Source organism: Cornus florida, unplaced genomic scaffold, assembly GCF_030987335.1.
Source record: "Cornus florida cultivar Cherokee Brave unplaced genomic scaffold, ASM3098733v1 CherokeeBrave_3.0.0_Hap2_Chr03, whole genome shotgun sequence".
Classification (NCBI taxonomy): Eukaryota; Viridiplantae; Streptophyta; class Magnoliopsida; order Cornales; family Cornaceae; genus Cornus; species Cornus florida.
The window spans coordinates 591755-705608 of NW_026775573.1; the positions used below are offsets into that span (position 1 = coordinate 591755).

The 113854-nt window shown below is 35.4% G+C and overlaps 12 protein-coding genes and 1 pseudogene across 22 annotated transcripts in view; 9 read left to right on the plus strand and 4 right to left on the minus strand.

Moving 5' to 3' along the window:
* LOC132298889 (uncharacterized) overlaps window positions 1-5406 on the plus strand; it is a 24626-nt gene extending 19220 nt beyond the window's left edge. The window contains exons 11-17 of one of the 2 annotated variants that reach the window (XR_009479988.1): window positions 1-56; window positions 2394-2617; window positions 3283-3416; window positions 3885-4142; window positions 4224-4402; window positions 4527-4733; window positions 4828-5406. The exon at window positions 1-56 is cut by the window's left edge and continues 373 nt beyond it. Coding sequence is in view for 1 of the 2 variants with exons in the window: in XM_059795231.1 (XP_059651214.1) it covers window positions 1-56; window positions 2394-2617; window positions 3283-3416; window positions 3885-4142; window positions 4224-4402; window positions 4527-4631 (956 nt within the window). In the remaining variant the exon portion in view is untranslated. Of the gene's footprint in view, window positions 57-2393; window positions 2618-3282; window positions 3417-3884; window positions 4143-4223; window positions 4403-4526 lie in introns of both variants that reach the window. The other variant, XM_059795231.1, reaches the window with a different exon arrangement.
* Window positions 5407-9550: 4144 nt separating this feature from the next.
* Window positions 9551-14900, plus strand: LOC132298890 (uncharacterized). 5 transcript variants are annotated; one of them, XM_059795235.1, is made up of 5 exons: window positions 9553-9831; window positions 9944-10025; window positions 11569-11612; window positions 11772-12760; window positions 14213-14900. In XM_059795235.1, exons 4-5 carry the CDS (start codon window positions 11799-11801, stop codon window positions 14700-14702), a joined length of 1452 nt encoding a protein of 483 aa, XP_059651218.1. In that variant the 5' UTR covers window positions 9553-9831; window positions 9944-10025; window positions 11569-11612; window positions 11772-11798; the 3' UTR covers window positions 14703-14900. The 5 variants fall into 5 exon arrangements, with proteins under 5 accessions (XP_059651219.1, XP_059651218.1, XP_059651217.1 ...); XM_059795234.1 differs by having other exon boundaries at window positions 9553-10025; XM_059795233.1 differs by lacking the exon at window positions 11569-11612 and having other exon boundaries at window positions 9554-9831.
* A 614-nt stretch (window positions 14901-15514) lies between these two features.
* LOC132298892 (exportin-2-like) lies at window positions 15515-21886 on the minus strand (annotated as a pseudogene).
* A 3838-nt stretch (window positions 21887-25724) lies between these two features.
* On the minus strand, window positions 25725-40973 carry LOC132298893 (probable GTP-binding protein OBGC2). Of its 3 annotated transcripts, XM_059795238.1 has the most exons (11): window positions 40748-40972; window positions 40599-40661; window positions 34370-34845; window positions 34057-34148; window positions 32823-32906; window positions 31786-31863; window positions 28578-28778; window positions 28392-28499; window positions 27517-27591; window positions 27142-27359; window positions 25725-26271 (listed from the first exon to the last, which is right to left on the minus strand). In XM_059795238.1, exons 1-11 carry the CDS (start codon window positions 40870-40872, stop codon window positions 26172-26174), a joined length of 1620 nt encoding a protein of 539 aa, XP_059651221.1. In that variant the 5' UTR covers window positions 40873-40972; the 3' UTR covers window positions 25725-26171. The 3 variants fall into 3 exon arrangements, with proteins under 3 accessions (XP_059651221.1, XP_059651223.1, XP_059651222.1); XM_059795240.1 differs by lacking the exon at window positions 31786-31863 and having other exon boundaries at window positions 40748-40973; XM_059795239.1 differs by lacking the exon at window positions 40599-40661 and having other exon boundaries at window positions 40748-40970.
* A 7541-nt stretch (window positions 40974-48514) lies between these two features.
* On the plus strand, window positions 48515-51346 carry LOC132298894 (transcription factor MTB1-like). Its single transcript, XM_059795241.1, has one exon. It carries the CDS (start codon window positions 49191-49193, stop codon window positions 51000-51002), a length of 1812 nt encoding a protein of 603 aa, XP_059651224.1. The 5' UTR covers window positions 48515-49190; the 3' UTR covers window positions 51003-51346.
* Window positions 51347-57400: 6054 nt separating this feature from the next.
* On the plus strand, window positions 57401-58784 carry LOC132298584 (RING-H2 finger protein ATL79-like). The gene is made up of 2 exons (XM_059794983.1): window positions 57401-57952; window positions 58267-58784. Exons 1-2 carry the CDS (start codon window positions 57501-57503, stop codon window positions 58430-58432), a joined length of 618 nt encoding a protein of 205 aa, XP_059650966.1. The 5' UTR covers window positions 57401-57500; the 3' UTR covers window positions 58433-58784.
* Window positions 58785-59520: 736 nt separating this feature from the next.
* On the plus strand, window positions 59521-62577 carry LOC132298896 (cyclic pyranopterin monophosphate synthase, mitochondrial). 2 transcript variants are annotated; one of them, XM_059795243.1, is made up of 4 exons: window positions 59521-59703; window positions 59892-60026; window positions 60648-61261; window positions 62314-62577. In XM_059795243.1, exons 2-3 carry the CDS (start codon window positions 59934-59936, stop codon window positions 61239-61241), a joined length of 687 nt encoding a protein of 228 aa, XP_059651226.1. In that variant the 5' UTR covers window positions 59521-59703; window positions 59892-59933; the 3' UTR covers window positions 61242-61261; window positions 62314-62577. The 2 variants fall into 2 exon arrangements, with proteins under 2 accessions (XP_059651226.1, XP_059651227.1); XM_059795244.1 differs by having other exon boundaries at window positions 59521-59700.
* A 1450-nt stretch (window positions 62578-64027) lies between these two features.
* On the plus strand, window positions 64028-66027 carry LOC132298895 (aspartyl protease family protein 2-like). The gene has a single exon (XM_059795242.1). The coding sequence runs from the start codon at window positions 64387-64389 to the stop codon at window positions 65800-65802; it is 1416 nt and encodes a 471-aa protein (XP_059651225.1). The 5' UTR covers window positions 64028-64386; the 3' UTR covers window positions 65803-66027.
* A 13832-nt stretch (window positions 66028-79859) lies between these two features.
* Window positions 79860-80716, minus strand: LOC132300913 (uncharacterized). Its single transcript, XM_059798220.1, has 3 exons — window positions 80384-80716; window positions 80202-80254; window positions 79860-80100 (listed from the first exon to the last, which is right to left on the minus strand). The coding sequence occupies exons 1-3, from the start codon at window positions 80714-80716 to the stop codon at window positions 79860-79862; spliced, it is 627 nt and encodes a 208-aa protein (XP_059654203.1).
* A 1165-nt stretch (window positions 80717-81881) lies between these two features.
* Window positions 81882-85223, plus strand: LOC132298897 (UV-stimulated scaffold protein A homolog). The gene is made up of 2 exons (XM_059795245.1): window positions 81882-82222; window positions 83167-85223. Exons 1-2 carry the CDS (start codon window positions 82025-82027, stop codon window positions 84925-84927), a joined length of 1959 nt encoding a protein of 652 aa, XP_059651228.1. The 5' UTR covers window positions 81882-82024; the 3' UTR covers window positions 84928-85223.
* A 2255-nt stretch (window positions 85224-87478) lies between these two features.
* Window positions 87479-91978, plus strand: LOC132298899 (E3 ubiquitin-protein ligase SINAT3-like). The gene is made up of 3 exons (XM_059795246.1): window positions 87479-87897; window positions 90323-90709; window positions 91412-91978. Exons 1-3 carry the CDS (start codon window positions 87697-87699, stop codon window positions 91772-91774), a joined length of 951 nt encoding a protein of 316 aa, XP_059651229.1. The 5' UTR covers window positions 87479-87696; the 3' UTR covers window positions 91775-91978.
* Window positions 91979-92919: 941 nt separating this feature from the next.
* LOC132298900 (uncharacterized) lies at window positions 92920-100719 on the plus strand. Of its 3 annotated transcripts, none has more exons than XM_059795248.1 (6): window positions 92930-96279; window positions 96956-97599; window positions 97997-98206; window positions 98857-99071; window positions 99240-99298; window positions 100400-100719. In XM_059795248.1, exons 1-5 carry the CDS (start codon window positions 93144-93146, stop codon window positions 99280-99282), a joined length of 4248 nt encoding a protein of 1415 aa, XP_059651231.1. In that variant the 5' UTR covers window positions 92930-93143; the 3' UTR covers window positions 99283-99298; window positions 100400-100719. The 3 variants fall into 3 exon arrangements, with proteins under 3 accessions (XP_059651232.1, XP_059651231.1, XP_059651230.1); XM_059795247.1 differs by having other exon boundaries at window positions 92931-96279; window positions 99240-99327; XM_059795249.1 differs by lacking the exons at window positions 99240-99298; window positions 100400-100719 and having other exon boundaries at window positions 92920-96279; window positions 98840-99071.
* Window positions 100720-101970: 1251 nt separating this feature from the next.
* On the minus strand, window positions 101971-107070 carry LOC132298901 (phosphatidylinositol 4-kinase gamma 4-like). Its single transcript, XM_059795251.1, has 2 exons — window positions 105052-107070; window positions 101971-102689 (listed from the first exon to the last, which is right to left on the minus strand). Exons 1-2 carry the CDS (start codon window positions 106405-106407, stop codon window positions 102312-102314), a joined length of 1734 nt encoding a protein of 577 aa, XP_059651234.1. The 5' UTR covers window positions 106408-107070; the 3' UTR covers window positions 101971-102311.
* Between the last annotated feature and the right edge of the window lie 6784 nt (window positions 107071-113854).

The following is a 113854-nucleotide window of genomic DNA, read 5'->3' on the forward strand; positions in this document are numbered from 1 at the left end:
CTTCTAGGCCTTTCTTCTTGGTTGGATCTAGCAACACACACATATACTTATGGGAGGTATGAATCATTGGCTGTGAAAGATTGTTACTATATTCATATCACTGGTCCTTTTTCATGTAGCAACTACATCATTTAGATTTTGGAAGTTCTTACCATCCAAACTTTTTTCTTGTAACTTCATGTTACTAGGAATTTTACTTTCCAAAGCGTAGAGCCCGATTCATGTCCATATTGGTCATGACAAAGTTTTACGCTGGCAGTCAAGCTACCTGATGCAACCCTCCTCCTTTATCCGGGGTTGGGACCGGCTGTGTGAAGAACACGGGCGGAGTCCGGCTGTGTAAAGAACACAACACAAGTGGAGTTCCACCTTCCTTTTCTGTGTAAATCACCATCTACTCTAAAAGCTTAAGCTATTAGAGACGGTGTAACTTTAATATTTAAATTCTCTAACACACCCGCTCACGTGTAGCCTTCTTTTGGTCTAACATGTGTTTCAATTTAATTATCAAGGTGACGGTGAGATTTGAACATAGGACCTTGTCCTTTTTAATACCACGTTAACAACCGTCTACTTTAAAAGCTTATTTAAATCCACTAGCAATTTGCAAATGTAATTTAATTGACTGAGCTTCTAGGTCAATAGGGGAATTCTTGTCATGATGATGAATTTTTTACACCATGCTTAGATGAATGAGAATAATGAGGTCATGTCAGCCATGTGTCCGAGACATTAGAAAGAAAGAACTAATGAATGAATTGGTGAATGTTAGAAAAACCATCTTTATGATGCATATTTAATATTTGGATTTATGGCCATTTTGAGCCTCAACTATTGGATGGACTCTGAATGTACAAGAACACTAGACATGACTAAGGTTGTATTATGATTGCACACTGGAGTCTTATCCCTTCCATTGGCTCTATGTTGGCAACCCGAAAATTGCCATAATCCATGTGGATGACACATGCCAATTCTCGTGCCTTCTATCATTCCAATACCACTTGGTGATGAACTGACACAGACCCTCAGCCAGGGTCACAGCTGAAGTTCTCCAAGAATCACTCGTATGGGGACCTGTGTGCAGGAACAGCACTCTCATGTTCCAGGAACCCTCATTGCCTTGATGGGGCACTCATGGGAAGCACCTTGACTCTGAAATGCCTGTCTCGGTTGGAGGTAGGGCCTAGGGGGATCCTGCTCCATACGAAAACAGATCTGTTATACCTTTGGGTCAGGATGTAGGCTTTGGGATTCTGGAAGTGCATGTATTGGTCGCTAGAGTTGGGGGTAATTTGAGGTGGCTTCCGTTCTGGTCCAGGCATGTGGTATCAGAACACATCTTGGCCAGTTTGGCAGACATTAAAAGATATTTTCATTCTTTACATGGCATGCACGTAGCTTACCTGCTGGACCCGAGAATAGTGTCACCATACCAGCCCATGCATGTGGATTCATTTACATAAGAGCCATGGGCATCGATTAATACCCCATTGCATTGCGATAGGCCCTGGATCATGTGGCCCAGGTGTCTCTATTAACCCCATATGTGGCTATAAAGCCCCGTTCTAATTGACAGGCGATATCATTTAATGCTCCTATGCACCTCCAGACCCTTCGGCAGGAAGTCGCACCTTTCAGGCCAAGTGTTACAAGTGGGGACTTGTTTCACATCGGATTCGGATGGGAAAGTGTATGGGTATATATGGGTTGGGTATTAGCCCCACCTAACAGCTTAAGCTTTTTGGTCGGATCGCGAAGCACCCGCCTATTATAGTTGGTATCAGAGCCAGACCCAGTCCTTGATCTGGTGTTACGCCAAGTGCCCGACATAGATGTGTCCGGGTGCACCACCCCGGGTTGGCAGGGTGGCCTGACCGCAATGAGGGCGTTGCGAGTTCGGGTGGGGGAGAATGTTACAAGTGGGGACTTGTCCCACATCGGATCCGGATGGAAAAGTGGATGGGTACATATGGGTTGAGTGTTAGCCCCCCCACCTAACAGTTTAAGCCTTTGGGTCGGATCGCGAAGCACCCGCCTGTTACACCAAGCCACTAGAGCTCTCTCTCTCTCTCACACACACGTGTCTCCACTCTCATCTGGGCCAGGCCCATCAGATACTCCCATTACAAGTGGTACACCTCCTACTGTAAAGACCCAACCCAACTGCACTGCACTAGTCCTGATTTACTACCCCATTATTTTGTTACTATTTGTAGATTAAAATAAATCATGGAAAAAATGGTCAAAAATTTATACAAATTATGGTCTTAAATACAATGCCTGACAAAAAAATATTGAAAAGTATAATCAATAATTGCAATCTTTGAGTTGGTATTGCTCTGTGTCAAAATTAGTTGAATATGATAGCTAAAACAGAATGATAAATGCAGTTTGGAAAGAACAAAGCTACTGCAACATATGGAGTACTTCCTGCTGCTAATGTCCCGCCACCATATGCGCTTGCATCAATATCAGCTGTGCAGTTTGACCACTATGGACAGAGATTCGCGACTGCTGCATTGGATGGAACTGTATGCACATGGCAGCTTGAGGTAGGAGGAAGGAGCAACATCCGCCCAACAGAATCATCTCTCTGCTTTAACAATCATGCATCGTATGTATTCTTTGTTAACATTTATTAGCTGGTTTTGGTTAAAATTCTGTTGTATTTGGGCTGTGTTGGTTCCAGAATTCTCTTGAAAACTGATGTTTGGATCCGGAGAAATTTGATAGCTTGTTGAAAATAGCATCTGTTATTGTCCAAAATGATGAGATTGATTTCATTTAATTAGTAGGCATTTCTTGTCAGTGGCATGGCTATATCGTCTTGTTCTATTATTCTTTGTTATGCTAGTTTACTGCTGTGATGGTAATAGTAAGTTTGAGATCAGTGAGCCTCTACTGGTACATTTCCTGGATACTCTGTGCATTTTTATCCCGTACCACTATTCCTGGGTAGTCCAAATGTTAAAAGCGTCCAAATGTTAGAGCATGCATGTTCCTTTTTTATTTATTTAAAAATTTTGAATTGTTGTCCACTAAAAAGAGAAGCATAATTAGCAGTTTGTATGCTTTTTCAGATTCTATTGTGCAACCTTTTAATTGATAAATTACATCCATAATGCTACCCAATTAGATTTGTTCTTATGCATGGAAAGACAGTTGCTAATCTGAACTTATAGGTTGTTCTCAGAGGAGGATCTCTGTGGTTAATGTGTCATATTTGTAGTTGTTTGAGCTTTTAGTTAGTTCAATAACCTTTTGTAATATTGGTTGCAGGGATGTCACTTACGTTACTGCAAGTGGATCAATCATTGCTGCTGCTGGTCATAGCTCCAACGGTGTGAATGTGGTTATATGGGATATGCTTGCTCCACCCTCAACCTCTCGAGCTTCCATCATGTGTCATGAAGGTTTATTTCTCTATAAAATGTTGAGTTGCATTTGGTGAAATAGGGCTCCCCCCACCCTCTCTAAGCTTTACAGGATTTTAATGAAGTGGGTTTGAACTCTCAAATTAGAAGTGTTTTCATTTTTACTTCATTTAAGAACACTTTTGGCAAAAGCAGAATTGCAGAGGATTCTGGCGGTTGGAGTCTCAGGCTTAAGTTTGTCATATTTAAGAAATGCGAACCAGGGGCAAAATTAATCCGACAAAAGAAAATTGACTAGGAGTAATGTGGATTGTAAATATATATATGCTATTGTATTAGTGTATCAATATAATCGTATACTTTAAATCTCCTCGTGCATCATAATTGGCACATTGAGTGTTCTATAATTGCCTTTTTTAACCTTTCCAACAGTGGGGTGTTGATGAATTGTGCACTGAAATAGCTGCCTCTGTCTCTCTCTCTCTCTCTCTCTCTGTGTGTGTATAGGTGGTGCCTGCTCTCTTTCTGTGTTTGATAATGACATAGGAAGTGGTTCTATTTCACCCCTTATTGTGACTGGCGGAAGAGGTGGTGATGTCGGAGTTCATGACTTCCGTTATATAGCTACTGGAAGAACAAAGAGGCACAAACATTCTGATAGTGGTGAGCAAAACATCATTGCATCATCAACAGCTGATTTGCAGATCAAAAGTGGGAACCAGAATACAAATGGGATGCTTTGGTATCTACCGAAGGCTCATTTAGGTACTAAAAACATTGTATTTTACAGACTTTAACCGGATATCATATATTTTCTTCTAATGTTTTTAATTGATCTGAGTGAAGGAGATGTTACCAAAATATCTACCATCCCAAATACCAGTTTTTTCTTGACGGGAAGCAAAGATGGAGATGTTAAACTTTGGGATGCCAAGAGAGCCAAGTTAGTGTACCATTGGTCAAAATTGCATGAAAGACACACCTTTATGCAACCAAGCTCCCGGGGATTTGGTGGAGTTGTGAGGGTAATCGTTCTTATCATTCAAATTGGAACTCTCAATATGTCAATATTTGCTGAAAATATGGTTCTGAAACATATATCACATTTAGCTATGCACATGAACTAATCATCTTGTGCAATTGTTGCAGGCCGCTGTTACGGATATTCAAGTTGTTTCCCATGGTTTTCTTTCATGTGGGGGAGATGGTTCTGTAAAGCTGGTTCAGCTTAAAGATATCTTGTACAGGGAATAGGAATAAATTTATACGAGTTCCATCAGAATTGCTGGAAATCTTTCAGCCTAAGCTCAGAAGATGGGGAACACTGAATTCTGAGAAACCATTCTACAACGCAAGGTTGGTGACCATTCTACAAATGCAATGTTGCTGTCTTCTCCCATGAATGCTGCAGCAATCACTCAGTTGTTGACCTGTATTTTTTTGTTTGAAGCGTGTCACAAGGAGGGAAATACTAGGTCTTTTTGCAAATTGCTCCAAGAAGCCAAAACAGAACAATTAATCCTGTTCTGTAAATCAAACAATTTCTTCCTTGGCCGAAATTTTCTACCAAGAAATGAACAATATATACTCATCCCTCCTACATTTCCTATTTTGACCAAGCTGAGCTCGGTGAAATATTCTGTCGAAATCAATGATGGCTACTTGTTGTAAGAGATTTTGAAACGGCTGATTGACTGGTTTTCATGGCTGGTGTCATCTTTTCTAGGAAGTCTTCCTTAAGCAAAAGCTACAACCAGCTGAGAGTTGCTTGGTTACTTTTTGCAGTGGTGTCAACTGCAACTGCATTTTTCATACTCGCTCGTGTAATATAAAAAGAAAACAATTGTCATCTGTCTATACACAATTGTTTGTTAAATAGCTAGAGAAGGGTCTAGTTGATCTAAATTCCGAGACTGTATAGTGTAGTCCAAGCAATTGGGATACAAGGCTTTGATGATTTAAGTTGGATGTACATGTGTAACTTCGTAAAAGTTATGATATATCAGAAGGTGATTTTTTTTTTTGTATCTGTCGCTCGACTAAAAAGTAGATTTGGGTTGTATTCTTCATAGGATCTGAAATGTATATGCAGCAGTCTAAAATGTTGTAGGTGAATAGCAATTTGATTCAAGCCATAAACCCCATTAAAAGTGAATTTGATCCTTTCTTTCAACTGTGTATGCTTTTCCCTGGGCTTTTGAAGGAGGAAGTGGTGTTTATGCACAATTAATTGAGAATTAAGGGGCGTTACCGGGCAGGCCAAACCTTCGTTCAAATTGATTTTTCACAAGACTGAATGCAACTTTATGAAACTCGGTCCAATCTGGATTGAAAATCATCAAGCTGAAGATAAATTTCTTAAAGCAAAGAGCCACAATTGAGACTTGATGTTCAGGTATAGAGCTTGGTGTTCAAAACCGAGTATAGGATCGAATACACCCTAGCAGTGCTAGAATGTCAAAAGAAATCGTTTGCTTTAAGCATCTAAGACTTAGGTCTATGGAAAATCTTAATCTAATAAGAAAAGGTCTATAGTCTAATTAATTTCATTTACGGGGCTATTAAAATGAATGGTATCACCTAACTTGAATCAGACATTTCCCTAAAAACTTTCAATTGATGCGTGGGCCTTTTCATTTCGTTGGAACTTCCAACTAAGCATGGATTATGACATGATACCATGAAAACAGGCACTAAAAGGCATGAGTCGTCCCCTCTGATCAGCTTAGAAAATAAAGTTTATTAATGTTGAAAAGTTTGCATTTTTTTTTTTTTTCTCCTCATTTATTGGCAAGAAATTCAAGCACCCGTTTGTCTTTACGCGGAGAGAAGATCACTTTAGGAGATAGAAAAATTACCAATAAAAACGCCATTATTTTGATTCATGTCTTCTTAAATCATGTTATTTTAAATTTTGTTGTATTTTATTGTTTTATGTATGTTATATACTCAATTACTTTATTTATTGATGTAAAATTTTTCAAAATTATAAAATTAAAAAATTAAAAAGTTTGACTTTAATTGGTAAATAAAAAATTCCCAATTAACATCCCAAGGCATTTTTAAAAAGAGTCTATCTTTACCTTTCATGTTGAAATGAGAGAAAATATCATTGAGTCACATACCTGAATTTGTTTAAGTAATAATTGAAGTGCAAAGAAATTCAAGCACCCGTTTGTCTTTATGCAGAGAGGAGATCACTTTAGGAGATAGAGAAATTACTAGTAAAAGCGCCATTATTTTGATTCATGTCTTCTTAAATCATGTTATTTTAAATTTTGTTGTATTTTATTGTTTTATATATGTTATTTACTCTATTACTTTATTTATTGGAGTAAAATTTTTCAAAATTATAAAATTAAAAAATTAAAAAGTTTGACTTTACTTGGTAAATAAAAAATTCCCAATTAACATCCCAAGGGCCAAGGCATTTTTGAAAAGAGTCAAATCTTTACTTTTCATGTTGAAATGAGAGAAAATATCATTAAGTCACGTACCGGAATTAGTTTAAGTAATAATTGAAGTGCAAAGATTGATCAACCTTTCCTTTCATTTATTTGTAGGTACATAGTTTGGACAGAATCAGATGATGATAATAACCAAAATAATAGTCGGATTGTATAATTTGATATCTCCTTGTAGTTAAGAGTGAGGTCTCTTACATGGCATGGGGTCCACAAGATGAACTCTGAGTAGATCTTTAAGTGTTTGTTTGGTTAGAGTCAACTAGTTAATTGTTTTTTAAAAAAGTGATATTCCCGCAACTGATTATTTTATTTTCCGCAAAATGGTCCCTCCATAAAACACATAAAAATTTTAGTTTAACGTGAAAGTTGTATCATTATAGGTTAATTTTCAATTATACCCTTGTCAATTATTTCTTTTCCTTCTCTTTCGGACTCACAAAAAGAGTTATTTCTTTTCGATAAATTAGGACTCCTAATTATATTACTACTTTCTAACCCTTTAAATTAGGACTCCTAATTAAATTACAATTTTCTGACTCTTTAAATTAGGACTCCTAATTAAGTTACAATTTTCTGACTCTTTAAATTAGGACTCTATGTATATGCAAGCACATATATTTGTATTCATAAAATAATTATTTATATTTTTTATTATGCTTGTTGCATGATGTATGGTACTTAGTATTGAATTCATAAAGATAGTTTTGACATATAAATTATTTTCTTTTCACTTTCTTGCTAACCAAACTAACGAAACAATATTTTCCTACAAAAGTTTTACAAAAAAAATCATGTTAACCAAATGCATGATAGAAATATAATTTTCTTTTCTTTCATTTCACTTTTCACCATCAATTTTCGGCTAACCAAACCAACTCTAAAAAATGTTGAAATCCATTTGGGAAATGCGGAAAGGCATGGGCGGAGCCAGGATTCAATGTAAGAGGGGGCCGTAGTATTAACAGTTTTACCAATATAATATAATAATATTTTAAATCAAAAGTACTTCATGATCAATTAGAAGCATATAAAAATATATCTAGCCAAAATTTGGCGAATTTGTTTACAAAACAATAACTGGCCTATATTTAGTCAAATATGACAGAGATAAATAATAAATTGTGCGTTTGTGCATTGTCTAAACACTTTATATCTTGAAAATGTGTGCATGTACATTGTGCATAAGACAACGACAACGTACTTAAATGGAATTAGTGTACCGTGACAGTCAAGTCCGTGAGCTTAGATTTTGTTTTCCAAGTTTCGACATCGACAACACTTTTTTAAGTATTTGAGTCTTGCTTTGACATCCTGAATTAAAAGAAATTAAAAAAAAAAAAAAAAAACCAGGTTACGGTCGTGATTGTTAAAGTAAAAAGCCCTAAAATCACTTGCAACTAGCAGAAGAGGAAATCTATTTTTGCAATATTTTTCAAAAAATAGATTTCCTCTTTTGCTAGTTGCAAGTGATTTTAGGACTTTTTACTTTAACAATCATGAACGCAACTTGAAAAAACGATTTTGCTTAAGAACACTAACCTGATATTTTGCTTAAGTACTGCAAAAGAACACTAACTTGACATTTTGCTTAATAATCTATATTTCTACAATAAAACTCCCATTTGCAGATATTCTTTCAGAAGCCAAATCACAAGAAAATTCAAATTTTGCCATGTTGGGCACAATGTACGTACATCAGAGAACAATAAAGCACTGCAATATATGCATCAATATGCTTTGTTTTGATGTTGTCATATCTGAATATCTGATGGGTAGTTTGGATATGTATCCAGGTCAAAATCATATTTTCAGTCCAAAATCACTTATTTTATTGAGTAACATTTAACAGATTTCTACACATAAATTTCTTTGAAAATAGAATAATAGAGCTTCATAATTGAAGAAGTCTTTTCTCCTTTTCGGTAAGTAATTGCAGAGTCCTCACGGGCCTCACCTCTACTTTGAATCAATTAAATTAAACAATATAAACCCCACACACTAAAAAATAAAATTACAACCTATAAAACAATGCATAAATCATCATATATTCATATATAAGTTATCTGGAATTAACACATATAACAAATATGATTGTTATTTTTCAAATGACCATTCCCTAAAATTATATGGATCAACATTAAAACCAACTCATATAGAATTAAGCACTAACAAATTATTATTCTTTAATACACAGAACTGATCAGATTCAATTACTACACCAGCAAAATTAAATTAAAAAATTAGTCAAAAAAAAAAAAATTCTAAAAATTCCATGATCCAAAGGAAAAAAAATAAACAAATAAAAAATAAACATACCCTATTTGCAATGACAACCACAACAACAACAGGTACAAGGGAATTATGACGGAGTAGAATTGGTGTGGACATGCTGCTGGAACAGGTACAAGGGGAAGGAGAGAGAGTGAGAGAGTTTATGTGCGGTGGGTGCCCTAGTCTTTATTTTCCTTTCATATGTTGCGGGGTTAAGTGTACTAATTTAATTTTTTTTTATACATACTAATAAAAAATATATATTTTGGGCCTACCCCTCCCTCCGCCGAAAGGGTAGGTGATGTTTGTGTGGTGACGAAGTCCATCTTCTCTTGTATATTAATTAATTTATTCCATTAAATAAAGAGGGATTAATCTATTGAATTAGAGGTCCCTTCTGACCGTACTTTTGCAGCCTTCATCTGCTGACTCATGACAATTGACAAATAATTGGACATCCATCCATCCGGATAGTCTCAAAATGCTCTCCACTTTGACAATTCTCTCACTCTCTCTCTCTATACGTACTTACATCCAAGTGTGTGTGTGTGTGTGTGTGTATAAAAGTTACGTTAGAACTACGAGGTGGTCTTCAATCAATCTTCATAGAGCACGACACCGTTTCCAGGAAGAGTACACAGGCTTTGCGCGTTTTGTGAACAAGCTGTTATCCCGTTACATATCCAAACGGTGTCGTAAACGTATGGCGCTGAAAGGTAGAAACCGACAGGAAAAGATACATGTATAATTACAGAAAAAGAAAGTGAAAAATTTGTGTGTTTGGATGTTAAGAGCTACTAATAATAACTCTTCATTTCATTCAATCAGATCTAAACCCACCCCTTCACAGCCAATCCAATTCCAATTCCAATTCCAATTCCAATTCTGCTGTTGTTTTCTTCTCCCTCGGGTACTCTCTCTCTCTCTACACACACACACACACATGAACAGTTTGTGTTTTGTGTTTAATTCTGCTTGTTGCCTTTTGTTTTCTTTTTGTGCATGTGTGTGTGTGTGTGTGTTCTTTGGGTCATGTAGAATCGTTATATGGTCTGAGGTAAGTATACTTTTTTATGCTGAAAATATGAGTTGACTTGCATGCATGATCCACCTTTATGTACATGGTTGAGGAGGTGTTTCACTTTGAATGATTTTTTATTTTCAGATTTGGTTATTACGGCTGATCCTTTTTGTGGGTCTAGGTTAATCTTGGTATTTATTTTGTGGCTTTAAAAGTAAAACTGTCAATTGGTTTTTCCTTTTTTTGTAAAGGAAATGAAAGATTTTTAAATTATCTAAATAACAAAGTGACTCTTGTTGTTATTATTACTACGAGTAATCATCATCAGATATTGACTAAGAAAATTATGGAATTCAATTTTGGTCTAATGTTATTTGATGTGGACCAGTTGATGATTGATCTATTTGTATTTGTATTTTAGACTAATGGTTTCAGGTTTGGTTGGCTTCTAGCAACTTCAAGGATAATAAATGTAGGTTTCTTAAGCATTTCAATTAATTGCCCTAATCATACTCTAATGTAGGTTTCTTAAGTGTTTCGATTTAATTCATTTCAGTCTTTTTGCTTGTGAACCTAATTTGTTAAAAGAATAAGGTACATGTCCGTTTGTTTTTTTAAAAAAAAAATTAATAGGAGTTAAAAATGGTCGCTTTGGGTTAGTTTGCAAGTTTTGAGCTTCAGAAGCACTGCATCTATTTCTTACTTAACTTAGTCTTGGATGAATTTGCACTTTGGGCTGGCATAAGCGCTGAATAACCTTGTATATCCTCCTTCAGTTATTAGGGTCGTTAATACATCACCCCTAATTAGCAAATAATTTACCAATCCACAATGATCAAGATATGCCAGTGCAATTTTTTCCCAGTACATACTTAAATTCACATTTAGTAGCTTTCACTTATATACAGCTTTTGGTGGAATTTTCTAAATTTCTTCCCAAACATTCAGAAAATGTTGATTTTTCGAAAAACTGAAATGGAAGGAGGAAAAGTGAACTCATGGGCATGAATCCATGATAAGGAGCTATTCGGTCTTGAATTGCTGGATTGCCCTGCTTTAGGACTATCTCAGCTTCAGTTTGGATTGCATTTCATTACAGTATTTTACGGTTCAATGTAGCTTGCTTGAGCCCATGAGATCATCATTTGGAATCTAAGGTGTACTATATTACTGAAGGAAGACATCAATTATTTGCAAGCCTTATTTACACTAAGTTCTCTTTTTCTTTCTCTTTCTCTTTCTTTTGTTAACTGTCATAGGCTTAGGAAGAGAGTCGTTTACTCAAGTTTTTTATTTGCTTCCACTTGAGTATTTTCTGATGATCTAAGGCCTGCTTTTAGTAAGAGATTGGTGAGCAAAACACTCTTGTGCTAAGATTTTTTTTACTTGATTTAGCTGTAGAACCTTATAGTTTATGCTTCTTCTTCTTCAGGGCCGGAGTGTGATAGTAAGAGGAGGACATTCCTGCTATCCACTGTAACTTTATGAATCTATCTTCATCAAGTTTCTGACTATGCTTATTTTACAACGTGCTTACTGATTTGATTTCATCAATAGCATGCTTTCAGATGTCTGTCGTTTGATATTAGACCCTTTACTATCCGTCCTTTTTTGAGAGATTCTTCCTCTATGCAGTAAAATGAGTTAAATAATGGGTCAGTGATGGCTGCCGCAGAAGTAAGGGCCGCTTGGCAGAGAACTGCTAATCGTTGCTTTGTCCAAGAAGATGCCAAAAGAGCTCCAAAGTTAGCTTGCTGCCCATCAGCACCTTCTTTATCCAAACAGGTTGATGCTGGACCTGCAAGTACAGAAGATGGGCAAGATAGCTCCGCCATAGGTTTCATTCCACTTCACAGGAGCCATTCATATTCTAATCTGCCCCCTGACTCAAGATGGTGGCTCCAGCTGCAACCTAATTATGGGTACCAAAGAGTTTTAACAAATGAGCAATTGAATATTTTGGAGGCAGAGAGAGAGACCTTCAGAGCTGGTGTAGCAAGCTCAAGCTCTAAATTTAGTGGAGCCCACCAAGGAAATGAAGTTGATGGTACATGTGTTAATGACAATATAAATGCTGAGCCCTCCTTCGACACTCATTCTATGATCTCTGCAACCTGTGTAAAGACAAATCCTGAAGTAATAAAGCAAGAGCTAAAAGCCGTATATAGTAAGAATGCCCAAGAACCTCTTAAAGTCAAGGAAATGGAGGAATCCTTTGAATTAATGGAGGTGGACTCTGGTGATTGTGCGGTTTCCAAGCAACCCTATGAGCTTTGCTTTGATTCAGGATATCCTGGGATTGGGAGTGTAAAAACTGAGCCATGGTGGCGCACGTCAGACACAGATGAATTGGCTTCCTTGGTAGCACAAAGATCACTTGACTTTATGGAAAACTGTGATCTTCCCCAGCCTCAGAACACATATATTAAGAGGGACCCATATTCTCATCTTGGTTGTTTTGATTGTGATGGGATTTTACCCTCATCTATAGATTGGAAGGTCCAAAATGGTCTTTCCAGTCCAACTGTTCATACAAAAGGCAGTCTCACTTCAGGAAATGCATTTGCAGAACAGTGGTTCTCAGTTCAGAGGCAGTCACATTATGGTTCAAACAAACGAATCAGGTAGCAGTTTTTAGATTTAAATTTCTACAGTTTTCAGTTTGATCATTATCTTCTAGAAGATTTTAATTTGGGTTCTCTAATTTAGAAAAGGTAAATTGTCCAAAAAGGCAAAACTAAAATAGTTGTGTCAACTATATTAAGCTTGTTTTGTAGTTTGATTTGTCTTTAAACCAGAGAACTTGATTATCAATGAATAGGCAACATACAAACACACTCTCAATCTAGGTAAACATTTCTTCTATTAAACTTGAGAATTGAGAATCACCAGATGGCCTTATCAGGAGTTGGGAGTTGAAAATCATAATTGTGAGTCCAATAAGAACCACCTTTTGTTGTTCCATTAATGATCCTCTAATTTTAATGAATTATGTGTGACTAGAGGTTCAAAATCTACGAGTTGACTTGGAGGCCAACCAAGAGACGCTGAAAGTGTAATATTAAGTCGACTTGGGAGGTCTCTTCACCATTTGGCTCCTTTTTGGTAACCTTGCCAAATCTGCCCTTGATTATTTTCGGCACACTTCCTTACCAAACACACCCGAGAACCAAAAATTATCCTTCTGTTTTTTCGTTCCCTTTCACCTGTACTCCTTGCAATTTCATCCCAACACCGACTAAAAAAAACTTACCCTCCACCACATTAGAAGATGAAATTTTTCTTTGGAAATTTAGAGGAGATATATAGAAATATTATACTTTAACAATCTAATGTCACAATTTCACGTGCACATATATGTCTCGTAACATTATGTTATAACTGTGTGTAACATGCTTTCCATATTTTTTATAGAATGTACATCATAGGGATAATCCCAAAAACCAATTACAACAATGGAAAACCAACTCTCTAAGCATAGAGTACAACTACAAGCATAGAACAAGAAATTACTGTCCATAGAACAAATTTATTCAAGAACAAGTATAATGTACATCAGAGGGAAAATCCCAAAAAACAATTACAACAATGGAAAACCAACTCTCTAAGCATAGAGTAAAGTACAAGCATAGAGCAAGAAATTACTGTCCATAGACCAAATCGATCAACAAACCATTATATATTTGTTAATTTATTTAATATATTTTATCCAACTATTATATAATCTGGTGATGTGCAGTACCTAAATTGATTTTTTCGACAATGCTATATGTGTTACTTGGTGTCTTTCGTTTATTTGGTGGATTCATTTTTATTGTTTTGTTTATTTCTAAATTATTTAGTTATTCTTTTAAACTTTTTGGGGCTATCAGAAAGCTTAACATTGCATATCAGGTTTTCCTGGCGTCAGAGACTACCGATACTACAACCTTAAATCCTGTTGTGACTTAAATCATTTTTAATGAATTATCTCAATAGACTTGATGTGGGATAAAAAATAGTTATGGTAATGTTTGTGGACTATCCATGATGGCCACATCTTTTTAACTGTATCTTGGTTTGGGTCGTGATGTTAGAAACAGTGAGAGCACAACCCACAAAGGCACAACTGAAGCACAAGCTTCTGAGAGCAATTTCGGCAAGGCTCAATTATTGGAAGCACTCTGTCATTCACAAACACGTGCGAGAGAAGCTGAGAAGGCAGCAAAGCAAGCTTATGCAGAGAAGGAGCACATCGTCAAGCTTTTTTTTAGACAGGCTTCACACCTCTTTGCCTACAAGCAGTGGTTCCGACTCCTGCAGCTAGAAAACCTTTACTTCCAGATTAAAAACAATAACCAGTTGCCATCTACTCTCTTTCCAGTGGCATTACCATGGCTACCTTACAAAACTAGGAAACTACGGAAGAGTTGGCACAAGGCTGCCAAGGGAAAACAGGGCAAGCAACTCCATCCCAGATATGACATTGGTAAGTTCGCCGTTGCTTTTGCATTAGGGTTGAGTCTTGTTGGTGCAGGGTTGCTCCTTGGCTGGACGGTGGGGTGGATGTTGCCTGCTGCCTTTTGAGCCTGTTTGTATAGTAGTTGTATCCAAACATGTCCTGGTTGCGAATGGTTTTGCAGGGAAGTTTGCTGGGATTTATTTCATTAGTTCTTGTATATATGTAAATAGTATATAGATCTGTAGGTTTTGTAGCAGAGAAATATGATGAGTTTGCACTTGTACAAAATGATGTGAAATGTTTGAATGCACCTATTCTGATTACTCCTTTGATGCCCATATACTTTTAGTTCTTTCCATTTCTTTTGATGGGTATGTATGATCTCCAGGGCAGGAATTCTTTCATTCTTCAAATTTCATGGTAATGTTTGGTTCTAGTTGGAACAATATTAAGGGCTTAGTAAATATGTGTTTTTTGATTGGATATGTTGAATTACTTACTTACCTATCAAAAAAAGAGAATTAATTACTCGTATACTGCTGACTGTATGTATGATGAAGCTCAGTTGGTTGACGGTAGATGTTCTCTATATTAAAATCTAAAACAATTATGTTAAAACTGTATTTATTTATTTATTTTTGTCTCGAGGCAAGAAATCTTATTAATAACAAAGCAAGCCAAGTCCCTGGTATACCATAGTTTGTTCAAAATGTATACAGAATTGAAAATCAAAACCTCAAAAAGAAATGTTACTAGAGTTGGTATCTCAGGTCCGCAGATATGTCTAGAGTTGGCATCAACATTGGGATTCATTGTACGTAGTAGATTAGTTCCGTATCAAAAGGTACTCAGTTTCCTCACATGGATGTCTTAACATAAAAGATTTTTGAGGTTGAAGAGATGAACATTGCATACATGTATTTTTATAGAATAAGAATGCAACAACAGAGTATGTTTTTCATAGAAAAATTGAATGGCTATTACACGCTTATATTTCCGTTGGCAATGAAAAGCGACAGAAGTGACTTGTTTGTAGCCAATCAACAATACATTGTTCATGATAGACATGCGAGCATGGCAATCGAGTGACTAATGCCATGCCAATAGTAAAACTAAACCTCTCCTTACATGTTACACACTCATCCATCGAACAACAACTGTTGTCAATCATCACCACCTTCTCCAATGCTGGATAGATGATTTACTTGAAGTATGTGTGGACAACTTGTGTTCCTTCCTCCACAGCCATCTCCATAATCATCATGGGCAAAGGGTGTTGGATGTCAGTGCGAGTTGCACCTAATGAACGTAGTTTTTCTGATGTAACAATATCCCAAGATCGAGCCAGCATCTGATCAATTAAACCTAAGATTTCCCCCCTTCAAAAAGGATATGAGGGAATAAAGAGCGCATGATATTATCATGCTGTAGCAGACTGTTGTATCCCACGAATCTATAACAACAATTCACCATGTTATTTAGTATTTCTCCAGAGTTACTATCTACTTGATAAACTCCTAGTTCCACCACAAGCTTGTCAACTCCCACTTTTACCAAATCACTCAATGATTCAAAATCTTCCGGAAAAGCCCAGCCTTCACGCAACCGCCATGAATGAAGATTTTGACTTCTTCACATCTTCTTCAACTACTGCTGCACAAATTATCAAGAATATCACTTACCTCAACAAAAATTCAGAATCTAATTAAGCTTATTGGGTACACTGTAGAATGGGGTATTAGGTTTAGAAAAGAGGAATTGTAACTAGGTTTACAGCCAGAGAAATTTGAAGGGCGGTGAGAGAGATGAAAGTGGTGGACAAGTATTTTATTAGAGTTGTGGAATCCTAAACTTTTAAGGAATTATATTTATATGATAGTTTATGAAAAATAAAGAGAAATAATATACTTATATATACTAGTAATTTGCGTCTAGTGTTCAAATCTTTAAACTTTTATTATTGCTAGTCGCACATGATTAAATAGTATAGTCTTGTCCAATTAATGTTGTATTTAATAAGTATTTAAAGATATAAAAAAATATATATTATATCTCGGGCTCGGCTAGTCAGAAAATCGACTAGCCCGTGTGCACAGCGCACACAGATACATAGCCCACATATATACAAGTATATATAATATAAAACAGATTAGTGTATATATATAACACAAATATATAATATAAAACAGATAGTGTATATATATACAAGTATATGTGTTGGGCTATAAATCTATATATATATATATATGCACGTACGGACCTTCAGCGGACCTCCAGGTTGTCTAAACTTATCATGTATGGGCTGGATTAAGTCCTTATAAATGGCTAATAAACGAGCCTCATATGAGTCTTGTTCACGAGCCTAAACGAGCTCATGTTCACAAGCCCATACGAGCCGAACCTAACGTTATTTGAACTCGACTCGTTTACTAAACAAACTTAGAAATTGTGCTCGAGCTCGGTTCGTTTGCTTAACGAACGAGCCCGATCCAAACCCTTAGAGAGCCGAACCCAAGCTCATGAACAACTCGATTCATTTGCAACCCTAAAGCTAAGTACAATGTTGTTCCACGAGCTCCATAAGAAAAGGAGGAAGATGAAAGGTATAACATGCACGGGATGTAACAAGTTTATTTCTTTTCCAACACACTTATTTAAAACTGAATTTAAGTGTATTGAAATCTATTTTCATCATCATTATTTGTTCTAAATTTCACCAAATGTTCTATATTAAAATTTAGAATAAATATATTGAAATTATATTTAAGTATGTTTAAATATCTTTTCGACGTTGCACTTAAATTATGTTTCAACACATTTGTTCTACATGTTGAAATTGTGTTAAAATTTAGAACAAATGTGTTCAAACTCAATTTAAAACAATTTAAATGTTTTTATTCAGACTCAGTGGAAGAGCTTGTGATTCCAGCCTCATGCCTCATTGCTGCAGTTGATAGTTGACACGATGAATGACTGGGCTATGTAATGAAAATGGAGTTTTAGAGTTGAAAAAAAAAAAAAGCAATTCTAGAAAATTGAACTAAAATTTTCTTCAATTTCACCAATTTTAATTCTAACATTCCAATTCCGTGCGGCCGACCTATGCATTTGTTTATCTCAAATGTTTAGGTGAGCTAAATAACCGCCAAAATAATCTGAGGGAAAATGTTAAGAATAGTTGGCTCAAATTAAGCGTGTGGACCGAGCAATACAGAAAAGTAGAGAGATGATATTTGTACGGGTTCAGACCCACCAGAGTTAACCACAAAAATCATTTACGAACGGCCCTTCAAAACAACTCAACTTGATTCTATCTGTATATATATATAAACTATATATATATATATATATATATATATAGTTTCTTTCTTCCTTAACAGCTTAAGGACACAAAATGATGCAGATGATAAAGGAATATAGAGAAGAGGGAGGAGATTTTTAAGTTGCAACATACGGAATAATTGCAACCATTTGCTCATGAAATGCATGCTGAACCAAGACTCGAGATCAACTATGACCAAACCGTTTACCAATTGCAATTGCATATGCAAGACGTGTAGAATCTGACCCCAAAAGTAGCAATCTCCATTGTTGCATAAGCAGCAAAGCAAAAAGATGTCCCAATTCCCCACAAATGAATAATCCTTCCTCATTGTCATACGAAATCCTGAACAGCCCATACAGATAGATGATTAAATGCTTGCTTTTGCACCGGAACAGTTTTGAACTAAAGCAGACAAATGACATGTTGTAAAACATCCAAAGCTAAACAAAGAGCAACTAATATCTCACAAATATCCTAGTCCCTTCAAAAATAGAGACAACAACACAAGGTCAAATTCATACTTTAAAGCATGTTTTCCACTCAGCACCAAAGATACACATAGATATATCTTACAGGGAAAAATAAAAACATATATACATGCATACAGTTAAATATAGCAAGCAAAAAAAAAAAAAGGTGACGGTGGCCCTAGCACAATGGTAAGGTTTCTCCATCGAGACCTAGAGGTCACAGATTGGAAACGAGAAACAATTGCTCAGCATGCGGAAGTAAGTGCTGCCCTTTTTGAAAAAAAGAGAAAAGAAAAATGTGGACTATATTACTATAATGTACACACTAGATTTACCAACAGCAGCAAACTTGGGGGAGTGATGTTCCTTCCCTCTTAAGCTAAAATTGAAACTTGCAAAAGAGATGGATAGGAAGCAGATTCAGAAGGTAGACAGAAAGTTTTAAGTTAAGATGTTTAACTGTGCAAAATCTTTGGCAAACAGATCTTACTAGAAAAGACTAATTAAGAAACTAAGAAGAGATTTCTAGAATTAAAAGCCTCACTGACATCACATAAATCCAGGTAAAAGTGAATATTGAAATTTACAATCAACAAGCAGATACCCAGAGCGACACTTTCCATAACGCTGTCTAGAAAATATTTTTCTGCACACAAGATAGTAATAAAAGAAGATATGAAGGAAATAATAGTAACTTCCCACATGTCTACAATCAATTAATTACCAAGAAAGCTGTTCAAGTTAAAATTTCATCTCACAAACTATATGCCACTGCGGGTAATGAATAGACCTGTGAACACCACTCAAATCCAACATGAAGTTAGTAGATAGGCTTGTGCTTAGTCATGTTTGGATTGCAATCGGGTCAACACAACTACTCCATATAAGAAAGACTTGTTTTTGTGTTTGATGCCTCAGACTCTCGGAGACCTGACCAGTTTATCAGGTTTATGAACTGTACTAACTAATATGAAGGTTACTATAAAAGGACAATATGTTAAAGCTAAATGAAATATAAGACAAAGAGATTGAGGTGTCTTCTCATTCTCATTTCTCAAGACCTATCTGATGTTTAGTTAAGTTCATCCTGTTTCTTCTATTCATCCTCCTCTTCATCCAAATGTTAGAATATCAATACATGAAACGTCAGAAGTGCTTGGAAGGTCCTCACAAAGATTTCCAGAAGCTTTGAAGTGTTCTGAAAACTCATTTGGCAATCTCATTCTTGTTCGATAAATTTTTAAGATCCAAATATTATTACAGAAGTTCAACCAGACCATTATGAGTTGTGGCCCATGTTCTACGGCTCTAAAGTGGCTCCAGTGACTGAATTAAAGTTTTAGGATTGGGATTCCGGTTCTTCCTTCTTATCCCCCATCCTTGAGTGTTTTTAAGTTCGTTAGTGATGATATCCGGTTGTACACAGACAGCGTCCAATATACACTCTGGGTTTTTCATTTCTATTCTTCGAAATTTTGTTTAGATTCAATTAGAAAATAACAAAGTCCTTTAATATTAAAAAGCTCGTTCAAACAAAGAAAAAGACGGAAAGACTGGAAAGTAGCCTATCTATACATAATAAGATAATTTTCCTCTGCAGTCCTTCTTGGAGATAAATAATCGATAGTGTTATCCTCCAGAATGCTTGAAATTTTACATCATTTTAGGTATTGAAAATGTTGAAGAGATGTGTATTAAAATGTTTGTTGCATTATATATGACCCAAAGACACCTACTTATTAATTGGATTAGATGGCCCTCAGGTTATTGATATTTTGACAGTTACCTTCAAAAAATAATGTCTCAACATGACATAAAAACAACTAGACGTGACCCTTCGCCACCCCTGGTCATATCATACATGAAATGAGTTGTTAAGCTTTAACATGTAATTTGCTAAAAGCGGAATCCAGAATAAATACATTACGACACTGTTGATTATGAAATTGGAAAGAACAAGAGATATTTCCCAAGTTTCATATTGAGAAGAGGCTATAATCCACATTATTACATCAAAGTGCCAGGACTCAAGATTCTTGCAGAAATTATAAGAACCTTCTAGGACAGAAGAGAGCATCTACTCTGATTACCTAAAGAGGGAAAACATAATAGTAAATGTGTTTATTGCAGAGTTTCTATAAAAACAATGGGCTACATTCTCAATTATATTAATGAATTGATAGCTAATCCAGTTCCTTACACCTCCATATAGAATTTAGAAGCATCTGACAATCTACAATCAATCCAATCAAAGCACCCTTTTAGAAGAAAAATGAAACTAGAATTTCAAATAGTTTCCTAGCCGTAATTGACATTCAAATTTGGAAGTTGAATAGCAGCCATTCCATAGCAAACATAGTAACATAAAGGTAAATACCATTTGAACAAGTGGGAAACAAGTATGGAAACGTACCGTGAGATAACTTCTTTCTCACAATATAGAGAGATTGTAGGAGCTGCAAAGCTGAAGCAATGCCGCTTGATTTGCTGGATCCAGATTTTCATTGATGATTTGGGGGTACATCCCTGGGGAAAGAGCAGAAAGATTTGCCGATGAAGCTACCAAAAATTGTTTTGGGTCCCTAACATCCCTCAGAGGATCTCCTCATTTCTTCCGGCATTGTACAAATGAACAAATGTAGCACCATAACACACATTTTCCCCAAAATCCGGAACATCTGGTTCCGCCTCAACTCTATCCTGCTCTGGCCGAGAAAGAAGGGTGACAATGCTGTCCAGCATTTTCCCCCAAAATCTAACAGCTGCAGGATCCAACAGGGTTGGAGATTCACAGATAAGTTTAGTTGAAGCAACTGAAGTTAACTTAAGCTCAATGAAACCTGTGATCATCTTGAGATTAGGTATCCAAAACTGCTCCAATATCACAAGAAATATACTAGGCTGAACAGCATTCATCGAATCCACAAGGCTCAGAGAACCATGTTTGACCAGAAAGAGAGACATAAATATCAGATAAAATCCCTGTTCGTCTGTACTAGGAGATGAAACAAGCTTGTTGAATATCCCAAGCACCTGAGTCAACCTACCCTCTTGGTTAAGCTCACTGGGTGACTTCTGAAGGAAGGCCTGAAGCAAACGCACAAGGGCTGCGACATTTGCAGTTCTTTTCCATGAATCAGGCAACAGGAGAATGTCAAAGATCTGTATGTAGTGCAGTGGGATTGGGGGTCTGTTCAACCCAACAAGCTGAGCCAGTAGCTGGAACGCATAAGGGAAGAACTCGAGCACATCTTTAGCCAAGATCATTTGAAGGCTGGGAAGGAGGCTTGTTTCAAAGGCCGATACAAGAGAAGATTCCTCCTCGCAGGCCCGCCTAACAAGAATGGCTACCGCCTCAAAGAAATAGTGATTAAAAAGAGGAGTTTTAGGGTTCTTACAAACTTTGTTGAGAACAGATGTCAGCCCAGTAATGCAAGGTGAAGCAATTTCACGAGGATTGGGTTGGAAGATTGGGCTCAGCTCGAGGATTGGGTGACCACATGGATCGGAGATGGTTCACGGCGGCGGCTTGGCGGATGGATTCATCAACGGCTTGGTCTGCAACGAGGCGGAGGACTACGAGGCCGAAGTTGCCGCGCTCGGCGGCAGAGGCGATGTTGTTCTCGGAATGGCGGCGTGGTTCAGGATTAGGAGAGAGAGTGTTAAGGAAGGATCGACAAAGAAATTGCAAGGTCTCAGGGTTCCATTCCATTGTTTATTGAATAAATGTTTCCCCGGTTTTTGACACTAGAGTTTTGATGATTAATATCTGGGTGTCAAAAACAAGAGAATAAACAATGGAATGGAACCATGAGACCTTGAAATTTCTTTCTCAATCCTTTCTCAACATTCTCTCTCCTAATCCTGAACCACGCGAGAACAACATCGCCTCTGCCGCAGAGAGCGACAACTTCGGCCTCGTAGTCCTCCGCCTCGTTGCAGACCAAGCCGTTGATGAATCCATCCGCCAAGAACCATCTCCGATCCCCATGGTCACCAACTCTCGAGCTGAGCCCAATCTTCCAACCCAAACAGGACCTAATTTATCTTTGAGGCCAAATTTTTTATTCAAAAGTAATGTAAAATCAATGGATTATGTGGGGCACAAACCCAATTTTGCATCCCCAATGCTCATGTTGCTAGACTTCCTTATAAATTATAAAAAAAATTATTATTTTTTTTTTAAATTTTAAATTCATGCAATTGATTCCATATTCTCAGACATAGCTGGAGGATAATCATTGAATCTAATGATGCAAGATAAATTTATGTCTGATTGTAAAATCTAAAATATAATAGGAATACCACAAAATGTATTTTATGCAAAATCTTTCATATGAAATTTATGTTGGGTCAAATGTAAAAATATATGTATATTTATATTACGTATCATACCATTCATGTATTAAAAATACCCTTTCAATTTGTACAAATAGTCCCTCATGACACGTTTAAGATAGACTTAGCCTAAATTGCCATTATATTCACATTTTACATGTTTCACTTTCATTTAAAAAAATTGTAATTGAATATGTTCGGTGAAAAAATAATGCGCTTATAAATGGTAGAGATTACATCAAAAAAATGCATTTAACTATTTAAGTGAAGTTAGAAATTGTAGCTTTTAAAATTTAACTATTTAAGTGAAGTTAAAAAATCTAGCTTTTAAAATTAGGTTTATCATTTTAGGTAACTAATTTTTTTTAGACAATATAATCCCTTTCTATTTTTTATAAATACAATTTTGTTCTTGTTACAAACAAATAGCAAACGAATATCATATTTTTTCTAGAACTCTGCAAAACATTATATTATCAAATTTCATTTTTAGATAGCATATGAATGAATTTGCTTATTTTACTGTATTACTTAAAGATCCTAAATTGAATACAAATTAATAATTATTAAATTATGTTTACCTTATTTATATTTTAGTACTGAATAAAAACAATATATCATAAACAAAATATGTGATATTAAAAATAAAAATAAAATAAAAATAAAACCAATACAAGTTGATCTTCATAAATTATTGAAATAAGTAGAATTTTATAATATTTAATATTAAAAATTTACACACATGTTTATTAGTGTAGGGGTAATATAGTAAAATAAGTAATAAATGCAACATTATTGCCGAACAACTTTAAAACTCCTTCAAGTATAAAACGTGATTTATGCAATGTGCCATCAAACGCATAATTGCGTTTTACTGATAACAATTTTATGATAGCTCTATTACTAAAAGCGCTTTCGACATTCTAACAATCCCAAACGGAATCTAATAGTGGTGTTTTCTGCATTTTATTCTAAAAACTATTGTTGTTTTGAATTCGAATACCTATTTTTTGTTATGTAAAGAATTATATATATATATATTTGTTTGTAAAAATTTATTGCAAATTGTATAGTTTAAAAAATTAAATGTATATTATATATATATATATATAACAATAAGTATCTTTAATTTAATTTTTCTTTTTTATAATTATGAAAAGAACTGGGTTTCATTTCATGTGATTTACTCTCCAATAATCTGACAACTGTGAGAACAAATTATTATTATTATTGAGATTTTTTTTATCTCTATTTAACCAGTAAAAGAAATACACATATTAGACTTTCTAACTTATGAGTAGCATTAAATCATAGGAAACATATAAATCTCAACTTAGAAGGGAATAATACACTGGTAAGGAAAATATATAGAGAATTTTTTTTTTATTATTTTTTAAAAGGTTAAATGTGTACATAATACTCTCATATTATGAAATTATTAACATACGCGCTTCCTTGGACATTTTTAGAAGGGTAAAAGGGCAAAACGAGTATTACAATATTACTTTCTGTTCGATTTTTATTTGAAGGGTGTTTCTGCGCAATGTTAAAAAAATAAAGAGGTTATTAGCACACTTTTTCAAATAAGGAGTGAAAGAGATTTACAAAGTATATATTAGAAGTGTTTTATGCACTTGATTCAATTTATATTTCGTTTACTTGTGTCTAGTGTGTTATGAACTTGTAATTTAGGTATATAGGTTAGAAGTGTGTATCGAAAATGATTTAGGAATATCATCTCATTTTTACAAACTACTTTCATTTTTTCAAATAAGAAAAAATATGTAGTGTGTATGTATGTATATATATATATATAGTAAACTAAACTTTTGGAAGCATAGAAGTATAATTCAACTTGAACAACACACGACAAATACAAATTAGTCCTACTTTTTAATTTATAGGACCATTAAGTCAACAATAAATAAACCTCCTATGTTGGAGTTCTAATTTTCCCAGTATTATATTGTTATCACTTGATTACATAAACGATTTAATCCTCTCTTTTTTTTAAGTTAGCATGAATTAATTTTATTTATCTTTTCGATGAAAATAGACATATAATAGACAATTCGGTTCAATAAGATTTTAAATTAAATCAAAACTGAACCGATTTTAATAATTTTTAAAAAATTAGAATAAGATTTCAAACTAAATCGGAACTGAACCGATTTTAACAATTCTTAAAAAAATTAAAACCAAATCGTTGAGGCTTAAACCAAACCGATCACTACCAACAACACGGATTTAGCTTATTAAAGCAAATACATTATACAACAAATGGACAATAATAAACCTCTCAACCATGAAATAAAATATATTTATAATCTAAAAGCAAATGAGCTATTTTTTTTTTTTTTTTCCTTAATCAAATATGAAATTTAAAGTAAAAAAACATTTGAGAGTAACCTTAACTTTATGAAATCGTCTACAAAATAAATTGTTATCTTTATGAAGTCGTCTAAAAAATTATTATTTTATTGTTTATTAATATTGTAATATATGTATGTACATATATAGTTTACGGTTCGGTTCTAATGGACTTAGAATCGGAACAAGAACCGTGGACCAACAGTTCCACATTTTAGAACTAAAAGCAGAGGCGGACCCTAAAGGAGCAGAACCAAAACTAGGTTCTAACGAGTTTTTATGCACCCCTAGCCCTAAGCCGGGCTCTGTCCCTGTTTCCAATGGAAATGAGCGGATAGCTACTCTATGGAGAGTTTGAGCCTAGTATGTGTATTTGTTTGAACTTAAAAAAAATATATAAAAAAATTGTTTTGTTAAACCAAGTCCTAACTAGTGCACCCAGAAAAGTACCTGTAATATTTCTTACGTAATATATGTCATTATGCATTCCGGGATAATATCAAAGCTGACCTGTAATATTGTGTGTGTCTGGATTGAACAACCAAGCACACAGAAATCGAACAGCTGTAAGATTATCCAACTCTCAAATACCTACCTCTCTAATTCTTATAACACCTTTGATTTGGATGGCATCTCTATAAGGATTAATTATTAAAATGTTCCATCTATAATCTGATTGCACATAACAAAATCCCAGTGTTCCGGTCAACTGAATAAAAACCGGTTTTGGCACCTCCCACTAGCACAAAAATGCTGGACATAATCAACGACAAGACTAAATAATTAATACTACAATTAACAGGCTAAGTAGGAATCCATAGGATTTTGACGGTGCCAATGGCCTCAAGGTGGTAGATATATAAAAATAGCAAGGAGCCAAGCAGCGGTAGTGGGATAGTGGAGAACTGAATGCCGACTATACATTTCTGACATGGCCGAGGTGAACCTGCAACTTTGTAGGGGCAAATGGATGATACAGCTCCCCCACAGTAACACATTCAAAATCCAGACATATGTAATTTACCGGACAGACAGGCCAGCGATTGAAGATGGAAGACTACTGTCAAAATCATTCACTGCTGTTGAAGCTCTCACACTTGCACATTCGATTCCAATGCCTCTTTGGAATCTCGGCACTTTCGCAGGGATGCCCTTATCTCTTTCAACATCTCCTTTATCCTGATACCTTTTCTGCAAACATAGCAAGACTCACTCAGGATGCTCTCTGTATAGAGACAAATCCAGGTCATACTTCCACAAAAAAAAAAAAAAAAAACCCACCATTTTTTGTTTTTGTTTTGTTTTTATTTATTTATTTATTTTTTAAATGAGCAGAAATACATTGATAATTTGTTGAATCGAGGATCTATAGTAGTTAAGAACAAAATTGTATTTCAACAACATGAAATACTAAGGGAAAATAACCTTAAAACATGGTTACAGGATAAAAACTATTATATTTGGAGCACAAGCGGATCCATTAAGCTCCAGAAGCATGGAACATGACTTGCATTTCCAGAAATCACTCTGCTAAAAATTACTCCAGTCATACACCCCACACAGGACTCACGCAGTTAACCTCTTTTCACCAATCCAGTGATTAAAGGATAAAGATATATCTACGAAAAACCTCATTCAAATGGATATACTAAATTGAAATGAGACACCAACCCAGACAACTATACCATTTGAATTTTTAAAAATTGAAATGAAGACTCTGGTTGACCTATTCCAACAATGGTGATCAGAACACAGGAAAATCCTGTTGTTCTGAAGGCTTTTGAGACAAGCTCCAGCTTTCACTCCTACTAATTATATTTAAAGCACACAAGGAAATTGTTCATTTATTACTAAGAATTTTGTGCATCTGTTACAAAATATTGTTTGTTGGTCCCACGAGTCAAATAAGATGTAATTTCAAATTTCAGGAAGAGTTGAAATGTAATACCATAGACAAGCAAAATCCTGAATCTTACAAGGAAACAGAATCCACGATAAGGCACAGCATAATATCATATACAACAAATCAAAAGGAAAAGAAAATAAGACTGAGGAACTTACAGAACACTAACACCCACAACAGCAGCAGGGCGTGGATAATCTTCAATTTCTTTAACGATCCTACTTGTATCAGAGACCTCTGAAGAAAGAACATTTACAGTTTGACCCTCGGCAGATGGCGATTGTTCATCTAGAGAGGACGTCTCTGGTGGAGAAGGTACCTCATTACTACCAATTCTCAATATTTCTCGAGTCAAAGATGGAAGCCTATCACTTGCCTGTGATTATAATTACTTTGAGTTGAGATCCAGAAACATTCCTGATAGTTTAAGCAGACTATTGACTAAAACTGGAAACAGGTCACTGGCACAAAGACAACTTATGAGCTAAAAGAAGTATCTCAGTACCATTGACAAAGCTATCTTAACCACGTACCTCAGGAAGATCAATCTTATTTAACACAACAATATATGGTCGTTCAAGATAATCAGGATTATACAAACGCAGTTCCTGCAAAATAATAATTTTATATAGTTCAACATATAAGAAAGTGAACAGAAAAAGACAAAAGGTTCTGCATACAATTACTTGAAAAGACACAAATGTTGCTCAGGTAAGCTATGTAGGCAAGTAACGAATGGCCGACGCCATTGTCGGCCATTCGTTTGTGATGACCAAGCTCATAAGCTTATGAGACTGTGTTCCAATAAAGGCAAGGACAATGATGATTTTCATCACAAAGGATGAAAATAAAATAGACAGGCAGTTACATAAAAGTGATAGAACTTCTATGAGGCAAATAGTACACAAAAATGCAACAAATTTTATTACAGATGGTTTTATAGTTCATATATATATATATATATAATGAGGGCAAAAAAATATGGAAAAATATTATATATTTCAAGAACATAAGCAAGACAGATCAAGATTCAAGCCAAGAACTTATATCACGCCAGGGTCAACTCTACTTGGAACTAATTCTAATAACTGTCCTTTCTCTTTCTTTTTATGGTCATACCAAGACAACACAGTTTGAGTTTGAGACTGGCCTTACAGATGCACGTAATCTCCCACATACCACATGCATTGGGCAAGCTCAAAGTGAGTCAAACCTAAGGCATGTTTCCTAAGCCATTGACTTGGCCAACTCACCTACCTGTGCGAGTTTAACTTAAATCAATTCATTAGAAAAATGTTAACACTTGATTATATCATCTAAGCAAGTAAAATCGACAAGGATATCTTAGGAAAGAGGAAAATGATCTCCAAAGAATATCAACGAGTTTTCTGTTTGGAAAAAGACATACTTCTTTTATAGTTCTATAGTCATTAACAGGATCCTCAGCAGCAGCATCAACAACATGGACCAACAATCTAGTCCTTCTCAGGTGTCTCAAAAATTTGCGACCAAGACCCTGCAATATGACATCATCAAATATAAGCTAACTTACTAATAAAAAATAAGCTGTAGTCAGATGCAAAACCCGAAATACCTTCCCTAGATGAGCTCCCTCAATAAGACCAGGCAGATCTGCCAACGTTGCTTCAGATGAAAACTTCCCTGGCCCTAAACTAGAGTCGCCGTCAAGGAGTCCAAGGTTTGGCATTAACGTTGTGAAAGGATAATCCGCAATATCAGGTTTTGCGCCTGTTATGGCTGCCAATAGGGTTGATTTTCCAGCATTAGGGAGTCCCTGGACAAAGAGCATATAATTATCTAAAGTTGGCGTATGACTTTTTAAAACCTGCAAATGATACTTAAATAACCAGCCAAGTAACAGGTATAGATCTGGATCAATAATCCACTGCTATATCGACACTAATGATACTCAGTAGACCATGTGATCTAGATTCTCTGGTGAAGAAAGTGAGATAATTAACATTCTAGAGCAACAACAAATCGTAATTTTTGCTTTCCTTTTCACTTGGTAAAATATTTTCTAATAAATTATTATGCTAAAAAAAATATTTAAAAGAGAACACTGAGCTCTATCATAATGAAGCCCCTGCTATGTTAAAGGACTCCGATATGTTTTCAGGTGTGTGTATATGTCCATGCGCTGGGCAAAACAAAGTCAACGGGATAGTCCATGACATAGCTAAAGATTTGGATCTTTTTATATTCCTCTTTTATGTTCTTGGGCATAATAGAGTATTTATGTACATTTTGATACCATGAAATTTCACTAGTTTTGAAGTAATAAAAAGTAACATAATAAGAAAGTTCTATTTACAATTACATGATATACCACAACTATATGATAAGCTTGCTGGTTGCATGTCCAACCAAACAGGGCGAACACATTCGATGTGTCCCGTATATACATAAAAGTATCTTGTACCTGTAACAAGTGTTTCACACAACTTAAAAAGACCATGCATGATAGGCCTCAACTTAGTTCTTCAACCCCTTCACTAACTCCATTTTAGTCGAACCAAAAAACCAACCACATCTTTTGTAGATCATTGACAATGGTAATAAGTCAAAACTCACCAAGTTAGTGGAAGAAAGAATGGCCAATTAAACAGTAAGAAACCTTTTGATTGTTTCACCAACCAGGGTCCACAGAGAGAGTCACAGCATTTAGATTGCCGTCCAAATCAGATTCTCCATATTGGGACCTAACCAGTTTATTCAACAGTCCTCGGATTATTCTGTAAGAAATTTGTTTCAAATGCTATACAATGGCCTAAAGATAAGACAGTATGGATAATTGATGTTAAGGGCCGGGCGCTTGCCATCCTATCCAAAAGCTTAAGCTGTTAGGTTGAACCACCTGACCGCACTTATAAGCCCAACCAAAGAGGGAGTCACAACATTTAGATTGTCATCCAAATCAGATTCTCCATATTGGGACCTAACCAATTTATTCAACGGTCCTCAGATGATTCTGTAAGCAATTTGTTTCAAGTACTATACAATGGCCAAATAATAATAATAAGACAGTATGGATAGTTGATGTAGTAGGCCGGGCACTTGCCATCCGACCCAAAAGCTTTGCCTACCCGCCCTTATAAGCCCAAGACCGTCTGCATCTGGAAACGATGGAAGATGAGAAACTCTAACATTCTTTCCCATCTGAACTCGCAATGCCCTCATGGTCGGACCACCCTGCCTACCCGTTCCCCCCAACAGCAGGAGGGCCAAATAACAACCCGAACCCAAACACCAGCCATATGGGTGCTTGGCATGACACCGCATCAAGGACTGAACCTGCTCTGATACCACTTGTAACCGGCCGGCCGCTTGCTATCAGACCCAAAAGCTTAAGTTACTAGGTGGAGTTTCTTACCCGCCCTCATCATCATCATCATCATTATCATTGGCTTAATTCCATGAATGGGGTCAGCCACATGAATTCTTTTTCTCTAATCCTTCGTATTACAGGCCATTTCGCCTACTATATTTAATTTTTTTAAATCATTTCTAATAACCTTATCTCAAGTTATTTTTGGTCGGGCTCTCTCTCCGCCTCTTAACTTCTATTACAACTACTTTTCCTCGTTTGACCGTGCATCTCTAGGTGTCCAATGTAGGTGTTCAAACCATCTAAGTCTACTTTCTCTAATTTTCTCACTAATGGGATCCACCCCTAATTTTTCTCTCACACTCTCATTACTTATTCTATCTCTCCTAGTCACTCCGCTCATCTATTTTAGCATTCTCGCTTTCACTGCATGAAGGCATTACTATTGTTTCTTTTTTAGAGCCCAACATTCTGCTCCATTCAACATAGTTGGTGTAATTACAGTTCTATAAAAATTTCCTTTTAGCCTATGTGTTATTCTTTTATCACATAAAATTCCACTAGCTTGTCTCCACTTGGTCCAGCCCGCTCCAATTCTACTTAGCTATATCACTATCTATCTCTCCATCCTTTTGCATTATCGATCCTAGAAATCAAAAATAGTTATTTTGAGTAACTTTTTGGTTTTGAAGTGTGAACATTATATTATGAATGCCCAAATCTTTACTAAATTTGCACTCCATATACTCAGTTTTAGTTCGACTAATTCTCAATCCTTTCAATTCTAACATATTTCTGCACATTTCTACCTGCTCAGTTTTGGTTCGACTAATTCTCAATCCTTTCAATTCTAACATATTTCTCCACATTTCTGCCCGCTCTTATAAGCCCAAAACCCTCCCCATCCGGATTTGATGTGGGAGAAGAACCTCTAACAGTTGACCAGTAAATTGGATTGACAATTGACTAGGGTTGGATCAAGTCAACTACAAACTGAATAATTATTGAAGAGTTCTTTAAATATATTTCAATATTTTAATGTTACAGAAATAGAATCTAAATTTAATCAGGTTAGTCCAGCAGACACGGTTTCTTTTAAATTTAAGTACTATTGGGTTTTTAGCTCCTCCAAATTCCAATCAACTCATGGAACAGACATTGTGAGTTACAATACCATTTGCAACAAGATTAAAAAGTTCCAGAATAATTCATTAATAAATAAATAAAAATAAGAATTATAAGAAGCAAGTTATAGAATTTCAATGAACATATGTATGTTTGCACACATCTGTAAGCATGGAATTATATGCATTCATGAATGATGTGTTCATGCATTTATGTAAGTAAGAATTTTTGTATATGACATTATGTATGTACATGCTTACATATATATATGCATCTGAATAAATTTCCATGCATTTACAGAAAGGAAAAAAAAAAAGAGTACACTTACTACAATACCAACATCAGCAACAACTCTTAGAATCAACTCTAAACTAATCTCCTCCCCAGGCTGACCAAGTACTAGAACCTGAAATCAATTGAGAATGATGATGTTTTCATGATAGGAATGATGGATCTCATTGTGGACGTTAGCTTTGAAAGTTATTTTCAACTTTATAAGTGGGCAACCTATTTCTCCAGTAAAAAATATATTTCTTCATGACAAAGTGACAATATCAATAAAATAAGTTGGAAGTATATATGCTTTGAGGTGTCCAGCATAGTGGTCAGATCATTCAATATAGATCGTTTTATTAATAAGTAAAGAACTGCTTCTGACTGACATGGTACAGAATTCATCTTATATGACATTCAGCTGCTAGGGAGCACAAGAGCATTTTACCATTTCGTGTGTCAACTTCTTTACATTGTAATTATCCATCAGCAATGATATGTAGAATACACTGGAGTCACAGTGGTGATCCATGAATGCATGTCATAAATATCTGGTTAACTTAAAAGTTACATATTTTCAGTGACAAAAACATTTCCGTTAACCGGACGACTATCATGCCTTGATAGCTAGCTCAAATGCATAAATATCTCCTAGACCTCACTTTACTTTGGAATTACAAAGTGATTCATGATTCAATACAATATTAAAGAAGGGTTTATATTTCCATCACTCCAGTGTGCTTGTTAGCTACAGTTCATCAGATATAAAAAAATTCAGTAACAATTACGAACTTTGAATAAACATATTCGAAAATAATTACGTGTGAATGGATGAATGCGTATTTATTTTTTATTTTTTAATCATATAGCAGGCAATACCAAATTAAATCACGATCACATATGAAGTGGAGAATAACATGTTCCAAATTATTATATTCTAGGAATTAACTTGTATAAAAAAATAAATGAAAACAAAAAAGGGGCTGATCAACAAATATGAGGCTACAAGAGTACAAAAACCTTCCAAATTTAGGCTTACTGAAAGAAATTGAGTCATAAATGTCTCTCATTATTAGCAATATTGGTTTTTACCTTATCACTGTCATCTCTCATCACATTTGTGGTTGAAGCCATTAGTTTTTTTCTTCTATACTCTGGCACTTCTAACAAGCTGATCTGCCGCCAATTACAAGAGAAACCAAATTATAAGTCAAGGTTGAACACACAGGTCCAATCACATGCTAAATAAGAGTCATAGATAGTCCAATCACATGCTAAAAACAGTCATAATACTAGTAGAAATACAATATAGAAGAAAGAGAAGAGAAATATGAAAAAGGTTTGAATGAGATTTATAATATGTAAAGGCTTAAATGATATCAATCACTCATTCACAGCTATAGCATTTATAGATAAAATAAGAGCACATGCTCATATTACAAGAAAGGAAACTAAATCAAATCTAAATCAAGTCGCAACATATTCTAAAGCATATTCTACGGCATATTCTATAGCATAATCAAATCTCTGCTAATATGGTAAGTCATTCCATAAATCGTGGATATCATATATGCTAACAATTCTAATACCACTGAATATGACAATGACCATCTCTTCTGTAGCTGCTCTTTTGCTACACCATTTTGGAGAGAGATCTTTGATAGGCTTCATATTTCTGCAGGCAATTTTTTTACAATTGCTCAGCTGGTTGATTGGTTCCTGGGGATGACTAAATCTCTTTCAATGAAATCAATTATTTTGACTTCTGTTTTTGCCAATGCTATTTGGAGACTTTGGTGTCATAGGAATGCTGCTCTACATCAGGGTGTAATATCTCTCCTTCTGCCATTGCTGTTGAAGTTCTGTGGGAGGTGTCATTCTATGGGACTTTTATTTCTTGTTTGACCTCTACTGGAGGGGGGGGGGGGATACCACTAAGGTGTATTGCATAGCAGAAATGAAGAAAGCTCTAACAAAAGCGGAAACAATCTTCGGAGTCTAAATAGTCACATTTTAAAAGTAAAAGTATTCACAGAAACAAAAAGCCTCAAGCCTCTGCCCACCCACCCCAACAAAACAAGCACCCTCACCCCCACCAACTAATAAATAAATAAAACTGATGAAGACAAAACATAGAAAGAAACAACACAAAACAGAACATAAACAAACCCCTAAAATATTAGTCTATCTTATTATTATGAAACGCAATATATTCGATAGAAAGGTTAGGAAAGAAAAGATAGCTCAGACTAGCTAAATGCGTAAGGGATACTAAGAACATTATCCGCTGAGAATTTCACTGCCATTGGGAACGTGAATGCCTTACCCCTCCTTGTCCACCTCTTGCAACAAGAATCTCATCACCTGGATTTGCTAGATCTGCCAATAGTTTCCCTCGTTTATGTTTTACAACCGTACCTGTCAATGCGCAGAAGATGATAGAACATATCAGCACTGTATTTTCACAATCTCATTCATGAATAAAATTCATTTCATCACATTCTTTTCATACCTAAAATTGTAAGGTTGTACCCAACTTTCAATATTTTTAGTTATAATTCCTCGACTGTTGCTCAAATAGAGACATAGAAAGTCTGCAAGATATTTTTTTAATTAACTACATAATGTAACACACAAACCTAAAGGTACTGGAATACGCAGTGTCGGGGCAGCAAGTCCACCATTGACCAGAGATGTCAAAACACCCATTGCATCAACATTTCCCCCACGCTTTGCTTTGTAGCGGCTCTTTTTGTGAAACTCCAACAATGTATCTTTGCCCTCATCTGCATAAATTACAACATCCCCTCCATGTCCACCCATAGGAAGGATAAGAGACCCATCAAAATCTCTTTTATACAAACTCTTCTTCCTCGTTTTCTCCTTCTCAAGTTTTCCTTGTGACTTTGAAGGAACCCTTTGGTTAGGCATACCAAGAACGGCACCATGACCTCCATCCCCAGAACGAACTGTAATGATAACCTGATCAAAATATTTGTGAGGTTCTCTCACCAGTGTATCAGGACTTGGGGAAGGAGGCACTTTGGCCCTGGCAAGTCTGCACTTTAGTGTAGAGCATCCAAGATTTTCATAATTTCTTCTTTGTCCATTAAAGCTGTAAAAAACAAGTCATTAACTATTATTGCCACATAGAAAGGCAAAGGAGAAAGTGGTAGCAGCATTGTCTAGTCGATCAACACTTAATCAGGGGAAATAAATAAATTTAAATAAAAAATAAAAAAAACAATCATGACTGCTTCTTTGTCAATTAAAACTACAGAGAAGAAGGCTATTAGCTCGGCTATGGTAAGGTCCTTGGGAGTACTCTCCTTGGGTCACCAGGTTTGACCTTTTGAGACTCACCAAAAGTAAAATGCACGTGGTTTGTGGGTGGTTGTGTCCATTCGGTGTTCACACCATCCGAGAATCTCAAGTGGCTAGCAGGCAGTTCAATTCTTCATTACCCAAAATGTATATGCATATACATATATTATATATTGTACCCCATCCATATGGGACAAAAGAAAGGGTGATGATGATGATGATATATTATATATTGTACCAATCAGTGAGGCAATGGAGAAAGTGAAAGAAATATTGTATAGATGTCAGCCACGAGCTGGTTTGACTCAGAAAAATCAGGTGATAGGCCTGCTGGGCCTAAGACTGGTCAGACTTTGGCTGATAAATGGGTCAGGCCTCAGGGATAGGCCCGTAACCTAAGCTCTAACGGTAGAGTAAGCTGAGGCCCAAAGTACCTAGAGAAGGGGTAAATAGGTTGAAAAATCAAATTAATTCATTATAACAGAAATTCAAGATTAAACTAGCTTTAACCGACTTTTAAATCTCAACTAAACAATAAGAATAAGCATGTAAAAATAGAAACCCTAATAAGTTTAATTAACCCAAAATATATTGGGTAAATTACACTCAGACCCCCTGAGGTTAAGTCATTTCTCACCTAGATGAAGATTTTGGTTTTAATTTTCACTCATATTTGAAAGAGTGATTTCATATTTCACTTACACCCCAAATGTCAATTTGTAGTGACATCAGAGTACTTTTTAAGTATAAAATGACTATTCTACCCTTTTGACCATTTGTTGACAAAAAAAAAGTGTATTTCAATTTTTTCATGACAAAAATACCCCTCAATTTTTTCATGACAAAAATACCCCCAAGTGACCTTACAAGCAGCACCGTTGCCTTTGCTACATATATTTTTTTTCCTGACAAATTAACACAGTAATTGATGGATTTCAGCAGATAGAAATCGAAAAGGAACCAATTAAATCAGAGGATAAATTGATAGAAATCGAAAAGGAACCAAAAAAAAAAAAGACTAATTGTAATCATATAATACAAATAACTAACACAATAGTTTAAAGGAAAATACAAACTCTTAGAATGACTACTGAATCACACGTAATAAAAAAGTATGCATCATGCATATTGTTAAAACATTCTAATGATCTAAATCAAATATGCTGACATACACAGCTAAAAGGGGACTTCAATGAAAAGCTATCCAGCAAATAAAAAGAAAAAAAAATAGAATAAAGGAATGATAAAAGGAGACATTCAAGGACGAAGTAACAACTTGAATAACAACTCAAGCATATAAATGCAAGTGGTTTAAGATGGGCTCAACTACCAGAAAATACTGTCAGAAAATTGAGTATAGTGACCGCTTTCGGCTTTCCTCAAAATCAGGTAGACAAAAAATTAAATAAAAATATTTTCAGATAATTTCCAGTTTGCCACAATTGCAATGAGCACATAATCACTATTAAGCCTCATGATCACAAAAGCCTCGTCAAAAACAGTTTCGCATGATTATATGACAAGATCCAAAAGAAGATCGCGACTCATGGGAGAGAATTGATAGATGCAACAGAGTAAACTCGGGGTGAGAGATGCTGAAAGAAGGTTGGTAGATCAATCAAAGGGGACTATGGCTGACTCAATCGTGGTGGCAGGTTGGACTATAGTGATCGTGGTGTGTGTTAGATGCAGAGAGGGGTGTTGGGTGTTGTGTGTATTAGATGCAGAGAGGGGTAGTTCTGTCTTTTAAAATTATAAATTTATTTGTATTAAATTGTATTAAAAAATTAAGGGTAAAAGGGTCAATTCACATGTGTCAGAGCCCAAAAAGTAAATTGGGGTATAAGTGCAAGTTAAAACCAAAATCTTCATATAGGTGAAAAATGACCTAACCTCAAGGGGTCTAAGTGTAATTTACCCTAATATATATTATAATTACATTGGAACCCCATTTTTTTAAAAAATAATAATAATAATTGCAAAGCTACCCCACCGCGTCCTGAAAGTGTCCCAAACGTGTTCCCATCATGTCCATGCCACGTCGATGTGTGTCCCAATCATGTCCAACTATGAAAAAAAAAAAAATTTCAAATTATAGGACACTTTTAGCCGAATTGGACACATGTCTGGCCATGTCCCACGTGTGTCTATGTAGGACACGTATCCAACATAGCCACGACATTACTAGAGGAGTGATCATGTTTCAAAACACCCAAATCAATCTCCTATACTCCTATTAACAACCTCGGTCTGACCACAAGAGAATTTCATATTAGTCCCAAAAAGTCTCAAAGTGTCTTCCAAAAGTAACTCACACCTGTGACATCTCTATCAAACACAATGAAAGTGGGTAATCCATGGAGCCTAACAATCTCCTTAAAGAACAATTCAACCACATGTGAGGCATCAACTATTTTATTACAAGGAATAAAATGTGTCATTAAAGAAAACCTATCCTAACACCTAGAACAAAATAATGTCCTCTAGCAATCTTTGGTAAACCCAATACAAAATACATGCTAAGATCTTTCCAATGTGTGCAGAACAGGTACAGGGGAATTCAAAACTTCACAAGTGGCACTGAAAATTTAGATAAATTCTTAGGGATAAATAAATTTGTTGGAAATAAGAGTGGTTCGGAATGTGTTGGCAATTCTAGTACACACTCCACTTCTAAGACTGAATTTATAAGAGAGAAAGAGAGAAGGGAAGAGGGGGGAGAGAATCCCTAAAGTTGTTGATTCTCCTAAACACATTAAAACTTGTCACTATTGTTATAAAAAAGGTCACATAAAATATCACTTGTCAAAAAAGAAAAGGTCACATAAAATGTCACTTGTCAAAAAAGAAGAGGTCACATAAAATATCAATGTCATGAACATTTTAATGATTTGCTACAAAGAAATATTCACAATCCTTCGAGAAATAAAAGAACCTACAAAGGCTATGAGAGGGTCAAAATTATACACCCTTAAGTAATGAAATTTTGAACTTAAATAAATTAAAAGCTTTAAGAGGGATACACTTAAAGATGAAATAAATTTAATTCCTATAATAAATTGGGGGAGAAATAAAAAGTTGTTGGGGTCTAAAATTATCAACTCACCCTCAAGAATGGTAAATAAAAGGTTGGAACCTCAAGTCAACGCTATTTGGGTAAAAAGATAAGTTGAAGAAAGACATAAGAGACACAACTACACAACTGTGAGAGAGTTTGACAGCTTTGTTTTTCAGTCGCAAATGAGGTTCTTCGTAGAATACCCTATATTATTGTCTGATTGATTTCTAAAGTACGGAGCTTCATTATATGTTTGACAATTGGTCAACCATAACACTATAAATCAAAGTTTGGATCTCATTGGAGATTAACTTGCAGATTGGAGAAACCAATCGCATGACGGCAGATTTATTAGCGGAGTAGACTGTGTGCCTTAAGACTTGAGCAGAGAGTTTGGTGATCAGTCTGTGTCAATAGGAAACTAGGGGTTTTAGGGTTGGAAATCCTGAACATAGTTGTAAAATACTTTCTCATGGCTAATTTGCTATGCCAAGATTAGGTCCCATGGATTTTCCCCGTTGGGGTTTTCACGTAAACATAGGTATTCATGCTTGTGGATGTTTTATGCTTTGTATTTCTGCACTTTACCCTGTGTTAACTGGACTCGGGTACTTGTGTCGAGTATGGGTATGTGTGCACTAAATCCCAAATTTTAGAAAAACGTGGACTCGACTTGAAATGCATCCAAGGCTTTGGATTTGGGTAAGTGGACACGTATTACACACTTACAAAACTTAATATGTCATATAAGAGTATAACGCTTGAGGCTATTTTTATAATAAAAGAATGTACTCAATAATAATGCAAATGAAAATGGTGAAAATGAGAGGTTCCATCGATCTCAGAATTACATAACCCTTCTTTTCTATTACATTTGAGCTTTCCTTCTTCTATCATCAAGCCTAAAGGATTCAGATGTCCAAATTGGATACTCGTAATGGATACAGATTGCTTGCCGTGCCGTGCCATGTTGACACGGGTACGTTAAGGGGAATAGGAGAGTCCTGGTAACTTAGGATTTACCTATCATAACATGCTTATTGATTGATAATTAACATAAACTTTACCTATCATAACATGCTTATTAGAGCCTCGGGTCACGGTCCCTGGATTTCTCAATGGCTATCATAGCATATTAATTCTGCAGTCAGCGATTGGTATCAACAGTGTAATGAAATTAATAAGATATAAAATAAAATAAAATAAAATAAATCTTAAAATGATCCTCTAAGCCTAAGCCTATAATAAGTACGCAGACCACACAACTCATTAGGATCTCCATCAGTATGGTAGCCAAGACATGCCATCATCCCCTAAAAACTTCTAAGGCTCAAGCGGAATCCTATTTGATCCTAAAACCCTTCTTGATTTCATTTTCCCTCCCTAATCCTATGTCAAACATGTTCTCCATAAGATTACATATTCTTCTGAGCTTGGATTTCTTAGATGATTTCCATTAACAATTTCTCAATGTAGTTTTTTCATATTTTTTAATTTCGTCATATTTATTAAAACCCATAAATCTTCACTCTAGATACATTTAATATGGTTACAAACTTACAATCTCTAGTTTTCCCCTTCCTTAGTATACCAAGTTTATATATATTATTCTTCCAATTTTGTACCTACTTCAGAATACAGATCACCATAAGCTCCACATTTAATTTCTCTCGCTACTTTTAACTTCCATCTTGACATCTTTGCATCTTTTCAAAAGCTTTGAAACAAGATACACTAGAGAATGCACCAAGACATTCCGAGAAACCATTTTTATAGCTTTGGAAGAAAAATTTTATTAATCAAAATGGGGTTGGATGGGAAAATGGGGCCACAACCATCACTAACTGGCATGCGGTCTATTTCAGTTCTTTTTTTTTTTAATTCTTTTCCAAGAGTTCAAGCAAAAGCACACACACACAAAATGTTGCCCCTTGCAGGGCTCAAACACTCATCCTCCGTTGGGGGAGGAGAGATCATACCATCGGAGCTAATATCCATTAGTTATTTCAGTTCTCCTTGAAGTGCTAATACTTTCAACTCTTAAAATCTCATAAATGAGATAACCAGTGTTATCAATGACTTCCTAATTCAGCATGACAGACTTTTTAACGATATATCACACAAAATCAAAACCACCCAATTTCCATGAAACACCAAAATGCACTGACAGGTAGAAGAAACATAGATAATGTAATGCAATTTCAATTGAACCAATTTCCATATTAAGCAACTGCACCGTCGCAGACCATAGATTAAATGGTTCTTATAAGAATATAATGACATTAATTCATAGGTATGATAAAATAAAAATAAAAGCTTTGCAAATTCATCAGAATTCCTTCCATCTATATATTCCTTTTTATCAAACCAAAAACTAGAAGAATTGAGTACTTTTATAAGCTCGGCTTTGTAATTCAGAACATGAAAGAATATAAATTAAAAATATGAATCACCACTTAAAAAAAAAAAAATAGAAGTAGAACAACCTGGGTTTTCCTGGAAGGGAATTTTCCATTATATAGAAAGCATAATAACAAGGGAAAAGAATACTGGTAAGAAAACAAGAAGAAAAAAAAATTAAAAATATAATTTCCTAATAGAGTAGAAAGTTTTGGGAAAAGCTAAAACACCATACCTTCGACTTTGAGGTAGAAGACGGTCCGAGAACAGAGATGAGAGAGAGACCAACGAATCATTACGAAAATTGAAGTTAGGATACGAAGATGATGATGATGGTGGTGAAAAAACCAGAGATAGCATTATTATTATTATTATTATTCTTATTCTTAATTCTGTGTGATAGAGATAGTGGATATAGAAAGGTAGTGAACTGATGAGGAAATGGCTCCTACTGGTTTTAAGCCCAAGAGCTTGCTTTTTATTGGACATGAGGCAACTTGAAACACACCTATTTTATCTTTCAGCCCAAATTTTTTTTCCAAGCTTAAGTACTGTGAAGTTGTCCACAACTCGGCCCACCTAATGTGGATCTAAACATGTATTATATAAACGAAAATAAATTATTGTGTGTATGTGTGTGTTACTATACAAATGTGTAAATATATATGTGAAAATATGTCTTCGAGTGACTGTAGATGTATGCATATAAATCTATAAATATGCGTATGGATATTTTGCATGTGTTTAGTGTGTGTGATTTAGGCATATTGGTTAGAAGTATATACATGGAAAATGATTTAGATAAAGTATCTGATTTTTACATACTACTTTCATTTTTCCAAATAAGAGACAATTTGTAGTAAAGAAAACTTTGAAAATATAAAAAATATAAGAGATAATTCATATGAGTAAATGATACTTGTACCGATTTATTGCATCAATTTGTTATACCGAATATTTCTGATTGGTTATTTATGCATAGTAATATGTAATTAGAGGGCCCGATTGGTTATTTATGCATAAATAAATCGATTAAAAGAAATAGGTCTGACAATTTATTACAACAAATTGCATAAATAAAGAAGTGGGGCCCTCCAATTACATGTACTATACATAAATAACCAATCAGGCCCTCTAATTACATGTACTATATATAAATAACCAATCAGACATATTCGGTGCAACAAATCGGTGCAAGCATCATTACCCTTAAAAGAAATAGGTCTGACAATTTATCATAACAAATCACATAAATAAAGAATTACATGTATTATGCATAAATAACCAATCACAAAGCAAGTATCATTACTCAAAATATATATATATATATATTTCAACTTTAACAACAACCGATATATTCAAATAAGTCAATAAATTTTTATTTTTTATTATTATTATTTTTTTATAGGAGTATCAACTCTTATTAATAAACAAACTTTCTAAGATTTCTTTATAATTTTTCCTCTATTATATTTTTATTACTTGATTACCCCAAACTGCTTTTACTGATACCATGAATTAATTTAAGTTATCTTCACATATTTCTTTGCAACTCATTTATGGACGCATCTCAATCACTTTGATGAAAGATTAGGTAGAGATACTTTTATTGTCCGTGATTGAGACATTTACAAGATGGCGATTAATATACTATTCGCAAATGGTCCAATGATATTAGACTCTTACTTAAAAAAAAAAAAAGTCAAGAATTCGAACCATGGGTGTGTGAGTATCATCTAAAAAAAATGGCAATTAATGTGTCAATAAGATAATATTTATTATCGTCAAATATTTTATTCATGTTATGTTTTGGAGTATCGAATTAACGGTTGATTTTAAATTAAAAAATATATATATTTATTAGTTAAAATTTTAATTAAATTTGTTTCAATTTTAAATTTAAAACATGAATTGATACTCTCAAACGCAACATAAATGTAAATTTGCCGTTAAACTTGATTTCCAATGTAAAGAAATAAAAGCAAGCCTTGGATGAATGTTAATTCGATAAGAACATGAGAAATTAGTGACCAGAGGGGCCACTTTTTAGGCTTAAATAGAAAAGGAAAATGTGTGGGTCCAAAGAGGGCATGGGCTGGCCCATGGGCTTACACATTTCTGCATGATTTAATATTACTACTAGGATAAGAACAATAACAATAACAATTAAAGAGTCTAATAAGCCCTTTTTAGGTAGTTGAACATTTTAGACTTTATTTATGTGGTTCACGGATTTAGTACTTAAAAGGAAAAGTAAAGTAAAAAGGAAGGAAAAATTAAAAGAAAAAGGAAAAAAGGAAAGAAAAATTAAAAGGAAACGCGTTTTTGCCATATTCTAAAAAATATCCGGAATAGTAATAAAAAAGAAAATTGCGTGTAAATAGTGGTTCAGTTATTCTAAAAAGGTTCAAAACTAAATATTTTCTTTAGTTTCTCTTGTATTAATATTTTTTTCTATTTAATTTCATGTTTAACCAAATAAGTGATAAGAGAGGAGAAGTGTTTCTTAATTCCAATATATATTGTCTTTTCCTTTTCTTTTTCTTTTTTTTGTCCTCCAGAAATTAATTCCAAAACAAACTGATAAAATGCCTAGCTAGCTTAGCTTGGTCGTGAGAACAAGAATCAGTGTGGACAAAACTTTTTAATTTAAACAGATATATTTGGGCCTCTGTTTGGGCTTGCTTTCCCTTTCCTTGGGTTGTTTTGGCCCAATGGCCCTTTTTGTAATTATCCATTTTATTAATATCAGTTGCTTAAAATTTCAAAAAAAAAATGAACTTATATCTCCAATTAAATAATTTGCATTCATGTTTAATTACGGAGCTTAATAATTTTTTTTACCTGACAATAGTTAGTGGGGTTAGTAATTAGAGGGGGAAAGAGAAGAATTAGTAATTAGTAACATGGATGGATCGAACACTGACACTCACATCAATCGGTTTGACTCGACCGACACCTGAGCCGTAAGCCACATTCTAATAATTATATATAATAGGATGTGTACAAACATTAAGGTCAAAACCTGTACGTGACAACTGATACCCACCCAACTTAATTGCTACATTGAATATATATATTTCATTAATGGTGTCAATTCTTTGTCTCTGGAATATCGATTTTAGTTGTTGGGAAGGGATTGAGAACAAACAGACGCATCCGTACGTGATGAGTTCGAAGTCATCATCCACCGATAACTACAACCTAAATGCTCCCATTTCTACTTAAAAAGAACACCCATTTTCGATCAATTAATCATACTCTCTAAAACAAAACAAATATATATATATATATTTGTGTCACATAACAAGAAGTCACATGCATAAACGTGAACAGAGCCAAAAATCTGAATGAAAATAATAATAATAATAATAATAATAATAATAATAATAGAATTAAAGATATTTTAACTAAGAAAAAGATGGTTCACGACGTCACGTGCTTGTCTATGGGCTTGTCGTGAATTAATAAAGGGATCCATAGTACTGGCTTCTGAAACAAGTCGGTGAGTTTTATCACGCCATAGGACTACTTTGTTGTGGGCCCCATTAGGTGTGCTCTCAAGTCCAACTCCCAGTCTAACAAGCACGTGAACGGTGTGGGTAGTTTTTTTCAAGTTTTTAAAAATCGATAATTTCAATGAGCCCAACATCAGCTGTACAAAAGCCCAAAAATAATCTTACCAAAATACCCCTAGTAAATGCCACAATTATCATTTTGGTTCAGACTCGGTCTCATTTTGCTTTGCCTTGTTATTCAGTTATTTTCTTTAATTAAGAGAAAAGAAGAAGATAATAATAGCAAAATAATTATACGTGATTATACACCTAACTTTAAACAAATTCAGAATTTCTAAGTTTCATGGACATAACCTTTGTAAATAATGATATGTTCTCTCGAATTAAAAAATGTTCATTTAGTGTTGTGTGAATAGAGTGTGAACCCAACTACATAACGTTATATTACGATTATAATTTATACCTTCACTTACATATTTTTTGTTCGACTTCTTCTAAATTTGATAACTCAACATTTATATTTTAAAATTATTTAATAAACAACAACTTATATTTGTCATATTACAAAAATAGCCACTTTAACATAATATATTACAAATACGAAAACTTTATGCCAATAATTTCATATTTGACAAACACATACACATTTGCTTCTTTCATAATTAAAATTTTATGTTTTTCGAAAGATTATATACACATCTATTGGATGCTCTTAGTTGGGTATTCTTTATGGATCGTTGAGATAAATATAAAGAGGGACATTTTAGAATAATTAATTTTATTTACTAACTTTTTCATCCACATACTATTTGAATACGTCTTATTTATAATATAGCAAAAATAACTTGGTCATTTATTAATTTTTTTTTTTAATATTTCATCCATAGCTCAACATATTAATGAGATTGAGGAGGAATGGATGGTTTGTGTTTGATTGGAGGGAAGAGAGGAGAGGAAAGAAGAAAGGAGGATGAAACAATCTTTCTACTATCCTTTAATTTTGGGGGGAAGGGAAGAGAGAGAAAGTGAATAAATAATTACAATATACAATTTATAATTTTAACATTTTTTTTTTAAAAAAAATAAATGAATATTTACCTTTTATTATTTTATATTTAGTATAATAATATAAAAATTATATTTTCCTTCATTCCAAAAAAAAATAATAATAATAATAAAATAAAATTATCCCATCTTATCCTTTATACTATCAATTCAATTCAATCAAACTAAAAATAGAGCAACATCTTCACTTTCATTGAAATTCCTCATTTATCCTTCTAATTTCTCTTCTATCTATTTTTCCATCCTCCAATCTAATAAAAAATTAAACTGAACCATATTACTTTCTTTGTCTCAAAATACATGTACTGTGAAATCTAATTTTTTATGCTAATGAAGTTTTAATAGTTTTTTATTGTATTAATAAAAATAAAGTTTCAAATATGTTTTTAGTAAAAGATAAAATAGTACGTTATAATTAGTACATTTGTTTAGTTAAAATGATAATTTGAAAATGTTACAAAATATAATACATTTAATTTTAAAATAAGATATATTTTTTGAAATATTTTAAAATACGAAGATGGAACAAATATTTTGAGTTGGAAAGAGTACTATATCGGCTGCACATTAAAGCAGAAACAACGCCTGACTTGAGATCAAGAAAAGACATGACACCACGCAAAATGTTCTGTGGCCCAACGAGAAAACAAGTTACGTGTGAAACGACGTGGTAATATTACCAGATATGGACACATGCCGAACACGTTATATTAAATGGAGTTGCAAAAAGTAAAAATATATAATACATATATACATACATACATACATATAGAAGGAATAACGGAAGTGTATATTAGCTGCATATCACGTTCTCCTTAAATATACTGATGATACACAGTACACACGCAGGCAGGATGTGGCCTCCCCCGCCACACGCTAAAGTCACGTGCTCTTCACGAGGTGTGTGACTCTGTTTTTTATTACTACTTTTTTCATGAGTTTATCGGTTTCTTCGTCGAAATCAATAATAGCTTTTAGATGACACGTATGAGGAGGTAGTGTACAAAGGTGCGCCACGTGGCCTACTGTTTGATACGTGTGTGTATGTGCGTACAGGGAGGGACTGAGAGGACCGCCCAAAACGCGTGATCGACGAGCTGGTTTCCTTCCAGTATTCACTATTCACGTGATTATTGGCACGTGCAAACCTCTTTGTTTCTCTTTACTTCTTTGTATATTGGCAAGTGTGAACAAGTGGTTCACCAAACAGATAAAAATGACAATAAAACATACATACATACATATATATATATATATACACACACGCACACACGGTAAATTAAACACTTTCTCAAAAGTTTATCATACAATTATTGTTTAGAAAATCATGTCGAGGCTTTTGTGATATTTTTATTGTCTTTAAAAAAAAAAATAGCGACTTAAAATATAAAATTCTACTCGCAAATTTTATTTAAAATTTTTACTATTTAAAGTGTGTGTATTTTTATTAATTTTTTTGTATCATATAAATTTCAAAATAATATTTTGAACAATAATTTTAAACGTGCTTAGTCAGTCTTTTCAAGAGATTTTTCTTTATTAACCACTAAATAGAAAAGTTATATAAAATCTTTAAATCTGCCAAGTCCGTACAGACGGTAATATATTTATTTATCATAAGAATTAGTCTCATTTACATGCAATAATAATGGAGTGTGCAAGTTGAAGTGAGCCCACAATTAAAAAGACAATGGTTTTGGAATCATTTTCAATTAAAGCCTTTATTTGCCTTAGATTCTACTCAATTGAGGGCCATGGTGTTTTACATTATATTTATAATACCATCTCTAATTGTTGCTTAACCTGCATCAAATTCTAATCCCCTCTCAGACACAATAAATCTGTTGTTGGTTTCCTAGGATTTCTTTTTGTTCAACTTTTAATATCAACAACGTGTCCAAAGAATATTATGTAATCCAAGGGTTAAGATCGCTCGATCACTTCGCTTTCCATTAACCTTAATTTCTTTTACTTTGGGCCCCACTGGTCAACATCATTTCATTTTTCTGGTACACAATATTGATGCACTTAATAGTAGTAATACTGTAATACAAAGAACACACAAATACAAACAAAAAAAAATAAAAATAAAAAATAAAAGGAAAAGATACAAATGGAATAGTAGTAAAGTAAAAACGAAAGTGCAATAAATTAGAAAAAAGTTTCCAGATGACTGTTTGGCAACTTTGGCATACAATATGTTTTTGGTAAATATCAAAATAATCGTTTTGTTGTAAGAGTATTTTAGATAAAAATTGAATTAGTAATAAAAATTTATTTTAAAATTTTACTTTAATTTTTTTTGTTACAATACTAAAATACACAATATTAGTAATTTAGTAATATGAGTTTGGGCTAAAAAATCTGATATGTTATGAACTATTTCAAACCAATATCAATCGTCCCAAACATAATATGACTCAAATTTAAAAATTAATATAAAAAAAATAATATCATAACACGTTCCAAACAACCCTAAAGATGTTTTGATTTACGAGTATTCCTAACAATTTTTAGATTGGAGTCTCATTATCAAATTATGTTCTTGATGATCAATGTTGAACACTTTAGCATAATATTCTTTTTTTTTTATTGATCAAGAATTTTAATTTTCGAAAAGTATCATAATTATCTAATAAGAATGAATTTTTATTTTTATTTTTCAAATGAGCAATTCGAGGACCTATTGATTCTAACAAACGAATTGTCTGAGTTGATAATTTGTACCTTTAATCTATAGACTAGAGTATTAGCGAAATACCTAGAAGAGGGAATAAAATATGAAAGTAAAATTGGGAGGACGTAAAATATGCAAAAGAATATCAAGAAAAGGTTTCAAAGAATTCAATAACATATTAAGAGAAAAACAAATATTTGACTTATTTTTCATCGTTATTTCCTCGTGTATATAAACTCTTGGTTGGATTGGTCGTAGTCAACTCCTAATAATAGAATAAATTTTTTGAATATATGATATTACAAAAATGTAATCCTTTGACCATCATTCTTGAATCTCTCCACGAAATTCTGACCAAAAGAGCTTACAACTTTTGAAGTCCTTAATAGTCGACATTGTATTAAAACAAACAATAATAAATAGCAAGTATATAATATTTCACGCATTAATTAAAACAGTTAATAATAAATAATATATTAATAAAAAGAACAAACTAAATACACTAAACTCCGGTCATGTAGGGTCTAAAATAAGGTTAGATATGTTGTTAAGACTCATTCTCTAATAACAACAATATACTAATAATCATAGGCAATTATATAAACTTATAATTGTACATTTAAATTTCACACAAATAAGGAACCCTGGATGCAGCAGCCATGTGAAAATAATTCCCTCTATTTAAGTTTTATATAACGTCACACATATATATGCGTGTAATGTGTGTGTAAAAGCTTTATTAAGGAAACAAACCCAACAAAAACGTTGCCGACTACCCCTCAACCTCCAACCCTGAAGCTCTTGCTTAACCATGGTTACTTTTCTTATCATCCACCGTCTGCACATGCAGTTAGGATTTAGAGAGCAGAACTAACGCCCCCACCTCTCTCTCTTTCTCCCTCTCTCAACTTCACGTTACTGGAAGAAGAGAGAAGTTTGCATTTTTGGTTCTCAAATTACTGTCTGACTGTTTGTTTTCCGGGGACTGTCACATTCTTGGTATATTTTCCAGCACAAGAAGTTGTTATCTTGCTTCCCAACAGAAATACTGGTGTGTACCTTCTTTCAATTTTGTGTGTGTGTGTTTTATTCTTTCTATATTTATGCATAGATTGAGGGTTATATATTTCTGGGCTTTCTCTAATTGGTGGGTAACTTAGATTTAGAGCCTGTGAGATCCGAAACTAGAAATATAACCAATTGGGGCGACTTGAAAAAGATGTATTGGAGGGTAAGAACTAAGATGGGTTTCTTATTGATGTATTTGTTGTTCATCTGTTGAATGAAGTAAGTGGATTTGAATTTGTGGGGAAGAACTTATTTTATTTATTTATTTATTTTTATTGTTTTTGGTATAGATAGATTTCAACTGGGTATTGTAAATTTCAAGTCTTATTTAGTTTGTGGGTGGTGTTGAGATGAAAATAGAGGTAGGTATGGGGGGTTTGGCGTGGAATAACGAGGAAAGGGCCTTGCTTGCTCTGGTTTTGGGCACTCGAGCTTTTGATTATCTCATGTCAAGCTCAGTTTCTGCCGAATGCTCTTTAATGGCAGTTGGTGGTGATGAGAATTTGCAGAATAAGCTCTCAGATCTCGTGGACGGCCCAAACGCGGACAATTTTAGTTGGAATTATGCCATTTTCTGGCAAATTTCGCGGTCCAAGTCCGGCGACCTGGTTTTAGGATGGGGAGATGGGTCTTGTAGGGAGCCAAAGGAAGGGGAGGAGGAATCGGAAGTTTACCGAATTCTGAATATTCCGCTGGCGGATGACACCCAACAGAGGATGAGGAAAAGGGTACTTCAGAAATTGCACACACTGTTTGGGGGTTCAGATGAGGATAGTTATGCTTTTGGACTAGATAGGGTTACGGATACTGAGATGTTCTACCTAGCATCCATGTACTTTTCATTCCCTCCAGGTCAAGGCGGCCCGGGGAGGTGTTTCGCATCAGGGAAGCACATATGGCTCTCGGATGCATTGAGGGCACCATCTGATTACTGTGTCCGATCAGTCCTAGCGAGGTCTGCTGCTATTCAGACAATTGTTTTGATCCCAACTGATGTAGGAGTGGTAGAATTGGGATCAGTTAGATCCATACCAGAAAGCTTGGAGGTGTTGCAGTCAATAAAATCATCCTTCTCGTCCCTTGGCTCACTCATCAGGGCCAAGCCGATGATGACTGTACAGCACACCAGTGACAAGAAAGATGGAAATGCCCATTTCTCTAATCTGGGTATTGGGGAGAGAAAGGATGGAATTCCAAAGATTTTTGGGCAGGATTTGAACTCGAGTCGTTCTCAATTTAGGGAAAAACTCGCTGTTAGGAAGGCGGTGGAGAGGCCGTGGGAAGTGTGCTCAAATGGGAATAGGTTTCAAGCTCCAAATACTCAAAATGGGTTTCATGGTTCAAACTGGACACAATTCCATAGTCCAAAGCAGGGGATGACTGTTGAAAGTTTCAATCAGACTCCAACAAATAATCTTCAAGAGCTTGTTAATGGTGTTAGGGATGAATTTCGGCTTAACCAGTACCAGCCTCAAAAGCAGGTGCTAATGCAAATTGATTTTGAAGGGGCCACTTCAAGGCCTTCTGTTATTTCCCGGCCAGTTAGTGTTGAGTCCGAGCATTCAGATGCTGAGGTTTCATGCAAGGAAGAGCGGGCAGCCCCAGCTGATGAAAAGAGGCCACGGAAACGGGGCCGCAAACCTGCTAATGGAAGAGAAGAGCCCCTCAATCATGTAGAGGCGGAAAGGCAGCGACGGGAGAAGCTGAACCAGCGGTTCTACGCGTTACGAGCTGTTGTGCCCAACATCTCAAAGATGGACAAAGCCTCCTTGTTGGGAGATGCCATTGCTTACATCACTGAGCTTCAGAAGAAGCTCAGAGACATGGAATCAGAGAAGGATAAATTCGGGAGCACTTCAAGAGATCCATCGATTTTGGAGGCTAAGCCAAATTTGGAAAATCAAAACCAAGTTCCAAACATCGAAATCCAATCTGTCCGTGATGAAGTTATTGTGAGGGTGAGCTGCCCTTTGGATACCCACCCCGTATCAAGAGTCATTGAAGCATTCAAAGAGGAGCAGATCACTGTTGTTGAGTCAAATCTTGCCGCAGGGAATGACACAGTGTATCATACATTTGTGATCAAGTCTCAAGGATCTGAGCAGCTGACAAAGGAAAAATTGATTGCAGCATTTTCCCGCGAATCCAACTCTTTTAGGTGATTTGGGTAACAAGAAAATTGTATTAACATAGTTTTTAATCATATATGTAGTGAAGAAACCATTCAATAGCTTATGCAAAGGTTTTGGTATACGGTAATGTAGGTTAGAAGTAGAAAAATTAATACCTAATGACCAAGTAGGCCAGCAAATTTGTGTGTGTGTTTCTAGTATACGTATGCTGTCATAAGGAGCTATTCTTGCAAGATGAATTGAGTTTGTAAGTTTAACCAACTCTGTCATTGCTACTTACTTTTCTAGGAGTTGATAAACTTCTTTTGTTTTTTTATGCTTGTGGAATTGTTTCTCTAATCTTATATACCTTATCTCCTCCGCTTTTCTCTAAACTTTTTTGCATCACTGACATGGTTTTTGATTAAGTTGTGCCGCGTGTGGCCTTTAACTTGTGCCCTTTTGCTTTATTTTGTTCAAGTGGCTGCCCTCACACTTGAATTTGTGACTATTGAATCTATTGATCATCAATATGAGCTTTTATGCAATATATATATATTTTTGAATTAGTAAATTGTACATATATGTTTTGTTGGATTAATTGGAGTTCCAATGGTAGGACTGTATCATCCTCTTTTTCATATCAAAGTTTGCAGTATTAATTAATCATCTCATACTCAAATGTTTTGTAGAGCATAATTGAAATTTCTACAGAAAAGTAGGTGGATTTCAAATATATATATATATATATATGTTTTTGGGGCTGTTTTTGCTCATTGAACTTCACTAGGAAAGTTGGTTATTTGCTTCTTGGTTGAAGGATGAGGAAAGGGTTTTTGGCCAGAATCAATTTGCTTTTCTGGAAAGTTGTTTCTATTTCCGTGACTTTGATGCGCAGTATGACAGTGTGTGTATATTTACTTTCCTTGTGCATGACACTGATGGAATACATGTAGTTGCAAAATTTGTAGGAAACAGATTTGTCAATGCCATGGAATGCGATGATTATGCATTTCAAAACATGTGGAATGTATGGCACCAAGAATAAAAAAACACGAGTTTCTGATGTTTCAAATGCATTCTTATATTTCTATCCTAAGCTATGACCAATTCTAGAATGTCATACATCAAGTCTAGTAGCTGATTGTTTGATAAACGACACGAAGTTGCCTTAATTATTTTCACTTAAACCAATGGCAGCCAACCATTTCTGACTATCAGTTTACTAATCTAATAGGTTTATGGTGTTTTTCATATGCTAGTAGGCCTAACAGGTTGCTTTGTGATTTAATTTAGCCGGTTCCCTAATAATGCGATAGAGGTCATTCCTATCTAAGTTTCATCAAACTCTTTTAAGTTGAAGGTTATGTCTTGTATGGTTAAGTTCAGATTCTTTTTCTTTCCCCTGTTTTCTTAGCAACCAAACAGAGGTTGCTTCTAAACAAGTGAAAAGGGTGAAGGGAAAATATATTTTAGTGAAATTCAAGGCCATCCTCTGGTAATCCTTTTGTCCTTGAAAGGGGAATTGAGGTATCTCTAACAGTGGGAGAAAAGAAGATGGAAGGAAAAGAATAAAAATGATTAGGCTACATTTGCTGGAGGATATTTGTAGAGGAATAAAGAAAACATTAGGACCCTTTGTACACACAAATTTCTTAATCAGAATAGAAATAGTGAAACAAATAATTAATTTTATTAATATTTGATAAGTGGGTATAATTCTATGTAATATTCTTTACAAAGAAAGAATGTCCTTTGATTTGATTTCCTAAATCTTCGGTGCAAATGTTTCAATATTTGATGTTGAATCGACTGTAACAAACTTTCTTCAAATTTTCGAGAAATGAAAGAAACTTGAAATGATTTCCGATTGAGAGTCGTGGAAGCTTAATCTAAGCGTTGGATAAAAGTCTTTGAATAGGACCGGCAACTTGTAGAACCATTAAATCAGAATATTGAAGAGACAATTAAATTAATGTGAGTAGAGTGGAGTGGTAGGCCAATCAACGAAAATGCAATGGTATGGTATAACAGGTGTGCGCTTGTCCATTTACTCAAAAGCTCAAGCTATTAGATAGTACTACATACTCACCCATTTATATCAAATTACTTTTTTATCCAGATCTGATGTGGAACAAATGACCCTCGTAACATATGGTATGGTATCAATCGTTGCGCCCCCCTAAGGAGGTTGTGACTTCCATTTGCAGTGGCTCACTGGTGCCCATCATGCCCTCTTTCTCACTCAATAAGAATGCATCCACATGTTTAGCCTTTTTAACAGCTCAAAAATGACTACTTTGAATGCAAACCAAAAGAAGAATGAGCAATTACTCTTTCATAGGAACATGCAATGTTGGTGAGAAATAGGTGGACAAACACTTATCAACAATAGACACGATACAGATACAGTGATATATATATATATATATCAAACTAATAAATAATGAACAAAAGAAGAAGATGAATTCACATGCAGAGATTAGATGCATATTGGGGGATGTACCATATCTTTGGTTTGATACACTTGGAAAAAAAAAAGGGTGTGGTTAAAATAGTGAAACATGTGACCTAAATAGAGACCAGAAGTCTAAATGCTTTAGCTTTAGCTTTTGTGCCCATACCAGACTTCTCAATCACTTCACTCATTTTCTAAATTTACTTTGACATATTCTTCTTTCCTTCTATGGAAGGACCAAGACAAGTAAAATGTGTGACATGTGCCTTGAGTGCATTTGTTAGTCCACAACAGCCAGAGCAGATCATGTGGTAGTCAAATTCAATACTTTAATGTGATTTTTTGGACCCATCATCTAGAATATATATATATATATATATATATATATATAGCACCTGCCTGCCCTTTGCATGATCCTTACAGGTCATTGGTTGCTTACTGGAACGGTATCATGTTTATTGTGTGTTTATATATATACATGTGTGTTTGTTTGTGTGTCAAATCTGTCAATACCATTATTGGTGCATCCTGTGTTAAAAAATGGGGTTTGGTGAGCACAATACAATTCCTGACAGTGACCACAACAAATTAACATTCACATTTCAATTCTTAGAATAGGAGGCGGCATAAGAGAAGAAAAATGCCACACTGTTGAAGATTTAACCAGAAGCTTCTGATATCGTTTGTCACGTGACCAAAATTTAGTGTCCTAAACCAAATGTCAATACAAGGAAAACCCAAGAAGGAAGAGTTAAGGCACATAGGTTTAATATAAAACATCAATCGCGATGCGAGTGAAGTTTCTAACTTATATCACAATTCATGTTTTATAGTCAATCTCAAGTGTCTTAGCGTACTTTTTCTTTTTAAATTTTTTTCCACTTAGTTGGATGCATTTGAATACATGTATAATTTTTTATAAAATATTGGCTAAATCAGCGTATCAATCTGCCCTGCTATATCTAATTACTCCATATAGTCATTGTGTTTATAAATTAGTGAATTTCTGAATAAAATAAATTTGTTGACCAGATTTCTGGAATTTGGATTCGAATTTGTTGAATGGGGTTGTAACAACAGTGCAGTGTTGGTTGACTATGGAATTTGTGACAAACATTGGACCCATGTGGGTCTTAAATCAACATAACTAGTTGCGAAGTGTTGCTCGAGCAAATATCAAGTCCACGTGCCCAAGAAAATGTGAAAAACAAAGAAAAATAACACTAAAGTATAACAAAATCAAAGTCAACTTTCTTCACATATACTTGTGATTTTGAATATTTCCATTGTATCACATCATTCCAGAACGCTAACAATGGGGTCAGAGGACTTGGCTTGTTAGAACCGTCTAGTCTCCATTGTCTGAGTCACCTACCATACGTTTCTCAACTATATATATATATATATATATATATATATATATATATAATCACTGAAAACAAGTCAACATGGTCCCCTTAATCAATCGTGCTACAAGAGTGGACCTCATAAATATCTAATTTAATTTAGTTCTGATTAATTTGAGTTTTCCGGAATTTTGTGATGATGTTATTTTTTAAGGAAAATTATGACAACATTATATAAGCTGAAAAACAGCATCTCTTATAGTTCCATTCTATTTTACTTTTGGGTTAATAATGTTAGTCTTTTAGAACACTCCATAATCCACCATTCAATATATATAATTGTTCGCTCCACGTACACGCGGGCCGGGAAAATTAAAAAGGAAGCCCCATTCATCATATCAAGTTTAAATGACTAGTCCAGGTTGAGGTTTATTGTAAGGTAAAAAAAAAATGTGTAGATTCATAGAGAGAGCAACAACCATAAACAAAAGCTTACCCTTTTAAACAAAAAAACAAAAAAAAACAAAAAACCATAAACAAAGCCACTTGAGCCCAGTTACAGAGCATCGTGTCAATCAGCCCAATTCCAAAACCACGGTTGAGGTTTATTGTGCCTAGACTCAAACTGGAGACCTTAGAGCCTTAAAGAAACTAAAATATTTTTCAGGCCCACACGAAGACAGGGAGTAGTTCATGTGCATGATACGTGAGATATTTGGGCTTGTGGGCTTGAAGCTGAGCGGATCTTATGATTATGAAAAGAAATTGTGGGACGTAGAGCTGAAGAGCCTGAGATTTTCACATGAATACTTTTGAAGAATATATAAACAGAGAGGAAATTGGAAGAGATGAAAATGAAGGGAACGGTCCGGTCCTGGGGGTGGACTCAAAAAGAATTAATTAAACTTTTTATTATATACCCAAAAAAAAAATGTTTATATATATAAACATTACCTTCATTTTTTTTTTTCTGGGTATATATTTGTTCTCTTTTCTGGGAGAGAAAAGAATAGTATATGGATGACATGAAAATAAAGGATAAGGATCCTCTAAGTTAAAAACTCTCTATATTATCATAAGTTGAATCACTTACACTGACCTATGGCATTTTAAGTAAATTTACGACTAAAATTACACCACATCAGTCAATTTAATAAGACTTAAAATACTGTATCGTTTTAGGGCTACAGGCAGAAACATTGTAAGTAAAAAGTGTTTAATTTATAGAACCATCAAAAGAAAATGCAGATATTCGTGAAAATCCTAACAGGGAAAACCATAATGCTCAGGATTGAGTCGAAGGACAACATCAACCCATGATATTTATTTTCAATTTTCATCATCATCTGCTGTAATACTTCAAATATTCTCTTCCTTTCTTTCTTGTAATCTGATTCATTAGATTTAATGTTTTTAATTGTTTTGATATTCTTAGTTGTAATCTTCCATGATTTTTTTTTTCATCAAACCCAGTAGAGTACATAGAATGTCACTATATGAATGTGCTATATGATTCAACAGATAATTCAATAAAGAGTTTTCACTGCGTTTCTTCCAGAAGCCCTAAAACGACATACTATTTGAAGTTTTATTAAATGAGTTGGTGTGGTATAATACTAGCCATAAATTTACTTAAAATGCTATGTGTGAGTGTGTAAGTGATTCAACTTATGATAATATAAAGGGCTTTTAATTTAGAGGATCCTTGTCCGAAAAAATTAAAGCTTCTAAGTTTCCACTCCAATAACTATCCTTACTATTTATTTTAAAAGAAACTTGTATTTTTAAAAATAAAATCAGTGTCTAAAATCTTATTAATTACTCTGTATTTAACTATGCTGGGATTTCTAAGCAATGCAATGTGAGCTATTATCTACAAATATGATGATGGTGTGACTCTAGTGTAACTTTTTGTTAGAAAAAGGTTAGTGGCGTGACCTAATATAGAGTAATAATTGTTGATATGATGAGCTGGGGCATAGGGCCAATAGCGATTTCCAACTAGGAAGAAGCTGAAACCCCCAAAGCTTATCTTCCCCAACTTTTTATTTAGTTGGAGAGAGAGGATGTGAACACCGGAGACAACCTTATCTTTCTTTCTCACCCTTTACAGTAGTTTGGAGAGAAAATATATGATTATGCGTTGGTGTGTAGCAATCAAGTTTGATGTAACCTCTTTAGCACCATCTGTCCCACTTTATGTGTGTTTGTACGTATTCACAAACACACACACACACACACATATATGTATATATATATATATCGTTATGGGAGAGGGTAGAAATTTCAATACAATAGAGTTTTCTCAACATAAAAGCTTCACAATTTTGCATTAGGGGTTTTCTTTTAAAAATTAATTCATTGAGTTTTTTTTTTTGTTTTTGTTTTTGTTTTTTTCCTTCATGTTCTTAGGGCTATTTTTTTTCGAACAGCTGAGACACGTGGAGTATAAGTAAATTAAAATGTGTTCTTTCTTTGGTCCATTTTGTAAAAGCAACTGAAAACAAATCCGTCAAATTGCAAATGGAACTCGCAGATTTTGGGCACAAATCCGCGTGCCGGAGCCTAATAGCGGGCCCACTTCGCACCAATTAATTTTGTATATATAAAATCACACCATTCTCATTCTTCGCTATCAAAAAAATTCCCCCCTGATTTATTCTGTCTGAGCATCTTTCTACAAGAATCAATTTATGTTCATACCTAGTCTATTATATATATATATATGGTAGTTTATATTTATATATGCCCATCCAAATTAAAATGCGACCATCCAAGTCCCTTGTCTACGTTGCATCGTCACCAGTATCCTCCACAACTACAAGCCCAAAACCACCAACACCGCCACCAAAATGCGACGTTCATGCCTGTCCTTGGTGGCCTTACTCCAATTCCAACGATTTTGAATTAAATGCCACCGTCATCCTCATCGTCCTCTTCTCCGGTGTCATCTTTGCCCTCGCTCTCAACGCTGCCATCCACTTCCTCCGTCATCGCCGCCATCTTCCCCGTTCTGAAACCACCCATGAAGCTGCAGAAGCCGAACCCCAGCCAAAGCCAAATCCTACTCCTTGCACCACCACAGCGCCTCCTACGGTGGTGTTTTCCGCAGGGATGAAGCTGGGAGGTGCAGTGGCAGAGTGCGCCATCTGTTTGTCTGAGTTCACTGAGGGAGAAGGAATTCATGTGTTGGGAAGGTAATATCAATCAATCACCATTTTGTAGGCTCTAGTTACTATATTTTTCGTCCAAATTTTACTTTAGAGGAAGCAAACTAAAAAAAAATGATATTGATTGCAATATTCTAATTTAATACATTTAAAATTTTTTTTTTTTGTCCCAACTAGTTATGTTCCTTTTCCCAAAATTAATTTCTATTTTGCAAAATTAGCAATATTAAGTGTCCATAGTCCGTACTTGCTTACAGCAGATAAATAGATTGAAAAAAGATCAAGTTAATTAAATCTACTGTAAAATCTCTAAATATGTATTATATGCATGCTCTTAACAGGTGCAGGCATGGCTTCCACATCCAATGCATCCAGGAATGGTTATCTTCCCATTCTTCTTGTCCCACTTGCCGCACCGATTGCCACCCTTCCTCCTCCTCCTCCTCCTCCTCCTCCTCCTCCAATGGTGGTGGTAACGAGAGCGATTCCCGACAAGCCACTGCTTAGAATAGACGGATTCTGGTTGTTACTAATCACTCTCTGAGATCAATGTATATATGTGTAAATGGTTTGAAATTTTGCTACTTGTTCATCTCTGTTTTGGCTTTTTTTTTTATTTATTTATTTTTATTTTATTTTATAATTAGGTCTAAATAAAAGAGCTGCATTATTATTATCAGTTTCTCCATTGTGGAACGAACATAAGAGACTTTTTGACAGTTTCATGTGTCCTCTAACTCACTCCTTCGTTTTAATGATATATTTATTGTTGATGTGACCCTCCTAAGAGCTGAAGAAATTGTCAATTAGTGTTTCAAATGTTTAGAGAAAGAGCACCTTTTGGTTTAAAATGGAAGAAGAATCGTGACTCTTTTTTCTCTAAAAATAAATTAATTACTATCTCTGTTCTAAAATAAATATTTTTTTTTTTGAGAGACTCTGACTTACAGGATAGTTTTTATCATTGTATCTTCAATTAACATAAGTTAAAAATAATAGTCCCAATTGAGTTTTTGAAAAAAGAACGGATTAAATAAAATTCAATCTTGTTAATAATATCGGTAAATGTCATTGTTTCAACTTTACGTAATATTATATCTTGACATTAAAGACAAACTCAAATTGGATTTGCCATCTACTAAATTCTCAAATTTATAATTATTTGTTTCAAATTACCAACTTAATGCAACACATCCTAATGTAATACTCAAAAATATCCTAATGATAAAACAAATCAAGCCAAAAACAATGAATGAATACATATTCAGTTGATATTTGGTGCCATGGGAAATATTTAGACTTGGTAAAAGAAGTATTGACACAATACGTGTGAAATACAACGCACAAGTGTTCTATAATTTATTTATTTTTTCTTGGATTTGGCAAATTGTAACTTTGCAATTATCTTTTCTTTTTACTCTAATTATAAATTAATAATGCAATTTTAAAACATATTATGAGTTCATTAAAAATAAAATATAAATTTTTGAAATTAAAAACAATAACTATATATATATTTTAATTTTAAAAAAGCTACAAATTGGCGATCACATGATAATATACACAAATAAACAAAAAAATATTTATTTTATTTTATTTTATTGATTTATTTGACAAAAGTGCCCGTGTCTTAAACATTGGAAATTTGGAAGCGGAAGATGCCACCAGTACTTGTTAGTCTTTCTGTTGGCAGAAAACGAGCCCAAAGCGCGAGCGAAAGACGTTTCACTGACAACAACCTCAGCTAAGCGGCTGAGCAATTCCCAGACATTAACGTGGTTGTATTTCTCTCTCTTCAATCATTCTTTATATACGAGTTATCCCGCTTCTGATCTCTTTCTGATTTTGTTCAACCCATATGAGCATTACCTGTTTGTGAATATGTGAGACTGAGAATTGGTTTCAATATGATTCACTTCATCTATCTACCATCTTTGCCTGTTTTAATTTATTTGAATTTTTATAGAGACCTAAATCCTTTTCAAAGACGACCCGAGCTCTGACCATCATGTTTCTTCGCCGACTTCTACCTCTATCAAGAAGGCTCTTCAGCAGTAACAGTTCTAATGATCCTGCGAGCATCATTGCAGAGCTCAATAAGGTAGTATCATACAGTTATCTTTTCAGTTTAACCGCAACGTTATTTCATTGATATCTAGGAGTTCATAAGCAAATGCCAAAATAAGTACAATGATATCAAGTGTAACTATCTGAACAATTTTCATGAATTTTGGTTATTAATGCTTAATTCATGTTTTTAGCTGTTAAAATGGCACGAAGTTAAATTATCAAGGGTGGGTTCATCTCCCTTCTGTGGAATATATCACATAGCACTGCATCATGGAAATGAGGGTGCTGGAACATTTTAATGTTACATTAGTGCAGTTTCCATTGCTTAATGTGCTGTGAAGAGTTTAGTGGCATGAGTAACCATAACCGAGACTGATGTTGAAAAGGACCTTTACTCGTAAACAGATGAAACTAATTTTAAGAAGATAAAGAAAAAGGCAGGATGTTCTAGCATGTATTTTCTCCACCAAAAGCTTCAATTTTAACTGAAAATCAAATATTTGTGGTGATCTGGGAAAGAAATATGTTTGGAATGTAAATCTTGTGTCAAGAAGAATCACATAATCCTGAACATTTTCTCTTAACATGAATGCTATGGATGCCACTGCACCACACACTCATCATACGGTCTATATACTCATCTTGTTTTCAGGAAATGGAATCTGTGTTTGGTGAACCTCCTTCCAGTACTCATCCCAATTCTATTGACAACAATGTAATGGCTGCTCAAGATTCCCAGTCTGTATCTCCAAAAATAGTGGAAAATGACTATGGCTTGACCCACGTTGGCAGCAAGGGTGAAGCCCAAATGGTAGATGTCTCTCCCAAAGAAAACACCAAGAGAGTTGCTGTTGCTACTTGCAAAGTTATTCTGGGCAGGAAGGTGTTTGACTTGGTATCAGCCAACCAAATGGCCAAGGGTAATGTCCTTAGTGTGGCGAAAATTGCAGGAATAAACGGGGCAAAGCAGACAAGCAACCTTATCCCACTATGCCACAACATCAAATTGACTCATGTTCGCGTTGATCTTTCATTGAATCGTAATGATTGTAGTGTTGAAATAGAAGGGGAAGCTGCTTCTACAGGGAAAACTGGGGTGGAAATGGAAGCAATGACAGCAGTGTCTGTTGCTGGCCTAACAGTATATGATATGTGCAAGGCTGCTTCCAAGGATATCCAGATTACAGATGTACGGCTTGAACACAAGAGTGGTGGGAAGAGTGGAGACTGGTCCAGGGAGGAATGATGATTTCCTTGAAAACTAAGGTATGCCAAATCCAACTAAATGCAATGGAGGTTAGGTATTTTAGTCATTTAGTGCGCATTTACGTATTACATTGAAATGAAAAGAACTAGATAATCAGAAAATAAATATAAAAACTAAAAGTATCTTGTTGTCTCATAAAATCCTAAAACTAATCATACAGATGGAACAGTGATAAAATTTTATAATATGAAGATAGCATGTGATTTGATTCTCTTCTTGTTTCTAAACTTGTGTTACTTTGCATATCTAAAAGCAGTCAATTCCCATTCAGTGCATAATAAGTGTTCCTAAAATATCCTTCTGAATGAATAGTCTTCAAAACTTTTCCAGTAAGTTAACAATTCGAATCTTTAAATTATGGAGGTTAGTTTTGGAAATTTGTGCCTTGCACTTGAGTATGGAGGTTTTAGAAATGAACAATTTGTATACAAGTTGATTCAACTTGTGTGACTCATCCACAAAAGGGCGGTGAGGCCACCCCCTGTTGTGGGGTTCAATGTGCCCTTATGAGAGAGTTGGCAGAAGCCGATTTGACTTGTATATCATTTTTCTTTGAAAACTTTGTGATGGACAAACAACTGTAATTAGAAAACCACAATTACTAATAAAGTATTAAGTGATGCATCCTAAACTTTTTCCAGGGTTTCGAAGCCCAATTCAGAAATTTGTAAGTTCATAAATTGTGTATTTAAAACATGTATAATGACATCTGAGTATAATACTCGAAAGTTCATTGGTAGGGGAAGCACTATACTAATGCTTAATGACATCTGAATGTAATATTCTTGCATGACATGACCTTAAAATTTCCATGATGGGGGAGTTGAGTGTCTCTTCCCCCTCTCCTCCCCACCCTCCCCCTTTTCTGTTGTGGATGGGGGTGGCAAAAATCAGTAGCTTAAAAGTACTGTGGAGCAAAGTGGCCTTCTACTTGTATGATTAGGAATTTTAGATTTCATTGGTACTTATCGTGCATGAATTTATGATTCATGTTATGTGGTTAATACTCCTAAGGTGTTCTGATTGCTCATAGCTCCTGTGTTGATGCCAGATGAAACAAAAACTTGGATATATCATTTTCCTTGAGATGGGTCAAGAAGAAGAGACATTGTCCGAGAGGTACGGTCGGGAGAGGGGTTGGGCTACGGATTAATGTACATGTAGGAAAGGAGGTTTCTTTTCTTCTCAAGAATTAACCTTTAATTTTGGTTGTCCCACAGCTGGAAATGATTGGGTATATTTCTGATTGCTTTCTTTATGATGTGTGTGATGCAACATTGTGTCTAATGCTTGCAGTTGAACTCTCTTTTTTTTACCCTTTTTCTTTTTGCTCTTTTGGCATGCTTGCCCCACATAATTCTGAAAACATGCTTCAATTATAAGGGGTAGGATAGTGCCCTGTGAGGGACCCGAGCCATCGTGCTTAAGCTAAACCCACCTCACCTTGGTATCAGTTTCCTGTGAATTCAAGGGTGTTCCCCACCTTTCTTTTACTTTAAGATTATGTTTGTAACTTTTCTTTGTTTGACATCTATGCTATTGTATTTAGCAGGGTTAGCCCTAATTTTGGAAAACCTGTGTCTAAGAAAGTGTTCAATCTTGTCTTGCTTGTATTCAACTTTTACCACTACTTATCTCCACACTCAAAACCGGGGGCAAGACATGGCGCAACGGAAGGTTAGCTCCATTCTCATACTTACATTCAACTTTTACCACTTTTTATCTCCACTCAAAACTGTAATTCAACCGTCCATTCACTGTTGGGAAAGAATGATAGCCTAATAGTTATGAACTCCATTCATTTCTGCAGTATATTCACTGTTGGGAAAGAATGATGCTTAAATAAGTTTAACCTTATCTACTTTCCCCCAAGGGACCATGCCTATGACTGACAAGAAAATTTTTACTTATTTCCATTTCACATTAAAGTGTTACCCAAATCACCTAACAAATCAAACAAAGAAATCATATTTTTGCAGCCTTATTGGTCATTTAATTCAGTTTGTCCTTTGTCTCACCTTAAAATATGAATGGTCCGGTCCACTTTTATTTAGAGATTCATCATTTTGAATGGAGTCATTTGGAAATATAGTAATATACACATGGGAGCCATTCTTTTTACATCTTGAATTTATCTTTTCAAATTAAACTAAAAATTATTTGGTATAAACAAATATGTTTAGCCTTAATTATTTCCCAAAGGCTCTAACAAAATGACGGTTTTAATCTAAAAAGAAAATACTTACCATGCTGATTAAACAAACCTCAAAGCATTGTATAAGTTCTCATTAAGAAACCGTATCTGTATGGTTCATGTGCTTTCTCTATGGATGTTACGAAAATGAAGATTAACGGTAAGAGTTGTTGTGGTCATGGACTCACAGTATATAACATACATACACATATAATATATGTTGTATATGTATGTATGTATATAAGGATTAAGATGATAGCAGACAAGAATCACGGGTTTAGACCAAGCCATTGTAGGGTGGGTTTACAGTCGCACGAGCTTCACAGGAGTGTCTGTCAACTCTTGTGTCCTATTAATTGGTTACTTTCGGCCACTTGCATTTCCCATTCAATAAGATCCAGAAATTTTTTGTACTTTCTTCACTCAAATTGTAACACATTAATTAAATCAATGAGAGCGAAAATAGAAGCATGCTATTGTTTTATGATTGCAGAAATCCACACTAAACTTCTTTTCCATGGCCACTTTAATTAACACTAATCACTAATGTTCCATTTTCTGACATAATTGTTTTTAAATGAAATACCATAATTTGACCTTTTGTTTTTTTCTCTTCCCATAACTCTCCTTTCAAACATACACTTACAAATTAGTACATATATGTTTACATACACAGTCCACAAAAAAAAAATATTTGTGTAGCAATGGTACATACATACAGCATTAAGCAGATTACATCGATTAATATTTGATTATCATGAAGTTCATCCCCATGTAAAGAATGTGAGTACTGTGCCAATCCATTTGTCTTCACCCTGTAAATTCAAGGGCCTTTTCGTCATTTCATCTGTCCCAAAAAACCACAACAGCTGCTGTCTGTCTGTGCATTTATCTATTTTTCCAAAGCTCTGCACGCACACACTCTCTACAATGGAAGGAAAAGCAAGAGTCATTCTCTTTGCCTTCGTCTTCCTTTGTATCACTGCCTGTTCCGCCAAATCTCATGAATACCAAAACCTAGTTCTACGCTCTCTCCCACAACCACATTCACTCTCATGGAGCGAAGAAGAATCCGAAATCTTAACCATGGACTCAGAAACGACACTCACCGTACAGTTGCAGTTGCACCACCGAGACACTTTGTCCTTCAATGCCACCCCAGAGGCTCTCTTCAACACCAGACTCCACAGAGACACCGTTAGAGTCCAAACGCTGACGTCCATCGCCGCCGTTAGCAAAAACAACAATAGCAGCCACGGCAAGGACTTCAGCAGTCCAGTCATTTCGGGACTCGCGCAGGGTAGCGGCGAGTACTTCACGCGCTTGGGCATCGGCACGCCTCCCAATTACGCCTACATGGTGCTCGACACCGGAAGCGACGTCGTCTGGATCCAGTGCTCCCCCTGCCGGAATTGCTACTCCCAGACCGACCCAGTCTTCGATCCCACCAAATCCACGTCGTTCGTCGCCCTCACCTGTGGGTCCCTCTTGTGTCGCCGCCTTGATTCACCGGGCTGTAATCAACGCCGTAACACCTGCCTTTACCAGGTCTCCTACGGTGACGGATCTTTCACCTTCGGCGAATTCTCCACCGAAACACTGACTTCTCGTCGGACGACGGTGCACGATGTCGCATTCGGCTGTGGCCACGACAACCAAGGCTTGTTCGTCGGCGCCGCCGGTCTTTTGGGCCTCGGCAGAGGCAAGCTGTCGTTCCCGAGTCAGACCGGTGACCGGTTCGGCCGGAAGTTCTCATACTGTTTGGCGGACCGCTTGGCTTCGTCTACACCGTCCTCAGTCGTGTTCGGTGACTCGGCCGTTCCGGGAACTGCTGTGTTCACTCCTCTACTCACAAACCCTAAAATCGGCACTTTCTACTACCTTGGACTCACTGGTATCAGTGTCGGAGGTGTCCGAGTCCGGGGCATTACGGCGTCGCTTTTTGAGCTTGACTCGTCTGGTAATGGCGGTGTCATAATTGACTCGGGGACATCCGTGACGCGGTTGACCCGACCTGCTTATGCTGCGCTCCGCGACGCTTTCCGGTCAGGTGCATCCAGATTGAAGCGGGCCCCAGATTTCTCCTTGTTTGACACGTGCTTTGATTTGACTGGGAAGACGGAGGTGAAGGTGCCGACGGTGGTGATGCATTTCGTCGGAGCTGACGTGTCATTGCCGGCGTCCAATTATTTAATTCCGGTGGCTGTGAAGGGTACTTACTGCTTTGCATTTGCGGGGACGACGGGCGGGTTGTCAATAATCGGGAATATCCAGCAACAGGGATTCCGGGTCCTGTATGATTTGGCTGGTTCGCGGATCGGGTTCGTTCCGCGTGGTTGCACGTGATTGGGAGAGGTAGTGTTTGGCTGAGGGGAAAGCTTTTCCCTGCTTTTTGAAATCTTGCTTTAAATTTCGGTGAACAGGAGGAGAAACTCGAAAAAGAGGATCTTGTGTTGTGTTGTTGTATGCTGAATTATATGCTCCAATGCAGGGTAAGTTGGTCAATACACATTTTTCTTCAACCTTTTGTTGGTGGTTGGTAATTCGTTTTAATGGAGTAAATTTATGCGATGTGAAGTACTAACAAATACTTCTCGTCTGTTTGTAAAAATGAAATAAAAAGGGAAGGAAGACCTTAGACCACACTATAAAAGAGCTTTTGTTCGGAGAAGAGGGATAAGAAAGAAAAATAATTCTTAGGTCGTTTTCTCATTTCAAGTGGCCCAACATGAATATTAACAAGTTCAGAGTTAATGATACTTAAAACAAGATTGTAAATGTAAGCATGGCTCTTAAATCATTAATCAAGAAAGAGCAGGAGAAACGAAAGGTATCCCCGAAAAAACGATCGAATTTTCCGTGACAAAGCCACGTCAGATTTCCACCCCCCAGGTAAAAGAAATAAAAAAAGGCAAAAGTGCAAACAACTCTTCCGAACTATTACAAATCGGCAATTTATTCATTTGGACTACAAAAATGAACAAGTCAGTACTACAACTATCCAAATCGTGTAAATTAACCCCTGAAACGCAATTCGGCCGCTTTTCGGCCCACGTGACCTGTCATTTTCTTTTAATTCCAAAATTGCCCTCACCTATAAATGAACCCATTTCGTGCTTATGCTTTCTCTCTCAGGTGAATTTATATATTTGTATTGCTATATATATATATATATATATATATATATATATAGCAATACTCTAATTTGCTCCACCTCTGCCTTGGAAGACATGCCTAGATCCGACTTCTTCTCCATGTGGGATTTCACAACGGAGCCATACGATTGACTTCGCCAACATGTATTGTAACAACAACAGGATCATTGCTTTGAAGCTCGGTGACCTATGGGCATGTTCGCTGCTCCAGGCGAGTTCACCGTCGTCCCGGATCGGATCATCGATGCTCGGCCTGAACATTATCTCAGTTGAATAACCAACGGGTTCTTGTCGTTAGCAAGAATTTCATCTCCAGCGAGGTTCCGACGACCCTAGGACAGCTTCGTGCTCTACGAACCCTCGATCTCAGTTACAATTTTTGCTTTACTATAACGAACTCGCTCATGGTCGCCATCAATTTTTGATTCTCCATTTTTCAAATTGCCTCTGAAATTGTAAATGGCAATTTTATATATTTATTTATTTATTTTGGTTGGATTTTAGAAGTTGAAGTTGGGTGCTTGTTTTAGACTACAACTTAAAAAAAAAAAAAAAAAAAAAATGGGTTTGATCTCCAAACATGAACTTTTGATTGGAAGTATTGTTTTAGTTCGATGTTCTTTTCTTCTCTTCCACTCAAGTTTAATTGAATATACACACACACAGAGTATTATATTGATGTATGTATATAAACTACCTCAAAAAATTAATTTGACTAATTTCTAATTTCACAAAATCTAATTTCTATGCTAATTTTAACGGGTCTTAGAAAATGCCATTTAATTGTGTTGTAATTAATTTTGATTAAATTGATATTACTTTGATAAATTGATTTGACAATTTCTTATTGAAGTTAATGTAAGCAATATACATATAACTTTCTAATTACAGCAGTATTCAAATATCATTCAAGCCAACAATTAGCTTGCTAAAAAAAAAGCCAACAATTAGCGTGCAATTTTTAATATTTGAAAATTATTTTTAGAATAAAACAATACATGAATTAGCATGCAACTTTTATAAATTGCTATATATGTGTAGCCTTTCACTTTGGTAGTCTCTGTCAACCATTATTCGGATTCAGTAATATCATGAGTCAAATGAGTATTATAAAAAATATATATATATATATATATATAACAATACAAATATATAAATTGACTTGAAAGAGAAAGAGCATAAGAACGAAATGGGTTCATTTATAGGTAAGGGCAATTTTGGAATTAAAAGAAAATGACAGGTCACATGGGCTATAAAGTGGCCGGAATTGCGTTTCATGGGTTAATTTGCACGATTTGGATAGTTGTGGTATTGACTTGTTCATTTTTGTAGTCCAGGGGGTAAATTGCCGATTTATGATAGTTCAGGGGGGTTGTTTGCACTTTTGTCAATAAAAAATAAGAAAATAAAGGAGGACGTCGGAGCCTGCGGCTTCGGGTTTGAATAGGAATGGCAGCCGGCGGTGAGTATTGCCGGTCCTTTGTGATCTGAGTTCGGCCGAGACAGATTCGGTGGGTATTGTCGGTCCTCTGTTGCTCGACGGCAGAGAATACTCTGTTCTGATAGCGACCACAGAAGGGTGTTTGGTGGCGAGCACAATCAGGGGTTGTTGGTGTTGATTTGGTCTCTTTTGATGAGGCCGTCTCCACTGCAGATTTTATTTCACTCCATATGCCACTCACTCCACCTACATCCAAGATAATGAATGATGAAACTTTTGCCAAGGTGAAGAAGAAGAAGTGAAGGGAGGAGGAGAGAAGTTGGGATTTGCAAGGAGATGATAGGATTTGGTTGAGGGAAACTGAGGCGGCAGATCAGATCGGTGGTGGTAGAGATCGGCTTTGACACGGAGTTGCGACGGCAGAGATCTTATCTCTGTTGTTTGCTCAACTCGGCAGTGGCAAGAAGTCGAGATCTGCGGCGGCGGCTAGAGCTGGTAGAGATTGACTTCGGCAAGGTAGATGAGATCAATGGTGACGGTGGCAATGCTTGGATACTATCGGCTGTGATGGACGTTGTTTGGTGCAGCGGCGGCGACGGCTATGAGATGGTGACAGGCTGGGTTGCAGCGGCTCAGATGGAGCCTGTCGGTTATGAGTTCGGCAGTAACGGTCGGCGAACAACGTGGTTCTCCAGTGGGCGACGAGGTTTTATAGAATCTGACATGGCTTTGCCACGGAAGATTCGGTCGTTTTTTCGGATTTACAGTTCGCCCCCTTATAATTTTCCATCAAGAAATATACCTTTAAACATGAAAACAAAATTTAAGGGTGCGAAAAGAGTTCTAAGGCGGTTTGGTTGAGAATAATTTCAACTTTCCAAGATTTCTTCTCTAAAAACATAATTAAACAAAAAATTTAATTCTAAAGCACTTCGTCCCATATTATAGGTAGGACAACAAATAAATTGAGTTTTTCATCCAAAGTTTATTATTCACAATTGAACTTTTTGTTAGTTAAATGAGTCAAACTCAAAATTTAAACTTATTTAATAAACTATATGGTGTTGGGTTTATTTCCTTCTATATGGAGGAAAGCCCAAGTGGGTTTTATTAAAAGCCCAAAGCCCAGCCTTTAGGGAAAAGAAAACCCTAAGGAAGTTAGTATAAAAAGAGAGAGAGGTTAGCCGCAAGTGAAAGAACAAAGAGAAGAAAAACGCAAGTTTTTCCATTCTGCCCAGGTTTCATCAAACGGCTGATCCCGCTTCGTCCGTTGTCAAGCTGAAATTTGGAGGAGAGGTTCATGACTTAATGAGTTAAAATCTGAACAGTGAAGATCGAATTTTGAGCTCGGGAACAGTGATTCGTACCCGTGAACAGTAACCGGGTTTTGGTATTTTTCTCTCCAATTCTCTTTGTTTTTTGTCAAGATTACTGCTATCTTGATGAGATGTTTTGAAGCCTCTAATTGCGATTAGAGAAAACTTTGTGTACCCATTATTTGGTTGATAGTGGAGATTTTAACTGGACTATGTCCCATGGTTTTTCTTCTCACACTGGGGAAGTTTTCCACGTAAAAAATTACTTGTGTTCTTATAGCTTGGTGTGATTGATTTGTTCTCTATTATTTTCAGCACATATAAAAGTAGAGATATACTATATTTGCTTGCATATAGGGAGAAGAATTATTCCGCTGTATTTGTTTATTGTCATCTCTCCCAACAAAGTGGTGTCAGAGCTATAGGTTGACAGATTGCCAGGTTGGCAGTTTGAGTTATGGAAGCAAATACGAGTAGAAAGATTAATTTAAATGGTTCAAATTATCACATATGGAAAGGAAAAATGGAGGATCTTTTTTATGTGAAAGATTATTACCTACCGGTGTTTAGTGCTGAAAAACCAGAAAACAAATCTGATGTGAAACGAACTTTGTTACATCGACAGGTGTGTGGGAATATCAGGCAGTGGGTAGATGATAATGTTTTGAACCATATTAGTGGAGAGACACATGCACGTTCTCTATGGAGTAAGCTTGAACAGCTATATGCTAGGCAGACTGGAAATAATAAATTGTTTCTGATTAAGCAGATGATGGCTTTGAGATACCAGGACGGGACTCCTTTATCTGATCACCTGAATACATTCCAAGAAATTATTAATCAGCTGGCTGGAATGGGTATTAAGTTTGATGATGAGATACAAGGGTTATGGTTGTTTGGTTCATTACTGGACTCATGGGAGACGCTCAGAACTTCATTGTTTAACTTCGCTCCAGAAGGTGTAATCACAATGGATATAGCCAAAAGTTGTTTGCTAAATGAAGAGATGAGAAGAAAAACACAGGGATCCTCTTCACAGTCAGAGATCTTGGTTACAGAAAATAGGGGGAGAAGTAAGAGCAGAGGTCCGAAGAACAGAGATAACAACAGAAGCAAGTTTAACAAGTTTGCAAATGTTAAGTGTTATCATTGTGGGAAAAAGGGACACATCAAGAAATATTGCAGGCAATTGAAGAAAGAAAGCAAGAATGAGAAAGGGAAGGGAACGAAGAATGGAGATGACAAAGATGGTGATGACAGAGTTGCTACCACCACTCCTGCAGACTTCCTCATTGTTTATGATGATGAGATGATAAATGTTGCATACCTTGAGACTAGTTGGGTGATTGACAGTGGTGTCTCTATTCATGCTACATCTCGGAAGGATTTCTTTACATCTTATAAATCTGGTGATTTTGGAACAGTAAAATGGGCAACGATGGCTTGGTTAAAGTCATTGGAATTGGGGATGTGTATCTAAAGACGAATAATGGCATGAAGTTAGTTCTCAGAGATGTGAAGCATGTTCCTAACATTCATTTGAATTTGATTTTTGAAGGTAAACTTAATGATGAAGGGTATTGCAGCACTTTCAGTGATGGCCAGTGTAAGCTTACTAGGGGTGCTATGGTTATGGCTCGAGGCATGAAGCATTCTGCACTATACGTTCTGCAAGTAAAGATCTCCAACGATATTGTTAATGCGATGGAGGATAATGATACAACAGAGTTGTGACATAAAAGACTGACTCACATGAGTGAAGAAATGATTAGCTCTACTAGGGAAGCAAAATGTACTATGTGGACTGAAAAGTACACTTCTGAAAAGGTGTACTCATTGTTTATCAGGGAAGCAGAGCAGAGTCTCCTTCAAGAATTCCCCTCATTCGAGAAAGTCAGAGATACTAGATTTGGTACATTTAGATGTGTGTGGCCCTATGAAGACGAGAACACTTGGTGGGTCTAGATACTTTGTGACCTTCATAGATGACTATTCAAGGAAATTGTGGGTATATACCTTGAATTCAAAAGACCAAGTGTTGGCAGTGTTCAAGCAATTCTAAGCCCTAGTTGAGAGATAGACTGGGAAGAAACTGAGATGCATTCATACTGATAATGACGGAGAGTATTCTGGTCCTTTTGATGAGTATTGTAGACAACAGGGTATCCGGCATCAAAAGACAACTCCAAAAACTCCTCAGTTAAATGGCGTAGCAGAAAGGATAAACAGGACACTGGTTGAGAGAGTGAGATGTTTGCTTTCACAAGCCCAATTGCCAAAATCTTTTTGGGGGGAGGCATTGAGCACAGTTGTTCATGTGTTGAATCTTACACCCTGTGTTCCTCTACAGTTTGATGTGCCAGACCGAGTTTGGACAGGTAAGGATGTATCCTATAATCATCTGCGAGTTTTTGGGTGCAAAACATTTGTGCATATTCTAAAAGATGAAAGGTCCAAACTTGATGTGAAAACGCGACAGTGTATATTCCTTGGCTATGGCCAAGATGAGTTTGGGTACAAGCTTTATGATCTAGTTGAGAAGAAAATTGTGAGAAGCAGAGATGTCGTGTTAGTAGAAAATTAGACGATTCAGGATATTGAGAAAGCAGGAAAATCTATGTCTCAACAAGGTGATATTTTGACTGATATGGATCCAGCTCCTTTGAAGAATCTGCCATCTTAGGTTGAGAATGATGGTCAAGATGACCACTGGTGTACAGGTGATGTAGATGTTCCCTTATAGGTTCAGGGAGATGTTGAGACTGATGAGCAGTTGACAGCGCCAGAAATTCCACTAGTGATTCCATCTAGGAAGTCTGCCAGAGGCCGACGTCCTTCCACTCGGTATTCAGCAGAGCAGTATGTGCTATTGACTGACGGGAGAGAGCCCCAGTATTTTGCAGAAGCCATAGAAGATGAATAAAAGACAGAGTGGGTTGAGGCCGTGCAAGATGAGATGCAGTCATTGCATGATAACCATACCTTTGAGTTAGTGAAGCTACCTACAGGAAAAAGAGCTTTGGAAAACAAATGGATTTATAGGAAGAAACAAAATGAGTTATCTTCACGGCCATGGTACAAAGCTAGATTGGTTGTCAAAGGGTTCGGTCAGAGAAAAGGTATTGACTTTGATGAGATCTTCTCTCCAGTCGTAAATATGTCATCGATCCGTATAGCACTCGGCCTAGCAGCTAGTCTTAACTTGGAAGTTGAGCAGATGGATGTGAAAACTGCCCTCCTTCATGGTGATTTAGAGGAAGAGATTTATATAAAGCAGCCAGAGGGTTTCAAAGTGAAAGGGAAAGAAGATTATGTGTGCAAGCTAAAGAAAAGCCTATATTGTTTGAAACAAGCACCGAGACAGTGGTATAAGAAGTTTGAATCTGTTATGGGGGGTAAGGCTACAAGAAGACAACTTGTGATCATTGTGTATTTGTTCAAAAATTCTTTGATGATGATTTTATTATTCTACTGCTTTATGTGGATGACATGTTGATTGTTGGCATGAATGCTTCAAGGATTGAACAGTTGAAGAAGCAATTGAGTAAGTCATTTGCTATGAAGGATTTGGGGCCAGCAAATAAAATTCTTGGCATAAGAATCAGTCGTGACAGGAGTGCCAAGAAGTTATATTTGTCACAGGAGGAGTACATTGAAAAAGTGCTTCAAAGGTTCAATATGGACAACTCTAAAGTGGTTAGCTCTCCTCTTGCTACTCACTTCAGATTGAGTACAAAGGAATGTCCTTCTACAGATAAGGAAAAGGAAGACATGGAAAGAGTTCCTTACGCCTCAGCAGTAGGAAGTTTGATGTATGCAATGATTTGCACAAGACCAGATATAGCCCATGCGGTTGGTATAGTTAGCCAATTCTTGTCAAATCCGGGAAGAGAGCATTGGAATGCAGTGAAGTGGATCATGAGATATCTTCGAGGCACTTCCAGTTTGAGACTTGGTTTGGGAAACGGACAACCATTGTTAGTTGGCTACACAGATGCAGATATGGCAGGGGCTGTAGATACTCGTAGGTCTACTTCGGGTTATTTCATCACTTTTGCAGGTGGGGCTGTAGGTTGGCAATCGAGACTTCAGAAATGTATTGCTCTTTCTACGACAGAGACAGAGTTTATTGCAGCAACGGAATCGACTAAAGAGTTCCTATGAGCAAAGAAGTTCTTGAGAGAACTTGGTTTCAAGCAGCAGAAGTATGTGTTGTTTTGTGATAGCCAGAGTGCTATTCATCTTGCTAAGAATTCCAGTTTCCATGCAAGATCTAAGCATATTGATGTACGATACCATTGGATCAAAGATGCGTTGAATAATAAGTTACTTGAACTTGAGAAGGTTCACACTGATGATAATGGCTCTGATATGTTGACAAAGACATTACCAAGAGAGAAGCTTGAAGTTTGTTGTTCGATCGCCAAGATGACGATTCCCTCCACATAGTCGGAAAGGGGGAGATTTATTGGGTATATTTCCTTCTATATGGAGGAAAGCGCAAGTGGGTTTTATTAAAAGCTCAAAGCCCAGCCTTTAGGGAAAAGAAAACCCTAAGGAAGTTAGTACAAAAAGAGAGAGAGGTTAGCCGCAAGTGAAAGAACAAAGAGAAGAAAAACGCAGGTTTTTCCATTCTGCCCAGGTTTGATCAAACGTCCGATTCCGCTTCGTCCATGGTTCGATCAAGCTGAAATTTGGAGGAGAGGTTCATGACTCAGTGACACACAATCTAAACGATGAAGATTAGATTTTGAGCTCAGGAACAGTGATTCGTGCTCGTGAACAGTAACCGGGTTTTGGTAGTAAAACGCAGGTTTTTCTATTCTACCCAGATTTCATCAAACATCCGATCCCGCTTCATCCGTGGTCCGATCGAGCTGAAATTTGGAAGAGAGGTTCACGACTCAATGAGTTAAAATCTGAACGGTGAAGATCGGATTTTGAGCTCGGAAACAGTGATTCGTGCCCATGAACAGTAACCGGGTTTTGGTATTTTTCTCTCCAATTCTCTTTGTTTTTTGCCAAGATTGTTGCTATCTTGATGAAATGTTTTGTAGCCTCTAATTGCGATTAGAGAAGAATTTGTGTACCCATTATTTGGTTGATAGTGGAGATTTTAACTGGACTAGGTCCCGTGGTTTTTCTTCCTCATATTGGGGAAGTTTTCCACGTAAAAAATTGCTTGTGTTCTTATGGTTTGGTGTGATTGATTTGTTCTCTATTATTTTTAGCACATATAAAAGTAGAGATATACTGTATTTGCTTACATATAGGGAGAAGAATTATTCTGCTGTGTTTGTTTATTGTCATCTCTCCCAACATATGGCTATATGCTTATTTGTATAAACTTGTTTAACATATATATTTTTAATCTTTTTTGCCATTGGCAAGAAATTTATACACACTCACTTTGTTCTTTTTTAAGACTTGAACTTCACTTTGGAAGGTAGAAGAGATACCAATGCGCTATATACTACATATTATCGGTCTTATAATACAAGTATTATTTAAGTCAGGAGTGCCTTTTAAAAACAAGATCTCAAGGACTTACCTTCATTTTTAATTTGCCATATCTTCGTATGAAATATAAAATTAAATATAATAATTTACACATATCTACAATTTGTTAGTAAAAATATTACGTTCAAGCGATTTTAAATATAAATTCCTAATACACGATCGTTCGTGCGAATGGGTTCACCCATTTATAGTAACAAATAAAGTTCTGTAATGAATATGTATGCGTGTATATATAGAGTAATATTGATGGGAGAAAATTTAACACACACACACACACAGAGATAAAGAGAGAACGAGAGAGAGATGTATATAACAGGCTGCAATTTCATTATCTCTCACGCCTCACTTGTATACACACTGGCCTATTTACAGGCATAAATAGACGTGGGCAACAAGAAGCTTGTAGCTTATCAAATAAGCTTCTTTGTCATTCTTACAAGTGGACCCCACACTAAAATATATATATACATAACACTCCCCCTTAGGGTCCACAATACTACACTAAGAATATGCCTAGTTAAAACCTTGCTAAGGAAAACCCAGTGGGACAAAACCCTAGCGTGTATATAACAAGCTGCAATTTCATTACCTCTCACGCCTCACTTGTATACACATTGGCCTATTTATAGACATAAACAGACGTGGGCAACAAGAAGCTTGCAGCTTATCAAATAAGCTGCTTTGTCATTCTTACAAGTGGACCCCACACTAAAATACATACATACATAACACTCCCCCTTGGGGTCCACAATACTACACTAAGAATATGCCTCGTTAAAACCTTGCTAAGGAAAATCCAGTGGGACAAAACTTTAGCGAAGGAAAAAGAGTACAGTATCCTTGTGTATCTGAAAATGGTATTACATAGGTTAAAACTGCCTCATTAAAACCTTGCCAGGAAAATCCAGTGGGATAAAACTTAGACGAAGGAAAAAGAGTACAGTATGCTAATACCTCTTTGATCAATTGCTCCCCCTCATTAGTTCAACCCTGAAGATCCGTTAGTTGACGCATTCCAATGTTGTCCACTAACTTCTTGAATGTTGTAGTTGGAAGCGCTTTAGTGAATAAATTTGCTAGATTATCACTAGAACGTATCTGCCGAACATCGATATCACGGCTCTTCTGGAGCTCATGTGTGGAAATTTTTTTTGGTGAAATGTGCTTGGTTCTGTCACTTTTTATGTATCATCCTCTTACCAGTGCAATATATGTTGTATTGTCTTCATATAATATTGTGGGACTATCTTTGATTGAGGAGAGTCCACGTGATTCTCGAATATGTTGTATAACAGATCTCAACCAAACACACTCTCTACCTGCTTTATGAATTGCGAGTATCTCAAAGTGATTTGAGGAAGTTACAGTCATGGTCTGTTTCATAAATCGCTATGATATAGCAGTACCACCGCAAGTAAACAAGTATTTTGTTTGTGATCGGGTTGTATGTGGGTCAGAAAGATAACCTGTATCTGCATATTCGATCAACTAGGGCTTTGATTTTCTTGAATAAAACAACCCCATATCAGTCGTTCCCCGAAGGTAACGTATAATGTGCTTGACTCCATTCCAATGTCTTCGAGTTAGTGCAGAACTATGTCGTGCTAGTAAGTTAACTGTAAATGCTATATCAGGTCTGGTACAATTCGCAAGGTACATTAAAGCACCGATTGCACTAAGATATGGTACTTCAGGACTAAGAACTTCTTCACCTTCTTCCAGAGGACGAAAAGGATCTTTCTTCACATCGAGTGATCGGACAATCATTGGAGAACTCAAGGGGTGAACTTTATCCATATTAAATCGTTTTAGGATTTTTTCAATGTATGTTGACTGATAGATAAGAATTCCACTGGTAAATGTTTGATCTGCAGGTTGAGACAAAATTTTGTTCTACCAAGATCTTTCATTTCGAATTTTTTCTTTAAATAATTAGCAGTCGTGGTGAGCTCTTCAGGAGTTCCCACAAGATTTAGATCATCAACATATACAGCTATAATTGCAAATCCAGATCTTGATTTCTTGATGAAAATGCATGGACAAACTTGATTATTCACATATTCTTCTTTTAGTAAATACTCGCTGAGTCGATTGTACCACATGCGTCCGGATTGTTTCAATCCGTACAAGGATCGTTGTAACTTGATTGAATACATGGTACGTGGTTTCAAGCTATTTGTTTCAGGCATTTTAAATCCTTCGGGGATTTTCATATATATATATCACTATCTAGTGATCCATATAAATAAGCTGTAACCACGTCCATCAAACGCATATCCAGTGCTTCTGAGACTGTCAAATTGATCAAGAAGCGAAATGTGATTGCATCCATCACAGGAGAGTATGTTTCTTCATAATCAATACCAGGTCTCTGCGAGAAACCTTGGGCTACAAGTCGGGCTTTGTATCTTACAATTTTATTTTTCTCATTATATTTCCTTACAAATACCCATTTGTACCCAACATGCATGACATCTTTAGGTGTCTGGACTACAGGTCCAAATACTTCACGTTTTGCTAATGAGTTTAGCTCTGCCTGTATTGCTTCTTTCCATTTTAGCCAATCATTTCTACATCAACACTCTTCGATGTTTTGAGGTTCATGATCCTCATTATCACTTGCAATATCAAGAACAATTGCAAAGGAGAATATATCGTTAATAATAATTGTATTCCTATCCCACAATTCTCTATAGTTTATTGAGATCTCATTATTTTCAAATACCAATGCCTCTTCAGGGGCTTGTGCCACTTCCGGGGCATGTGCCACTTCCGGGGCATGTGCCACTTCTGAGGCTACTTGCTTATAAAATTTAGATTGATTAATCATTGTTCCTTTTGCATGTGTGACCTTTTCAGGAGCGCCAATTCCTTTTGCAAGTGTGACCTCTCCAGGAGCGCCAATTTCTTTATTTGATTTCTCTTGTACTTTCCTCTTCCGGGGAACAGTATCTTTTGCACCGATTGGTCTACCATGCTTTTGGCGTGTCTTAGATGCATTTGCAACAACACTGACAGACTGTCCTATAGGGACATCAATTCTTGCTGGAATATTTGCAGCTGGTATATGTGATTTCATCACTTTCTTTGTGTCAGTGAATGCATCGGGTAATTGATTTGCAATATTACAAATCAATGATCCTTTGAACTTCTAGTTCACATTGATTTGTGCGAGAATCTAAATGAGATAAAGTCGAGACATTCCAATTAATAACTCGTTGCTCTTCTGACTTTTTCTTTTCTCCCCCTAATGGAAGGAAAATAGACTCGTTGAAATGACAGTCAGCAAACCGCGCCTTAAACACATCACCTATCATAAGTTCAAGATATCCAATAATAGATAGAGAATCAAAACATACATAAATACCAAGTCGTCGTTGAAGACCCATTTTGGTGCATTGTGGGGGTGCAATGGGAACATATACAGCGCAACCAAAAACTCGTAAGTGAGAGATACTTGGTTGTTGACCCATCACAAGTTGTAGTGATGAAAAACTATGATATGCAGTTGGTCTAATGCGAACTAGTGATGCTGCATGTAATATCGCATGTCCCCAAGCAGAAACAGGTAGTTTAGCTCTCATAAGTAATGGTCTATCTATTAATTGAAGACGTTTGATAAAAGATTCTGCAAGACCATTTTGGGTGTGAGTGTGTGCAACATGATGTTCAATAAGGATGCCAATTGACATGCAATAGTCATCAAATGATTGAGATGTGAATTCTCCGGCATTATCAAGACGAATAGTCTTGATTGGATAATCCGGAAACTGTGCTCGTAATCGAATTATTTGAGCAAGGAGTCGAGCAAATGCAACATTACGAGTAGAAAGTAAACTTACGTGTGACCACCGTGTTGATGCATCAATTAAGACCATAAAATACCGAAATGGTCCACACGCTGGATGAATTGGCCCACATATATTCCCTTGAATTCGTTGTAAAAATGGTGGGCATTCAACAACGACCTTGGAAGGTGATGGTCTGACTATTAATTTACTCTGTGAACAAGCAGTACAAGGATAATCATTTGCTAAAAGAATCTTCTGGTTCTTTAGTGGATGACCATGTGAATTTTCAATGATTCGACGCATCATTGTTAACCCAGGATGACCAAGGCGATCATGCCAAAGTATAAAAATATTTGGGTCAGAGCACTTCTGGTGCGTCATTGCATGTGACTCAATTACTCTTATATTTGTATAATATAATCCAAAAAATAAAGCAGAGAGTTTTTCTAATACATGCTTCTGGCATGTAATACACAGATATTCAACGCCCCCTTCATTTATAGTCTCAATATGATAACCGTTGAGACGTATGTCTTTAAAACTTAATAAATTTCTTTTGGATTTTGTAGAGTATAGAGCATCATCAATATTCAATTGTGTTCCATATGGTAACACAATGATAGCTCTTCCGGAGCCTTCAATTAGGTCTGCTGGACCTGATATTGTATTGACACGAGCTTCAACTAATGTTATACTTGAAAAATATTTTCTATCTTGGAGTATAGTGTGTGTTGTTGCACTGCCTGCCAGACATATATCTTCACCATTTATCTTGGGTACAGTCAATGCCTTAGTTAGATCCATATTTCTTCATACACACAAAATATATATTTCATTACTTCAAACTTGAAATACAAACTAGATTTTCATGCAAGATAGCCAAAATAAAAACATACTAGTACAACCTAGATAGAGACATATTGATACAGATAAGCTAAAACACACAAGGGATAACATGCTAGAAAAGGACACATTAATTGGTATGGACATTTCCATCACCAATCAAATGATCACTACTACCACTAGTATCAGCAAAGAAGTTAGAAACATCAAAGTGAGTAATATCAGTTGTTAAGTCGTCATCCACAAAATTCATTTCAATTTCTTTTCCTTTTCCCTTATCATTCATTGAGGCACGGTAAAGATCAACTAGATGTTTGGGCGTACGACAGGTACGCGACTAATGACCTTTCATTCCACATCTATAGCAAGGCTTATCATCGTATATCTCAGGAGCTTTGTTCTGCAAAACTTTTTCTTTTGCTTGTTTGGTCGCATTGGAATTCCACTTCTGGTAGGACGGTATAGAGTTCCTTCTGGGAACCAATGAGGAATTATGACCACCACGATTATTATAATTATCTCTATTGCGACCATATCCACGACCACCACGACGTCTGCGTTCACGTTCACGTTCATGGCTGTGAAATGATGACACATTCGCTTCTGGGAATGGTATAGATCCAGTGGGCGGGACTAGTGGTTTTGCATCAAAAGCTCATTATTCTGTTCAGCCACCAACAAATAAGAAATCAGCTCAGAATATTTGGTAAATCTGCTCTCTCTATATTGTTGCTGCAGGAGCACATTTGAGGCATGAAATTTGGAGTATGTTTTTTCCAACATATCATCATCAGTAATTTTTTCTCCACATAATTTCAATTATGAGCTAATTTTAAACAAGGCTAAATTGTATTCACTTACACTTTTAAAATCCTGCAATCGCAGGTGGATCCAGTCATAGCGAGCTTTCGGAAGGATCACAATTTTCTGATGTTCATATCGTTCTTTCAGATTTTTCCACAGTGTAAGTGGATCCTTAACCGTGAGGTACTCTGTTTTTAGTTCCTCATGGAGGTGATGGCGAAGAAAGATCATGGATTTTGCGCGGTCCTGCAGGGACGCATTATTGTTTTCCTTAATTGTTTCTCCGAGATTCATGGCCTCCAAGTGAATCTCGGCATCAAAGGTCCATGACAAGTAGTTTTTGCCCGAGATGTCAAGTGCCACAAATTCAAGCTTGGTAAGATTTGACATTGTGAACTATAAATGATAAAATAACATAGTTAGAATTATTTCACAAAAAGAATAAACAATTTGAGATTATAAAAATACTGCAGTCACTATAATGTGATTTGTCAGTAAATATATAATATCAAAAGTTAATCATGTGCACACAAAACAATAACAAAAGGATAAAATATGTTTACACTAAAAGGCACATATAATTTATATTTCTACGTTTTACAAAACTTCAGGTTTGTAAGGGTACTCAGTGTAAATGACTTTAGGTCAAAGAATTTCAGATTCATTTGGACTTCAGGCCAACAAATTTTGCGAAACTTCGAGTTTGCAAAGAGTATCAAATATTTGTGAAACTTCAGGCTTACAAAGAATATATTAATATATGCAAAACTTCGAGTTTGCAAATTAAATAATTTAGTATTTGCGAGACTTCGGGCTCAGCAATTTAATTTTCTATAAGGAATAGACAAAAATACTCTAACATAAATAAATAAATAACATAAATAATTGCGAGACTGCATGCTCAACAATGTTAATTATATGTGAGACTTGAATAATAAGAGTTTAATATAAATAATTATTTTTCTTACCTTTTGAAGTGAGAAAGAAATATATAATTTTCTTCTTAGTGGATAGAGCCTTTGTAATGATAATGTGTAATGAATATGTATGCGTGTGCATGTGTGTGTGTGTGTGTGTGTGTATAGTGTGTATATAGAGTAATATTGATGGGAGAAAATTTAACACACTCACAGATAAAGAGAGAACGAGAGGGAGATGTATATAACAGGCTGCAATTTCATTACCTCTCACGCCTCACTTGTATACACATTGGCCTATTTATAGGCATAAACAGACGTGGGCAACAAGAAGCTTGCAGCTTATCAAATAAGCTTCTTTGTCATTCTTACAAGTGGACCCCACACTAAAATACATACATACATACATAACAAGTTCAAACTTTTCAAAATTACTCCGAATTAAGTATGAGCTCAACTATTTTAAATTGTGACCATCTGAGCTCAGCCCAAAAACAAATGCAAGTCCCAAGCCCCAAAGTCAACAAGATAAGGGTTATTTTTTAGTTTACCATAACAACCTTGAGGTGGAGCTTGGAATTCTGTCAAATCGGGGGTATTATTGTAAAATCAAGAATGATAAATACCACAGACCAATTGCATTGACCGGCTCTCGACAAGAAGGCAGGGTATTGTAACTTTCCGGGAAAATCCTCGAGAAAATAAGAAACAAAATGCAATTCAAAGTTTGGAGGTTCTTCTGAGATTCAAGCGATCTAAAACTGAGGAAGTGTGATTGAAGATGATGGAGGAGGAGAGAGAAGAGGGGGAAAGAAAGGTGGTGGTGGTGGGGTTGATAGAGAAGGCAACGAACTCAACGTCTCCGGAGGTGGATCCGCGGCTACTCAAAGCCATCAAATCGGTTGTCCGTCACTCCGACGCAGAGCTACGAGTCGCCGCTCAAACCCTAATGGGGTTCATGAAACGAGACCACGCACAGGTTCTATTCATATATATATTAAAGTTTCATATTGTTTCTTCAATCATTCTTGTATGGATTTCCCAAAATTTTCTGCAATCAATAGAAGATTATAAACAAAACTGGGGTTTTATTATATTGCATGGTTCAATAGGCCATCAAATTTTTTAATATAATCCCCTTATAGACTCCGAAAGATTTGAACTTTAATCAGGAGAAGTTGGAACATCTAATTTACATATAAATGGGTAGATCATAAATTCACTGGATTTTGTTGGAAAATTAGATTTGTATATGTAGTCTGGCCTTGTATCAATTGAGACTGTCCGACAATTAGGTCAAATTGTTTTGAGAAATCTTTTGCTTACACACAATAATATTATATCATCCAGGAATTGGCATCAATTCGCAGGATAATGTTGGTCATCTGAAAATTCATAAAAAAATAAATTGCACTAATTGATTCCTACATGTTAGCATTATAGAAACTGGCAATCTCATTAAGGCGTAATGGTTTGGGGTGATTTTAGGGATGGTGGGCTGTCTTCTGATGACAATTTGAGGTTAATGGAGTACACAGAAACGTGGGTGAGGTCCAAGCTTCCATATCAGTGAATAATTTGATAATTTGAGATTAAAATGGAAGGAGAAAATGGCTTAAGAGGTTTGGAGCAGAGAGTTGTGTTTAACTTCTGAATCTTCTTTTGAAAAGTTGAAAACACAGAATTGAACTAGGGATTTGGAGCAACATATATATATATATATATATATATATATTTATATATTTACAAATTACCCGTCCAATTTTTTTATTTTTTGCTTCAAACATCTCAATTTTCATTTCAAGTTTTTACATGTAAAATTTCAAGCTTTGATTTTTATGATGTTATGAGTTTTCCTTCCTTGGCAGAAAGAAAATTTAAAATAGTTGAATATAACATCACAATTTGGGATGTGTTTTGCAGGTACGATTCCTCACACTTCTCATAATAGATGAACTATTTATGCGGTCAAAGCTTTTTAGAACCATCCTTGTTGAGAACTTGGATCAACTATTGAGTTTAAGTGTTGGATTCAGAAGAAATTTGCCACTCCCTGCTCCTGCAACTGTTGCTTCTGTTCTGCGTTCGAAGGCTATTGAGTTCTTAGAGAAGTGGAATGCTTCATTTGGGCTTCATTATAGACAGCTCAGGTTGGGGTTTGACTACCTGAAAAACACCCTTCGGTACCAATTTCCTAATCTACAAGAAAATGCGGCTCGGATTGCGCAGGAGAGAAGGGAAAGGGAGATGAGGACCAAAGAGATTCTACTGAACAAGTTTGAAACATTGAAGGCAAATGTTTTTTCAATCAAGGATGAAATACAGTCAACAGTAGATGAAATTCGGGAATGCTTGGAAATTGTTAGTGCTAAAGATAAAAATATGCCACTTGACCTGATAGATGATGAAGAAATGGAAGAGTTTCGTTGTTCTGAACTGCGGCAGATTCGTCTTGATACGTTAAGAGAAGCGGAAAAGGTTCAAGAGAATAGTGACAATAAAGTGGTTTTTGATGCATTGAGGGAGCTATACAAGCTCCTAGTGACGAAGCATTTGGTTACAGTTCAAGATTGGATCTCCGTTCTCATAAGAGTTGAGGTGGCAGACAACAGGTTTAGAGACTCCACGTTGAAAGACTTCATCGATATTCGAAACCTTCTCCGCTCAGTGAAGAAAAAATGTGAAGAATCAGGTTGTGTTCTTTCTAACACTACAAATCAAGAGGAGGAAGATATTTGGGAAGAGGGTGAGATTGAATACTTTGAGAACAAGAATTCTGGCAGCACCAAGAAGCAAAGTGACCAACATGCCGTTGAGTCGACTTCGAATGAGGTAAAAAAAGGTGGTCTTGGATGCAGTAATAATGGAACAAAGGGCAATGAAAAGTTGGATTGTGAAGATGGTGGAACTGATACAGACCCCACAAGGAGTAAGCTTTTGGCTGAAGCTCCGGTTATGAAGTGGGGTTCTTTCTTGGACCACTGGGGTTCAAACAGGGATATTTTGGCTAATCAGAGAGGATTGGAGCTTGATGGTCACTGGGGTAGGGTAGATTATGATGCAGTCATCCCAGCAAAGAAGATTGCAGAATTGAATGTTCAGAGTACTGTTTACAGAGAAGAGCCAGTGGAAATTCAGCCATGTCGTGCTCCTTTGAGCAAGGGGAGACTTTGTCAAAGAAAAGACCTGAAAATTTGCCCATTTCATGGACCCATCATACCTCGAGATGATGAAGGAAAACCAATCGACCAGAACTCTTCAATGGAGGAGCTGACCCCTGATTTTGGGGATAATTTAGTAGAGCAATTAGCAAAACAGGCCGTCAAGAATGTTCGGGAGAGAGATAAAGAGGATGCACAAAAGAGAGAATCAGATAAAAAGGAACTGAAGCGAGCAAGGCTTGCCAAAGTTAAGGAACATAATCAATCTGTTATGCGGGATGCTGCAATGTCTTCAACTTCGAGATATTCAGCAATAGGTGAAGATGCAGAGAAAACCAATGGGGAGAAGTTTTCAAGTAGAAACAAGAAACAAACTCTGGCAGCAATGCTGAAAAAGAAAGTCACGTCAAAAGATAGAATATCTCAGAGGCTTTTGAACACCCGTGCAAGTGATAGCACAGTGAGACAGCTGAGCCAAGGAGAGGATGCAAATTACAGAGAAGCCTTCCCGAATCAGTGGTAGATGGATGTATCCTTGTCATCCTATGGCGCTTTCTTGAATGGATATGTAATGGAATGAAGTATCTCTGTTGCATGTATTTATAAAGTCCGAGTCTTGATGTAACATTTTGCTTTGGCCCTAGATCTATTTGCTGTAGCAAGGTATGGCGAATGATCAAGGGATCAATTTTTTTTTTAACCATGTATATAATATATTTAGAGTTTTTTTTTTGTTTAATCTCGTGTAGTTTCTTTTAGCAGATCATTTTATTGGAGATGAATAAGAAGTTTATTAGTTTGAAATTTGACAGGCAAAAAGCTATGAATTCTGTTCTTGTAAGTTACAAATTCTCACAGGGATGTGACATTCAGGAAATTATTGAATTTTTTTACCTTGACAGGAAAACTGGTAACTCCAAACTTTAAAGTGCAACTATATGTTAATACTAATATTTATCTGTTCTGTACACTTGTCTTTATCTTCTTTGACAGGAGGTTGCAGATCAGGTGCTGATGCTTCTGACTTTGCAAATGATTTTGGACTCCCAAATCTAGTGATAAGAAAGGAATTTTCCTAGATATTTCTCAATCATTATATATACACGTACAGAATTGTTCTCTTGCTTGCTCCTGGTGTGTAAGAAAAATGTATGTATACTTGAAGTATTAACCGTCAGATTCTATTTGATAGTAAAAAATGTAATTTATGTTTTTATATTCAACGTTAATGATTTAATTCGTGTATAAATTTTTTTCACACCAATGAGTAGGTGAACAGTCCCTTATATATATATATATATATATCATGTTTGGTTTTACATATAATGGTGATGAATGGGTTGCGATGTTTTAAATTTGTCTAAAAATATTTTCCATTTAATCCGTTTAGCAGCAGTGAGAAGAAAGTTTGGAATGTCTTGTATTTTCGGCCATCTTTTTGATTGGTTATAGTTGTAGCACAAAATAATTGAACTAAAGCTTGCTCTTTAAGCCAATAAAAGTAGTTCAAAATGCTTCAGATGCTATGCGCCTTTAAGTAACCTTTAACCCAAGTCATCTTTGATGCCATTATCATTCCAATTTTTCTTTCTAATTATAATGATTAATGTGCAATACACAGTTAATATTCCACAGGCCTTGAATAACAATGATTACTCCCTAGGCATCTACTTGTAGTTGTTTTCTTTTGAGTATTGTACATACACATTTAGTCTCATCTAGCAAACTTCCACGTGCAGAACATCGCGTACATACCAGAGAAAATTTTGTGAAATTATACAGGGTATTCAGTTATCTAGATATTTATGAACCAATATGCCATCTTTTTCGGGGAATTTTTAAGAGAAATTTGTGTGTATACAATTTTCAAAGCATGTTTACATAATAAGGAGATATATATTGGTGTAAACAATCTGTCTTTTTGATGTCACATAATGCAACTCCATATTTTTTATTTTATTTTTTAAGACGAGTGCTTGTTGAAAGTAGAAAAACAGAACTGAGGATGCAGGCCATGCCATAGCAAAATCTATGCTACACAAGTAATAGGGAAATCAAGTCGATTTGAATAATTCTGAAATTAAGCATAGCATTGGGCTAATAAACGTACCTCCTCAGATGAACATATAAGTGGCTGTATCTTTATTTTGATGATTTCATTCTTATTAGGAGGGATTCCTAATAAATTAACCAAAACATGAAATGGGTAAAACTTCAAACTTGATGACTTCTTGTTGTCAGCTGAAGACATGGATTGAGCAAACACATTCTTGTTGATGATCATGAAATCAACAAGCAAGACCAGCACAACATAAAAGTGGTTCAATCATCCCATCAAGATTGAATGACATACACAATACCCATCCTAGTGTCAGTGTGTTGTGTTCATTAATTAATTCAATACGTAGCTTGAGATGGAAACAGGTAGATGGTGGACCATGACATTAAAGATACGACACTATACCTTCTTTCAATTATAGTAGGTGCCTATCATACAAAGAGTGGCCACTAGCCCTAATAATTTTGGACCCAATCCCTTTATCAACTGCAACCTTTTGTATTCATAATAATAAAAAATAATAATAAAAAAAATAACCTCCAACCTTTGTTGAACTAACCTCCTCCTATCGTACTACTCTATTGTTAGCCCCTTGACGATTTAGCCATGTAACACCTATAATAATGTGCACGTGGTAGACCTATGAAAAGATTAATAAATTATATTCATTTTTTTTATGATAATTTCAAAAAATGTTTAATCGTTTTGATTATTGTACTGTGATGTATTTATACATGTTCATGTGATTTTTTTACTTTTCAAAATATATATACATATAAATTTAAATTATATATATTTAGTTGGATAATGCATATTTTATATGGACAGTGCTGAAAAAAGAAAAAATAATACATATCTTATATAAATACAGTGTAACTTTTTATTTTATTTTAAAGCATTTGTTTGGATAAGTACATTTCACAATTTTTGTAAACCTACGGTGTGTTTAAGGTTAATGATTCTGATACAGGATTAATAATTAATTATGTGCCTATGTCTCTCTCTCTCTCTCTCTCGCTCTCTTAAACAACAAAATACATAAAAGAAGAGAGGAAGCCCATTACGAAAAGCACCTCTCTCTCTCTATATATATTTATATATATATTTCTCTGTCGGGGTTTTCCTGTTCGTCGCTGAGGTACCTGAAAACTGAGTGGCAATTCATAATATACTGAAGGGAATAAGTTCATAAATTTGATAGTATATACATATATGTGTTTATAGGTTGTATGAATGGATTTGAATAACATTGAATGCATATCATCCTCGGATGGCATGGAGGAGGATGAGATCCGACATCATTATCCTCAGTTTTCGTCCTCGAAGAATCACAACAACGTTGTCTCCATGGCGGCGATTCATCCAACCACAAGTGTCCATGAGCTTCTCGAATGCCCAGTTTGTACCAATTCAATGTACCCTCCAATACACCAGGTTTGCTGAAATTTTCCAAATTTAATGCATGGGTTCACCTTTTTTTTCACTCAATTGAATTCCGTTACCGTTGGATTGTCGAATTCGTAATGTTTTATGTGGAAGATTGGATTTTGGGTACCCATTTGCAATTTAGGTGATTGGTTTCTGCAATTCTCTTATTTCTTCTACTTCATTAATTGATTGGTCGATTGGGGTTCTGGATTTTTGTAAGGAACTTGGTTGTCTTTGGGATTTCTATTTAAGGGAGAATGCTGCTGCATTATATTGAAAATTATTGATTAGGTTTCTATTTTCGCATTATTGATTAGGATTTCTGGGTGATTGGTTGATTTAATTGGATTAGGTTATGGGGAATTTGGTTGATTAATTTTATGCACTTAGGTCAATTCTTTCACATTTTCCCCCTTTTTTGGGTAAGAAGTCTTGCACAATTTCTGAATTGAAAGTTTCTGAAAATGATTGTTTGGAGAGAGTGAATATTTTGTTGTTGCACTATTGATAGCTCATACTGGTTGTTTGAATGGATCTCCGTGGTTTCAAAAAGGACAGTTTTCCTGGTATATAACTTTTTGCTGGAACTTGTATTCTTCTTCTTATACTTATCTACTGGGTTTGAATTCTGGTGGCAAATTATGATTGTGAGTATCAGAAATGGGTTTTCTATTAGTGGGAAAATTGAGGACATATATAAGGAGCATATGGGAAACATGTAGGAATTGTATTAGTGCAGGATAAAGTTGTTGAAGAGTGACTGAGTTTTCCTACTGAACCTAAAAAAAGAAAAGTTGCAATAGCCAATGACAGCCAGTCTTGCCCTTACCAATACTTGGTCGAGAATACTGAATTGTTTCTTCTCTAAAATTCTCCTTTGTAGGTTAAGATAACTGTAAAAAGAAGTTATAACCTAAGTTTTTTTTATGAACTTGTAAACGTTATTGTGAGCTTGAGTTCTTGCTAAGATATCATAATTTTGAAATTATAGTGGTATATGCCTATATGGTGCTTAGTTAAGTGATAGTATATATTTAACTGCATAACACAGGATGCAACGAGCTTAATCTATTTATAGTCATGTTCACTTTATACAAAGATCAGGGAGAACTAACCAATTTGATTTAGTCATCCACATCGAAGATCTATGGCTGGTATAAGAGGGCCTTTAGATTCACAGGTATTATCTGTCAAGTTGAAAGCCTTATGATGAAAGTAGGGTTGCAGTCATCTTTGAATTGGAAATAATTGATTTATTGAGGTGAAAAGTGTGGAAGGCAAATCAATCTCTCTGAAACATCTATTGCGGTTCATGGGATAATTGATTTTCTAATATCTATTTTGGTGGGAAATGCACTAATACATAGAGAGTTGCAGTGGTATCCCCAAAAGACAGTTCAAAAGAAAAGGGCTAGCCCAGTGCACGAGGCTTCCGCCATTGCAGGGTTTGGGGAGGATCATATGTATGTAGCCTTACCTCCACATGGAGAGGTTGTTTCCGGTTTCAAACCCGTGATCTCCAGGTCACAATGGAGCAAACCTTACCGTTGTGTCAAGGCCCACCCTCCCTAGAAGGCAGTTCCATGTTAAAAAAAATTATTTGTGGATTGCTTAGGATATAGTGGCTCTAGAAAGTTTCAGTATCCTTTTACTTCTTGTTTTGTCATGAGTTGGCTTTGGTAGGCCAACAATTTTTGCAACTTTTTATTAGGGGTGGCCCTGCGCTTTTCATCCCTGTTTTAGCAGACTGAGTGTAGAATTATCCCCAATCCATTAAATTAACTCTAGATTTGACCATGAACTGATTGCCCTTCCTATTCATCACAACTTCTTTTAAAGTTCTAGATTTTAGTTATATGGAAGATTGTGGTAAGACTCACTTGTTCATACTCCCTTTGCAACCACTGGGTTTTGACCATCTCTAATTTTTAAGCAGTATACTATATTTAATTACTGTTGAGTTACATTCATAAACACATATGGATGATACGAATATATATATATGCACCTGCTATGTATGTTCATTGGTGCTCCGGGGCACACTGGATCTGTGGTTTTCCCGTAATATCCGCTCTACAGTTTTGTTCCTTTCATTTCTCCTCCATTGCAAAGACAGCATTCTCCCTTTTTGGTGTTGTTCTTTGCAGTTAAGGGCAATTTTGGCTTGCAAATGCCCTTGAACGAGGTTGGTCCCCAAATCTTGTCCATTTCTCTATAAGTATATACAACAAAACTGTTATCTTGCTTGATCTAATTAGGGAATCTTTAATTCCTTATGACCAATGCGAGTACTGTCCTTTGCTATTTCACTAGTACATACAAATGTTTTTTTCTCCTAAGCTAGTACATGCAAATATTGCATTCTTGTTGATTACTATATTCCATTTGAAAGAAATTAGATGTTGATTCTTATAAGTCCTGATTTTTGCAGTGCCACAATGGGCATACACTCTGTTCCACCTGTAAAACAAGGGTACAGAACCGATGTCCCACTTGTAGACAGGAGCTTGGTGATATAAGGTGTCTAGCATTAGAAAAGGTAGCCGAATCACTTGAATTGCCTTGCAAGTATTGCTCCCTTGGATGCCCCGAGATATTTCCTTACTACAGCAAGCTCAAACATGAGGCCATATGTAACTTTAGGCCATATAACTGTCCATATGCTGGATCAGAGTGCTCGGTTATTGGGGATATCCCTTACCTGGTTGCTCATCTGAGGGATGAACACAAGGTGGACATGCACTCTGGATGCACATTCAACCATCGTTATGTCAAGTCTAATCCACGTGAAGTAGAAAATGCCACGTGGATGCTCACTGTGAGTATTATTTTCTTTTGTTGTACTTTTTGTTTTTTTGTTTTTTTTGCTTTTTTGTTTTTGTTTTTTTTTGGTTTTGCCCATGATACTAATTTTTACATATGATGGTTCTTAATGAACAAAATAGTGTCCTCTGGGTCATGAATAATACTCATCTTCAACCGTACAAGGAGATAGCCTCACTCTACAGTTGATGGTAATATAATAGTCACATAAAAATGGTTTAAGTGATTTCGGAATGGTTTAATCCAAGTAGAAAGCGGTTCCTTTTCTTATTCTTCTTCTTCTTTTTTGAAAAAAAAAAAAAAAAAAAACTGTAAAATTATACAGCAGACTTGTCACATAAATGCTTACATGAAGGCATCCTGGTAGGGTTGGAGCTAAGTATTACTTTTGGGTCACCGGGCTCACTTAAATGTTCCAAGTGTGAGCCAAATTCTTTTTGTTGGGTCACAGTACATGAAAGCATCCTGAAAATTTGGTCTATGCATCAAATAAGCCATTTGTTCAAATAACAGCAAGTACTACCATGGTTTTGTTAATGGTTATTAGGTATATCAATGTTGAGCACTTCATTCTTAATATAAATGGCAGCAGGAGAGTTAATTCAACATTAATTACACTTTTTAGTTGATCATATACTCAAAATTGCCTATATTTATTATATTCTAAAACTTTTTCCCTTTCTGTTTCCTTATTTAGGTTTTCAATTGTTACGGTCACTACTTCTGCCTCCATTTTGAAGCTTTTCAGCTAGGAATGGCTCCTGTTTATATGGCATTTCTGCGATTCATGGGTGATGAGACAGAGGCTCGAAACTACAGTTACAGTTTGGAGGTGGGGGGAAATGGCCGAAAACTTATTTTTGAGGGCACCCCACGAAGCATAAGGGATAGCCACAGGAAGGTTAGAGACAGCCATGATGGCCTTATTATACAGCGTAATATGGCACTATTCTTCTCTGGAGGGGACAGGAAAGAACTGAAACTCCGAGTGACAGGACGAATATGGAAGGAACAGCAAAACCCAGATGGCGGTGCATGCATACCCAACCTCTGCAGTTAAAGACTGGTTGGGGGTTGTATTGCTTTCCATTGCTCTCTGTCGTGTGTGATGAACTTGCTCCTAATGTTATTAGTGGTTAGAATACATTTGAGAATTCTTGAAATACGAATTGAATAGCTGGAAGTTGTAGCTTTTCTTATACATTGTTAATAAGGTTTTTTCCTTGGTAATGAAGATCTTTCTCTGTGATGATTCTGGTTATAATATGTTTCAATTTTGTGCTGCTATGCTCCTTCGAGTAATGCAAGTTCTGTTTGGCTCTTCATTGTGCCATTTGGTACTCTGAAAAACGGTTGTATTTAGTTCATTTTCGTTCAAGTATGGCATTTCTGTTTGAACGTGTCAATTGTGTTTTGGTTGTGGGTTTTTGGGGGGAATGGTTTGGGGGCGAGAAAGAAGTTTTTATTTATTTTTATTTTTTTATAATGTATTTTGCTTAAACTTGAACATTGTTTTTTTCACAGAATTTCGCTTTTGCCAACTCATTTCTACTCAAACTTAATCCTCATGTTTGTATGTGATCATTAGACTGTAAACTTAAACAAAGTTATACATGAGACATTTGATCAGCCTATTTCATTAAGATTTCATTAACCGCGTTTGAGAGTCATGTCCGATTACGATTACACTTGTGTAAATATGATGTCCAGTAAGGACGTTCTAATTTTCGAACTACTCTTATCATTTTCTTTTCATTAAAATCAAATAAAGGTCACAATTAAGGTTTTTAATTCCTAACAAGATAAAAAGTCATCCTAAAATTCTAAAAATGGAAAATATTTTTCAAAGAATTATACACTATTGTTTTGTGATATTTAGACTTTTTTTTAACTCATTTTTTCATAAACCATTTTATTATTATTTTATTTTACAAATTCTAAATTTTATTAAAAAATCTCGAAAAATTGAATCATAATGCCAAACAAATTCTGTAATAAGTTCCTCTTCTTTACCTATATATATATTTTAAAATTCACTTATAATAGGAAATTGAATTAAGCCAACTTTCCTAATACGAAAGTAATTTCTCTTGTATAAATATTAAATAGTTTATAAGGCAAAAGAAAAGAAAATGGAACTTAAGAAAGAAAATAGTATTCCGTATGAACAAAACATTCTAACAAATTTATTTGTTTTTAAAAGTATGAGCTCCTTTTTAATATTTTCCTCCCCATTTCTGGAACAAATATGATACTGCAATTTCTTTTTTCTTTTTTGTTTTTGAATTCCAAATTCCTCTAACCTGGGATTATTGGCTACCCGTCTACAGAACCCGAAAATAGGCTTTATCAAGGGTTTAAGCACATCTCTCTCACTCAAAACCAAAACCGCTGGGTTGTCGTCTTTCTGGTGAGCTCCGTCTTCGTCCATGGAGCTTCTCAACTCTACAACCCTAAGCAGCTCACAAATTTTCTCTGGGGTTTCAGTTTTTACTCCCAAATTTCCTATCACAACATGGAGAAACAAAAAATCACTTAGATTCAACAGACCCAACTCCGAAATCCCTCTTCTTCTCCCATACTCAACATCCAGAAATTTCCGAATTTCAGCTCATTTCGGCCGACCCACGAATCGCAGAAACTCGCTCAGAAAAAAGCTCACTGAACAACAACAGGTGCGTCCCAATCCGGTAATTTATGACCCAAATTCTGATTTTCAAAACCCAGGTCATAGTTTTGATCATGTCGAGAATTTTCAATATAAATCAGATCATGATAGTGTAAAACAGGCTAATTATAGTTCTAATTATGGGGGTATTGAAGATGTAGTGAACAAATTAAAAATGGGTGAATCTGTTCCATTGAACGAATTGGAAGGTTGGGCTCGTCAGTTTATACAGGATTCGGAGGATTGGGGCATTGGGTTTGGTCCTATATTTTATATTTTTCAAGATTCACATGGTAATGTCAAAAGGGCTGTTGTTAATGAGGACGAAATCTTGAGAAGAAGAGGAATCGAGCCTTCGTTGTATAAGAAGAGTGAATTTGAGGACTTAACAGAAGTGAAATCAAAGATCTCTCATGCAAAAAATTTAGCTAGAGAAATAGAGAGTGGGACTAGCATGCTTTCCAAGAATAGTTCGGTGGCTAAGTATGTAGTTTCAGATGGACAATCTGGTTTTGTTAATGCAGTTCGGGATGTTAGTGGTACTCTTCAGCAAGGTTTATTTCCAAAGCTCTCGAGAATTTGGATAGTAGTGTTGTGCGGTTTTGTTATGTTTTGGGCAACAAAGAGATTGTTTACTGGTGGGAAAGATAAGGCAGAGTACACGGGGTTGGAGAAAGAAATGATGAGGAGAAAACTAAAATCAAGAATGGAGAAAGAGAAGTTGGTGAAGGGCAGTGTGGAAGTTATTCAGGGTTCTGTGGAACCACAGATGGTGTCTGCTGACAGGCCTAAGCTTGATAAGGAAGAACTTCAGAATAGCATTCTGGGAGCAAATACATCAGATGATAAATTGGCATCAGATGAATTTTCTAGTACTCGAACTACAGAATCTATGGATTTCAATAATAAAGTTAAGGAAATCAGAGCAATGGCAAGGCGTGCACGTGAGATCGAGAGGGGAGATCCTTCACCAAGTGATAACAATGAAGATGATCAAACTGTGAGTGAGTTGTCCAATGAAAAGGATGTGGTCAAACAGCATGGAGAAGAGGTTGTGAGTTCTCTGAATGACATTTCTAATGGATATTCAGGCAAAACAAGAGGTCTTAATGGGACCTCAGTGTCCACTTCTTTCAACAATCCAAAAAGTGATGATATTAGTGAAATAGTAGATAATAGTAATATGCAAAATTCTGATACTTGTAGAGAGAAAGTTCCAAATGATAGTCAAAGCATTACACAAGATGTGAAAGATAGAGAGAATGATCTAAAGCTATCAGAGACAGTGAAAGTGAGCCAACCCTTTGATACTCTTAACACTCAATTATGCAAGCCAAAGAAAAATTCTGTAAGAAAACAAAGGGTCATATGTTTGGTTGAAGAAACTAAGAAGTTCCTCTCTCAAACGCATGAGAATCAAGAGCCAGAAGGAAAGGCCCAATTTCGAACTGTGCAAGAAGATGCCTCTATTTCAATTCTACCAACTGAGAAAGAGACGGATCATGACACAACCCAGAGATTGGACAAGGATGACAAAGTGTTTGACCCTTCCAATCTGCATGGGACATCAGATTTTACCCCTGCCACAAATCTTTGTGAAGATCCTACTCTTAAGAGAAAAGAATCTGCTCCAACCCAAAATAATGATATCGAAGATGCTGGTGCAGGATACAGGGTGATTAGTCTTTCTGATAGTTCAAACATGAAAGTTTCAAATGATGGTGAAAGCACTACACAAAATGTGAAAGATAGAGAGGGTGGTTTAAATTTGTCAAATATGATCAAAGTGAACCCATCCTTTGATACGGCTAACAGTCAAAAGCTGGGGAAAAGTTCCATCAGAAGAAAACCAAGGATCATACGGTCAGTTAAGGAAGCTAGGAAGTTTCTCTCTCAAAAAAGCTACAAACGAGAACTGAACCAAGAAGCCCAAGTTAAAACCATGCAAGAAGGTGACACTGTTTCAAGTCTACCAAATGAAAAAGCGACAGATGGAGACACAAGCCAGATATCAGCCAAGGATGACAAAGTATTTGACCCTTCCAATTTAGCTGAGACATCAGATCTAACACCTGTTACAAATGTTTGCGAGGATTCTAGTCTGAAGGAATATGTTACGACCAAAATTAATGATTTTGAAGCTGCTGATGCAGAATATAGCGTGACTGATCTTCAAAAGGCCAGAGCTGTAGGTCATAAAGGCGATTGTGGCATTACAGAGAATGAACACTCTGTTTTAGCATTACCAAGAGAAAGAGACACAGTTAGCAACACAATCCAGGAAATGGACAAGGACAACAGACCGTTCCAACATGCAATTTTAGGTGGGCCATTGAATTCTAGATCTGCTGCAATTGCATGCGGAGATTCCAGTCTGAAGACAAAGGCATCTACTTCGACCACGAACAGTGATCCTGAAGATGTTGAGGAAGGATATGAAATGGTTGACCATCAAAATCCTGGAACTTCCTTAGATCGTGAAAGCAATGGCAAAAGTACTGAAACTGTACCATCAGTGAGTGAGAACTGGATTGAAAAAAATTTCCACGACTTTGAGCCAGTAATGAAGAAAATTGGAGTTGGGTTTAGAGATAATTACATGGTTGCAAGAGATAAAGTTAAGCAAGAGTTGAACTTAAATTCTGAGATGATACAGCCTAGGTTTGATGAAGATGATGGCGAACTTGAGTGGATGAAAGATGATAAGCTTAGAGAAATAGTATTTCAAGTCCGAGAAAATGAGCTAGCGGGGCGTGATCCATTTTATCTGATCGATGACGAAGATAAACTTATGTTCTTTGAGGGCCTTGAGAGGAAAGTTGAGAAAGAGAGTGACAAACTGTTGAATCTGCATGAATGGCTCCATTCTAACATTGAAAACCTTGATTATGGAGCAGGTACTTGATTTCCTTTGGCTTTCTTTTGATTCACTGTTTATTTCTGATAAAAGGAGTGATTTTTTTAATTATTTTTTTAATTTTTTAATTTTATTTTTTAATTATTTTTTTTTAATATATAAAATGAGGATCATTGCCTGATTCACCAGTTTACTGCTAGAAAATCAGTTCTATTGGAGCGAGTTTGTGCCTCAAAGCAGCCACTTTGTGAAAAAACGAAAGTCAGGTCTGTCTCAAGTCCTCCCACCCAAGATCCTGTTGTAGCGGGACCAAAACCGGATAATTTGTCTTTTTAATATATTAAAATATGAAATTCAAATATATGGCAGCATACTAGACACCAGCCGTTGGCTTGAGTGGTATCTCTTGCCATTCCAAAGGAAGAGGTGAAGAGTTCAAGTTCCTGTTGGAATGTGAGCTTGTCGTAACTGATATTTATGAAAAAATAGAGCAGCACCAAATAGATTGATATTTTCTTAGGTTTTATCGTACACATGGTTGATTTTGTTCCCCTGCACTTCTATTTATATTTTTTCATTAAAAATTCTCAGACTTGATTGATGAAATGGTGCTTGAATATTGTAGGTTGTTATTGAGTAATTATAGGGATACTATAACATGTCATTTAAAGTTTTCAAAGTTGTGATGTTAATCAAATTCCTTGCATTTCCTGTAGATGGCATTAGTGTGTATGACTCACCAGATAAAATTATACCCCGCTGGAAAGATCCCCAGGTATATAAAAATCTTGAGTTCCTCAATAATTCTGCGGAACAAAGGAAGGCTCCTGTCGCTGAAAACCTCAGCAATTCATACCTTGTTAGGGACAGCCATGATTCGCTTCAGAAATCAAAAGAATCTCCAATCCATGAAAATATTCCCACTACCTCAACGGTTTATAATCAAAATACAAAAATTCAGGATGGAGATTCAAGAAGTCCAAAGACAGTCATAGAATCCAGTGATGGTTCTGTAAGAACTGGAAAAAAATCAGGAAAAGAATACTGGCAGCATACAAAGAAATGGTCCCGAGGGTTCCTGGAGTCTTATAGTGCAGAGACGGACCCTGAAACTAAGGCTGTCATGAAGGATATAGGGAAGGATTTGGATAGATGGATTACAGAGAAAGAAATACAGGAAGCAGCTGATCTGATGACTAAACTACCTGAGAGGGGGAAAAAATTCATTGAACAGAAACTCAATAAGGTCAAAAGAGAAATGGAATTGTTTGGCCCACAAGCTGTCATGAGCAAGTACCAAGAATATGCAGAAGAAAAAGAAAAAGATTATTTGTGGTGGCTAGATCTTCCCTTTGTACTGGTAAGTGTTTATCCCGTCTCCTCTGCAATGTTGACCCAATTCTTCAATTTTAGAAGATAATGGTGTCAGATAATTTTATTTTGATTGGGCTGCATTTTTTTTGGTTCTATGTTTTCAGAAAAATGATATGCTGAGTCGGCTGGTATAGCACAAATCTATTTTCAATTCATATCTTCTGAAGATTAATGATCTTCTTGATATATAGCTTTTCTATGCAAATAGATCTTTGTGTGGTTGCTTGTTGAGTCATTGGCTGTGTTTAGAATTCTCTTTCATATGATGTATATCATTTGAAAATCTCAATGTATTTTATTTTCCCATTTATAAGTGATTTGTGCAACTTAGTTACTATATATTAATTGCTGAATGAATTCTGTGCCTACTTTCTATTTTCCAGTGTATCGAATTATACACGCATGAAAATGGGGAGCAGAAAACAGGTTTTTATTCATTAGAGATGGCAAAAGATCTTGAATTGGATCCAAAACCGTATCACGTGATTGCTTTTGAGGACCCTGGTGATTCAAAAAATCTTTGCTGTATTATACAGACTCATATGGAAGTGCTAGGATACGGCAATGCATTTGTTGTCGCACGACTGCCAAAGGTAATAAATAGTTATGTTTCTTTATTGCTAGGTCTTCCCAGTTTTTGTTTTGAATGCTCAGTCATTTTACTTTTTGCAGCCATTATCTTGAATCCTTGACATGGTCAGAGTAATCAACAAACCAAAATAACCCTAATATATTATTTTCCTATAGTGAACTGTTTAAGAAATCTTTTAAAATTGGCATAGGTGTAGCTATACTATAGTAAGTGAATCGTCTGCTACTTTGATACTACAGATGCACACAGGATATCCCTAATTGAATATATGAAATATGCTTTTCTGAAACAAGAGAATAGGACCGTCCTTTATCTTCTATTATGTAAGATTGTTTGGGCCAGAATGACCAGATTAGTTATCAAATAATACCTCCTCTTCTGCACCTCTTTCAGTAATTTTGCAGCAGTCCTAACAGACACATTCCATGATCTTATTACTGAAAATTTGGCGCAAAAGACTAATAAAATGGCCCACCATATTGGAGGTCCCTCTTTCCTTTCACCTGTAATTCTTGTAATTAATGCACCAAATTGACTATTTCGTGTTTTTGACTCATTTTCTATTATGTGTATGGATAGTTGAGAACCTCAATTCCTTCTTGAAATGAGAACCTTGTAATTTCCTTCTGAACAGTTGTTAACCTTCTATAGGATGCTTTCCGGGAAGCCAAAGCAAATGGTTTTAGTGTAACAGTCATCAGGAAAGGGGAGCTGCCACTTAATGTGGACAAGACACTGGAAGAAGTGGAAGAACAAATTAGTGAGATTGGGAGCAAGATATACCATGATAAAATCATGCAGGAACGCTCGGTGGATATAAACACATTAATGAAGGGTGTATTTGGTGCCAGAAAACCTACTAAAAGGTAACTTTTGGATGAAGACCTTCCGCAAAATGTGGCCATGAAAGATGGTCATGTTTCAGTTTATCTTACATGGTTGAAAGAAGCAACAATTATGAATTATTTATCAGTGCTTCGTGGCAATTACCTAAGCAAATTATTATCTTTTTTTCTGTTCTTTGTCTTTTTCAGAAGAAAGTCAAAGCGGAAGCTGAAAAAGCCTACCAAGCCCTGAATCATACTACTTAAAGGTAGACTCGTTGGTTAACTTCTATTGCAGGTATTACCAATTGCCGTCAACCCTATACGTACATAAGGCCCTTGAGTGCTGCACTATCAACACAAAAATATTATTACCTAAAATAAAAGGGGGAAAACTCTTGCCTTGATATGCTTGCTGTTATGCCTCTAATTCTGAAATCCTTTCAACCTTACTCTTCATGACCATGCCTGCTTTTCAATTCGTCAGTAGTATCTCAATTTGTAGAGAACTCTCTCTTCAAAATACTAGGCCAACTTAGTTACGACAACAAATTCTTAATTCAATTTTCATGACAGTTGCACCTCAAATTTTGCTATTATATCTCTATTAATTTACATGTTGAAGCTGTTGTAGCATAACAATAAGTGCTTGCATGACTATAAAGGAGAGGATAGGAGTTGGGAGTTTTTATTATTATCTTTTGTCAAAAACTAAAAAGACAATTATATATATGTAATATATATAATTTTTGTGGGATTATTAATGCTTACATGTTTGCTTAGGGATCGTAAGTCATTTTTTGCAATTAAATTTCATTGTTAAAAAGGTTGTGCAGGGGCAAAGGAAACATGTTAAATATTGACAAGGACTTGGGCCTATACATGATTTCAACACGATCACAATAGGAATGATGCTGTCATTTAATTCCACATTCTAATCAAAGGAGTTCACAACTACTTTTGATATGATAAGATAAAATTATGAATATTTACTCATCCTAGCAAGGTTTGCAAAATAATTCATTGTTGTTGGAATTAGGTAATTAGGCTAATTATGTTTGTGTATGACGAGAATGAATAAATTAATCATGATCAAATTCTTCATGATTCAAATAGCATGTATGGTATCCAGGACGTAGATAAAGCTGAACAGCAAAATGGATTTGTGTTGCAAACACTGAATAGTTGTATACTAAAGCTTTGTTGGGTTGAATTAGCTGACATATTGATGGAATGAACCTCATGCATTACATGATATTGGAAGCCATGAAACGGCCACCTTATGCTCTGTTTCAGCTATTATGCAAAAAAATTATCAGGTATTTTCAGTGACCAAGATATTAACAAGTCAAGTTTTTGTATTCTCGCAGGTGATGCTTACATCCTGTTCTTGGGAAACATGGATTGAAGAAAATAGGCCATTGAGGAGCTTCATATCCACAAGGTTTTAACATTTTTGTATTCCCTACTTCGGTGTTGGAGATGCTGTTGATGTTCACTTCCACAAGCAAAAGTGGCTGTATATTGAGGCGACTTATCAACTTGCTGAAACTTCGTCATCTCCTAGTCTCTTCTGCTATATCTAATACTGCTAGTTGCTGACAATTCTGTGCATATGATATGATTGTGTGAAACATAAATGTATGGATCTTTTTTTGGTATTTAGAGGAATTTTTAGATTGTCTGCCAACTGTGAGTACCTTCTTACAGAAGCTTTCCCACCGAAGCTTGAAGCTTCCTCCTCTGTGGTAGATGAAGATTGAACCTAAGCAAGCAATTCTAAACTTGGTGATTATTGGGAATAGTTTGAGTGAAATTTAATGATTCTAAGAAAATCTTTTTAAGGTAGAAATTCATCAACTATATTTATCTATATTAAAAAGTAACAGTCATGGTAGATTCGATGTTTAATATCGTGAATTTGATAGTTTTAAGAGCAAATTGACCAAGTGAGGAAATAAGATTAATGGTGTTCCATATTTTTGAGAATGACTTCATCAATTTAAGTTGTGAATGGGATCATTTATTTATTTATTTTTGATAAGATATTTTGATAAATAAGACAATTGTATAGAAGTACTCAAAAAGGGAGCTAAGCTCAAGAGAACTACACAATGCCAAAAAGGACTCCTAAACTTTCAAAGAGTCCTTAAAATTCAACAATCTCTTCTAAATTGTAAAAAAAAAATCTAGTGACCCCTAAACAGAGCCTAATTCCAAAAAAAAAAAAAAAAAAAGGATAATAATGTAACACATTATGAAAAGGTGAATGGTTTGGACACTTAGCAAATGTCTAATTTCTTGAGTTCAAAGAAGACTGCAACAATGGTAAGGTCTAATTTCTTGAGTTCAAGAGCATAATTAGATTCCACTATCGAGCAAGGGCTATCAAAAAATTGTGATGTTGCCACATCCCGCGTGATGCCTAGCAATTTTGGGACCAACCCACAGTAATGTGAATGGGACTGCGTAGAGCCTATACCTGCTTTGATGCATTCAGACATAAGTACTAGATCATGGTCCTGATTAACCAACTTCAATTTAACTGAAGGTCCTGCATTCAAGCATGAAGGAGTATGTGGCCCTCATATGAATGGACATCTCCTTGCCAGAGAGATCCTCAGGACAGGCTACTATGTTTTCTACGTCCATTTCATCGACTTCCATTTCTTTGGCTTCCCTGCCCGACATGTCATGCTTTGGGTGACCATCGACCACACCGGGCTAAGCCTTGTCACCACTGGGAAGCAGACTCAAGCCAAAAAGACCCTCGCAGGAAAAACAACCCACCAACTTTAGTTACTAGGAAATAATCATGTTCCTATCAGCAATTACTGAAACGAGTAATAAGGTGGTGTAAGTACAACAATGTGCAAGGAGCACCAGTTGAAAATTTAGTTACGCGGACCCTATGATTGATAAGAACACAAGAACTAGCAGCTACTTGGAACAGGGACTAATAAATCTAGTCTCTCCCTTGCAACCGCTGATATCAGAAGTACATGTTATGATGGATATTATGTCTTAAAAATATAATCTATAAGTGTATATGCTAAGGAACCATAAAAAAAAATAAAAAATAAAAAATAAAAAAAGAATTCGACAAATGAATTAAGAGGTCAATCAATTGATTGTTCAACCTCTCAAAGCAATTTCCAGGTTTAACTGCTGAAAGGATATGGGAATAACAAAAAATCAAATAAATTCTGGGAATTGAAGTATATACGTATGTACGATGATTTATGTGCATATAGACATCCATTCATCGAGTTTCTCCATACGTCATTTGGCAATCTTATCAAGATGGTTATCCATGATCCCTGAGACAGCTTCAAGGAATGCCGCTTCACTTGTGCCTGGGAGCATAGAATCCAGTGCTACTTCAACGATTTCCTCAATCGCTGATTTCTTATTCAGGGTCCCTCTGCACATGATACTTCCTATTGCAAAAGGAGTGAACCCTCTCTCTGCCCCTTTCTTCAGTAGCATGGTGGAGATACGGAGTGTGCGGGCACATTCAAGAGGAAGGTCCCACCCATAGAACTTTAAGAGGGCAATGTCTGCTTCGGCATCTAGTGATTTTATGTACTCGATGGTGTCCGAGCTGTAAGGCTGACGAGCTTGTGGCCAGTAGAGCCAGTCAAATGTGCAATCTTCAAACTGCAGTGTTGACAGAAAAACGTCAAGAATTGATGAAAGCATAACATTCAACAAACATACAGCCTTAGAAAGTAATGAAGTAATCAACGACTACTTCTGTCATATATTTTTGGACAAATATTAAATTAAGCAATCAACCATTGACCTAGTATGCCCAGGAGGTATCTGGTTGGACTCCTAACCTTAGTGTCATTGGCTCAAGTCCCCTTGTGGACAGCTATGCATGTACGTATATAAGATAAGAAGGATTTCAACTTTGAGCTACAGATACTAGTGCATTTGTCATGAGACATACTATGGATGTTCCTAATATCCTATTGAAGCATGGGATTATAGCATGGAAAGACCATAAACTAACAGCGGAAAGAAGCAGCTATTAATAAAACCTCCAGTGGAGGAAGAATGGTAGCTTAAAGGGTGATTGATTTTCTTAGGAATGCAGGGAATTTTCATGGGGTACCTCTACAGAAAGTTACTGTGAAAGGTGACCAGGGTTTGTCAGGATCCCCATACTCGGATTCTTCTAAGGTGGCATACATCTCTTACTCCTAGAAGAAAATTGGCCAGTTGAAGGACGATTGCTTTGTCTTTCTCCTGAAAGGAGAAGAGAACATACGAGGATTTGGCGGTAGAAAGAATCAAGTTTGTTCCATCTAAGAAGCTGTCTCTTGAAGTTGTTATCCTCTCAATTCTTGCAAGTGAAGTCTGTACATGGAAGTTTCTCTTGTGGACATGCTAGAAATGAAATATTTTGGTTATGTTGTTGAGGGTAGTCAGGTTTCCTTCCATTTCATTCTTGCTTGTTTTTCCCTTGGGCTTGAGTGCCTCACGCTACACGTTTGCACCCTCCCATTGGTGCCTCTCATATAATCTATTCATAACACACTAAGGAAGAACTTTGGATTAAGTGGTTTAGGGATAAATATGTTAAAAATGCTCATTTCTGGACCCTTAATGCCAAGGCTCTTGACTCTGCCATCTGGATAACAATACTTAATTCCAGAGAATTTCTCCTACAACATATCAATTTTTCCATTGGAAATGGAACTAGTTTTAGCCTTTATTATGATCCATGGTTTCAGGGCAAATCCTTGCAGCATTGCATTGGTTTGAGAAGACTTCTTCCTGCTGGATTTCCTCTTTCTGCCTCCTTATCTGTTCTTAGATCTCCTAATGGACGGAACACTCCTACTGACTGGCCTGCTGAGATTAATAAATTCCTTGCTCAACTTCCTATTTCTGAATCAGATAATTGCCTTTTATGGAAGAATGGTAAGTACTCCTTCAAGACAGTTTGGAATGCTTGTAGAGACAATTATGAACCTGTCTTATGGTATAAGCTTGTGTGGAACAAATGCAGACCCAGGATTTCCCTACAATCCACGCTTATTCTCCAAAATGCAATTCCTTTCCTCTTTAATCGAAAGAGGGGTTACATTGGACCAGCCATATGTCACAATTGTTTTTCTGATTCTGATTCTAGAGATGACCTCTTCTGGTGTTGCCCATATGCCAAAGAGGTGTGGAACTGGTTCGTGCAAACTTGTCACTGGGAAGAGATTATTATGTATCATCATTTCTCTGACATGCTGAATTGGTTCGTTGAACATACCAAAGGTCAGTCCTTGAAAAGCACTCTTATGAAATGCCTATTCACTTGAATCCTTTGGAGCTTATGGAATGAAAGAAACAAAAGATTCCATGGCAGAGATGATGGAGGTGCTCACAGTCCACACAAGCTGGCCATGGACGCTTGTCATGAGGGTCTATTTGCTGCTGGTCTAACTATTTCAGATTTAGACTTTATGTATCTTTTTTGTCACTGTCATTCTGGACTGGTCTTTTGGTTCTAGGGCATGCCACTTCCATTTGTGTTTTCTATTTCTCTTTAGTGATCCTCTCTGATGATCGCTGTTCTAGTTTTGTGCCATCATTGTATATATTTGTTTCAACAAAAAAAAATCAACCCATTCAAGGGGAAAAAAATAAAAAAACTATTCATAACACAAGTGGTTAAGTAAAGTAATAACAATAATTATTATTATCATATATATGTATATAAAGCTTGCACCTTGTTACCATTTAAGTGCATTCTCTATCATTTGTTCAACTTCAAAGCATCAAAATGGCTTAATATCCAAAAAAGAATTGAACCACTAAAGCTTGGCCTTAAGTAGTAGCAAGAAATACAAAAAGCAACTCAAATGACATGACTACCTTAAAAACTTTTTTTTTTTTTGGGGGGGGGGGGGGGGGGGGGGTGTGTTTGGTGTTGGAGGGTGCACATATTAGCGGGAGTTATATAACATGCATGAAGTTGCAATAAATGCAAGAAGCAAAAATTAAGAACAATAACACTTACACTCTCAGGCAAGCAGTAACCATGATCAATTGGAATCAGCACAGTCCGGCCATCTGCCCCATCTTTGCTCACCAAAATGTTCCCAGCATGCCTATCTGCATTTGCAATCCTCATATCCAACACAGAGATCTTATGTACCTCCTCCACCGGAAAAGTGCCAGGACCCATATCCTCACAACTTCCATAGTTTTTCATGAACATTTGCAATGATCCAATCTTGACAGTTAAACCTCCTGGATGATTAAACCCTGTGTGGAAGCACTTGACCATCACTGTAGAGGGGACCCCCGCAAAACCCTTCTCCTCGCTGGAAAATGAGCGGCGCCCACTCTTTGGATGATCCAAAATGTAGGCAGCAACTTCCCTTAATGCACCTTCTTCAACTCTGGTACCCTTCTTTATTCCTTCCCCATCCACTGACACGGGCAGGCCTCGGGGATTGTTCACAGCCATAGGCTCCTCATCAATCGGCTTAAAAACCGAGACATACTTGTTTCCTGATGCATCCAACATGAAATATACTCCTCCTGTACCCTCAGCAGACCTGATTGGATAGTTCCCTCTATCTAACCCTTCAGCTGTAGAGTTAACCAAATCCCAAATCACTGATGGTATTTCAATCTTTGGATTAACTATTACAGGTTTAATCCAGGAATTTATGTCCGGAGGTTTTCTAGGTACAAGGATGTTCTCCATATCAGTCCCACACTCACTTTCTCTAATCACTTTGTCATCTGTCTGATCATTCAATTGGGATGCCACAATAGACAATTCAAAATTTTTCTCAACAGGTTTAGGCCTTATTTTAGCAGATCTCCGAACAAACAAATGAATCACAGCATCATCACTTTTACAGATATCATTAACAAGCCTCTGATCCTCAAGCCGCTCGCCCTCACATAATACTTCCTGATCATCAATATCAACTAAACCATTCTTCTTTTTAGCGACCTGCCGTTTGACATACCCAATATCTCTACACCTTTCAACATGGAACTTGAATTCTTTACCACACGACGTGGTAACATTGATGACCTGGAGATCAGAAAGCCGGAGAACCAAATGTAGAATATTCCCATCAGCAACACCATAGTCCCGAATGAGAGAATTGCTCCGGGCCAGTTCTCGGCCTCCACATACCAACTTCTGCTTCTTCACAACAAACCCCTTATAGGACTGAATTTTAAGTTTCACAGACTCAATAGAATCAGACTCCAAAACCCGCATTGGAATCATGGAACCCGACATTGCCACACAAATCCAAATGGATTCGGTCGATAGCAGGTCAGGTATGTAACGAGGTGAAAGTACAGTATCATTTGGAATTTGACTGATTGCGACACCGGCCGACGCCATTTTTACTAGTGAAATATAATGAATTTAGAGTCAAAAGATTCAATTTTTAATTGAATCTAGCTAAAGGGTCATCATATGTTAAGTCATGATTGTACAGAAACGGCCATATAATCCGACATACCCAATTATCAAACCAGAAAAGGCTAATAAATTGAAACCCTAGAGATTCAACAGAAATTTACAACCAAAATTTTCAGATGGAAAAGCTAGCGATTTTGAAGTTTGAGCACCAATGGCAATAACATGACGAATGTTTCTGGAGCAATTAGGGTGATTTATATATCTATTGGAGATTGAATTGTAGAAAATTGAGAAAAAAAAGGAAGAGCATAGGGAAGAGGAGATTCTTACAAAGCAAGCTAAAAAAAGCGAAGACGACCTCTACTATGAAGAGAATCAGATGATTAATCGGCGATGAAATCAACAAACTCCACGCTTTTCACGGGTTGGACATGGAGTGTTTCTCGACGATTATTGTGCTCTACTCTGCTCTGATAAGGAATTGCTAGCTGATCGATCTGCTTCAGAGGAATAGACGTTGAAGAAAGACGTGTTGTAGCCGTCGATATAACCGCGTTGAAGGTAGACTTTGACCAGGAATTTTCATTTAACGGCGTTAAAGTTGGGACGACATTGCTCTATTCTCCGTATTCCGTGAGGAGAAGTGACAGGTTTCCACCTCATTACACATGTCTGCTCTGAGTAGGTGAATGATCACTATTTAAAATTACATATTTGCCCTTGTAATTTTATTTATATATTTTAATTTTTTTTTTACGAAAATGTTATAATCTATCAATATTTCTTCACCTTTTCAATTTTGTGTGTTTGTAAATAAAGAAATTTTTTTTTATTTTTATAACAAATAAATAACCGGACTCCTTATTTTAACTCAATCACGTATTATTAACTCCACTTATTAACTAAATAAAATTATACTCATTTTTAATAGTAGCGTCCAACATAAATATAATTTTTAGGTGTTGTTAGATAAAATGAAAATTAAGTATTGAAAATTCGAAGAGAATTTTTAATTGATAATAAAAATATATATATATTTTTTAAATTTTTTTGAATTTTTAACATTAAACATTAAATTGAGTTTTCAAACAGCACCTTGTTATTATATAATTATACTATATCAATGCAACAACAATAAAAAGACAAAAGATAAAAAAAATAATAAAAAATAAAATAAAATTATTCTCGGGATGGATCTAAGAAATTGTGTGAGGGGGGCAAAAGTATTTTTTTTTTTTTTGTAATTTTAGGGGACAATATTAAAATTTTATAGTTGTATAATTAAAATAGAAAAAACTATTAAAAAAACATTCAGGGGAATTGCCCCTAGCTCCTCCTTAATTCGGTGCATGATCTTATACCTTCTAAAGTAATTTATTTATTTTTCTCTCAAAAAAAATAAAGAAGAAATATATCTCAAGATAAAAAAAAAAAAAAAAGGAGGCGATATTCGCACCCCACTTCTTTCCAATTGTACTACACTTATCTTTTTTTTAAAAAAAAAATGACAAAAAGGTCCTTCAATTCATTTATGCACCATGCCTTATTTTATAATGCCATAACTACCCTTTATGCAAATTAAAAAAAAAAATTACCTACCTATTTTCTTTTCGGAGGTCTTCTCAAAGAAGGTAATTTATTCCATATTGATAATTTTATTTTTGGCTGTCAAAAGAGATAATTTATTGATGACTTTTTTTTGGTGCAATCATAACAAATAATTTATTCAACAAAGTTGACTTTTTTTATTTATTTATTTTTTTTCAGTCATGTTAAAAGAGGTAACCTTTTTTTTTTGTGTGATTTTTTATGGTCCCATCAAAAGTAATAATTTATTCAATATATATATATATATATATATATATATATATATATATATATATATATATATTGTTTTTAATCCTCTTTTTTTGGTACTTTTTGTTATCTTCACAAAAAAGATAATTTCTTCAATAAATATTTTTTTTTATGGTTTTTTTTTTTTCCAGTCAAAAGAAATAATTATTTTAATGGTTACTTTTTTTATTTTTGGTCCGGTCAAAAGAAACAATTTATTAAACATAAAAAAATTTCTTTGTTCATGGAAATAAAATATTATTCAATTTTTTTATTTTTATTTTTATATGGAGAGAAAATCTGAAAGGACATTTATGCCATTTAAAAAGTAATAATTCTTTATTTGTAATTGTCATTTCATTTAAGATTATAGGGTAAACGTAAAAAAGTAGAATGCCAATAGCGCCTACCTAAAAAAATATGTATAGTCTTTGTTCAGTTGTTTGTTATACTTGTTCTCCTATTCAAAGTTGATGGGAGGACAAGCGTGAAAGAAGGATGTTTGTTTGATAAAATTGAAAAATATTATTAGTCCCATTTAAGTGTATTTATTTTTGTATTTAATGGTAGATTTTGTGTTACCTTAGATTCTTAATAATACTAGTAAAAGGCACGTGCGATCCACATGATGAATGTTATCTAACTTATATAATGTATATTTTCATACATTTTAATTATTTATAATTTTATAAACAAAATAGGCAAAACAATTTCAGGCCTATAATGCCTTAGAGAGTAATAATTGTCACCTTAAAAGAAACAAAATAAAGTTTTTCATTGATGTATGAATGAAATCTATAAACATTTTAAAAAATATATGAAAAAAAAATTCTATAATTTACAAAATATTCATAAATAAATACTATATAAAAATTTTATGTATTATAAAATCCGAAAAGATACCAACAATTTTTAGATTGTAATAATTGTCACCTCAAAAGAAACAAAATATATAAAAAAATCCAAAACTATAACTATTTGAAAATAAAAGTTTTCCTAAATTATTTATTTCTCAATCTTTATTTTTTTTTTGCATATCTCATTTTTTCATGTAATGAATCATTGTCAAGTGTCAATTCTTTTAATTCATCCACTGCAAAATAAGTTTTCACGACTTGTTGTTGAGTATTGTCTATCTTGAATAGAAAAAGAAAAGATTTTCCTTTGCAGCTTGTCAGTAAATAATTGATTTTCCTTTGCAGCTTGTCAGTAAATATATATTTTATAATTTAATTAAAATTTTATGAATAAGGGTAGAAAATTACCTCAATTTGTAATTGTAGTAAAATCATCAAGTGAACAATTTATTAATGTTTAACAATTATTGAACACTGTTAGGGTTGCAAGTGTTCCATACTTCGCACTTTAATTATCATCATGAATCTGCACATGAGTAAAGACAAATAATTATGTATTTGTAATATTATTAAACCATTGAAATAAATACAATAATAAGATTTTAAGATGTAATAATACTTTTGAAAGCATTTTGGGTCTGTTGTATTGCATCGATGATAGTATACTCTATCTTTTTCAACTTTAATTTTCTTGTTACATTTCTCATATGCGTTATATCATGGTTCGCGATTATTGACGACATTTTCTATTGTTGCTTCGAAAGAATAATTTGTTTTCTGCAGGTTGTGCAACAAAATATAACTTCTCAATATATAATTGAATATAAAAATGTAAAACACAATCAAGGAAAATTAAGAAATATACTAAAATTTAATCCCTCAAAGGACATTGTAGATTTTCCTATTATGTCTTAAAGTTTGACTTTTCAGCACCATTGAATTTTTGATCTTTTGCACCGAAAATCAAACTTGTTATTTATGTTTTCTCTGGACCCATTCATATATAAATTATCTTGTAAAATAATTAAATAAATAAAACAAAAAATAATTAAATAAATAAAACAAAAAAACATGTTCTCTTTCTACAAATAGTTTAATTCAAATAGTGTATATATAATGTAAAAGAAGTTACAATAAGGCTCCGTTTATTTGGACGTAAAGAAAATATTTTATTCGTAAAATTATTTTACGTTTTTGGTGTTTGGCTTCTAAAAATATTTTTAACTGAAAATCAAAGTTATTATGTAAGTCATTAATTATGCAATCTCTCTCTTACCAATCCATTTAGTCTTACCTATCCGTTGGAAAATGGCATTTATCCTATGACTTAATTTAAGAATCCGATTGATGTAACTTTTAAATGGTTCTCTACCAAATTTTTCTTTATTTGGATGGACAATTCTATGCAAAATTGTTTTGTGGGAAAATCAGAAAATGTAAAATAATAATAAATAAATATTGAAAGCCAAAAGGCCGAGAAAGTAGTACTACACTTGATCTTAACCAAAAGATCAAGAAAGGTTAGCCAAAAGGCCGAGAAAGGTGTGATTATTATTTCTTTAGGTCTATGATTTTTTTATAAGAGGCTTTCATATAATCATTTTTACTTAAAACCAATGTGGGACAAGAAAATTAAATTTTATTAGGTAATTTGTAATTTGAATTAAACCTTTTAAAATAGTTTTTAGGTAAATTTTTGTTTATAAAAACTCTTTTTTTATATTAATAAATAAATACTGAAAGCTAAAAAGCCGAGAAAGTAGTACTACACTTGATCTTAGCCAAAAAACTAAGAAAAGTTAGCCAAAAGGCCTACCCAAAAAAATTTAGTACTACATCTTAGTCAAAAGGCGAAAAATGTGTAATTATTATTTATTTAGGTGTATACTTTTATAAAAAGCTTCCATATAATCTTTTTTTTACTTAAAACTAATGTGGGACAGCAAAAATGAATTTTATTAGGTAATTTGTAATTTGAATTAAACTCTTTAAATTATTTTTTATAAATTTTATTAGGAAATTTGTAATTTGAATTAAACTTTTAAAATAATTTTTAGGTAATTTTTTTATTTATAAAGACTCTTTTTTATATTAATAAATAAATACTGAAAGCCAAAAGGCCGAGAAAGTAACTACACTTGATCTTAACCAAAAGACTAAGAAAGTTTAGCCAAAATGCCGAAAAGGCTGAAAAATACTGAAAGCCAAAAGGCTGAGAAATGTGTGATTATTATTTCTTTAGGTCTATAGTTTTTTATAAGAAGCTTCCATATAATCATTTTTACTTAAAACCAATGTGGGACAAGAAAAATGAATTTTATTAGGTAATTTATAATTTGAATTAAACTCTTTAAATTAATTTTTATAAATTTTATTAAGTAATTTTTTATTTGAATGAAACTCTTTAAATAATTTTTAGGTAATTTTTTGTTTATAAAAACTCCTTTTTTTATATTAATAAATAAATATTGAAAGGCAAAAGGCTGAGAAAGTAGTACTACACTTGATCTTAACCAAAAAACCAAGAAAGGTTAGCCAAAAGGCCGACCTAAAAAAATTTAGTACTACACTTAATCTTAGTCAAAAGGCTGAGAAAATGTGTAATTATTATTTCTTTAGGTCTACAGTTTTATAAGAGGCTTCCATATAATCCCTTTTACTTAAAATCAATATGGAATAAGAAAAATGAATTTTATTAGGTAATTTTTAATTTGAATTAAACTATTTAAATTAATTTTATTAGGTAATTTGTAATTTGAATTAAACTTTTTAAATAATTTTTAGGTAATTTTTTGCTTTTAAAAACTCTTTTTTAATATTAATAAAAAAATACTGAAACACTGTACTACTTTTTACTTAAAATCAATGTGGGATAAAAAAATAAAAAATTAAAAAAAAATTATTAGGTAATTTGTAATTTGAAGGTAATTTTTTGCTTATAAAAACTCTTTTTTTATGTTAATAAATAAATACTGAAATACTGAAAAAAACTGAAACTCTTTACACATTTAATAATAGTATAAATATAGATATTTCAGGGAAATAGACATGATTGCAACACAAATATTAACATTGGTGTATGGAATATATATAGAGATTTAAATATTAAGAATTTTTTAAGTAATCAATAATCTAAAAAAAAATTAAAAAATGCAAAAACTTTGATAACATGGCATGTTTAAAAATTTTAATATTTGTAATAAGGAACCAGAAAATTGAGAACTCACAATACAACCTCAACTCTCCTTAATCATGAAGTATAATATACGATTCAATATATGTCAATCCAATCCAAATTGTTCTAGTTGAAACAATAATGGAACCATTAGCATTTGTTTAATTTATGATTTTTGGATAAAAAAACCCGAATGAATCTAAATTAATTTATGGGCAAATTTCTCAAAACCCCCAAAACTATCAATAAGTGATCATAAAACCCCAACCTGTTTTTAAAAACCCCAACACTATTATAAAGTTATCACATTGCCTCAATATCCGAATCCGACCCGTTAACCGGGCTGTGAAATGACAAATTTAACCTTATCATTTAATGTTATATTAAAAATAGAAAATTATTATTTTTTAAATTACAAAAATACCCTCTCCTATTCTTTTTCTTTTTCTTTTTTCTTTTTTGTTTCTTCTCATCATCATCTCCGGCAACAAGAATACTGCCGGCGATGAAGCAAATCGCCGCCGGCAGCGACCAAACCAGGTATCAATGAAAATCAAAGACAACTCCAGTATTGTGTATAATAAACCAAACTGCGTGTCATACATTTGCACCAACACAAAATATAGAGAGAGAAAAAGAAAAGAGAGAGAGAGAGATGGAGAAGAAGTCGTGGTTCAGCTTCAAGAGACTGGGGAAGAAGAGTTCGTGGACATGGAGGTTCAGGAGTTCTGGGTTTCGGTGGAAGAGGTTGACTTTTCAGATTGGGTTCATCAACGACTCTCTCTTCATGATCGTGTCTGTGTTTGAAGCCATTGTTCTGGTCTCAACACTCTGTTTCTTCTACCTATGTTGCGGTTGTAACTTCTGAGCCTTTAATTGGAAGAATTGGGTTCCCTGATATTCTAGAGAGAGAATGGGTACGTCGGAGTGAGAAACAGAGGAGGAAGAGTGGGCTTGAGATGGAGGAATGGTCAAATCTTGCGTGTGATTGAATGTTCTGAAATTCAAGTCTAATGGACCTTTTTTTTTTTTTTTTTTTTTTTTTTCGAAGAGCATAAAGTTTCTCTCTCATTTAAATTAGGTTCCTTGAGAAGAAAGATGAAGACGATGAGGTAGTGGAAGAAGAGAAAGGTGGGTGAGTCGTCGTGTAGCTTTTTCACTCGCTCTTCTCCATATCTCTTGATGGTTCCTTAATATCTGTGACTTCGAGATTCGGCGCTTCAATGGCGTCATCGTCAAATCTTCATGCTGTTGATGCATACACTTTTTCATTGGTGAATCATTCTTCTCTCAATTTTGAAAAGCTTCTGGTCGACATCCATGGTGCTCACCAAGTCGCGCTCTGGCAACCTAGTTGATCGGTAGAAGAAGGGCACAACCTTGGGCCGCCGATAAGAAATAAGCAATAGTAAGCAGCGACCAATCCAGTGACCTCGCTGGAATGAGAGGAAGCCGACAGCGACCTGGTTTGGTCGCTGCCGGCGGCGATTAGCTTCATCGTCAGCAATATTCTTGCTGCCGGAGATGATGATGAGAAGAAAAAAAAAAGAAAAAGAAG

Bases quoted from the DNA above. Each gene is read 5' to 3' on its own strand.
- LOC132298894 (XM_059795241.1), top strand. From the start codon at position 49,191: ATGAAAATAGAGGTAGGTATGGGGGGTTTGGCGTGGAATAACGAGGAA.
- LOC132298899 (XM_059795246.1), top strand. From the start codon at position 87,697: ATGGATTTGAATAACATTGAATGCATATCATCCTCGGATGGCATGGAG. The intron at 87,898-90,322 runs GTTTGCTGAAAT...TGATTTTTGCAG, and splicing joins TGTACCCTCCAATACACCAG to TGCCACAATGGGCATACACT. The intron at 90,710-91,411 runs GTGAGTATTATT...TTCCTTATTTAG, and splicing joins ATGCCACGTGGATGCTCACT to GTTTTCAATTGTTACGGTCA.
- LOC132298897 (XM_059795245.1), top strand. From the start codon at position 82,025: ATGATGGAGGAGGAGAGAGAAGAGGGGGAAAGAAAGGTGGTGGTGGTG. The intron at 82,223-83,166 runs GTTCTATTCATA...TGTGTTTTGCAG, and splicing joins TGAAACGAGACCACGCACAG to GTACGATTCCTCACACTTCT.
- LOC132298893 (XM_059795238.1), bottom strand. From the start codon at position 40,872: ATGCTATCTCTGGTTTTTTCACCACCATCATCATCATCTTCGTATCCT. The intron at 40,662-40,747 runs GTATGGTGTTTT...TTTTCTTACCAG, and splicing joins CTTCTACCTCAAAGTCGAAG to TATTCTTTTCCCTTGTTATT. The intron at 31,864-32,822 runs GTAAAAACCAAT...AATTGATTTCAG, and splicing joins TGAGAGATGACAGTGATAAG to GTTCTAGTACTTGGTCAGCC.
- LOC132300913 (XM_059798220.1), bottom strand. From the start codon at position 80,716: ATGTCAAATCTTACCAAGCTTGAATTTGTGGCACTTGACATCTCGGGC. The intron at 80,255-80,383 runs GTAAGTGAATAC...GTGCTCCTGCAG, and splicing joins GATTGCAGGATTTTAAAAGT to CAACAATATAGAGAGAGCAG. The intron at 80,101-80,201 runs GTTGGTGGCTGA...ATCATTTCACAG, and splicing joins TCTGAGCTGATTTCTTATTT to CCATGAACGTGAACGTGAAC.
- LOC132298895 (XM_059795242.1), top strand. From the start codon at position 64,387: ATGGAAGGAAAAGCAAGAGTCATTCTCTTTGCCTTCGTCTTCCTTTGT.
- LOC132298896 (XM_059795243.1), top strand. From the start codon at position 59,934: ATGTTTCTTCGCCGACTTCTACCTCTATCAAGAAGGCTCTTCAGCAGT. The intron at 60,027-60,647 runs GTAGTATCATAC...TCTTGTTTTCAG, and splicing joins TCATTGCAGAGCTCAATAAG to GAAATGGAATCTGTGTTTGG.
- LOC132298584 (XM_059794983.1), top strand. From the start codon at position 57,501: ATGCCCATCCAAATTAAAATGCGACCATCCAAGTCCCTTGTCTACGTT. The intron at 57,953-58,266 runs GTAATATCAATC...TGCTCTTAACAG, and splicing joins GGAATTCATGTGTTGGGAAG to GTGCAGGCATGGCTTCCACA.
- LOC132298890 (XM_059795234.1), top strand. From the start codon at position 11,799: ATGGCTGCCGCAGAAGTAAGGGCCGCTTGGCAGAGAACTGCTAATCGT. The intron at 12,761-14,212 runs GTAGCAGTTTTT...TCGTGATGTTAG, and splicing joins GGTTCAAACAAACGAATCAG to AAACAGTGAGAGCACAACCC.
- LOC132298900 (XM_059795248.1), top strand. From the start codon at position 93,144: ATGGAGCTTCTCAACTCTACAACCCTAAGCAGCTCACAAATTTTCTCT. The intron at 97,600-97,996 runs GTAAGTGTTTAT...TCTATTTTCCAG, and splicing joins TAGATCTTCCCTTTGTACTG to TGTATCGAATTATACACGCA. The intron at 99,072-99,239 runs GTAACTTTTGGA...TGTCTTTTTCAG, and splicing joins GCCAGAAAACCTACTAAAAG to AAGAAAGTCAAAGCGGAAGC.
- LOC132298901 (XM_059795251.1), bottom strand. From the start codon at position 106,407: ATGGCGTCGGCCGGTGTCGCAATCAGTCAAATTCCAAATGATACTGTA. The intron at 102,690-105,051 runs GTAAGTGTTATT...TCAACACTGCAG, and splicing joins GTTACTGCTTGCCTGAGAGT to TTTGAAGATTGCACATTTGA.